This window comes from Pithys albifrons, chromosome 27 (genome assembly GCF_047495875.1).
Source record: "Pithys albifrons albifrons isolate INPA30051 chromosome 27, PitAlb_v1, whole genome shotgun sequence".
NCBI lineage: Eukaryota > Metazoa > Chordata > Aves > Passeriformes > Thamnophilidae > Pithys > Pithys albifrons.
In genome coordinates, this window is record NC_092484.1 from 3,882,731 (window position 1) to 3,997,741 (window position 115,011).

General features: G+C 50.6%; 2 protein-coding genes across 3 annotated transcripts; both read right to left on the minus strand.

Moving 5' to 3' along the window:
• Positions 1 to 10,557: 10,557 nt before the first annotated feature.
• On the minus strand, positions 10,558 to 84,180 carry INSR (insulin receptor). Of its 2 annotated transcripts, none has more exons than XM_071578248.1 (21): positions 83,776 to 84,180; positions 73,133 to 73,684; positions 41,463 to 41,784; positions 37,353 to 37,498; positions 36,672 to 36,816; positions 36,246 to 36,460; positions 32,793 to 32,919; positions 31,989 to 32,239; positions 31,096 to 31,263; positions 30,221 to 30,422; positions 24,909 to 25,180; positions 23,845 to 23,987; positions 22,034 to 22,193; positions 21,627 to 21,726; positions 21,289 to 21,356; positions 20,409 to 20,638; positions 20,025 to 20,135; positions 19,541 to 19,700; positions 18,333 to 18,462; positions 17,977 to 18,111; positions 10,558 to 15,919 (listed from the first exon to the last, which is right to left on the minus strand). In XM_071578248.1, exons 1-21 carry the CDS (start codon positions 83,855 to 83,857, stop codon positions 15,565 to 15,567), a joined length of 4,074 nt encoding a protein of 1,357 aa, XP_071434349.1. In that variant the 5' UTR covers positions 83,858 to 84,180; the 3' UTR covers positions 10,558 to 15,564. The 2 variants fall into 2 exon arrangements, with proteins under 2 accessions (XP_071434349.1, XP_071434350.1); XM_071578249.1 differs by lacking the exon at positions 83,776 to 84,180 and adding an exon at positions 81,710 to 81,727.
• A 7,782-nt stretch (positions 84,181 to 91,962) lies between these two features.
• Positions 91,963 to 98,880, minus strand: USE1 (unconventional SNARE in the ER 1). The gene is made up of 8 exons (XM_071578227.1): positions 98,719 to 98,880; positions 98,216 to 98,265; positions 97,612 to 97,690; positions 96,327 to 96,479; positions 96,091 to 96,109; positions 95,366 to 95,396; positions 94,977 to 95,139; positions 91,963 to 93,970 (listed from the first exon to the last, which is right to left on the minus strand). Exons 1-8 carry the CDS (start codon positions 98,854 to 98,856, stop codon positions 93,788 to 93,790), a joined length of 816 nt encoding a protein of 271 aa, XP_071434328.1. The 5' UTR covers positions 98,857 to 98,880; the 3' UTR covers positions 91,963 to 93,787.
• Between the last annotated feature and the right edge of the window lie 16,131 nt (positions 98,881 to 115,011).

Consider the following 115,011-nt stretch of genomic DNA (forward strand, 5'->3'; position numbering starts at 1 on the left):
AGAGATTTTATTTTCATCCTTAAGAAATAAAAGATGCCACTGGGAGGCAAATTGGAGGCCCATTAGTGACCACAGACAACACTGAATATGCAGAGCAATAGTAGGAGCACAGAATTCCTGGTGCCAGCTCACTCCTGTGGATTCTCCCCACGCAGGAGTTCGACCCTGAGTGTGTGTGCACCACCTGATAACTCACTGAGAAACAAAAACAAGGTCTGGACGTGTTTCATGGTAGATCTTCCAGCTGAGTGAAGCACATTCCTGTGGAGCGAGACACTCTGTAAACCTCAGCCACAATCTCTAAACCATCCCATGACTCACGGAGATCTTTTTATTCCTTGGAGAGACACACAGCTGAGGCAAAGGGAAAACAGCCAGGCTGTTGGCTGAAGAACCATGGTGGACCTCTGAAGATGCAGAGAACAACAGCAAGAGACTGCAAGTGGCCATATCTATCCAAGGGGAAAAAACAGCAGGAAACTGCTAGAAACTCCTCACGCTCTGGAAAAGCCAAGTATAAAGACATTAATGTGAGGAAGACATTGTTAAGAAACACACTCTTGGAAATCTTGCATCCTGCTGTGGGCTATAAAGCCCCAGAAGTCAGCCAGGAATTGCATGGTGCCAACTGAAAAAAGGCAGCAAACGTGAGGGATCGTTTGGAGGTTTGTTCCTTGGATCCCACTGTGCACTGCACATGCCAGATTTGCTGTTTTAAGGAGTGTTTGGTGTGTTTAAATGTCTGTGGTGGTTTCAAGTGAGGGACTATAAATAATATAGAAAGAAAACAGTCTGTGAAGGCCCTATTTAATTAAGGCCTTTCTAGCTGTAAGAGCAGGGAAAATTTGAAACAAGCTTTCTAGCGAGGTTGTAGAATTTACTTCATGAGACATTTTTAATGAATAGACAAAGTCTTGCCCAGGATGTTCCTGAGCTCCCTCCATCTCCCTTTCCTTCCCTTGGATACATCTGGATTCAGCTTGGAATCAAAAATCAGCATTTTGAAGTGAATGCTCCTTTGAACCAGCAGAGGTTTTGGCATGAGCTTGTAGGAAACAGCACCTGAAACTTCAGTGGGCAGTAAAAGCCACTGAACCCAAACAGGTTGGGTAGAATGGACCCAAGGGTAGCAACCAGGAGATGAGGAGGGTCCCAAGGGGTCCAAGACCCTCATAGAGGTACAAGAAAGGAATCAAAAGGAGGCTCCCTGCTCTTGCCATCCCTTCAACAGTGAGCTGCCCCCAGGGAGAGCAGCAAAGCCCTGGGAGGCAGCAGGAATGTGGCTCCTGGAGCTGACAAGGGCTGTGGCCTGACAGAGGCCAGAGCCTTGGCCTACAGGTTTAGCTAAAACAAAGAGTGTTTTCCTCCCAGTCAAGGTCCAGTTGTCCCGCCAAGGCTACTCTGGGCTCACACCACACTCTGCAGCTCTAAAGTGGATCCCTGGAACAGAGTCAGCTCCTTGGAGGCCTGGAAAATATTCCTTGTGCTCTGCCTGTGCCACGCGTGGCTCAGGATTTGGCCAAGGCATAGGCTGCAGTCAACAGAGCCCCTTCAGACCCACCAAGGGACTTAAACCCTCCTTGGAGGCTCCAGACGCTCGGCTGAACACGCGATAAATCAGCTCGGGGAGCGCGGCTGGGGAGGCAGCGGCACGCGGTGCACGGGCTGCAGCCATGGGAGACCATTTTAGGCAATGTGTGAGCACCAGCCACGGTAACTCCAGGCTCCCACAACTCAGCCTCAGTCAGTTGGTGCTGGGCTGGCACCAGGAGCAGAGCCGAGTTGTGTGGGCACTTGGGCAAGGGGGTGATGGAGTGGCTCGTGGGGAAAAACGTCTGCGGGCATCAGGTTGTGGGATGATGAGCAAGGAAGGGGCAGCGTGGAGAACCCACAGCAGAGAGGCAGGTCTGAGGGGCTGGGAACATCCCTGTATCCACCATCTAGGTGGTCACCTATGGCTCAGGAAGTGTGGCAAACTCTGGAGCCCGCCAAGCCTCCTGGGCCATGAGCTCCACCCTGTTTGGAAGGATCCATGTCCAGCACAGAGGTCAGGGGATGGGCACCCTCGGCCCCCCAGGCACTGGCAGACAGCAGCAGTCACCTTCCCTCAGCTGAAGCTGGAGATGGGATGACAAAATGACACTTTCAAGAACAAATGCTGTTTGCTTTAGGAGAACATTAAGCAGATTAGGTATTGCCGTTGCTTAACTCCCTCTGGCCGGGAACCATAAAAGGTTATTGTTGCAGGGAACAGCCTCTTCAGAGGAATTCCCAGGGCAGAGCTGGGGAGGAAGCATCGCTGGCTGGGCCAGGATGGTCCCTGCACTTTGCCAGAGTTTCCCACGGGTGAAAGATGACCACTCTGGGCTGCTGCGTGGGGAGGAAGGAAGCAGTGACAGATGTCCACTGCATGTGACACTCTGGGACCGTCTCGGGGGTTTTGGTGCTGTGGGGACAGTGGGATCAGCTGGTTGAGCTGCCCTGGCTCAGGGCAGAAGGCTCCATGCTGCTGTGACTCTGTGAAAGGCACTGCAAGGCCCACAGAGAGTTTAATAATTCCAACTCAGAGCTACAGTCAAACCTTCCCTGCTGCACCCACCCTGCACCCACCCCTGCCAATGTCCCTCGGGCAGGCTGGTCACTGGACATGCACACACAAGTGTCACAGCAGGTGACAGCACTGAGCGAGCTGTGCCAGCAGTGTCCTGTCCTCACCTGCCCTGAGGCTCAGTGCAGGATGTTGCAGGGCCCCAAGTGACCTGGAGCCAGGCTGGTGCTGGCAGGGAACACGTCAGAGGAAACAGGGATGGGAGCTCTCACATCCTCCGACATCAAACACTGTCTGTGTTCCCACCAGGGAAAGGCCACACCAAATGTGTTGGGACAAAGACACTGGGCAGTTCTGTACTCCCAGGAGGAAGGAAAGACCAGAATGTCTGGGAATTTCCCATCAGCTGGGGAAGAGACTTTTGGGAAACCACGGGGCATCACGAACAAGAAACAAAAGTGACTCCATCACGAACAAGAAATAAGAATTATTCCACCACAGACAAGAAACCCAAGTGAGTCCATGTCCCACTGGCCCCTGCCCTGCTGGCTCCACGTCAGCTGCCCTTCCCATACCATGTTCCATAAAGCCCAGAGCTACAGGGAAAAACCTTTGGAAAGCGAGTGCTGAACTCCCTGTGCCAAAATCAGCTGCAGTGCAGCCCCTGGCCTGGTCTGGGCCCCTCATTGCCAGTGCTGGCAGTGGTGGGGGTGGCTCCTGCAGCCCGGGCAGGGGGAGATAAGCTGTCCCACACTGTAACACACTGCACAGGGAGCTGCTCCTTATCTCTGCCCCGGGGGCCAGGCTGTTGGGCACGGCGGGCAGAGGACCAGGGAGCCAACACTGTCCTCCATCCACTCTCAGCTGCAAGGGCTCAGGAGCTGAGGGGGATTTTCAGCCCCTCTGACTCCCTCCAGAGTGAGACCCCAATGTTCTGTGCCCACAGCACAAGCCCCCGCAGGACAAACTTCTCCACAAGGTCACACTGAGGGGAGCTGGTTCTACCCAGGTCCTCCCCAAAGCAGGCAGTACTTGAGAGCCCCTTGGGGCTGATCCAGAGGAATCAGCCCACCTGAGCCTTGCCAGTGAGCCCATAACCACCCCAGTGAGCCCATAACCACCCCAGCAGGCACAGCTCTGGGGAGGCTGCACTGGGGTGTCCACCTGGGGCTTTGGGGAGCTGCTTGGGGCTCCTCACACACCAGAGCCTGCATGACCTGCCTCCTACTCTGAACCAACCTTCCTTCAACCCTTCAGTTCAGACCTTGGTCTCCTGCACAACCACAGCAGAAGAGAACTGGGAGGAGAAAGTGTGCCAGGAGCTCTAGTGCCACAGGTAAAGGTGCCCAAAAGCATCAGCCTGGAGCTGTTTGCAGGCAAGGACAGCAGTGTTTGCAGGCAAGGACAGCAGTGTCCAACTCCTCTGGGACTGTAAATGTTGGGGCTATCCCTTCCCTCTCTCCAGGTCATGGCACCACAAGTAGGAATGGGGCCAGTTCACACCCCCCTGCCGTTTCCCACCCCTGCTGTGGGATGCTGTGAAGCTCAGCCAGGGCCACCCAAAGGGCCACAGCTCCAGCTGGGCTCTGAACCAGGGGCTCTGCTCCTCAGCCTTCACTGAAGGTCCAGAGGAATCTTTTCCCCAGCATCTGCTCAGACCCCAAACTCTCTCCAGGCAGTGTGCAGACACAGCTGTCTGCAAGCACTGAGACCTCCAGCTCGCTGCCAGCCATGAAACAAACTTATTACAAAACCAGAAGGCTGATATTTAACCCATTCCCCAGCTCCTGAAGGCATTCATTTGCCTTGAAAAGAAGATAGGATGGAAGGAAGAGCGTTAACCACCACTTAGGCAGTGTCCCCTGCAGGGAGGAGGAGGGGGAACCCCACAAGCTGTGCTGGGGGTCCCCAGTGTGCTTTGGTCCCAGCTCAGCCCAGGACAGGCTGTGCCCCATCCTGCAGCAGCCCAGCTCCCCACACACAGCTCAGCCCACTCTCCCCTCACACAGGCCTTTACCTCGCTTAAAGGACCACCTCTTCTTCCAGCGCTTGGAGAACGACGGCCAGGAGTGGTTGAGCAGCGAGTCTGCCATGGGGAGCCCCTGCAGGGTCTGGCCCCGAGCGGAGCCGCCGCGGAGCACACGGAGCTCGGCGCGCTCTCCGGCAGCGCCGCAGCCCAGGGGCTGCCAAGGGGGGAGTGGAGCAGCCAAGTGTTTTGTCAGAAGTATCAGCTGATGGAAGCTGTAGCCAGAGAGAAATTCCTGGTCCCTGGCGTTCCCACCTGTGTGAGGGGTCAGTGACTTCCTACAGCCGGGCCTGGGGATTGGTGGCCCTGGGGCACTCACAGCCCCGAACGCTGCTCGAGGCTTGCACATGGAAACAGAAAACAAGCTGCTAACACACCACAATCCCTTCCCCTCTGCCAAAGCCTCCCTGCTCCGTTCGTGGCTGTCAGTTCATGGCAAATCAACACCTTCCAGGCTGTTCTGCGGCAGCAGAACCTGAACCTGGCTGAGTCACCTTCACCTTTAGTGCAGAGTAGGAGTTAAGACACAGGCTTGATGTTTGCACCTTTGTCCTTGGTTTCAAGTTCTGTGGCAAAGCCTCTGCAAGGCAGTGCATGAGATCCTGTCCATGGGAACATCAGCATCCTCCTGCAGCTCGCAGCAAATCCTCTGGCAAGGACCTTTCTCCAAGCCCTCCTCAGGGAGGCAGGTGGGAGTGATCTCAGCTAACTCCAAACTGCACCAAGAGACCAAACTCCCCACCCTGAGGTCTCCAAGCCCACTCCTCCTGACTGGCACCAGCCCCACTGCCAAAACTGGCTCTAAAATTTGCTCCTAACACCTGGATTAGGCCGAAGAAGTGAAGTTTCACCCCAGTGCATCTTCTGGGCTGTGGCCAGACCAAACCTCCTCCCTGCTGTTCCCTTGTGACCTCACAGAGCCCAGCCAGTTTGGGAACAACCACAGGTACCTCCTGGCTTGGAGCTCAGGCTGGGCTGGTGTTGTGCAAAGGCAGGTGGCAAATACCATTTCCCTCACCTGGCCACAAAACCCAAAGCGCCATCAGTACAACCCTCCCCACATCCCCTCTGCTTCCATCTCCCTGATAACGTGTGTGCCCAGCCCTGGAGTGGGCAGTCTGGAGTGGAATTTGGGGGTCCCAGGCATGGCCCAGTCCAAACCCAGCTATGGGGAGTGCCAAGGGTGTCTTTGGAAACCTTCAGCAGCAGCAGGAGCCAAAAGCAGCACCCAAAGGGTGCTCAGCCAGCCCAGCACTGCCCCAGAACCCACCATGGGGACACACTGGGGGTAAATCCCACCCTCATCTCCTCCTCTTCACTCTCAGCAGAGTAAAACCCGGAGTCCCCAGCCCAGTTTTGCCTCCAAGCTCTTCCAGCAGGAGGGAGGCTGCACAAAACCCAGCACAGGCACTTTTGGCTTCAGGACAAGCTGCTTCCTCACAAGGCCTTGAGGAAGACGAGCAACAACCCATCGCTGTGGGATGGAGCTTGTGCAGAGAGAGACTTACCCTGAGGGCTGGAGGCACCTCCGTGGTGGGTTCCCCAGGCACTCCTGGATCCAACAGCCTGAGCCGGAGCCCCTTGAGAAGCAGAGCCTCTGCGGGGCAGCCACAGCCATCAGGGGCTTTGCTCCCCAGGCAGGGCTTGTGGCTCAGCCCTCCCACTGCTTCCCCTTCCTGGTGGCACAAACCCACTCGCCTGTCCCACGCTGCGCTGCCCACGGCGGCCCCAGCACTGCCCCAACACTCTGTGCCACCCTCGGGGGCTCTGGAAGGCTCCAACAAAGTCACCAGAGGGGCTGTGGATCCCCCAAAACTCAGCAGGGGTCCTGGGAGATGCTGAACCCGCAATGGCTGCGAGGAACAGCGATTGCCACAACTGCTTCCTGTTCCCTTCGCAGAAAAACCGCTGTGTGTGTGTGTGTGTGTGTGTGTGTGTGTGTGTGTGTGTGTGTATGTGTGTGTGCCACGAGCCCCTGGCACACCCAGCCCAGCTCAGCTCAGCCCAGCCCAGCCCAGCCTGGGGCTCCTGGCATCATCTGGGCCTCCTGCACAGCACTCTGTGAGCCAGTCCCTTGGCTTTGCTGCCATGGGGTGACCTCAGGCAGCAACAGAGACCCCAAACCCAGCAGGTCTCAGCCTTACCCAGGATGAAGTGATAATGAAGCACAGAAATGCCTGTGCTGGCCATGCCCCCATCCAGTTATGGCCACCCCCACCCAAGTATGGTCATCCCCATCGAGGTATGGACAACCTCCACCCAGGTATGGCCATCTCCCCCCAGGTATGGACATCCCCCCATCCAGGTATGGCCACCCCCACCCAGGTATGGCCACCCCCACCCAGGTAGGGCCAACCCCACCGAGGTGTGGCCATCCCCCCACCCAGGTATGGCCATCCCCCACACAGCCCTGCCCTCCCTCCCACTGGCCCCGTGGGCTGATGCTCTCAGGCTCCTCAGCCCTGAGCACTCGCCAGCCCCAGCCAAGCCCTAATCAGAACAAGATCCACTCACACTCCAATTACTCAGAGACCGCAGTTTTGGCAGCACTCAGAATAGCAACTACCCTGTGCTCCAGGAAACCGCAAGAGCAAAGAGGAATTAAGGTTTAATTTCTCTAAGTCCACACGAGCTCGATTAGCATCAGAGATCAGGGCTGCTCCCAAGCACAGGCAGCTGCTCTGGCTGATGGGATGGGGGTTGTCCTCAGCTCAAACCAGGACGAGCTCTTTCTTCCTGCCACATGTCTGACGTGGTTTGGGGGTTGCCAAAGCTGAGCTGTGCAGGCAGCCTGGAAGAAGGATGAAGAACCAGGGCATGAGGGTTGGCTGAGCCTTGGCGGCCTCCCCACAGCACCCCAGAGCCCAGCAGGCAGCAAAGCTCCCAGGACAGCATCTGTTCAACATCTGTGGCTTTGCTTAATTTTGCATTTTAGGATCCCCAGAGAACAATTCTGTGCCAGGAGAAGCAACTCCAAAACATCTTAAAATACCAGTTTTTTGTCATCATCCTCACTGTTAAGAGAACTCCTGACAGGTTTAGATTAGAAATGGCACTGGTGAGGCCTTGAGTTCTGTGTCCAGTTCTGGGCCTCTCACTGGAAGGAAGACACTGAGGGGCTGGAGTGTGTCCAGGGAAGGGAATGAAGCTGGGAAGGGGCTGGAGCAGCAGGAGAGGCTGAGGGAGCTGGGGGGCTCAGCCTGGAGAAAAGGAGGCTCAGGGAGGACCTTCTGGCTCAGCAATTCCTGCCAGGAGGGGGGAGCTGGGACAGGGGGTCAGGCTCTGCTCCAGGGCACAGGGACAGGAGGAGAGGGAACAGCCTCAGGCTGTGCCAAGGGAGGGTCAGGTTGGACATCAGGAGGAATTTCCCTACAGAAAGGGTGGCCAGACACTGGAAGGGGCTGCCCAGAAAGGTGGTGGAGTCTCCATTCCTGGAGATGTCCAAGGAAGGACTGACCATGGCTCTCAGTGCTCTGGGCTGGGGGACAAGGTGGGCATTGGGCACAGGGTGGGCTCCATGGGCTGGGAGATCTTTTCCAACCAAAATGATTCTGGGATTCTTTGATAGTGTGGAAGAGCTGGAGCCCAGCAGAGCCCCTCAGGGTGCCTAGAGGGGCAGCTCAACAGGGCCTTGTCCGGCCCCACATCCAGAGGCACAGGTGAGTTCAGCACCACACTCTGCTCAAGCAGCAACACCATCTCCCTGTCAGCCTGTCCCAGCCCTGGGCTGGGCAAACAGCCCCTGGACCCTGTCAGGGACATGGCAAGGAGGGCAGGGAGGGCTCACCTCAACACCCCGGAGGAAGCAGCACTTTTATAGCAGCTCATTGAAGGGGTGTCAGACTCCCTGAGGGGCAGGTGAGGGCAGAGCTCCACAGGTGACCAAAAGGCACCCAGAGGTGGGGCAAGGGCAGAGCACGAGCAGGGCAGAGGCAGAGGAGGCAGGGGCAGGGAGGCTGGCAGGGCAAACCATGCTGGGGGCAGGGGGAAGGGAACACTGAGCCATCACAGACTTCAACAGCTGCTTGGCTGCACCTTCCCACCGGGCTGGCAGCCCCACGAGCAGCTGGCACTGGCACTGGCAGCAGCTTCTGCTCCTGCAGAAATGGCCATGGACATCCCACAGCAGTGATGTCTCTGAAGGGAAGGCAACCAGGACATCCCTCAGCAGCTCAGGAGAGACATAGCAAGTTCCTCACCTCCTTGGTGCAGCTGATCAGGAGGGAAATCTCAGCTCTGGTGAAACAAAAGGTGAAACCTGAAGGGAAGTTCTGGCCAGCTGGGGCTTGGTCTCTTCTCCCAGGCACTCAGCAATAGGACAAGGGGGGCTCAAGCTCTGCCAGAGGAAATTGAAGTTGGAGATCAGGTAGAAATTCTTTGCAGAGAGAGTGCTCAGGGATTGGAATGGGCTGCCCAGAGAGGGGGTGAATTCCCCATCCCTGGAGGTTTTTCAACTGAGCTTGGCCGTGGCACTGAGTGCCATGATCTGGTAAAGGGACTGGAGTTGGACCAAGGGTTGGACTTGATGATCTCAGAGGTCTTTTCCAATCCAACCCATTCTATGATTCTATGAAAACCAGGTTTAAGTTCCAAAGATTTGACAACCCCAGAAGGGCCTGGGCAGGACAGGAGGCAACACAGGAGGCAACCTGGTGCACACCTGGTTCCAGCAGCTCCACCACAGGGCAGAGGGGAAGCTGAGCCTCTGCCTTTCCTGCTTTAAAACTTACTGAGAGAAGTTTGTCCCCATCTGAGGAGGTTCCACACACAGGAAAGAACAGAATTCCATCCCACAGCTCTCAGTGCTTCAGGGAATCCTTGTTTGTGTTCACCCCACGGCACCAGGCTGAGAGCCCTGGGATGAGGACAGGGAGAGGAGTCCCACTGCCTTCACACCACAGGCCTAGACCTGGCAGATCTCTGGTTTTTGTTGTTGTTGTTTTAACACCATTTAATCTGCTTTCTCCATGGCAAAGCAGCCTTCAGTGCTGCACACACAGCAGACAAAAAAATGAACGGTTATTCTTGGATAATTAATTCAGAATTTTAATATAAACAGCTAATTGTTCAATTCTCTGACACACAGCAAGAATTTTTTTCCTTAATATTCAAAGATATTTTCTGTATATGCCACTGCTTGGCTCTTAGATATGAAAACACTGAAAAAATAAATCCAGGGCGAACGTTGGGTTCTTTTTTCCTTATTTAAAAAAAATCATGGTGCATTTGATCCTTTATTTCAAACAGGAGGTATCTGCAGTACTATCAGTATTCTGGAAACTTAGATATGCAGAGGGAAAGGTGGGAGCAGCAGGAATAAATTGGGAAAGAAAATAAACCCCCCCCCAAGGCTTCACAGAATATAATCTGACATGTCACTGAACTGTGGGTTATTCAAGTGCAAGCAGAGCTTTGCTTTGGGCTGTTTGCTGAGGGCCATGAGGGTCCTCAGACACAAACCAGTTCTGATACTCCAGGATAAAACCACTCCCCAAACTCAAGCTAAAGGTTAACACTTGTCCTGTTTCCCCTTCCAGACTCAGAGGTGGCCTTTCTAAAATCCTCCATCGGTTTCTGTGGGTCTTGGTTACAGGAGAAGCCCTTGGAAGTGGAGATGGTGGAAACTCTGGAATACTGGGAGAATCTGGATTAACAGGGCTGTGGTGTCGAGTCCAGCTTGGAGCTTTCAGGCAAGCTCAAGATTTCCTGGTGCTGCTGGGACTTCCCAGGGGCTGGAGCTCAGCTAAGCAGGAGCATCTGTGCCCACCCTGAACCTGCACTGATGGCTCCTCTTTAACTGCCAGGACCATTCCAGCTCCTCCCAGCCACTGCTCCCAAGGGACCTTCAGGGCTGAGGAAAGAAACCATTTTAATGCCACCAGCTGGAACCTGGACTGGGAATAAAAACCACCCCCAGGAACAGAATATTTTATTCCAAGCAGATCTGTTGGCAAAAAAACAAAACAAAACAAAACCACAATGCCACAGGAGTTAATACTAACTTTATTATACAATATTTAAAAAGTCATTTCTCTACCTGTCCCCTTACAGCTTGCATTGTGCTGCAGTGAATTTGCCCAAACTGCAAGAATAAGTGCTTCCTTCTAAGGACAAGCAAATTCATTTAAAAAAGAAATACACATTTCATGACAGCAGATTTACTAAAAACGGTCACTTTAGAGTTGTTTGTCAACAGTCAGGTTCCTCCAGAAGTCAACTGGATGATTTGGCTTCACTCTTGTGATGCTTTTGACAAGGCTGAACATGTCAGGGCCTTCCAGAGACACCCACGGACAGAATCCAAGCAGGGAACACAGAGCCAAGCAGAAGGGAATAAAAAGGCCAAATTCCATGAAATTCATACAAATAACCAAACTACTCTTATTTTTGAATTCCATGAAGTAACTACTTCTCGATTCCAACCCATTCAACAGTTCCTTTCCCTGGGCCACACACAGAGGACACCACGAGGGGCTCTTTGGGAGGGCCTGAGTCCTCCGAGGGCTCCTGGGCAGCTCCGGCCTGGGAACGGATCCCACACGGATATGGGAGCCCCGGGCACAGCCTTGGCAGGAGGTTTATGGCACAAAGATATCTGACTTTCTGACTTGTCCAAGAAGGTTCCAGTCTTGGTACAGCAATCCCTGCTGGCAGCGAAGGGCCCAGGGCACCGCAGGGTCTGTCCCCATGTCACAGAGGGAGGGAACTCGACTGCCCCTCTCCCTCCCTGCCCGAATCCAGGGGCTCAGCACCCTTCTGGCTCCTCTTCCTTTCTATTTGCCTTCATCACATCAGCTCAGTAACACAAGAAGCAACTTTGAGATTTCCCCCCCCAACACGATATGCAACATACTAAAATTAAGCAAAGTGTCCCATTGCTATAATACAAATTTAGGAGGAAAGAGATGAACTACCCATAAATTAAGAGTACCCTTTAGCAACCTAAAAGCAGCCTCTTCCACACCCACACAGCTGCTGGAGGATCATCCCTGCAGCGTGGTCTAGTTCCCATCACCTTTCCCAACCCAGTGCTGGCACAGAGTTTATGTTTTAGCTCTTCTATTTTACAACACAATAGAGTATTTACAAGCAGCCAAGACAGACACGTTCCTAACCTGGCAGCCAAGCTCTGCAGCGCTGGAGAGACATTCCAGGTTGGCAAGAGCCATTCAGGAAGTGGCAATTGAAGTTCATGTGGAAACCTTTCTGAGAAATCTCTCCAGCCTCACACTTCAGACATTTTCTCAGTGAAAGCTCAGCAGAGCAGAGAGAGCTGTTTCTTGTTCCTCCTGATTCATCACAGGGTGAATTTCTGGCTATGTGGTGGTGCCAGCTGTGCCCAGGACAGGCTGAGGAGGGTCCTGTTGCCCTGTGCTGCAAGGGGGATGTTCTCTGCACACAAAGGGCAGGAGCCAACCCTCCAGCAAATACCACTGCAAGGAAAGAAAGCGTTTCCCACCTGCCAGCGCTGCCTCCCCTGCTCCAGCCACCCCAGCTGCTCCCCTGAGCAGCAGCAGTGAGTGCTGTGCTCCCACTGCAGCTGGGAATTGTCACCCTGTGGGGATGTGGCTGCAGCCAAAGCAGCAGCTCCCCCTGAGGAAGGCTCAGCCCAGCCCCCTGCCCGGGGTGGGGGCCCCCACAGCACCCACAGGGCTCATCTGGCTCCTGCAGCCCCCACTGGCACAACCCTCGTGGCTCTGAGCAGGAATCATGAGATCCAAGGAGGACCTGAGGCATCCCCAGGGTGAGGATCTTCCAGCAGTGGAGACCAAAGTGTTGGCTGAGGGCTGGGCAGGGATTTTGCAGCAGTGAGAGTTGGGCTTTCTGTGTGATCTTCTTTCACTCTTCCTAATTCTACTGCTGAGTGTGAACTGGAAGAGCCACAAGCAGCAACCACCGGTGTGCTTTGTTTCCAGAAAGGAGAAACATGACCCCTCCCTGCTGGTACCCCGGGCACAAGGTAGGAAGGGTGACCAGAGAGTCTTTACACACAGTGCTGGGCACAAACAACTGCTCCGTTCGGTGCAGAGGGAAGGGGACACCAAGAGCCATGGGAAGGGACTGCCTTGTCCATGGAGCAACACACACTCCCAGGGGCAGAGATCCAAGTGTTGCAAACCATGTGTATTCACAGGGCCAACCAGTATCAACCATGTGGAAAAGCCAGACCCAATACGAGGTTCCAAAGTTCCTTTAGAGAAAAGATTTCTCTTCCCACAGTTAATGATCATTGCCATTGGAAATGTCACCAAAGCAAGTGGGTGCTGGGAAAGGTTCATTTCAGGGCACTGGCAGGACCAGGACACCCCCATTCAACCCCAGGAGCACGGGCTGGTCCCAGTCCCTGCTCCACACTGGGAAATGCTGCTCCAGGAGAAGCAGCCTGCTCCTTTCAGGTCATGAGTTTACTGAAGTCCGAACTTTTAAATGGCTCTTTTGTTGTGTTGTTTGTTTTTTTTAAAACACAACAGGACTAAGAGGACAAGACCAGATCCAAATTTGAAAATGGGTTCATTTTCACTCCTGCTCAGATTAGGGATCAACAGTGACCAGCCCTTCTCCTTCCCATTCCCTTCACGAGTGGTCCCTGGTATTGGAATCAGCTGATACTGATTTTCCCTGATCCACAATAGGTCCAGACCAGAATAGTTGAACAGGTTTAGAGGTGCGTAGTATTAAAAATATCCTTAAGAAACACTGAGGTAGACTGCACCAAACAGGACAAAAATAATCCCACCACATCCACCTGCCAGGATTTTACAGATACAAATTTACATGTTCTGTGTGTTTAAGAAAACAAATTGTTGCCTTTTTTTTTTACAGTGTTTTATATATTAAAATAAATAAAAAAATTCTAATAAGAAAATCTTCTCTTCCTTAGAAAAGTGTGAGAATGTCTTCTTTCCTGCAGAGTAGTAGAGCTGCTAAACAGTTACGACTTTGTAAAGCAGAAGAAATGTAAACGAGGCCTTCTGAAATCCAGAGGTTCTCACCCACATCTGGACTGTGTTTTCCACCCAAAATTTTGGAGCAAGCTGTGCCCTCACCTGGCCTGAGCTGAGCAGCCTCCAGCAGCAAAGGGCCCACCCAAGGGCTCAAGGGGTGGCCACTGTGCCCCCCGAGGCTGTGCCAAGGTGTGACTGGCAGAGCTGCTTCCCCACAGATTCCAGCCCCTCTCCTGGGGTTGCAGCAGCAGCTCTGCCTGGGCTGGAACCACAATCCACACACCAGCTCAGTGTTCCTGCTCTCCAGGGAGCCTCAGGGTCTCCCAGCAGAGCAAAAATGGGCCTTGGGCTTGTCCAGAGGGTGGAGACTGAGCAGCTCTCCCTGCTTTTAAACCAACTCCTGTTTGACACAGGCCTGCAACATCCATCATCTCCATCTTCATCCTCATCCTCAAGTCCTGCTGTGCTCCTGCTGGACTCGTTGAGTTCCACAATGACCTTCTGGCTTCCTTTGCTTTCCCCTCTGCCTTCTTGCCAACAGCAGCACCACCAAGCACAGTCCAGGAGGCAAAGGACGACATCCCGAGGAGCCAAACGCCACATCCCGGGAATGCTGGAGGGGGGATCTCCCGGAACACAAGGCTGGACTCCAGGGAGCAGGGACAGGCAGCAAACTACAGTCACCTCCAGCTTCTGCTGCACCTGCAGAGCTCAGAGCCTTGTGCTCCCCTTCCCAGCGTGTCCCTCTCGGTTCCAGCTCGTGCTCAGCCTCTTCCTGGCACAGAAGGCAAAGTGAGGGACAAGAGGCTTGGGAGGAGCAGGGTCAGGGCTGGGATGTTCTGGTGTCCTTCAGCTCCCAACATCCCAACTAGGGCTTCTCCTGGAGCCACCTGACAGTGTGGTGTAAGTCATGAAACTCCTACAAAGCCTTGTCAAGTATGAACTCAACACGTGCTTTGTGGCTCCTCCAAGGCTGAAGTTGGTTCCTTCTGAAATCTTTGGACCACTTTAAGACCAAACAATCCCCCAAACTCTCCCCTCCCCGAAAGGATCATAAGCAGTCAATAATTTATATGAAGTTAAAATTTAAACTAAAGACATCTTTAAATATGTTACAACAAACAATATATATACTCAATGCTATAAGGACAGAAAACTCCGTGTCTCAGGTCAGGGGACGCCTCCTTCGTTTGGTCTTAAAAGTACCCACAAATCTCAGATTTCTGCTCCTTTGGCTCCCAGCACGTTTTCTTCATTTGTGAATGAGAGAAAACCTACTCCCAAGAGTCCTCAGTATAAAAATAATCTGTTTAGGATTCAGTCCCTCCAGGGAAACGGGAAAAAAGATAAGTACACACTTCTGAGAAGAGGAAAGCTCCTGTGAGAACACAGAACAGCTGAGCTGGAAGGGACCCTCCAGGACCATCAAGTCCAACTCCTGGCCCTGTGCAGGACACCCCCAGAGTCCCACCATGTGCCTGAAAGTGTTGGAACTTGTGCACAAAAGCAGAAGTGTGTGTTTTGCTGTTGGTTACACCCCACGTGGATATACTGCACACACGCACACACGGCCACGCACACGCCCCATAAGGAGTAGGAAAGCAGCAGCTATTGGTCAATCTGAGGATCTGGGCTGAATTCTTCAGCTGTAGTGGACAGTGTGCCTGAAAGCCTGGAATTCTCCTGGAAATGCTTTTGTCCTGCAGGTTTGTTCTGCCCCGTGAGGCTGCAGCTCAGGCACCAGCAAACTTCACATCTTCTGCTGGCAGAGGCCTCTCCTTCAGCCGAGCTCACACGGTCACTTCCTGTTGTGAAACCATGGTTACAGAAGGGACAGCAGCCATGGAAACCTCTTCCATTTATGTTCACAGATAAGTCCACTGACAACCAGTCAACTTGGCAAAAAAAAAAAGGTAATCATAAGATGATTACAAATCTGAAGAGTTTGTAGATGTGTGTCATACACTGTGGCAGCAATAACAAGAGTCCTGAGATTTGTGGAGGGGGGGAAAAGCAGACACAACCCTGGGGCCAAACAGGAGGTGTTAGGAAGGACTTGCCCTGGGCATGGAGAGGATCCTCCCATTTTTCTTGCCCCCGTTCATGTGAGTGTAGGGGATGTGCTCCTCGTAGTTGCCCTTGAGGGCCATGGAGGGGCCATTGTCCCTGCCCAGGGCCTTGTCCCTCTGCGAGTACGAGGAGGGGTCCAGGGGAATGCTCTCCATGTTCTCAAAGTCCATCTCGTACTCCTCAGCCTCCAGAGGCTTGTTCTCCTCGCTGTAGAAGAAGGAGACCTCGTGGAAGCTGTGGTGCAAGTCCTCCTTCAGCATCTCGATGATCTCGATGAAGGTGGGGCGCATCTTGGGGTTGTACTGCCAGCACATCTGCATCAGGCTGTGCCTGCAGCAGGAGAGCCACAGTCAGGGCAGGGGGAGACAACCCCTGCACCCACCCAGGGCAGACCCCCCCTGCCCACACTGACACCCCCAGCTGTTTGTTCCCACATCTGCCTGGAGATCCTGACACTCCTTTTTTTCTCTATTTCTGTCTACATCAAAAATTCCTTCCAATTCCTTCAATTGTTCTTCACTGGGCTCCCAAAGGAAACAGGGCTGTGGTTCACAGGCTCTGTGTGTGTGTGTGCCTGCACTTACAGTCAGGTCAGAGCTTTTTAATTAATTCCATTTTAATTTTAACTCATCCTGAGAGATAACAAAGCTCCTAAAACTTCAAGGAAAATAGAGGGCTGGGCAGAGGACAGAGGGCCTGTAAACATCCCACCCAAAGGAAAGGCTGCAGCAAGAGGTCACATGTTATCAGACACCATGGAGAAAGAACTTACAAATACAAATAAAGTTTCCAACTGGAGTTTGTGACTGGCCATGACACAGATGTCCAGCACAGCACACTCTTTTCACAGGGATACTCACAAAACATGTTTATTTTATGACTCTGGAAGTGCTGTTTTGGGAAGAGGTTACCAGGACCAGCGAGTTACCATCTGTGCTCCCTTTTCCAGCCAGGGCTCCTTCCCCTCACCACTGCTCCAGTGGGACTCCTCACACAGAATCCCAGGATCACTGAGGTCAGAAAAGACCTCCAGGATCACTGAGCCCACCCTGTGCCCGATGCCCACCTTGTCCCCCAGCCCAGAGCACTGAGTGCCACATCCAGTTATTCCTTAGACACCTCAAGGGGTGAGGACTCCAAACCTCCCTGGGCAGCCTCTTCTAACACTTGACAACCCTTTTCATGGAGAAATTCCTCCTGATGTCCAACCTGACCCTGACCTGGCCGAGCCTGAGGCTGTTCCCTCCTCTCCTGTCCCTGTTCCCCGGAGCAGAGCCCGACCCTTCCCCAGCTCCCCTCTCCCGGCAGGGATTGCAGAGAGAGAGAAGGTCCCCCCCGAGTCTCCTTTTCTCCAGGCTGAGCCCCCCCAGCTCCCTCAGCCACTCTGGTGCTCCAGACCCTTCCCCAGCTCTAATTCCACTGGCAGACCTGGGAATGAAGGAATCTTCAGACAGCAAAGGTCATGAGCAGTGCAGAGAACAACCCCCAGCCCTGCCCAGGGAACACCTGGCTGCACTGAGTGACCCCTCTAAGGGGGTTTTCTCTGCCCCCCTCAGTGACCTCTTCTCCCTGACCCTGCAGGCAGCCTGGCCCTGTCCCTTCAGAGGGGAAATGAGAAATGGAATAGCCTCAGACAGGACAAACAGCTCGTGGCTCAGCAAAGGATTGCTCTGCCTCTCCTCCTCATTAGCCACAAAACGAGAAAGTTGGTGTCATTCTCCACACTATTGATGTGGCACAGAGAGAATCACAGAAAACCTCAGCAGGCCCTGGAAGGAGGAGAAGCTGCTCTCCAGCCTCTGTAGCCACACGGATGCAGGTGGTGGCCACCTTTGCCATGGGACATGAGCCAACTGCCCACCACCAGCCCAGAGTGTACGAGGAACATTCTGTTTGGGCCACTGATATGGTGCTGATTTGTATTTTTAGTTTTTCCTTTGCTTTGTACTTCCTTCTCCTGAAACTGCACTCACAATGCAAGGCCTTTGCTGGTTTAATTCCCCTTCCAGTGAAACAGGATGGCTCCTATCATACAATCATGGAATGGCTTGGGCTGGAAGGGACCTGAAAAACCATCCCAATCCCCCCCTGCCATGGGCAGGGACATCTCCCACCAGCCCAGGTGGCTCCAAGCCCTGTCCAACCTGGCCTTGGACACTTCCAGGGGTGGGGCAGCCACAGCTGCTCTGCCCAACCTGTGCCAGGGCCTCCCACCCTCTGCAATCCCTGGATCAGTAAGGATGTGTTGGAACATCTGTGGGAGGTGCCTCTCTGAAGTCTGGTTTGCTCCTCCTCAGTCAGGGAGGGTTAAGAGGTGCCACAGGGGGGGCCCTCTCTCCTGGCCACCCCTCAGGCACAGCTGGGCTGGCTGTCCCTGCTCCACTTACAGCCTCTCCGGGCAGTTGTCCGGCTGATCCAGGTATCCTCCATCCATGACAAACTTTAGCACCTGTTCATTGGAGAGTCCCTGGTAGGGCTGCTCTGCCAAACTGCTGATCTCCCAAAGGACAACACCAAAGGACCTAAGAAAGAGAGGAGACTCCTGGTGAGAACACAACAGCCAGGAGCAATTCCAGCGACATTCCAGAGAACACGCACTTCAAACAAACTGCATTTTAACCAGAGGGCTTCAAAACAACGGCTTTGTTTTGTCTGAACCCTCAATGAGTCAGTTGGAACTGTGTGTGTGAGGACAAGGAGCTCCTGGGCTGGGATCCATCTGGGAGAGCAGAGCAGAACTCACCACACGTCGGAGTAGGTGGTGAAAACGCCGTCCTTGAGGGACTCGGGGGCCATCCAGCGCACGGGCAGCAGCCCTTTGCCTCCCTTGCGGTAATAATCCGTCTCATAGATGTCTCTGGTCATGCCAAAGTCTGGGAAGAGCAATTGGGATGTGTCAGGTATCTCCCTACCCCCTGCTGTGCCTGTGCACCATCTCCACATGGATGTTGCCCCCTCTGTTCTCACACAACCCACCCACATCACCTGGCACCTCAAGATTAACATTCCCAAACGCTGCCCTTTTCCTGCATTTTTTCTACAGAGACTCCACAGTTACATTTTTGGTGACATCTTCTATTCTAAACACTATTTTATTTGTCCTCATAAGTGAAGCAGAGCTCCCTTTGCCTGAAATCCCATTGCCTTGGCTTGAACTCCAGAGAGCTCTGAAAAGCCACCACGCTGTGGGGTTTCAGTTATTTTTAAATGTTTTATTTCCTTATTTCCAAAAAGGATTAGGTTGAAAACTCATTCTCATGGAAGATAAATGACTTCTAAATGTCACCTGACCCAGTAATGGGATTACCAACACCGAGTTTGTTGTATCAAACACCTTCTCATGGAAGCAAAGACCAGTGAGATAAACCCAGGCAGCTTAGGCTGGAAAGGCAACGAACGTTTTGGATAGAGGTTTGGAATAGGGAATTTTCTTCCCTCTCTTGAGTCTGCACTCATGATGGAAGGGCCAAACTGGTTTAATCTCCCTTCCAGGGAAAGAGAAGCACAGAATCATGGAATGGTTTGGGCTGGAAGTGACCTCAAAGCCCATCCAGTCCCACCCCCTGCCATGGGCTGGGGCTCCTCCCACCAGCCCAGGTTGCTCCAAGTCCTGTCCAGCCTGGCCTTGGACACTTCCAAGGATGGAGCAGTCACAGCTCCTCTGGGAAAGCTGTGCCAGGGCCTCCCCACCCAGGGAAAAGCTGCTCTGGTTCTACAGATGTTTTTCCTACTGAAATCCATCCCATTCTGTCCAGGGGAAAAAAAGAGAAAGTGCAGCAATTCCAAAAGTGGCCACTGAGAATGACCCATGTTTGCCACATTGTTCTTGGGCTTCAGCAATTTGCCTTTACAACAAATACGATGCACAGAACCATCTCCTGCTCACAGAATCATAGACTGGCCTGGGACGGACAGGACCTCAGACACCACCCATGACCCTGCACCACCCACCTCCAATTTTCACTGTGAAGTCCTCTGCCACCATACAGTTCCGAGCTGCCAGATCCCTGTGCACAAACTTCTTGGCATTCAGGTAGGCCATGCCATCTGCAATCTCTGCAGCCATCTGGATCATCTCCCTCAGCGTGGGGGGTGGACGGCCAGGGTTGTTCTACAGTGGATAAATCACAGAATGGTTTGGGTGGGAAGGACCTCAAAGGTCATCCAGTCCCACCCCTGCCACGGGCAGGGACACCTTGCACTAGCCCAGGTTGCTTCAAGCCTTGTCCAACCCAGCCTTGAACACTACCTCGGGTGGGGCAGCCACAGCTGCTCTGGGCAACGTGTGCCAGGGCCTCACCCTCACAGGGAAGAATTTCTTCCCAAAATCCAATCAAATCTACCCTCTGTCAGTTTAAAGTCATTAAATAAAGACGTGTTAAACCCCAAATCAAGCCACCCTGTGACAAAACAGACCCTCTCCCTCCTGTTGTACCTCAGCCTCAGGCCTCAGGGAGCGGAGGTAACTCTTCAGGTCCCCATGTGCCATCAGCTCCATGACCACCAGAGTGGGCTGCCCCTTCGAGACCACCCCGAGGAGGCGAACCTGGAAAGGAAGTGAGGAACACCCTCAAGGCAGTGCCCAAACACACAGGGCAAGGCCAACCCCCCAGGACAGAGCTGAGAACAGCCCCACAAAGCCTTGTCAGGCTGAGAGGTTTCGGAAGAGCAGACTTGGGCAGGCGAGTTCTGTGCAATCCGACAGGGACAGATCCTGGCTCTGCTCAGCTGCCTCTGCTGTTCTGCTGAGCTGGAGAATCACTGAAGGGAGAAGGGTTGTGTGCTGGGGTGTGCTGAGAGCAGAGGCACCAGCCCTTACCACATGATGGCAGCTGAAGCCTTTCATGACGGAGGCCTCGTTGAGGAACTCGATGCGCTCGCGCAGACTCGCAGACTCGTTCACCGTCTTCACAGCCACGCGTGTCTCGGGCTCTCCCTTCACGATGTCCTTGGCAATGCCCTCGTAGACCATCCCGAAGGAGCCCTGGCCCAGCTCCCGCAGCAGCGTGATCTTGTCCCGGGGCACCTCCCACTCGTCGGGGACATAAACTGTGGAGCAGAGGGGATGGTTCGGAACTGAGACACTTCTGTGGAGCCTCAGAGGCACAGAACATGCTGAGCTGGGAGGGACCCACAAGGATCATCAATCCAACCTCTGGTCCTGCACAGGACCAGCCCCAAGAGTCACATCTGTGCCCCAGAGGATCATCCAAACACTCCTGGAGCTCTGGCAGCCTTGGGGCTGTGCCCACTGCCCTGGAGAGCCTGGTAAGTGCCCACTACCACCTCTTTCTAATGTCCAACCTAACCCTGCCCTGACACAACTCCAGGTCATTCCCTGGTCCCCACAGAGCAGAGATCAGTCCCTGCCCCTCCTCTGCCCCTCCCAAAGATGTTGAAAACCCCAATGAGGCCTCCCTTCAGTCTCTTCCCCTTCTGTGCCCCTCCCAAGGATGCTGAAAACCCCAATGAGGCCTCCCTTCAGTCTCTTCCCCTCCACCTGAACACACCAGTGCCCTCAGTGTCCTCACACATTCCCCCTCCAGGCCCTTTCACATCTTCATTTCCCCCTCCCACAGGACACCATGGGCTTAAATATTTCAAAAAGCCCAAAAAACTCCATGGAGACAATTCCAATCCCATCCTGCTGCAGGGACAAACAAGAACTAATCCCTGCAGGAAGCCCTGGTTGCTCTCACCATCACTGGCACTGATGTACTCGGGGTTGGAGGACGCGTACAGGGGTCCGGTTGGTCCTTCAGTTTGTCTGGAAGAGATACAAGTTCTTCAGCACATTTGCAGCCTCTGACACACTCGAGGTGCAGGCAGTTTGACTGACCCCCAAAACATGCAGCAAACACAAACTGTCCCCCTTTCCAAAGGCATGAAATGTTTCCTATGCTGAATTTGAATTAATGTTCCAATCATTATGGAAATTTAGAAGATAAACAAAAACTGGCTCCCAACAAATGAACAAAACTTCTGAATATAATAAGTTTTGGCTGCTCTGATGAAAGGAAGATAAAGTAGCACTCACCTCTTTTTCACAAGCACGTAAGCAGCTCCAATAATTCCAGCAATTATTATGGCAAAAATAATGGGAACGATTATCACAGCAATATTAGGCTGAGCATTCACTAAGAGAGAAAGAGAGAGTTGCAGCTATTACACAGCTCCAAAATCCAAGTTCTTTCCTCAATATAATCTCCCCCTTGAATAAATTGGAACAAATAAGTAGAGGCTAGTTTAGAGAATGGTGGGACTGCTCAGAATGAGAACTCAAGAGGAAAAGTTTCCAAGGAGTTTCAGGTTCTTGAAAGCAGGTGCTTTGGAAAATATTTAATGACTCCCTATGGTTCTCTGTGCACTGCTGGATAACCCCACCCTCCAAAACAACTCCAAGTCTCTGTCAGGGATTAAATGTGGAAAATAAAGTGAACTCACAGTAATCAGCCACGTAGAAATAGGTGGGTTCTGTCCACGAGCCATTCCCAGCCAGGGAGGTCGCCCGGATCCGCACGCTGTAGTTCCCAGGCTGGAGCCCTCGCAGTTTGCAGCCGTGCTCAGTGGCGAAGTGTTTGCGGGACACGCAGAAATGGGCCTCCTGTGGGGAGAGCAGGCTGTGCCACCCTCCCTCTGCAGCACCCACAGCTCCCTGACACCTTCCTGGCAGCTCCCTGGAATTCCTGCAGCACCCACAGCTCCCTGACACCTCCCTGGCAGCTCCCTGGGATTCCTGCAGCACCCACAGCTCCCTGACACCTCCCTGGAGTTCCTGCAGCATCCAGAGCTCCCTGACACCTCGCTGGGGCTCCTGCAGCACCCACAGCTCCTTGGGATTCCTGCAGCATCCACAGCTCCCTGACAGCTCCCTGGGATTCCTGCAGCATCCACAGCTCCCTGACAGCTCCCTGACACCTCCCTGGAGCTCCTGCAGCATCCACAGCTCCTTGACAGCTCTCTAGGGCTCCTGCAGCACCTCCCTGGCTGGCAAACACACTCATCAGGGCTCTCACATGCTCAGGGCTGCTCCAGTTGAGTGCTTTGTGCTGGATTTGTGTTTTACAGAGCAGCACTTCAGGTTACACAGAGTGAGTGCCATGCGCTGTCCCAGCCTTTAGCCCTGAAACCGGACCTGACTGGAGAGTCCTGCTGTCCCCAGGGCACTGCCCCCTGCACTGTTCCCTACCACTGTGTCCATGGAACTGACACCAGCACTGTCCCCATGGCACTGTTCCCACAGCACTGACACCAGCACCGAACCCATGGCACTGCCACCTGCACTGTCCCCATGGCACTGTCTCCATGGCACTGTCACCAGCACTGTCTTCATGGCACTGCCACCTGCACTGTCCCCATGGCACTGTCCCCATGGCACTGACACCTGCACTGTTCCCATGGCACTGCCACCACCACTGTCCCCATGGCACTATCTCCATGGCACTGCCATCAGCACTGTCTTCATGGCACTGCCACCTGCACTGTCCCCATGGCACTGTCTCCATGGCACTGCCACCTGCACTGTCCCCATGGCACTGACAATTGCACTGTCCCCATGGCACTGTCCCCAGGGCACTGACACCTGCCCAGGCACCAGCACTCCCCATGAGCTCGTGGACTGTTCAACACTTCCCTAATTTCTTCAAACAACTTAAATTTCACAGAACCACAGAAGTACCAAGGCTGGAAGAGATTTTCAAGCTCTCAAGTGCAACCACCAGCCCAGCACCACCATCAACCCTAAACTGTGTCCCCAGGTGCCACATCCTGACACCTTCTGAACACTTCCAGGGATAGTGACTCCACCAACCCCCTGGGCAACTTGTCGCAAAGCCTGACCACTCTTTCCATGAAAGATGTTTTTCTACTATCTCATCTGAACCACCGCAGGTGCAATTAAGGCCATTTCCTCTTGTCCTTTCACCTGAGGCACAGCAATGTGTGGGTTCTGTCCTGCTGTGGAATAAGATTTCTAAAAACTTCCATGCAGGAAGTTGGCCAATCAGCTAAATTGTTTGGCAGATGGGCACCACAGAGGCACATTATTTCAGACACATTCCCAGAGGAGACAAATTCACCACTAAACTTTTGTGTCCTGTTGGTTTCTGCACCAGGAAACCAGAGTAGACAAGGCACTGCATGCACAAGGACTAGGAAATCCTGCCCAGCCCTGGGCTCCCAGGTGGAGGAACCTCTGCAGAGGGAGAGCAGCAGCAGGAGGAGGAGGGAGGAAGGGGAGGAGCAGAGCCTCTCACCTCAGTCTCGCCGAGCCGCCCGTAGTTCACCTCGTAGAGCACAATGAGCCCGTTGGGCTCCCTCGGCTCCTGCCACCGCAGGTGCACCGTGTTCTTCTCAACCACCTCATGGGACACTGGGCCAACGATGTCATCAGCCTTGGCTACAACCAAGGGCAGCATTAATGAGTTTGATTTCACGTCCTGGGCAAAATTCAAACCTGCCCATATCCCCCCATCACCCTTGTCCTAGTTCGGCAGGTGGGACCAGTTTATCCCTGTGTGGGTGTGCCCAAAGCTGGGCATTCTACACCCTCTGGGCCATTGCCCAGCAACTGTTCCCAATGGCCCATTGGCAGCAGCTGCCCAGGGCACAGCTGAGCCCTCAGGCTGGGAGCTGGCTGGGAAAGAAGCCTGGCAGAGGAGCTGGGAGAACTGCCCTGCAGGGACTCCTTGGCACCTCCACACCCACCTGAGGGCTCAGCTCTGCTCAGGGGCCAGCAACGATTCCAAAATCCCCCCTGACTGCCAGAGTCAGATCCCCCAGTGTGGAACTCCCTGCCCTGGGGGAGGCACTGGGGGCTCCCACCTGCACCTGAGGGGAGAGAATCTTGGGGTCTGGGGACTTCTGGAACCACTCATTGGATCCAGAGGAGGAGCAAACCCTGGACAGGAGGAGCCACCACTCTCGCCCAGACTGTGCCATCATCTGCACCAACAGGTTTGTCCCTTCCTTTTCCTTTGGACTCGGGAGAACCACATAGGGCTCAGCACAGGGGCCACCAAACCCCACTGTGTTTGTGCCCCAGGGGGTGGGTTACACTGCTGCGTTTTTGGGTTAAAACCAATTTCTCTTTGTGCTATTGCATTTATTGTGTTATTAAATTGTAACTCTGACTTATAATCTCTTTCCTGGTGGGTTTGTTTCTCCTGCCAGTTCACCTTTAAACCAGCGCAACCCTTCCCTGTGGGGACAGAGGGACAATGTCTGTCCTGTGTGATGACTGTGCTGCAGCTGCCTCCATGGGAAAAGCAGGATTTGGGGAAGAGCCAGCAAGCCAAACATTGCTGAGGGGCAGAGTCACCTTCTGGCATGGTCCTGGCACTGACATAGGCTGCCACGCTGCAGCGCGACTCCTGCGCGTCGTGGTTGCAGGCGTGCAGCTCGATGCGGTACCCGGTGAAGTGGCGCAGCCCCGAGATCACCAGCGACTCCTTGGACAGCACCTTCTCAAAGGGCTTCTGCTCCTCTGCCCCATCAGCTGCTGCTGCAGAGCTGTTGGCAGAGGCTGGCACGGTGGGCAGCACCACGGTGGCGTTGGCCACGGAGCCGAGGTCCCTCCGTTTCCTCAGTGGCCTGTGAAACAACACAGGTATCTCGGTTTAACCCGGCCCCCCTGCCAAGCCCAAACTGCCTTCCCCTCCTTCCCCCACTCTTCCCAGCAAAGGAAAAGAAACTGAAAAGAAACTGAGAAGTCAAAAGAAACTGAATCAAATCAGAATATATATATATTTTCTAACATTTACAACTACATATACAATTTGTACACACCATCAGGGGCCCCCAGGGGAAAAAGGGAAGAGGGAAGGGGGAACAGGAATAAAGGAGGGACAAAACAAAAACAAAACAGGCAAATACAATCAAAAACTCTAAAAAGGAAAGAAACTGGCAAAAATACAATCTCACCAACAACTCTCAAGGGAAAACTAGCTCTGTTACTCTCTCTGCGTGGCTCCAGTAGGGGACTGACACCTGAATTCCCTCTGCTCCCAAGCCTTGCTGGAAGAAGAAGCCACAACTTCGATCTCTCTCTTAGTTATCTTCCCTTGTTACATGGAAAACACGTGTGGAACACCCATGTAATGGCCACTTCCCTAGTTACAACTGGTTACTAAGGGGCCCTGGATCAAAACTATCACAACAGGTCACCACGTTACCTGTGACATTCAGTGTTAAACAACACAGGTCACCACGTTATTTGTCACATTCAGTGCCAACACACCCCTCTGAAAAGGAGGAGTTCAAGTGGCAGAGCTCAGAGTGCCACTGAAAACTCAAATTCAAGCCTTGTATTTGCAGTGCAACAAAGAAATTCAGGATCTTATATTTTATAACCAAACAACCTGACTTTTTAAAATTCTGTATCCATGAGACTCTCTCCCTGCACAACTTCTTACAGGGAAGTAAAATAAAAATCAATCAATCCAAGCCTCGAGCATTTGCTTGAGAATTCAAGTTCTTCTGGGTGTCTCAGCTGGATCTGACTCTACCAGGATGCCTTGGGCAGGGTTGCAATGCTTTGGAGTTCAGCTCCCACACGTCAAACAAGGTCACACCACAGCCCTGGCTCTGGTGACCTTAAATGTGCCTCCTATCCCAAGTGTCACTAACCTGCATTTATAAAGCACAAGGCCACTTTCACAGCTCACTGCAATGTATTTGCCACTCAAATCATTTTAAGCTTTTCCTAAGAGACCAAATCTATAAAGTGCTTTTCAACAGATGCATTTAAAACTCGTGATTCTGATTACACATTAGCTGTGTGGTTTTGTTAACCAAATGCTGCTCCTCAAATTATTGCATTTCAGTCTGAAAAACAATTTTTTGCACCACTGTCACCTCCTCTGTCTGCAGGTAAGTGCCACCAGCCAGCTTTAGTGTCAGGTTTTATCAGTAAAAAAACAGGACAAACTCAACAGAATTAAGAGCCACTCACAAATTTCACTTTCTTGGCAATAAAAAAAATAAAAGAGAAGGGCTCAGTACCAAACCAAAACTGCTCCTTCTTACCCTTCCTGTCCTACCACACATTTGCCTTGGGGAATTCCAGGTCAGGAACCAACACGTGGTGAATCAGTAACTGTATTCAGTTACACAAAAGGAATTAATGCCACTTGAAATCCAGACCACGTATTTTAAGGGGGTGATGATCTTTTTATGTGTGTGCAGCTATTAAAGGGTACAAAGAGTGACCTGAACTGAACCCACACTCGAGGCATCTCCAGTCTCTAAAAATGTAACAAGCTGTTGAAGCTGCTGAACTGAACTTTCCACTGTCACCCTCTGACTACCAACCAGGCAATGATCAGCCAATTCCAGCCCTGGGCAGGGACACCTCATCTTATTCCACCCCCTGCCATAGGAAGGGTCACCTCCCACCAGCCCAGGTTGTTCCAAGCCCTGTCCAACCTGGCCTTGGACACTTCCAAGGATAGGGCAGCCACAGCTTCTCTGCCAACCCGTGCCAGGGCCTGTCCACCCTCCCAGGGAACAATTTCTGGATGCCAAATGACAGGTTCAGCAAGCACAATCCAGCTTTTAGTTCTCTCTTTCTTAATTACTAATTAACCCCTTTGGGAGCTGCTGTGCTCTCAGCCTGTGCATTGTTGTAGGCAGTGTCCCCTGAGGATGGGCAGAGTTCAGGGCTCTGGGTCAGGTCACCTCCCTCCTTGGGAAGGATTCCTTCTGGTCAACCAGAGCCCTGTGCACAAAGGCAAAGCTCCACCCTCTGTTTACCAAGTGTGGATTCAGCTCATCCTCCTGGTCAAGGGGATTTTGTTTTTCACAAGTAAAACAGTAATTTGACCACTGATGAAACACAGAATGAAATGCAAGAATTCCTTCCTACTCAGATCACAGAAAGCAAGAAAAACTTAGGAAGGTGTAAAAGCCCAATCTACCCATATTTAATGTCCTGGATTTGAAGCAATTTTTTGGCCAAATTCTGTGTATTTTCAAAGCTCTGATTCTTCTCAGAGTTATCCAGTGCAATCTGCATCAGGGCTATTTCAGCAGCTCCAAGAGTTCCCTGTGAAATCCTCAGATCCAGGTTCCTGCTGCTGTCACAGCCCACCCTGTGGGGCTCACAGGGATTGAAGTGACAACTCAACATGAATCACAAGCTGGAGCATTCTAAAACTGCCTTAAGCCTGGCTTTTCCTGAAACTACCCTGGGACACCTGGCCTGGGTTCCACCTGTGCTGGCAAAGGCATTTCATATTTGTGTGTACAATTAATTGAACTGGAAAACTGGAAAATTAAAATTACTTTTAATGTGAATAATTCCCCAGGTCTTGCTCACTCTGTAACCCAGAAATACTGGGAAGGGCAGGAGGGTGTGTGACAGAGGAGAGACAGGAGAGAACACATGGAATGACATCCTGAATAGCAACCACTTACACCCCCTCTGCCCCTCAGGACTTCTCTTACTCTTGAAATACTTCCATGCTTCCCACAGAATCCCAGAGCAGGGGAGGCTGAAGGCACCTCAGAGCAGGTTGCTCAGGAACATCTCCAGACATGGAGACTCTCCACACCCCCTGCCCCAGTGTGCAACCACCCAGCCTGAGCAAAACTCTCCCAAAATAAGAGCAAATAAGACAGTAAAGAAGAAACAAAGCACCAACTCCTGATGGCCACTTTGCTCAGCCCTGAAGGGAGGCCACGGAGCAGCTGCGAGGGGACACCTCTGAGGACAGCTCTGCCTGAGCAGGTGGCAACAGCCAGAAACACCCCAAAACTTCTGGTTTGCCTTGTCTGTGCCAGAGCACTGACCCACAAGAGCTGTGAGAGCATCCTGGAGAAGGCAATCAGGGGGAAGGACCAACCTCTGTGATTCCCAGAGGGGTGAGATCAGCCCTGGCCTGAGGCAGAGCAGAGCAGAGAAGAGCAGGCTGGGCCCTGCACAGGGATCAGGTGGCTGGGAACAGGAGAGGAGCAGAGAAATGGCACATGGAAAACAAGGAGACAAGACAGCAGGGAGAAACTGCTCTGCCTCCTGCCATCTCATATTCCCTGCTGGCCTCAGCCCTGGGATTCCTCAGGTTCCTTCTCTCCAGGAGAGGCCATGCAGTACCTCCAGAGAGGTCAGTGAACTCTCAGGAGCCACAAAAAAGCACCTTAAGTAAACCACACTCCTTGCTCACTGCCAGGCTTTGTGAGCAGGTGATGGCACAGCATTCTCAGGAAAAATAATTCTGATTTATGTGCAGACAGCCTGGACCTGCCAGGGCAGACAAGCAGCACACATGGCAGCAGGGAGGCTTCTTTACTATGAACTTAAAACAGCCAAAGGGCTTGTTTTAAAGGATTGGCCAAGCCCAGGGATGTGGAGATTTGCTCCTCAGCAGCCTGACAAGGGGGCACATCCTTGATTGGTGATTGGTTTCTTCCTAAAATACATACCCCAGAAACTGGCCTGAGAAGCATCCTGGGCTGGCTGCACAATAAAAATGGGAGAAAAAGGAAATAAAAAAGGGAAATCAGACTGCCAGAATTGTCTGCCTGCACCAGGAGGAGCTTGGCTTTGGCACATGGCTTGGGCTCTCCTCTGCCTTGGAATATGTGGTGTCCTGGCATCCTTTGGCACAGGGAAATTTGTCCTGATGGGCACCAAGAGTCAGGCAGTGGCAGAGGGAGGGACTCTGCCCAAGGCCCCAAGGGAGGGAACATCCCAGCAATGCATCCAGTGCATCCCACAAGGCAAATGTTCCATGCAGTGACACAGCTTTGGTCAGGGAGCTGCAAATCAAGGTTTGTTAGCCCAGGGCAGCAAGCTGAGAATAAATGTAGAGCCCAAAATGTGTGACAGAGAAGAGGGTAAATCATCACAGGTTCTAACCTGCTCCCCCCCAGCACTTCCTCCTGGGGCTGCATATGAAGTGTGAAGACATTCAACACCACTTAATGTGACTCTGTGTGTGCCACTCCAAACAGGACATTCACCACCCACAGCACTCACATTCCTCATGGTATTGGAGGTATTTCCCACACTAAGTGCAAGGTGACCACAAATGCCACACTGAAGGACGAGGCTGTGGCCTCCTGAACTGCCCTTTTCCTTTCTTTTCACCCCAAAGAAAAACTTGGCCACAAGATTTTCAGACAGAAAAAAAAATTGCTATTTTTGGCATCATCTGAGTTTGAATGAGCTGCAGGCATTCAGCTGTGTAAGGATTCTCAATTTGTTCTCAGGCTGAGGAGGACTCAGAGACAGGAAACTCAGGCAGGATCTTCCCAATGTGCAGAACCACCAGTGCAGGTGCTCAGCTCTCACCATTCCAACACCCACGTCCAGCTGGACTGGACAGACTCAGGGAAGCACAGAGGTGGCAACACAAAAAAATTACAGAAAGAGTGCTCAGGCACTGGGATGGGCTGCCCAGAGAGGGGGTGGATTCCACATCTCTGGAGGTTTTTCAACAGAGCTTGGCCATGGCACTGAGTGCCATGATCTGGTAAAGGGACTGGAGTTGGACCAAGGGTTGGACTTGATGATCTCGGAGGTCTTTTCCAACCCAATCCATTCTATGATTCTGTGATTCTATGAAACCCAGCCCAATATTTTTGTTTAATAATCCATTACATGACCACCTGGGCACTGCCTGCTGCTCATACCTGGGCACAAACACCTCGTTGTGGAGATAGTTCTCGAACGTCTTGCGGAAGGCAGACTCCTCCAGCTCCTTCTGGATCTGGGAGTCTGTCTTAGGACAGGAACAACATTCTCCACTGACATCCTCATTTTCACTCTGGTTGTACTTCTGAGGGTCTTCAGATTCAAAAGGAGGAGACCACGTCCTTGAGGGAAGTTTTAACCCTGTGGACAAACCAGTTTGAGTGTCACTCATGCTTGACTTGGCAGATGTTTGACCTACAGAGATCCCAAAGTGGTGTGCACAGGAGTGATGGCACATCCCCACATCTAGAGCTGAGCAGTTCCCTCTTTTCTGACAGGCCTTTGATTCGAAACTGCTTGAAATGAAGCTCAGATGCTGCTGCAGCTCAACAGAGTTCTGTCCCTGTCCATCCCAGTTCAGGTAACACAGGCCAGCAGGTGACCTTTTGGGAGTCCTCAGTGAAACTGTTCTCAGGGAATCCCAAACCAGGCACAGGATGCCTTCAAAAATTGACTCAGCCCTTAGCTCCAGAAGCTCTGAAATTTCTGACTTGACCATGTCCATAGCTGTTGTTAAACTTATAATTCAGTTTAAAAAGAACAAGGGCAGAAGGGAGAAAGGAAAAATTTTTCCCAAAGGAAAAATGTCTGATTACTTTGTAAACAGTGTTTTTGGAGACTCTTGCACATACCTTGGCAGAAGCACCTAATGTATAATGAACAGGGGGAGGATTCAGCTGCATCTCAGCCTGTTTCTTGAACAACATTCTTGAAAACAGCAGAATTGGGCCCCCAGAGCATCTCCAAGGCAAAAACTCCAGGGAATTCTGAGAGAGACTGAAGGAAAGGCCCAGAGGGAGAGGCACTCACTCACCTTTCAAGCAGTAATCAAGTTCATAAAGCTCACTGTCCTCTGCCTGCTGCTGCCAGTACACCAGGTAGTGTGTGATGTTCCCGTTGGGCTCCGAGGGCGGTTTCCACTTCAGGATGATTTGGGATGATGAGTTGGAAACGGAGATGGGATCCAATGGGACCGACGGAACTGTGGGGTGGGCAGAGAGACAGAGGTCACTGCACTGTCCTGCAGAGGGTGACAGGAAGGGGACACACACAGGCCAGTCTCCATCCTGGTGGGAATCAAGCATTCCCATGGACTCCCAAGGGCCCTCAGCAGGAACACTGGAGCATACAGGCCCTTCAAGGCTGGGCTTGATGATCCTGGAGGTCTTTTCCAGCTTTAATGACTCTTACACATGGCCACAGGTGCTGGATAGGAGAGAACACATTGGCACCATCTCCCCAAGAAGGGAATCCCATACTCTTCCAGTGGTTTAGGAATTCCTTCTTACCAAAGTACAGCAGCAAAAGAAAGTTTCATGGACATGGGACTATCACATCCCCCAGGCAGAAGACTATTTACAGAATCACAGAATGTGCTGAGCTGGAAGGGACCCACAAGGACAACCCAGTCCCACTCCTGGCCCTGCACAGACACCCCAACAATCCCATGCTGTCCCCCAGAGCGTTGTCCAAACACTCCTGGAGCTCTGGCAGCCTTGGGGCCGTGCCCACTGCCCTGGGGAGCCTGGTCAGTGCCCACCACCCTCTGGGGGAAGAACCTTTCCCTGAGATCCATCCCAACCCCCTGGCACAGCTCCAGGCATTCCTGGGTCCTGTCCCTGGTCCCAGAGCAGAGCTCAGTGCCTGCCCCTCTCCTTGTGTAGGTCCCTTTCTCCCCTGCAGGGCCCTGCTGGAGCTGGCACTGACCCGTGGCGTTGGTCTGGATGTAGATGATCTCGCTCTTGGCTCCGTAGGTGCGTCGCTCGTCCGAGAAGGTGACCAGGGTCTTCACAAACACAGCATACTGTGTCCAGGGCTTCAGGCCCCTCAGGAGCCAGCCTGGCTGGGCCTGGGCTTTGGGCTCGTTGGACCGTGGGGGTGGGTCAACATCCACCACTGTCCAGCTGTTGGAGCCACAGGCGTCCTGGCCATCGAACTCTGTCACGTTCTGGTACGGACTTGGGAAGGAAAGGGCTCAAATTAACAGATTTTACTCCAGCTTTTAAGAACAGTTCCAAGGACCTCACTGAAGGTCACCATTCTTTGCTCCTTGGAGGAAGGGTAATTGTCTCATTGTATCTGTTCCAAAAGGGAGGCATCTTGCTCTTCTGACAGAGCAGGTCCTGTGCCACACCTGATCCCAACAACTAAATCCAGGCTCAGGATTTTCAGCTTTAGGAAAATCAGCTCCCTTATCTTTATTATACAAGAATCCTTCCCACCTCAAAGGGAAGAAAAACCTATCCCATGGAGACAGTGGAGAGATGATTAGTGGGTTAGAGGGAGATGATAAACTCCATGGTCAGAGTATGTATGTCTGGAAGAGCTGGAATAATTCATGTTTGGATTGTTCTTAAATGAGGAATTTGGGCTGTGCATAAGTCAGGGATCCCCAAGAAGGGTATCCTTGGAAACTGAAGCACAAGCAGAGGTTAAACAGCAGGTTTAGGACCACTCCTCAGAGCCAGCTGCTGCCTGGCACTGGGCACTGCTGCCTGGGGGGTCACTTACGCTTCCTTGTAGAACAGCATAAAGCCCAGGAGGTCTCGGAAATCAGGAGGCCAATAAGGCTCCCACTTCAGCAGGATCTTGTCGTGGGAAGTCCTGATGTAAGAAAATTTCAGCAATTCATTTTCACCTGAGACAAACGAAAAGTGACAATAAATTAATTTATGCTAAAAAACAAGGTTTCTGCTTTTAATGATCTGAGAAGTGTAAGACAAACATGAGAATGTTGGCACTGAGAAGAGCTGCTTCTCAAAACCTCATCTCACTTCAATGCTATTCCTCCCCTAAGTCAGGGGTTGGGAGAGAGACCTTCCTAAGGCTCCTGCCAGCTTGAGTTTGTCTATGATTTTATGAAAATTACTCTGTAGAAGAGCTGAACTCAATTCTAAAAAGTGGGAAATCTGAAGGCAAGATACTGTGCAATTGCTGATGATCTACAGAGCTGAGCCCAGCAAGAGGGTTTGCACAGAAGGCACGAGGCCACAAAAACGAAGCACATGAATGCCCTGCCCTGCCCAGGAGCAGTTTGGTCCCTCTGCAAACAGCAGGGAAGGACAACAAACAGGAGGTTTTTGCAGGAGGTTTGTCCCAGAGCCTGAGAAGGACAGGCTGTGGCTCTGACTGGATTTGCTATTCCTGCAGTAGCTGCAAAGGGAGGAAGAACATTCATTTCACTGCCACCACATCCAGAACAAACAAGGGCTTTCTTTTTTTCTATTTTTTTTAGTAAACAGGATGCTGCCAGTGTGAAAACTAAACCTGAAATGTAAAAGCAAACAAAAAGCCGAACACCCTGGCAAGCTGTGGTTTGAGGTGGGGGTGGCACAGGCACCAGCTCAGCACAGGAGGGGCAAAGCTGGCAAAGAGAAACACAACTGTCTCCTCCAGCTGCCTTCACACCAAACACCAGCCCACGAGCTGCCACCGGGCAGAGCTGGGTCTGAACTCCAAACTCAGGTTCATCCCCAATGTGGGAAGAGCTTTTCAGTGTCTCATGGGAGGAGATGAATTTACAGACAGCTAATTCCTTGTGCTCCTCCCCTCTGCCCAGCCTGGAGCTGTGGTGACCCCCAGGAGCACTGCCAGTTTTAGGTCACAGCCACTGCACTCCCTTCTCCCATGTGCTGGCACAGCTGCACGTGCTGATATGTGGAAAACCAGACCAGCAAACTGGTCAACTGAAAGAGCTTGACTTTTTCAGTCTCTTCACAAACAGCTGCCTCAGGCAACAAGGGCAGGACTGGGGAATGACAGAACCATGGAATGGTTTGGGCTGAAAGGGAAGTTCAGGAGTGCTGTCCCCAAGAGCAGAGGGACAGTGCAGGCACAGGACAAGCCAAGCTGCACTGCAGGGTGGGAGCAAGGAGCTGAAATCACAGTTGAATGAATGCTGGGGCTTTTTGGTGGCAACACCTCCTTAAGCACCTCATGGCAACCTGTGTGTGCTCCTGTTCTTGTGTGCAGGTAAACCCCGTGGGACTGAGCAGGGAATCAGAGCAGATATCCCCAAGATGAGAACAAAGCTGGGTATTCCCTATCCCAGGTTGCTTCCACAATCTGGTTCACCAAACGGCCCTGGAAGTGTTTGACTGCCACAGACATGGAAAAGGGGATTGTGTGACACAGAAATGGAACAAACAGCAGGCCTGAGGGTGCAGAAGGAGTGCACTTATGGCAGCATTGCTGCCACAGTGTCTTCAAAACTACATCTGCAGGAGCACAACTTCAGTGAGAGCATAAAGGTTGGACTCGAGGACCTCAGAGGTCTTATCCAATCCAGCTGACTCTATTCTATGATTCTAATCTATTCTATGATTCTGTTGTTTGCTCCTTAACCACACTGACACAGGCAGTGCTGATCACTGTTCCTGGAGAAAGCCATTGGCTTAGAAACCTTTGAGAAGCACAGCAAGAACTATTGGGAAAATGTCCCTGACTGTTGTCATGGCAATCCCCTCACGTGGCCCCACCATGGGTGGAAATGCCGTTCCTCCTCCTGTGTTTATTCCATGTGTGCACTGTCGCCTCATGACACGGGGAAAGGAGATTAGGATGTTAATCAGGCACTGGGCACCAAGTCCCAGCCTGGACTGAGGTGATGTTGTGCTCAACTCCTCAACAAGAGGGTTGGTCTCTTCTCCCAGGCACTCAGCAATAGGACAAGGGGGCACAGGCTCAAGCTCTGCCAGGGGAAATTGAAGTTCAGTATCAGAAAAAAATTCTTTCCAGAGAGAGTGCTCAGGCATTGGAATGGGCTGCCCAGAGAGGGGGTGGATTCCCCATCCCTGGAGGTTTTTCAACTGAGCTTGGCTGTGGCACTGAGTGCCATGATCTGGTAAAGGGACTGGAGTTGGACCAAGGGTTGGACTTGATGATCTCGGAGGTCTCTTCCAACCCAATTCATTCTATGATTTTGTGATTCTAAGAACACACTCAGCCCCCAAAACCTCTGAGCTGAGCCCACAGAGAGTAAACTTTGAGGAGCAAAGCTGGGAAGTGCAGAGAGAGAACTCATGGCATGGACTTCAGTCTCAGCACAAGCAAGTGGCAAGTCTGGTGCTTCACTGTCCTAGTTACAGTGACTGGGACCAGTTTATCACTGTGTGAGTGTGACCAAAACTGTGTATTCTACATCCTGTATGTCATTTCTGATGGACTGTTAACAATGGACCGTTTGCAGCAGCTGCCCCAGGCACATGTGACCCCTCAGGCTGCAAGTTGGGTGTCAGAGAACCCTGGGACAGAGGGGAGGGTGTCCTTGTTTTCACACCAATCTGTGATAACTTCCCTCTGGGGAGGCATCAGCACCTTCACACCCACCTCAGGGGTCATCTCTGCCAAAGGGGCATCAGGAACTGGCACAATAGGTAGCAGCAAGGACCTACACCATCAAAGATTCCAGAAATATCCCTTGACTCACAGAGTAAATCACCCATTGTGAAATTCTCTGCCCTGGGGGAGGGGTACTGGGCATTCCCACCTGAACCAGAGAATGTGTAATCTTGAGGTTTGGGGACTTCTGAGACCACTCATGAGATCCAGAGGAGGACCAGAACCTCAACAGGATTGTGACTGTCACTCTCAACCACACTGTGGCATCAGCCTCACCAACAGGTTTTCCTTTCATTTTACTTTGCACTCAAGGGAACCACGTGGGGCTCAGCACAGGGGCCAACAAACCCCACTGTGTTTGTGCCCCAGGGGGCTGGTTATACATCTAGGGTTTGTGGGTTAAAAGCATTTTTTCCTCTGTATCATTGTATTCCTTGTAATCTTTTAAGTAAATTGTAACTCTGACTTGTAATCTCCCTTGAGTCGGGTTCATTTCTCCCACCGGTTTACCTTTAAACCACCACATTCCCCAAAGGACAAGGACAGTCCCTGGAAAAACATCATGGGCCAGGCTGAGGGAAGGAGGAAGATGAGGATGGAAGTGCTGCCCTGTGAGTCTCTTACATGAGGCCTGATCCCCGTTGGTCTTCAGGGCTATGTCGTTCCTCTCCTGGCGCCCCTTAGTCCCGGAGATCTCTTCCATCTTATGGATTTCTGCCAAGCACAGTTTGGGATTGTAGTGGAAGAAGAGTTTGCCCCGTGCAATGGTGAGGTTGTGCTTGCTCCAGTCCCAGAGCTGGCGAAGATTCTGGTTGTCCAAGGCATAAAATGAGTAATTGCTGAAAGCAGAAGAATAAAAACATGGGTTGGGAGGGGATCCACTGAAAACTTTTTATCTCATGCACTAACCCAGAGCCAAAGAAAAGTGACTGCAAGCTGAGGAATGATTAAAAATAACTTAGGAATTGTTTCCCAGTACAAACCAATCCGATAGCACTAACACCTTGCACTTCAAAGCATTCAAAGACAGGATCTTTTGAGAGAACTCACCCAGCTTCGAGTGTTTCTCCTCTAATCAGGTGGAGCTTCCGGAAAAAAGAAAGAGAAACCAAGGCATAGGAGCGGCGAATTTTGAGGTAACCTGAGATTTCTTCTATCAAGCCAAGGTTTGCTTCCAGCTCAGCTGCTATGTTATCTGTGGAGAGGAAAGCACTGGGATTAGTGCTGTGATACCACTGAGAGAACACTGATATCAGAGCCCACACATATCAAACAGAACTGGTTTATGTTAATTCATGAGACATCACAAAATTCAATTAACATAAAAACCCTAAATGACAGCCCAAGAGCCTTTGCTTTGTGGTTATTTCTCTGAATCCCTCTAAGACAGGGCAGAAAAGTGAAAGAGAATCACAGCTGAGCTGGAAGAGACTTACAAGGACCACCAATCCAACCCTTAGTCCTGCACAGGACCATCTCCAGGAGTCACATCCTGTCCCTGAGAGGATCATCCAAACCCTCCTGGAGCTCTGGCAGCCTTGGGGCCGTGCCCACTGCCCTGGGGAGCCTGGTCAGTGCCCACCACCCTCTGGGGGAAGAGCCTTTCCCTGAGATCCAACCTAACCCTGCCCTGACACATCTCCAAGCCATTCCCTGTCCCTGGTCCCCAGGAAAGCTCCAGCCCAGACTGGTGTCCCACCCCCTGCCCACTCCTCCCTCTGGAGCACTCACTTCCCCCCCGGATGTTGATCACCAGGCTGCCATTGACGACGGTGCAGCCCCGGAGCTCCTGCGCCGACGTCACCGAGTCGATGGTCTTCTCCTTGCCGAAGTCACACACCTTGGGGCAGGGCCCTGCACAGGGGGTGCAGTGCAGGCTGCAAAACAAAGGCTTGGGATGCAGGGCTGATGCTTGACATGGAATGGCAGCTGGGGCATCATCCCCAGCAATCCCAAAAGCAGGGCTGTCCTGACAATGTGCCATGGGATTCACTTGGAGAGAGCAGCACGTTAGAACTCCAAAGAGAGTCACAGGATCATGGAATGGTTTGGGTTGGGAGGAATCAGAGAATGGATTGGGTTGGAAAAGACCTCCGAGATCATCAAGTCCAACCCTTGGGCCAACTCCAGTCCCTTTACCAGATCATGGCACTCAGTGCCACGGCCAAGCTCAGCTGAAAAACCTCCAGGGATGGGGAATCCACCCCCTCTCTGGGCAGCCCATTCCAACGCCTGAGCACTCTCTCTGCAAAGAAGTTTTTTCTGATACTGAACTTCAATTTCCCCTGGCAGAGCTTGAGCCCCCCTTGTCCTATTGCTGAGTGCCTGGGAGAAGAGACCAACCCCCACCTGGCCAGAACTTCCCTTCAGGAATCTAAAAACCCATCTCATTCCAGCCCCTGCCATGGGCAGGGACACCTTCCATGAGGTTGCCCCAACCCCTCCCCAACCTGGCCTTGAAAATAACTCTTTAAATTGTCCTTTCCACACTTCAGACACGAATCACTCCATCTCTTCCTATGTAACAGAAACCAGAACAACATGATTTTGATTATTCTAAAGAGCCACTTCTTCACCACAATGCTGCTCAATGCTCTGCATACCAAGGGTTCAAGATCAACACACTCAGCCTTCATCCCAAAGATCCCAAAGATCATTAACCAAACCTTCATCTGGGAATCCTCTAATTAAGGACTGCACATAAAGTTCCTTTAAAAAAGGCAAGTATGGGCTTTGTGCTCTGGGGAAATACTGAGAGCTGATTGCTTGCCCTGGTCACACCACCACAAAAATGTGTTCCCAGCTAGTTCAGAGGAAGAAACACTCCAGGAAAAGCAGGGAACAGAGCTGTGAGTCCCACTGGCAGCAGCCTGGAACAGCACAGGAGAGGCCATGATGCTGTTACACAACCAGCACAGCTACTTTGGGGGCTGCTTGTTCACTCTTTTGAAAAGCACAACAGGAAATGGCATAAAAAGTCCTGTTACAGTGAATTCCCTGAAATTATTACGGCAGGAGCAAATAGAGGCGAGCACAAAGCTACCAATATTCATAGGAAATCTGACTCATCACAATCTATAATGGTATTATGGGACAAACAACTAAGTTTTCAGTGACAAACAGCTCAGCAACATAAATTATTTAATTCCTTTGTCGAAAAACCCTGGGAATAGACAGAGTGGCTGTTCCCTGCTTTGATTCATGCCACACTTGTTTGTTACACTGTGCATTTCTGTCTGGCACAGCTTGAACCTGCTCAATGAAAGTAATTACAGGGATGAGGGACAGACATTCTGAGAACGAGCCACTCAAAGGACGCTGTGCTCTTCTCATTAGCCACGACCTCTCCCTGTTGTGCTTTCCAGCACAACCTCCCCCTGTTGTGCTTTCCAGCCCAGCTTTCCACCCTGAGGCTGCTCCAGAGGGGAGGGAAGGGCTGCTAAAGCCTCTCTGCCCATCTCCCTCCTCCCATTCCACTACAGAGAGACCCTTCCACCCTGAGGATGCTCTTCTTCCTTGTCCTCTCTCTCAATCTCCCTCTCTCCCTTTTTCCAAAGGGAAGTATAAACTACCAGCACATGGTAGGTAGAGCTGTCTGCTTTTAATGGCTTGAATTAGCAAGGTGTTAGTTTGTAAATCATATTAAAGTAGACCAGGTGATTGTCACTTTCCTGGTGCTGACACAGAACACAAACCCTGTGTCCAACTGAGAGCAAAGCACGGCCCAAACCCCCAGTGTGGTGGTACAGGGACCCCTCGAGTAAATTGATTTTATCCCTTCTCCATAAAATCAGATGGTCTTTACTAATTTTTAATCAGAACTGTACTAACTTTTTATTTTATGCTAATTTCTGATTTTAGCTTGTACCTTAGTCTGTCAGTTCTCTTAACCATGCAGAGCTTTAGACAAAGAGGAATTTAACCCTGTAGCTGTAAGAGGAACTTTAAGAAATAAACCAAAACCCTGTTTAGATTAGAGGCTAAAGTGTAAGAAGTAAATCAGAAAACTTATCTAGATTAGAGGCCTGGAACTGTAATATTGGTTAGTTAAAAAGAAATAAGAGCTGCAGAGCTAAGAGCAGCCCATTAGAGCTGTTAAAAGTCACCCAAAATATCCTGCTTGACTCTGGGGAGGGTTTTCAGTTGTAACTAAGTATATAAACCTGGAAACACACAATTCTGATTGAACATGTCTTTGATGGAATCATCCCCCATGTTCCCAGCACTGAATAAAAGGAAGGATTTTGTTCTGTTCTATTGGATTTCATTGTTTCCTAACTCACTCTTCTGCTTTTGTGTTCCAGTTTGTGGCCTGAAATACTGTTTAGTGTGAAGTCAGAGTTCTGTGTCTCTCAGACCAGTATTGTCATGAAATAAATTTGATATCCTTGCTGAGACAATCACAAGGAGTAGGAGACCAGCAGGTTCTCCTCAAACCTTTGTTTTCAGTTGTATACCTGGAAACACAAAAGTCTTGTTGAACATGTCTTTGGTGGAGTTTTCCCCCATGTTCCCAGCAGTGAATAAATAAAAGGAAGGATTTTGCTCTATTCCATTGGATTTGACTGTTTCTGAATTCAGAGGGCTCTCCACTTGCACACACCACCTGTGGGGGTGACAGTGTGTTTGTGCATCCTCTGATGTCTGAGCTAATTGGTGAGGGAATTGATACTGAGGAGTTCGGAGTGTGTCTTTGAGAGAAAAGCAGTTTGGAGTGTACCCTTAAGGAGGAGAGAGCCACCTGCAGAATGTGGGATACCTTGAGGCCAGTAGAATATTTCCATGTATGTTTGGTGAACTGAATAACCAACAGCGTGATGGTATGTTGGACACAAGAGTGGATAAAAGGTGAAGCTGTAACTGAAAATAAAACTCTTTGTTCCAAGTTCTCAGCCTTCTGTTCAACCCTCCTGTGCCTGAACCTCCTCTGACTGCTTGTTATGGGTTTAGCTCAGTGTAGGCCTAAATTAGGCTTTAGATTTCAGAGCAGGGCTGAGACTATCACAGAATCACAGAATCCATTGGGTTGGAAAAGACCTCTGAGATCATCAAGTCCAACCTTTAATCCAACCCCACTGTGATCACCAGATCATGACACTCAGTGCCACGTCCAGTCTCATCTTAAAAACCTCCAGGGATGGGGAATCCACCCCCTCTCTGGGCAGCCCATTCCAATGCCTGAGCACTGTCTCTGTAAAGAATTTCTTCCTGATATCCAACCAAGACCTCCCCCGGCAGAGCTTCAGCCCATGCGCTCTTGTCCTACTGTTGGTTGCCTGAGAGAAGCTGACTTGAGCTGGGCTGCGCCAGCTGACACTACTGGCCAAGGGTATTCCATACCATATTCCAACATCATCTCAAAATATCAAAGCTGGTGTAGGAGTGGCTTGGGCAGTTCCTCCAAGCTGTGGTCCCAGCAGGACACACTGTGCTGTCCCAGGAGGGACGGGAGGCCCAGGCCCAGGCCCAGCACCCCTTCTCACCATGTTATCTTAGGGAAGTAAAATGTTTGTTCTTTTTCTCTCTGCTTGGGTCTGTCCCTTGGGAATTGAGTTCTCTGGAGTGATCTGTAGTTAGAATGGTGGGATTTGTGTTCACTGGGGAGTGGGGAGTCATTTCATCTTATTTCTAACTTGTGTTAAGTGTGTGTTATATTGTAGTTTGCTTTTAATTTTCTCCTTTCTGTATAAATATATATAGTTAGTTTAAGCATAAACTGGTTTGAATTTCTGGGTTTTCTTCCCTTTCTCCCTTTTTCTCAGCTGGAGGGAGGGAGGGAGGCTTTGACTCTGTGCTGGGCAGTTGGTGTTTTGCCAGCTCAACCCAAGACACCCAACTTACTTGCTGGAGTTCATGATGTAGCCCGAGGGGCACTCGTGCACGCACTCCCCGCCGTGGATGACGTGGCAGCCGGACTCGCGCGCGCTGCGGCACTTGTTGTGCAGCTCCTGGCAGAAGCCGAAGGTGACGCAGCGCCAGCCCTCGAAGCGATAGTGCCCGGCGGGGCACGAGTCCACACACCTGCCCTCCCCCTCCAGGTAGAAGTTCCGGCAGGCCACGCACTTGGTGGGGTCGTTGGGCGCCGTGCAGTCCCCCAGGCACTCGCTGTGGCAGCACTGCCCGTCCGAGGTGCAGCCCTGAGACTTGCAGGCAGCCGGGCACACTGGGGAGAGAGGAGAACAGAGGGGTGAGTGCCACGGCACAGCCCAGGGGTGGGCGAGTGTCTGGGGTTTGTCCCAGCCCCAGCCACCCCCCCTTCTCCCCCTGCTTCTCAAAGAGGGGAAAAGAAAAGGGGAAAGGAAAAAAACACTTGAAAGGAACTGAGCCAAGGATAGATAGATAGGTAGATGGATAGATAGATAGATAGATAGATAGATAGATAGATAGATAGATAGATAGATAGATAGATAGATGGATAGATAGATGGATGGATAGATAGATGGATGGATAGACAGATGGATGGATAGATAGATAGATGGATGGATAGATAGATGGATGGATAGATAGATAGATAGATAGATAGATAGATAGATAGATAGATAGATAGATGGATGGATGGATAGATAGATAGATAGATAGATAGATAGATAGATAGATAGATAGATAGATAGATGGATAGATAGATAGATGGATGGATAGATAGATGGATAGATAGACAGATGGATAGATAGATAGATAGATAGATAGATAGATAGATAGATAGATAGATAGATAGATGGATGGACGGATAGATAGATAGATAGATAGATAGATAGATAGATAGATAGATAGACTGATAGATGGATAGATAGATAGATGGATGGATGGATGGATAGATGGATGGATAGATAGATGGATAGATAGACAGATGGATGGATAGATAGATAGATAGATGGATGGATAGATAGATGGATGGATGGATAGATAGATAGATAGATGGATAGATGGATAGATGGATAGATAGATAGATAGATAGATAGATAGATAGATAGATAGATAGATAGACAGACTGATAGATGGATAGACAGATAGATGGATGGATAGATAGATAGATAGATAGATAGATAGATAGATAGACAGACACAGAGATAGACAGACACACAGATAGACAGACACACAGACAGACACAGATATATAGATATGTGTATATATAGATATGTGTATATATATGTGTGTGTATATATATGTGTGTGCATATATATATTCTCTAAATGTCTACAATTATATGTACACAATTTGCACCCACAATAGGGAAAAAGGGAAAAAGGGAAAAAGGGAAGGGGAAAACAGGGGTGACAAAGAGACCAAACAAAAAGCAATGGGTACAAAGAAACACCCTCACCCACCCACCGAGTAAACCAGTACAACACAATCTCAATGGCCACTCCTAGAAGGAAGCCCCTTCCTCTCACATGGGGGTCTCATTCATGTCTTTTCCCTGATCTTCTGTGTGGCTCTGATAAGGGACTGAGAGCAGCCAAGAGCCCTCTGCACTCCACCCTCACCGGAAACCAAAGAGTGCTAAACTTCCTATCTCCTGTCTCTTATCCCATGGGAGGGGAAAGAATGGGTGAGGAATACCTGGGAGACAAGCCCCTCCCTAGTTACATCTGGTTACCAGGAAAAAACCTGGGTCAAACTATCACAGTGAGCCTGAGAGCCCACGGGCTGTGCCCTCTGGTCCTGCTTGCCTTGGTGACTATTCTCAAAGAGGACACCACGAAGCGCAGGCGCCTCATCGGCCTCTACAGAGAAAATTCCACCGATTAGTAACGATTTTGAAGAGTGCTATTGTTCATCCTCACAACTCACAGAATCACAGACTATTCTGAGTTGGAAGGGACCCACAAGGATCATCGGGTCCAACTCTTGAGTCAATGGCCCACACAGGGGATTGAACCCATGGCCTTGGCATTATTACAACCAAATTTTAACCAACTGAGCTAATGCTCATCTTCAAAGAAAGAAAACCGAGTTTCCTTTTCCCTCAGTTCAGTACTGAGAGGCTCCACGAGAGCTTTGGTGAGTCCAGCATTAGTTCCACAGCTCAGGAGTGATCAGACTCCACAGTAAGAGTTTCCCAGCCTGGGACACACAGAAAATTCTGGTTTCTTAGTTTAAGAAACCCTGGTATTTTAGTTTTAAGTTTCCCCTAGTAATGCTGGGAATAACACATGTCCAGCAATCCTTTTACACAACCCTTCACCTCTATCACGATTTGCTTCCCATCTGCCCATCACCCTGTCAGAGGTTCCCCAGGGCAATCCTCCTGCTCTGGACCAACAGGAGCTCTTTGGTGACTCTCTCAACAACTTCACAAAGAAGAGCACCCATGAGTGTTATTGCTTGAGGTTTTTATGGTTTGCTTTTTAATTTCCCATTACTTAGTGCCCCACAATACCTTTAATGAGAGGTTTGGGTTCTGAATTAGGAACCAGAGCCAACACATGAGGAACATGGTGAGCAGCAGTCAAGGGAAGGTCAGTCCTGCCCCTCAGTACCTCCACATTCAGAGGTTCAAACAAGGCTGAACTTTTTAAATCCAACTGATTAATACAGAACATGCCCCAGAACTCCATGGCAGGAAGGACAGCTGTGAATTGCCAAGACCCAGATCAAGACACACCACCTTGTTCTCACCCAGCCAGAGGGTGCATCTGAACAGCTCCTGATGTCCTGATGTCTGCCCTTGCTGAAGGGAGACAGAGATAAACCCTGAATGGACACCACGTGCCTCGGAATTCCCCAAGCTTTGTGTCCAACCCTCAGTGTCAGAGCAGGAGGGGCTTTATCTGGGGAGGTCCCAACCCGGCCAGCGCTCAGGGGTGGAATGTTCTCTTGAATTTCTGGTTCACACACGTGAGCAGAGCAGTGATGGAACAGGGGGGAGTTTTGTTCATCTAAAGGAGCAACATGTGGGATGCCCAGCACACTGGACCCCCTCCATGTGGGATCCCCTCTATGTAGGACCTCCTCCATGTGGGATTCCCTCCATGTGGGATCCCCAGTGTGTGGGATACCCTCCATGTGGGATTCCCTCCATGTGGGATCTCCAATATGTGGGACCCTCTCCATGTGGGATCCCCTTCATATGGAACCCCCAGTGTGTGGGACCCCCTCCATGTGGGATCCCCTCCATGTGGGATCCCCAGTGTGTGGGATACCCTCCATGTGGGACCCTCTTCATGTGGGATACCCTCCATGCGGGATCCCCTCCATATGGGATCTCCACCATGTGGGATCCCTTTCATATGGAACCCCCGGTGTGTGGGACCCCCTCCATGTGGGACCCCCTCCATGTGGGACCCCCTCCATGTGGGATCCCCTCCATGTGGGATCTTCTCCATGTGGGACCCCCTTCATATGGAACCCCCGGTGTGTGGGACCCCCTCCATGTGGGACCCCCTCCATGTGGGATCCTCTCCATGTGGGATCTTCTCCATGTGGGACCCCCTCCATGTGGGACCCTCTCCATGTGGGATTCCAGTGTGTGGTGTCCCCTCCATGTGCGATTCCCTCTATGTCAGACCCCTTCCACCGGGGACCCCCAGTGTGTGGGATCCCCTACGTGTGGGATTCCTTCCATGTGGGGCCTTCTCCATATGGGACTCCCTCCATGTGGGATCCCCAGTGTGTGGAACCCCCTCCATGTGGGATTCCTTCCATGTGGGATCCCCTCCATGTGCTGCCTGTGTTTGGATGATCCAACCTCCAGCTGTGCTTAGCAAGAAAATCCCCCTGCCCCACGTTAAGGGATTGCAGAATTAAGTGTGTTAAAGCTGTTAATGCCACTCTTGGAATGAGCAGCAGTAGATGAGGAATAAAGATGAGCAACCACTGGTTTGTTCCAGGCTGATAAATCCTTAGGGGGGAATATGAAATGGATGACGTTGGAATTCTATGACAAGGGCAATTTAATCTCAAATATCTCACTACTTCCATGTCAGTCACTCACTCACATTTTCTCTGTGCATCTCTCACAGTTCATCCACTGAACACCAGAGTGTGTTTCAAACTCATTTTCTTTCATGCTGACCAACTTTTTCCCCTTTTCTAGCAACAAGTCTTATTTTGTGAACCAGTGACAGACAGTAACTGCCTGAACTGCAACAGCCAAAAGCAGCAACTTGTAGCTGACACCTTGTATTGGACTAAATACAAACTGAGAAGCTTCTTTTAAATGTTTTTTAATGGTTATACATGAGTGTTTTAATTGGTTCTCCATTCCTCACTGGGCCAGTGATGAGCACAGTCCAGCAAGAGATGGCATGGCTGCAGCTTATTAGAAATATTAGCAGTAGAAAATTCCAGAATTTAGTCCAAAACACTACCAAACTTACTAATTCCAGCCTAAACTAAGGTTTATGAGTGGGGGGAAGCCTGGGCTGTTTCTCCCACACCTTCCCTGACACAGAGATGTCCTGCCAGGACTCCTTCCCTGGCCAGTACCCCCTGGAGCAGGGAAGGAAACCAGGAGATGGAGCAGGAATGGTCTGTGGGAGCTGGAGGGTGAGTGTTGGCAGCACAGGTCAGTGTTCCTGCAGAGGGGCATTTTCCTGGGTCTCTTCCATGCTTAAGAACTACAAAGTTTAAACTATTCAGAAGACAGCCCTTGTTTCCCAAAGAGCCAGTGGAGCACACAGAGAAGTGGGAAAATGCAGCTCCCACACGGTGACACATGGCACCTACTTAACATTCTGCCACACAGGATTTTATTTAATTTGTTATGGAAACTAATCTTCAAAGCCCTGGGCTTATTTACACATTTTGAACTCAGCTGCACAAATTCACAGGGCAGAAACTGCTTCAAGTCTTCGCTCTGAAGGTTCTTAGAAGGTACAATTGAACTATTTTTAAACTGTTCTTAACGTTTCTCTCTTTCCTGTTCCATGAGCTTTTGATGCCTCAAAGACAGCTCAAAGAAAGCAAAGCACCCAAGGCAACAGCTTTTTTTCCACTAAGTACTCAAGACCAGAAATTGTCAATCACTATTTGGTGCAAATCCTCATTAGCCAAGATCCTGAACAGATGTCAGTCTGACATCATCAAACTCTGCATGTTGAGGAGCATCTGAAGTCATGCAAAACCTCTCAGAGTATCTTCACTAGGGCTTTTTGTCAATACTACAGGTTTTGTGACTTGGATATGTCAGAAATGGGGGTTTGGTTTGGGTTTTTGCTCTCATGCTGTGCTTTCACTGATTAGGTTTGTGCTGACCAATTGCACCTCATTTCTCCTCCACTATCAAGGTCTGCAGACTCCAGTAATGGTCACTGGCACACAGAGATTTCCCTCTGCAAAAAAATGGGCTCCCCAGGGCAGTGGGCACGGCCCCAGGGCTGCCAGAGCTCCAGGAGGGTTGGGATGGATCTCAGGGAAAGGTTCGTCCCCCAGAGGGTGGTGGGCACTGACCAGGCTCCCCAGGGCAGTGGGCACGGCCCCAAGGCTGCCAGAGCTCCAGGAGGGTTTGGACAACACTCTGGGGGACAGGGTGGGATTGTTGGAGTGTCTGTGCAGGGCCAGGATGGTCCTTGGGGGTCCCTTCCCACTCAGGACATTCTGTGACTCTAAGAAAGTATTTTTTAGAGCTGTGGCACGACCCTGTGCAATGTGAGAAGGCTCAGATGTGGCCCCCACATCCCCAGCCCCTGGGGGAATTTGGGGCAAGGCAGTGCCCTGCTCTCAGCATGAGGAAAATGAACTTTATTTCTTCACAGAAAGTCAAAAGGGAACTTCACAAATCCCTGGGAGGGATGATGGAGCAGCCACTCCAGGGAAGGGGCAGAAGCCACCACACCAAACCACAAAAGCTGCTGCAGGAACAAGGCTTTCAGCTCCAGGGCAAAGCTGCACAGACCAGCCACTCCTTGGCAGCACATCTGTGACAACTGGGGCTTTGGAGCCCTTGTCCCAAAGCCCCTTTAGAGCCCCTGTCTCAGAGCCCCTTTAGAGCCCCTGTCCCAGAGCCCCTTTAGAGCCCCTGTCCCAGAGCCCCTTTAGAGCCCCTGTCCCAGAGCCCCTTTAGGGCCCCTGTCCCAGAGCCCCTTTAGGGCCCTGTCCCAGAGCCCTTGTCCCAGAGCCCCTTTAGAGCCCCTGTCCCAGAGCCCCTTTAGAGCCCCTGTCCCAGAGCCCCTTTAGAGCCCCTGTCCCAGAGCCCTTGTCCCAGAGCCCCTTTAGAGCCCCTGTCCCAGAGCCCCTTTAGAGCCCCTGTCCCAGAGCCCCTTTAGAGCCCCTGTCCCAGAGCCCCTTTAGAGCCCCTGCCCCAGAGCCCCTTTAGAGCCCTTCTCCCGGAGCCCCTTTAGAGCCCTTCTCCCGGAGCCCCTTTAGAGCCCCTGTCCCAGAGCCCCTTTAGAGCCCCTGTCCCAGAGCCCCTTTAGAGCCCCTGTCCCAGAGCCCCTTTAGAGCCCCTGTCCCAGAGCCCCTTTAGAGCCCTTCTCCCAGAGCCCCTTTAGAGACCCTGTCCCAGAGCCCCTTTAGAGCCCTTCTCCCAGAGCCCCTTTAGAGCCCTTCTCCCGGAGCCCCTTTAGAGCCCTTCTCCCGGAGCCCCTTTAGAGCCCCTGTCCCAGAGCCCCTTTAGAGCCCCTGTCCCAGAGCCCCTTTAGAGCCCCTGTCCCAGAGCCCCTTTAGAGCCCCTGTCCCAGAGCCCCTTTAGAGCCCTTCTCCCGGAGCCCCTTTAGAGCCCCTGTCCCAGAGCCCCTTTAGAGCCCCTGTCCCAGAGCCCCTGATCCCAGAGCCCCTGTCCCAGAGCCCCTTTAGAGCCCCTGTCCCAGAGCCCCTTTAGAGCCCTTGTCCCAGAGCCCCTTTAGAGCCCTTGTCCCAGAGCCCCTTTAGAGCCCTTGTCCCAAAGCCCCTTTAGAGCCCCTGTCCCAGAGCCCCTTTAGAGCCCCTGTCCCAAAGCCCCTTTAGAGCCCCTGTCCCAGAGCCCCTTTAGAGCCCCTGCCCCAAACCCCCTTTAGAGCCCCTGTCCCAGAGCCCCTTTAGAGCCCCTGTCCCAGAGCCCCTGTCCCAGAGCCCCTTTAGAGCCCCTGCCCCAGAGCCCCTGTCCCAGAGCCCCTGTCCCAGAGCCCCTTTAGAGCCCCTGTCCCAGAGCCCTTGTCCCAGAGCCCCTGTCCCAGAGCCCCTTTAGAGCCTCTGTCCCAGAGCCCCTTTAGAGCCCCTGTCCCAGAGACCCTTTAGAGCCCCTGTCCCAGAGCCCCTGTCCCAGAGCCCCTGTCCCAGAGCCCCTTTAGAGCCCTTGTCCCAGAGCCACCAAACACTGACACGACCCTGCCCTGCACGGAGCTGGCACGAGACGTTCAAACCTGTCATTCCAGGGGTGAATAAATATTTAACTCGCTGCTAACGTGGCTCCCAAGACTGAGGAAACAATGCATTTTCCAAAGCTTTCCGATTAGGGATTCAGACAGACATTTCTTGGTGCTGCTGAGGCCCAGTTGGGGGGACAGGAGGCAGCAGAGTCAGCGCAAAGGAATTTCCACCTCTGGGATCGCTCCCATGTTCCACCACTTCCCTGTGCTCCAGGTGGAAACAAAACACACTGGTAGTGTAAACACAGTCCTGAGCCAACACAGGTAACCAGGAGATCCATATTAACAGGCAAGTCAATTAAGCATTAAGCTGGTCAGCTAGTAAACAGTTTGTCTTAATTAGGATTTAAAACATTTGTGTTAGGTCTTTGCTTACAAAACAGTGGATTGCCCCAGAAAGAGGGGAAAAAGACCACTCAGAGTAAGTTTTGCTGTTCCTCTGATCTGGTAAAGGGACTGAAGTTGGACCAAGGGTTGGACTTGATGATCTCAGAGGTCTTTTCCAACCCAATCGACTCTGTGATTCTGGGATTCTCTGCCACTGGGTGGGTTTAAAGAGAATCACAGCAGAACCACAAAATATTCTGAGCTGGAAGGGACCCCCAAGGACCATCAAGTGGCAAAGAGCAGCATCCCGGGTGAGCTGAACTGGGTGTTCACAGTGGGGGTCGTTGGGTGTGATGAGAGGACACAGCTGGTGAAGGATAAATTCTGACCCCCAGGATGAGCACCAGGTGCTGCCCAGGGACTGAGGTTCCCACGTGGATTTGGGACCCATTTGTCATGAATCAACCTGATCCTTCTACCAACAAACCTGCCAGGAGCAAACCCTCCTGGCCCCGTTACACAAGCCGTGTTTTGATTACAGACAAGGCAATTAGGAGGCTCCAGATCCAACAAAGTCCAGGACAGAAAACAACTGCGGCAGGAGAACCGCCCTCAGCCTCAGCCAATGCATTTGCTGCCTGCACAGGGAGGCATCAACGCCCGCTATCTGCACAGGGCAAACACAGCTCACCCTGCCAGCCCACCCTGCCAGCCCAGCCCACCCTGCCAGCACAGCACAGCCCAGCCCACCCTGCCAGCCCAGCTCAAACTGCCAGTCCAGCCCACCCTGCCAATCCAGCCCACTCTGCCAGCACAGCCCAGCCCACCCTGCCCTGCCAGCCCAGCTCAAACTGCCAGCCCAGCTCACTGTGCCAATCCAGCCCACCCTGCCAGCCCACCCTGCCCTGCCACCCCAGCTCACCCTGCCACCTCAGCCCACTCTGCTAGCCCACCCCAGCCCACCCTGCCCTGCCACCCCAGCCCACCCTGCCCTGCCAGCTCCAGCCCTGCCTCCAGCAGGGCACAAACTCACCAGCCCAATGCAATTCGATGCACTTTAAGGGGTTTGATGCCAGCAAGTGTTTAATTGGCACGGGGTATTTATAACCAGGAGGACGAGGAGGGAACCAGCACCAACTCAAAAATATCAATAGCATGGCCAGCAGGCCCAGGGCAGTGACCCTTCCCCTGGACTCTGCCTTGGGGAGGCCACACCTTGAGTGTTGTGTTCAGTTCTGGGCCCCTCAGTTCAGGCAAGAGATTGAGGGGCTGGAGCGGGGCCAGAGAAGAGCAACGAGGCTGGAGAAGGGACTGGAGGTGGCACTGAGTGTCCTCTGAAACACCTCCAGGGACAGAGAATCCACCAGGTCTTGATCCAACCCCACTGGGATCAGCAGCCCAGGGCACAGAGTGCCAGAGTGATCCCAGTGGGGTTGGATCAAGGGTTGGACTTGATGAGCTCAGAGGTCTCTTCCGAGCCAAGTGAGAAGAGAAGAGCAACGAGGCTGGAGAAGGGACTGGAGCACAAGTGCTGTGGGGAGAGGCTGAGGGAGCTGGGGGTGTTGAGCCTGGAGAAGAGGAGGCTCAGAGGTGACCTCAGCACTGTCTGGAACTGCCTGAAGGGAAGTTCTGGCCAGCTGGGGGTTGGTCTCTTCTCCCAGGCACTCAGCAATAGGACAAGGGGGCACGATGGGCTCAAGCTCTGCCAGGGGAAATTGAAGCTCAATATCAGAAAAAAATTCTCTGCAGAGAGAGTGCTCAGGGATTGGAATGGGCTGCCCAGAGAGGGGGTGGATTCCCCATCTCTGGAGGTTTTTCAACTGAGCTTGGCCGTGGCACTGAGTGCCATGATCTGGTAAAGGGACTGGAGTTGGACCAAGGCTTGGACTTGATGATCTCAGAGGTCTTTTCCAACCCAATCCATTCTAACTCGGCTCTGCTACAGCTGAAAATGGCTTGTTCTGGCTGTCACACTGGAGCCAGAGCCAGGCCCTGCGTGGCAATGGGTGACAGAACACACACACAGCACCCAAAGGCACAGGCCCATGGAACAGGAGCACAGGTTCAGTGCCACCTGCCACAGGGATGTGCCCACCTGGCACACACAACACCCACCAAGTCACTCCTGGATGGAGTGAATGGAGCTCCAGCAAAGGGGTCTGGTGGTTCTAAACAAAACCAAAACTGACATGGAGAGAGCAAAGGAACTGCAGGGCCTGATGGCCCCGTCAGCAGCTCCTGGAGTGTGTTGCAAGTGTGTGATCTTAATTTAGAACCACAGAGCCTGGGTTGCTTCCTGAGCTGCTGCAGGAGCTGTGCCATCCCTGCTGGGGAAACCCAGCTGGGTCTGCCCTCCTCAGAAAATGTATCAAACCCTGTTGTACACACACAGTGGCTTTAATTGATCACTTTTCCTCAAGACTAACCCGTTCCCTTCTTGTCAAGACTGCACATTCACCACGTCAAGTACAACTTCCTACACGGTTCCATAAACATAATTTTGATCCCTAAAACAACTTTCACTGTTTTTAAACATGAGCATATATTTTCTTGTGAGCCTTTCTTTGATCTGAACACACCAGGACAACACCTAATCCCAGGGCATTCGTGTAAAAAAGAACCAAGAGATGAAACTGTGCCCAGTGAAGGCTGAGTACAAATCTAAAACCCACAGCAGAGAGAGTGGGCAGAGGGGTTGCTGCCAACCCCACTGGACTGTGTCTTATTCCCTCAATTATTTCTTCAAGTCACCAAGAGCAGAGAGGTAGAAACCTGAAGCCCAAACCCCACCAGCAGCAGTTTGGGCTGCACTGAGCACCATGACATGCCTGGGAGGCACAGGGTAGGAGAGGTCCTGGGGGCTGTAAAAAGCACAAGGACTTTTGATCACCTTGGTGACCAACAACAGCAGCTCTCCCAGCCCTTCCTGAATCCACAAAATAAATGAAGAAATTAGAACAGAACAAAAAAATAAGTTAACACACTGCCCCCAAGATCCTGCTGGCAACACCCAGCACTGGGTCGAGCAAAATTCAGGAAATATCATCACATGCCCAAGGGAATTGGATGTCACCTATTCCCAGAGCTCAGCTGCTCTAACAACATTTATCCCTCCCTCTTCCCCAGCATCAAAGACAACCAAGGGACAACCCTCCCAAAAGCCACAGACCCACACACGGGGCTGCAGTTCTGAGCACCAGCTCAGGAAGGAGCAAAGGCCAAACAAATCCAAGATTTTACAATCAGCACTAAAATAAAGTGTTATTTATAAAATAAGATATTACAGTACATAATGCCATGACCCCTCTGAGCTGTGAGTTGGGAACGTTAGGAGGTCCTTATTTACACAGGAACAGATAAAATTAACTGCAGGTGCCTCCCTTCCCATGGACAGTGACTTCCAAAAACAACACACTCGCTGCAACGCAAAGGAAACTCTTCCCTCTGACATTTCTCAGGACAACCTCACAACTCTTATCTCCTCTATCAGCAAGGATAAGAAAAAAGAATTGTTTCTCCTCCCAACTCTTTCACAAATTACGTGCTCAACTGGAGCTCCACGGAAGGTCTCCAGTATTCCCAACTGGGGCTGGTGCTCCCAGCTTGGAGCAGCACAGCCAAAGCCAGGGGAGATGCCAGGGGGATGCCAGGGGGGATGCCGGGGGGATGCCGGGGGAGATGCCAGGGGGATGCCAGGGGGATGCCAGCGGGGATGCCAGGGGGGATGCCAGGGGGATGCCAGGGGGAATGCCGGGGGAGATGCCAGGGGGGATGCCGGGGGAGATGCCGGGGGGATGTCAGGGGGGATGCCGGGGGAGATGCCAGGGGGATGCCAGGGGGGATGCCGGGGGAGATGCCAGGGGGATGCCAGGGGGGATGTCAGGGGGGATGCTGGAGCTGTGGTGTGGATGTGTGGGGGGCAGCAAACACGAGCTGAGACAAGATAAAAGAGTCTGGAGTCCTGTGGCACCACGTCCAGGCACGATAGTGGAGCCCTGGGAGGGCTGTGGAAGTTGTTGTTGAATGGAGATAGGGGCAAAGCTTCACTGGGTTGTTTGTAGAGGAAAAGGGCAGATAGCAGATCTCTCCAGAAGCACAGTCCCCTCTGTGCCAACCTTCTGCTGTTTAGACTGGGCAGTAATTTATTATCATCTGCAATACACCTGCTGGTGGGGCATTTCTCTGGAAATACCTATTTACTCCTTTGTGAGTCGTGCCAAGGAATATGGAAAAGGTGCTCAGAGAGCTCCCACAGACATGCACATCCACAACACACAAAATGTATTTATGTCTAAGTCCTCTCAGTATGATGAAGCCCAGAGGAAGCCACTGACAGTGATGGCTCCACAGTGACTCTGGTCAGTCGTTGTTCATTTTCTAAGAAGTGTCAACCTTTGCAGATGAGTTTCTCCAGCTCCACACTGAGGGCACAACACACCCAGTACCTGTGCCCAGGTGTGCAAAGCCCTGGGTGGATTCAGATCTGACGCCTGTCCCCCATCATAGAATCACAGAATGGATTGGGTTGGAAAAGACCTCCGAGATCATCAAGTCCAACCCTGGGTCCAACTCCAGTCCCTTTACCAGATCATGGCACTCAGTGCCACGGCCAAGCTCAGCTGAAAAACCTCCAGGGATGGGGAATCCACCCCCTCTCTGGGCAGCCCATTCCAATCCCTGAGCACTCTCTCTGGAAAGAATTTCTTTCTGGCCAGACAGCCCAATTGTCACCTCTTATTTTTGGGGCACAGCCCTCTAGAAATCCCCCTCCTTCTTGTACTGAACCTTCAGGACAGGCTCTCATTTTGTTGATTTTCTAGACCTTTCTCTTCGTCTCTCTTAAAGGTTTTCACTCCTGCCCTCCTCTGTCACCCCAGCTATTTATTTACACAGATGTTTCCCACTCCAGTATCCCCAATATTGACCAGTCAGAGCAAAGATCCAGGACACATTTTCCTTTCATGTGTTTTCAGCAGTTTACACCATGGCTTCAAGTCTCTCACGAACTCAACCTACACAGCAAAGCACCTCAAGCTGAAAAAAACAGAATTAATGAAGAAATTAAAAGGCAAGACTAGTCTGTGTTCACTCTCCTGGCACCTCTCAATCAAGCTGGCACAAACAACTTGCAGAAATCAGACTAAAGCTGTTGGCCATCAAGCTCAAACGACCCAAACCTGGAGTTTGATGTGAAAACAGAACAGCTCTGCTAAAGGAGGGACAAGTGCCACAAAGTGCACCCTGGGACAGCAACTAGAAGCTGTAAATACTTACCCAGAGCCTACAACAGTGCTGTTGTGGGATTCTCTGGCAAGCAGGTCAAGCCTGCTCCTTGTGCTTTGTGTGCAGAACCAGCTCAGTTAAGGGATCAGGACCAACCACCCACCTCTGCTTGCTGTCCTGGTTTTATTTAATATGGAACCCCCAAACTGACACCACATCTTCAGGCAAGGCCTGGAGTCCACAGACAGTGACCTCTGGGGGTGATGAAAGTCCACAGTAACTCCAGGCTTTGGTGCTGGCAGTGCCTTTGATGGCTTAGAAATGAAGCAGATTAAGAAGCCACCACCCAACTCCGGTCCCTCAGGTACCTGAGGACTGCCAGGCCAGAGGATTCTGAGCTCAGCCCCTCTCTGATGTGCAAAAGAGCCACTGAGTGAAATTTGTCTCTGTCCAAAGAGGAGCAGGAACACTCAGAGTATCCCTGGGGAACATGGAGGTTTGTAAGAAGGTCATTTTAAAGTAGTTTGTACATCCACCTCCTTCTGTACATCAGAAGAGATAATTTAGACCAAGACCAGAATCTTTAACGTTAATTTGGGGCATTTTCCTGCAAGCCTTTGACCATAATTTTACTCCCAGCAATGAGGTTGTTTTCCTGTTGTTATGGTTTGTTACATTTCAATCCTTATTACAACCTACGGATTTGGTGTTATCATTCAACGGCTGATGCCACCTGGGAGCCTCATGAAAGCTTCCTGTTAATAGTTAACTATATATTATTACTCTCCAATGTGCAGCATCTTGTAAACATCCCTGTTCCCTTTAACCTACTCCTGCCAAACCTGCTCCCTCACTGGGATCCCAGAAAGGCCCAGATCCCAGGGAAGGGGCCCAGTCAGACACAGATGTTCTAAAATAAGTGTAAGTCTCTATTTGGAACACAGATCTCCTCTCTCTGAACCACCAGGATATGAAACCACCTCCCCCAGATCAGTGCTGGGGGAAAAAGGTCCCACCACACCAATTTATTCCTTAGTGATGGGCAGCAGGGACTGACCAGAGTAAGGAGCTCAGTGAGAGAAGGTGCTGCAGCAAGACAAGCCCTAAAAGAGAAGTACAGGGGAGATGGGTCTTCATGTCAAGCTGGAGCTGTGCCAGGGGGGGCTGGGATGGATCTCAGGGACAGGTTCTGCCCCCAGAGGGTGGTGGGCACTGACCAGGCTCCCCAGGGCAGTGGGCACGGCCCCAAGGCTGCCAGAGCTCCAGGGGAGTTGGGATGGATCTCAGGAAAAGTCTCCAATGGCCACGTGTAAGCTGGAGACTCCTCTGTTTGCTGGAAGGGCTGGCTGGGACCAGGGAGAGGTGAGGAACCAAGGGGGTCACACCTGCTCAAGGGAGGGGATTGTCCTGCTCTGCTCTGCACTGGAGCAGCCTCACTTCGAGTCCTGGGAACAGTTTGGGAGTCACAATATAAGAAGGATCTGAAGCTGTTGGAGTGTCCAAAGGAGGGGCATGGAGGTGGGGAAGGGTCTGAGGAGCAGCTGAGGGCACTGGGCTTGTTCAGCTGGGGCAGATGACACTGAGGGGAGACTCCTCGGGGGCTGCAGCTCCTCCCGAGGGGAGGTGGAGGGGCAGGCCCTGAGCTCTGCTCTGGGACCAGGGACAGGACCCAGGGAATGGCTGGAGCTGTGCCAGGGGTTGGGATGGATCTCAGGGAAAGGTTCTTCCCCCAGAGGGTGGTGGGCACTGACCAGGCTCCCCAAGGCAGTAGGCACAGCCCCAAGGCTGCCAGAGCTCCAGGAGGGTTTGGACAACGCTCTGGGGGACAGGGTGGGATTGTTGGGGTGTCTGTGCAGAGCCAGGGGTTGGACTGGATGGTCCCTGGGGGTCCCTCCCAGCTCAGGATATTCTGTGATTTGAGGAGCTGATGCCTGAGAAACAGAGACAAGCAGACCAGCACAGAAGGGCTGCAGTGTAGGGTGATGTTTTAAGATCAAGGTCCATCTGATTTTTCCAAACACAGGTCAAGAGAAGTTATTACTTTTTCCTACAAACCCTTCCTGAAAATGAGGAACGATAGGATCAAAGCACGAGGCAAAATGTCCAACCTTTGCTTTCTGCAGAGATAAGGGAGGAACAAGATTCCTTTCCTCAAGGCCACAGGGAAGGATGTTGTAGTAAACAAAGCATGAAAGAAGGAAAGCGAAGCTGACACAGGCAGCTGTGTGGGGCTGAGGGAGATGGAATTCTAGATATGTTATGTAAATGTAATGCAGACACACAAAACAAATTACACCAAAAAGGACACACAGTTTGGAGCAAACAGGAAAATGGAGCTGTCCATAACTGAGAGAGGCAGTGGAATGGGAGGAAGTATAAGATTAACCACAAGAAGATTAGGCTGATAACTAATGATCTACACAGAAATGGCAGCAGAGGTTAAGATTTTAATCTGGGCAGATTTCACGGCATGGTCACAAATTGTAAACATCAACACTGAAATCCAATTTGTGTTTGGGGGTGACCAGACTGAAAACAAACAGAAAGGAAGAAGGAACAGGACTTATTCCAGATCCCCCTCTCTGCCTCAGCTCCCACAAGGCATGAGGCAAGAGAAAGGTGAAGCATCACCTGGAGGCCAGTTGTGCAAAGGAACACCCAGAGGGCAGTTTTTCCCGGGCAGCAGAGCTAACCAGCTCTACCAACCAGATTATTTAGTTTTTCCCCTTAAATCACCAGGATGCACAAACTGCTCAGGGCACAGTCATTTAGCTTGCTGCCCAAACCCACGTGTGCCAGGGAATGGGATCACAATGCCAGTCTCTGTCCTGCTGCAGCCACTTCGAGGGCAGAGGGCTCTGTTGGTGCCAAGAAGAGTCTGAGCAGCAGGGACGACGACTCCAGGACTCCAGAGCCTCTCCCAGCAGGCAGAGCCCTTGGAAGAAGCTGCTGGGCAGCTGCCCATTGCCAGCCCAGCCCAGCCTGGCAGGGATCACACCAGAGTAGTCGTGCCAAGGCAGGCAGGGCTCACCTGAGGCTCACACACATCCTGCCCTCATCACCTGAGCTGCTTCCCACATAGACACATCCAACCCCCAACACTGTCATAGAATCATAAAATGGATTGGGTTGGAAAAGCCCTCCGAGATCATGAAGTCCAACCCTGGGTCCAACTCCAGTCCCTTTACCAGATCATGGCACTCAGTGCCACGGCCAAGCTCACCTTAAAAACCTCCAGGGATGGGGAATCCACCCCCTCTCTGGGCAGCCCATTCCAATCCCTGAGCACTCTCTCTGCAAAGAATTTTTTTCTGCTCTCCAACTTCAATTTCCCCTGGCAGAGCTTGAGCCCATCGTGCCCCCTTGTCCTATTGCTGAGTGCCTGGGAGAAGAGACCAACCCCCACCTGGCCAGAACTTCCCTTCAGGCAGTTCCAGACAGTGCTGAGGTCACCTCTGAGCCTCCTCTTCTCCAGGCTGAACACCCCCAGCTCCCTCAGCCTCTCCCCACAGCACTTGTGCTCCAGTCCCTTCTCCAGCCTCGTTGCTCTCTCTGCTGTAAGGGGATTTCCAATGGTTTCCACAGGGATGGGAAGGTGGCTGTGGCTGTGGCAGCAATTAGGGTGTCTCTGAGTGGTCCTAATTGCTCTGCAGTGGCCAGTGCTGGTGGGCCCTGGTGCTCAGACCATGCCAGGCTCCCCACACACCCCAGTCTGGAGGGTTTTAGCCCCGTGGCACACGCTGGGGGTGTCAGCAGGTCTGTCCCTCCCGATGGGGGAGCAGCTTCTCGGGCCCATAATGACACTTGTGCCACTCCTGCACTTCCTTGTCATTGGACAAAGTGGCCTCAGGGACAGTCAGTTTTATTTGAAGGGCTTGCTAAGGCAGAATTTTCACGTTTCTGACCACTGACAGGTGGAGCCATTACTGTTGTGGGAGAGGGACTGAGAATCCCAACCACCCCAGGCAGTGGAACTGGGGATGATTCAGTGCCCCCATCACTGGCCTTGCTGAGATGGCACAGCGAGTTTGGCATGAAATACCTTCAGATTATAACTTTCTCTTGCATAATTGACAAGGAGAGACAGATCAGTGGCCTCCAAGGGGGGCTTGTGCAATGCAGTTAATGGGGTTTGTGCTCATCTCCAGCCATTTGGTTTTCCTCAGGGCTGTATTTGGGTGCCTTTTGGTAATTTTTGTAACTTCTCATTTGGCACTTGGGTTGGAGCAGCAGAGGGATGTGGAACAGTCACAAAAAACTCTGGGGGTCAGTGTGTTTGTAAGGAGAAGGCAGTGTCTGTCTGGGTATCTGGAGAGAGCTGAGCTGGGGGGTTTGTGCAGTGCCACATGTTCCTATCCAGAGAATTCCCTGAAAATGGGCATTGCTGGTATGCTGGGGATGATGAGGGCGAGTAGTAAATAAAAATACATTGCACATTGCTTGGCTCTGCAGGCAAACAGTATCTATTTCAGTACTGCTCAGGAAATTCTTATCCCTCGAAATAAACTGTGGTGAGCATGCACAGAGCTCTGGGCAGAGGGGAGGGTGGGCACAGCAGTGGGCACGGGCTGGGGAGGCCAAAACAGCTGAGGGAGCTGAGAGGATTTTATAGGGTGCTTGTAACTGATGTGTTTGGTACTTGTATGCCTGAAAATGAGATGGTCAAGAGGTTTGGACAATGCTCTCAGGCACAGGGTGGGATTCTTGGGGTGTCCTGGGCAGGGGCAGGGGTTGGGCTGGATGATCCTTGGGGATCTCCTTCACCTCAGCATATTCTGTGGTTCCTCCTTTGCACAGTTCAGATATTGTTTTGGAAAAAAAACATTGTAGGTTCAGGAAAAACCATGACACCTGTTCAATGAGTGCAGACATGCTGGACAGAGAAGAACAACGAGGAGCAATGAGGCTGGAGAAGGGACTGGAGCACAAGTGCTGTGGGGAGAGGCTGAGGGAGCTGGGGGTGTTCAGCCTGGAGAAGAGGAGGCTCAGAGGTGACCTCAGCACTGTCTGGAACTGCCTGAAGGGAAGTTCTGGCCAGGTGGGGGTTGGTCTCTTCTCCCAGGCACTCAGCAATAGGACAAGGGGGGCTCAAGCTCTGCCAGGGGAAATTGAAGTTGGCGAGCAGAAAAAAAATCTTTGCAGAGAGAGTGCTCAGGGATTGGAATGGGCTGCCCAGAGAGGGGGTGGATTCCCCATCCCTGGAGGTTTTTCAACTGAGCTTGGCTGTGGCACTGAGTGCCATGATCTGGTAATCAAAGTGGGGCTGGATCAAGGGTTGGAGTTGATGATCTCAGAGGTCTCTTCCAACCCAACTGATTCTATGATTCTAGAGCTGTCTGGGGGGAAAAATCACCCAGTGCAGCATTATCCAGCAAGGAAAAGAGATGGGACTCTCCTTTACAAGAAACCTGACACCATATCATCTTCTCCAGGGACAAAGACTCTTCCTCAGGGGAACTCCGGAGGTCTCAAGGCTCAGCTCAAAGCTGCCACTGGAAGGGAGCCCAAGAAGTTTGGGAGATGCTCCCCCAGTCCATCCACCTGTCCAAGGCCACATCAAATACTTCACCTAAGACCTTGTTATGGTTGGTTGTCCAAACCCATCCCACAGTCAACTCTGGCCCGAGGCCCTTCCTGAAGTTTGTGAAGGCACAGAGAGGGCCCAGAACCTCCCAAGGGGCAGTGCCAACCACAGGCTGGTGGGACCAAAGCCCATGCCCAGCACTGGACACAGCAGAACACTGGACAGCTGTGGGCTGGGTCCTGCTCAGCCTCCTCCAGCCTTTCTGAACCTGAGCAACTCACATCAGACCCTGGGTGGATGGATGTGTTTCCACAGCAAATCTGAGCACTGAGACCTACAGAGTGCTGGAAAAACACAATCTGGAGTTCTTTTTGTTATCACAGATTAGGGCATGTGGAAGAACAACATGCTCTTCCCTGGGGCTGATCAATGAGCAGCTCCTCCTGTGCCAGCAGAAAACACAGGGACGTTTTCCTTATCACACCCACCCCATTTACACCCTGCACGGGCTCAAAGCACAACAAGCTCTGCCAGGGGAAATTTAAGTTGGAGATCAGAAAAAAACTCTTTCCAGAGAGAGTGCTCAGGCATTGGAATGGGCTGCCCAGAGAGGGAGTGGATTCCCCATCCCTGGAGGTTTTGAAACTGAGCTTGGCCGTGGCACTGAGTGCCATGATCTGGTAAAGGGACTGGAGTTGGACCAAGGGCTGGACTTGATGATCTTGGAGGTCTTTTCCAACCCAATCCATTCTATGATTTTCTGCTGCCCAGAACAAAAATTGACTCTTGGTGCAGATACCTTGCTCAAATAGGCTGGTTCTGTGGAATAGAAACTTGATATGCAAGCCCTGAGAGAGCAGCCAAACACTCCAGCAATTATCGAAGCAGCCCTGGAGAGAAAATTGTTGGACCGTGGAAGAGGAGCCTGAGGAAAAGGCAACCTACACATGGCACTTCCTTTGGCTCCTTTAATAACTGTGGAGACACTGATGAGGTGAGAAGTTGTTTCAGATAAAGCACCAGTTCCCACATAGATGCTTTTTCCTGGAGTCTCCAGGTAGGACTGTACCATATGCTGCACTTCTCTTCTGCCAGAAACAGATTCCAGGGGCTTAAAATCCATGGAATTGAATGAACAGAGAAACAGTTTATGCAGCTTTAAAGGCTTCGCTTCAAATGCAGTATTAAAACAAAAGCCTTATTCCTCTAAGCCATGTTAAGGCTCCACTGGGCGAGACTTTCAGACAGTCAGACATCCCAGAGAGGAGCTCCATTTCCTCCCTGGCTTTGGGAGCTCTGCAGGGGGACCCAGAGGGAACTCTTGGCCTCCTCCAGCCCCAGCTGAAGCTGAGCAAACACCCCAGTGCCATCAGCCTGACTGCAGAAGGATGACATTCAGAACAGTCTGAAACCCAGAAAAAACAATCCTGTTCATTCTATTAAATCATTGTTTTCACTGTGCACAGGGTGTAATTGGATTGTCTTCACAGAGAAGACAAGGAGAACATTTGTCTGATCCTCAGATTTTAATGAATCCTTTCATTGCTCATGAAGTATTAAACACCTCTCTGTGGTGTCACACACACAGATGTGCTTAATGAAGTTAAAAATGGCAAGAGCAAAATGCTTCATTATCCTGGGATGTCTGCACTGCCTTGTTCCTGGGAAAGCCAACACACAGGGACAAAGTTTCCTGCACCATTCCTGGGATTCTCCCACCAAGCACTCCTCACTCCCTCAATCATGAAATATTCCTGAGAGGACAGAGGTTGAAGCCTCTGTGTGAGGGACCTCCCAGTGCCCAGGTTGGTGCAACAGCTGGAATTGGATTTATTTTTTTGCTTCCAGTTGCTTACAGAACTCTCAGCTCCTGCAGACATTCCAGAGCAAACAGCTCAGGGCTGATGGCATCCCCCTCACCTTATGGGAGGTGACTCTGCCAAGTCCAGCAGAGTCACAGACACCAACCCACCCATGGAACCCCCAGTGCCACATCTGGGCTCCTCACAGCAAAAATCCAGCCAGCAAATGGGCAACCTCATGTTGTGTCATCAAAGTGCCACCTGAGGATGTCACAGCCCAGCCCCCAACTCCTTCCTGGCAGGAAAGGAGCACCCCTGAAATACCTTGGAGAGCCACCCTGGCTCCTGCCCTGTGACCCCACAGGGACTGCACCCTTACACTGCAATAATGCTGATCATATAATTAACCCCCCCAGCTACAAACCCAGAGAAACACCAAAAATTGAGTTGGAACTTACAGCTCCTGTCCCCTCACCCTGTGAACCTTCCCTTCCTCACACTCCTGCATCCAACTTTGTTTTGATGAACACATTAGGACCAACCTCCTCCTCCCTCCCTGCCCCAGACCATTCACATTTTAAAACCACTAAATGGGAATTGTTCTTGGGGTCAGACCAAAGTGAACTGAGAGAAGCACAAGGGGCCAGAAAGGCAGAACCACAAAAGCTGCTACTCAGTCTGAAGGTACTTTCTCTGATCTCTGACAAACTTAAATCCCTAAGTTGCCTTAACTCTGTGTTGACTTAAAACTCATCAGTCTTGTGCTGGAACTTGAGCTCAGGCTCAGCTCATCACAGCAGGGCCCCAAAATTCCAGCAGCTCTGTGGAAACCCCAGGAGAGCAGCACTAGGATGTCCAGCTCCAGAAGCCTCCAAACTGCCCAGAAAACAAAAGACTGGAGATTTAAGAGATTCCTCTTGCCCACCTAAAAACACCTTGCAAATTTTAGTCTTCATCAGACCAATCTTGCTAAATACCTGTGACCATCTTTAGGCCTATGGACAAGGCTCAGAATTCCTGACAAGGGTCAGAATTCCTGAGAATTCACCTGCTCAGTCCCTGTCAGAGCTTCAGTGCCTGCAGTGTCTGCAAAAGCTGAAGCTGCCTCAGTTCCAACCCCACTGAAGCACCATTTCCTGATATCCTTGAAAAAGGGCACCTCTAAAGTGATTAAAATCACTTTTTTTTAAATTCAGGAATGCACCAAAATGATGCCACAGAAACCACACACCCCAAGATCTTTCAAAATAAGTAGAAGAAAGTTAATCCCAACATTATTTTAACCAGACTTTCTTTTCAACTCTTCTATGGGATTTCCTTCATAACAGCATCTTCCTCCAGCCCCTCCAGGTGCCCCTGGGCAGGGAAGGGAAGGAAGAACAGACTCCAATTAAGGAATTCCCACAGAGGGTACAGAAGCTCCTTGTTAGTCCAGAGCATCCTCCTGCCCTGCCTGTGTCACAGAATCCCAGAACATGCTGAGCTGGAAGGGACCCCCAAGGACCATCCAGTCCCACCCCTGGCCCTGCACAGACACCCCAACAATCCCACCCTGTCCCTCAGGGTTGTCCAAACCCTCCTGGAGCTCTGGCAGCCTTGGGGCCGTGCCCACTGCCCTGGGGAGCCTGGTCAGTGCCCACCACCCTCTGGGGGACGAACCTTTCCCTGAGATCCATCCCAACCCCCTGGCACAGCTCCAGCTGTTCCCTGGGTCCTGTCCCTGCTCCCAGAGAGATTGTCCTTCTCAACAGCAATTCTGACCCTAATTTGAAGAAGGAAAAAAGCCAATTCCAATTATAAAACCTTCTGGACAGGAACAGGTGCCGAGTGTCCTGCCCTGTGTTGTCAGTTCATTTAAGAGGAGATGCACCAGAATCCAGACTCTCCTCCTGGGACCATTTCACCCTCTCAGCCAACACTGAGCCCTGCAGGAGCCAGAGCTGAACCTCTGTTTGTTTTACATGTCACAAGCCAAAATAAAGCCAAAGCCACGCTGACGACTCTCCACCCACGTCAGCAGGTGCCCCTCAGCACCCTGGGCTGAAAAATCCAGATAAAGGCCCAGGGCTGCAATCCAGCCCCTCCCTCCCACTTATGCAACAGCACAGGAAAACTCAGGATCAAAGCCTGGGATAACTGCAGGGTCATCCCAAGCAGCTCAGCCCCAGCCAGGACCCCTCAGCCCTGCCTGACCCAACCTCTTTGCTCTCCCTCTCTCCCACCAGCCCTAATTAAGCAGCATGAACACCCCAGCAAGTTCATTCACATCCCTCCAGTGGGAACTTGCAGACAATTATAGGATATAATTGGGAAGTCTAATCACTGAACTTGTACCCAGCTATTGTTACCAGCTGAGAGCAGGGTGAGTGTTGCTTCCTCCAGGATATGGCTGGTTGTCCCCCAGCTCTGTAATTAATCAAAAGGTCCTGAAATCCTCAACCTTTCAGTGAGAAACAATCTTTGTGCTGGTCACACCTGCTGGGGTTTGACCTTTTTTGTGGTTTGTCTTGGGGTTTTTTGTGCTTTATTGGTTTTTTTTTTAAAACATGGAATTTATTTAGAAGGGCAGTCCCTGTCCAGTCCAATTCCTGACAGAGAAAGATGTTCCAGAGAGTTTTGCCAAGTGACATATTGCAGTGGGTCACACACTCTGAATACATTTCTTTGTACAGACCCACCAGCACACCATCATTTCAGTGCCTTGAGCAACAAAGATTTCCAGTTCCCTCCTTGCAAACCCAAAGAATGTTTCACCACCATCCAGCTTACATTTATTTTACATTTATTTAATTAGTGCCATGATCTAGAAATCAAAGTGGGGTTGGATTAAGGGTTGGACTTGATGATCTCAGAGGTCTCTTCCAACCCAACTGATTATATGATTCTAACTCCATTTGATTTAGAACACTCTTGTAATTAATTGCAAGTTCTAATATTTGAGATACAGAATCCTTGAGGAGAGGGAAGCACAGAGGATGCTCGAGCTGCCCAATTCCTGACCCTCACTGACAGCACCAAAGCACCTGAACACCCCCAGGGTGAAACATCCCCTCCTCCCTGAGCAAACACCCCACATCAGGTGAGACATTTCCTCCCACTCAGGCCCTGCCACTCGTTTACTGTCGCTCACAATTATTGCTTTATTGTTGTTTTTACATTCCCTGCCTTGCCACTTCCATGCCCGTGCCCAGACAGTGGCACTGCCCCCTGCCAAGGCTGCTCAGCCTCCTGCGTTTTATCCACCAAGGGGGAGTGCAGATTCCCTTGTTGAAGCACATTAAGTTGACTTGAAGCTGTTCTGGAAGTGGGAAAAGTGAAGTATTGCCCCTGGAGCAGCCTTGGCACCCCAGGCCTGGCACTCACAGGGGCTGATGGCACTGCCAGGGATTGAAAAGAGGCTTAAAAACCCCTCAGTGACCTCAGGGCTGAGCCTTGAGCTGCCTCCTCACTTAAACAACAAGTGTTTGGGGAAAAGAATTAAAACAGCAACTCAAACCAAAGAGGATGAAACATTTTCCCATTTTCATTGAAGCAGCAGCAAATTACCCCATAGAATCACAGACTGTTCTGAGTTGGAAGGACCCACAAGGACCATCGAGTCCAACTCCCAAGTCAATGGCCCACACAGGGGACTGAACCCATGGCCTTGGCATCATTACAACCAAGTTTTAACCAACTGAGCTACTCTCCTTCTGAACCCATCACAAACCTCTGCATTAATCAAAATATCTCATTCTCCTTTTAACTCATCACAAACCTCTGCACTAATGAGACTCCTGTACAGAAATTAAGGTGTCCTAACTATGGGGAGGAATTCTCTGTGTTTAGGGTGTATTAACTGTTGGATCAGTGATTTTGCCATGATGGTATTTTTCCAAAGCTCTGAAGATGAAGAGGATCAGTGAGTTGCTTCCATTTGAAGTGCTGGTTGGGGATGGAGGCGGGAGAGGAAAATCTTCACCCCTCCAAACTGAAGTGAAGAACCTGAAGAACCATCAGCGTGATGAGACCACGGGAGCTGAGTGTGTGGGGGCTCCTCAGCAAGCTGAACCCTCTGCACTGAGATCCTACAGCTTTGTGTCACTACAGGGGGGTGGAGAAAAGCTGCTGGAGCTGCTTCTTTCCAAGTGTCCCAGTTCAGCAGGTGGGACCAGTTTATCCCTGTGTGGGTGTGACCAAAGCTGGGCATTCTAAACCCTCTGGGCCATTGCCCAGGAACTGTTCCCAATGGCCCATTGGCAGCAGCTGCCCAGGGCACAGCTGAGCCCTCAGGCTGGGAGCTGGCTGGGAAAGAAGCCTGGCAGAGGAGCTGGGAGAACTGCCCTGCAGGGAGTCCTTGGCACCTCCACACCCACCTGAGGGCTCAGCTCTGCCCATGGGCCAGCAACCATTCCAAAATCCCCCCTGACTGCCAGAGTCAGATCCCCCAGTGTGGAGCTCCCTGCCCTGGGGGAGGCACTGGGGGCTCCCACCTGCACCTGAGGGGAGAGATCTTGGGGATTGGGGACTTCTGGGACCTTTTCTTTGGATCCAGAGGAGGAGCAGACCCTGGACAGGAGGAGCCCCCACTCTGACCAGACTGTGCCATCATCTGCACCAACAGGTTTGTCCCTTCCTTTGCCTTTGGACTCGGAGGAACCACGTGGGGCTCAGCACAGGGGCCACCAAACCCCCCTGTGTTTGTGCCCCAGGGGGTGGGTGGCACTGCTGGGTTTTGTGGGATAAAACCAATTTCTCTTTGTGCCATTGCATTTATTGTAATATTGTTATTAAACTGTAACTCTGACCTACAATCTCTCTTGTGGTGGGTTTGTTTCTCCTGCAGGTTCACCTTTAAACCAGCACACCAAGTTTTGTTTGGTGTTTTTAAAGCAGGATACTCTTCAATAGCCATTTGTATGGAGGGATTTGCATAGAGGGATTAGTATGGAGGGACTTGTATGGAGGGGCTGTTTCCACCCCTTTCCCCCCAGTTCTGGGCTGTATCCCACCCCCAGGCACCATAAATGTCTTAATTACTCTTAATAAACTCAGGTGAATGAGTTCAGGATGTCTCAGCACTGGTGAACACCCCAAGAGCCCCAGCCACGGGTCACAGACACCCAGGGGACACTTTCTGGTGTCACCTTCCAGCTGGCATTGGTCAGGGCTGGGAAACAGAAAAAAGGCAGCTCTTATCAGATCCCCCAGTAAAAGCAGCACTTCCACTCGGTGTAGCAGCAACTGGAAACATTTCCTTTGTGTTTGAAGCTTTAAAAATATCTCCCCCTTGGGGTTGGCTGAGACCCCTCACAACACAAAGGTAACAAACCCAAGCTGATGGTCACAGAAATTCCCAGCACCTAAAAATCACAGGAAGCTGTTGCTAAGTAATATTTCTACCTCAGTAAACACCACAGAACGTTTCCCACACACACCTCTGAGCTTTGTTATTCAAACCTGCCTTGAAGATGTTCAGAGCTGCAGTTTCTGGTCTCTCTGAGAGCCCTTGGTGCTGTTTCACACCAGTTGAAAGACATTTCAGGCTGAGTAATGTTTTCCTCAGTGCTTTGTTGTGTTGCTTGTACTTGGGAACAAAGCCACTCAGGTCCTCACCTGTCCCCTGTCTGTCCCAGGATTTCCCCTGGATAAATCACAGGAAAATTAAAGAGATATTTTCTTCTGTCCCTTTGTCCCCAGACCTGTTTTCCCAATATCACAAAAAAAAAAAAAAAAGTCATGGAATCCCCTGAGCTGGAAGGGACCCCCAAAGATGAGAGCTCAGCTCCTGACTTTGCACAGGACAACCTCAAAATCACACCCCAAAACCTGGGCAAACACTGTTATTTACACACAGATCCCTTCTTCAGCAGCTCCTCTGCCTGTCAATCATTCCAGACTGTCATCCCCTCCCTCTGCTGTTTTATGTCTCTCTCCAATGGGCCCTCACTGCTTCAGACACTTTCCACAAACCAGGATTTTGCCACAACTTCCAAACTGCACTAATTGAGGGTCAGCTTTTGTTTTTATCACACAAAGCAAGACAATAAATGGAAGAAAGAGTCTCTTGACAGACCTGAAATGGCCCACAGGACCAGTAACTCCAATTTCCTGGTAGGGAGAAGTCCCAAGACCCAGAGGAGATTTCTGCAAAGGTTTTGTTCAGGATGAACAGAAGAACTTGGATTTCAACATATCCTCTGAGGAATGAAGTCTGTATTTCACCTGTATGACACCTTGAGTGTTGTGTTCAGTTCTGGGCCCCTCAGTTCAGGAAAGATCTTGAGGGGCTGGAGCGGGGCCAGAGAAGAGCAACGAGGCTGGAGAAGGGACTGGAGCACAAGTGCTGTGGGGAGAGGCTGAGGGAGCTGGGGGTGTTCAGCCTGGAGAAGAGGAGGCTCAGAGGTGACCTCAGCAATGTCTGGAACTGCCTGAAGGGAAGTTCTGGCCAGGTGGGGGTTGGTCTCTTCTCCCAGGCACTCAGCAATAGGACGAGGGGGGCTCAAGCTCTGCCAGGGGAAATTGAAGTTGGAGATCAGGTAGAAATTCTTTGCAGAGAGAGTGCTCAGGGATTGGAATGGGCTGCCCAGAGAGGGGGTGGATTCCCCATCCCTGGAGGTTTTTCAGCTGAGCTTGGCCGTGGCACTGAGTGCCATGATCTGGTAAAGGGACTCGAGCTGGACCAAGGGTTGGTCTTGATGATCTAAAAGGTCTTTTCCAACCCAATCCATTCTGTGATTCTATGATTCATAGCATAAAATGAATTATGAATGGTTTGGGTTAGACAGGACCTTAAAGCTCATCCAGTGCCACCCCCTGCCATGGGCAGGGACACCTCCCACCAGCCCAGGTTGCTCCAAGCCCTGTCCAGCCTGGCCTTGGACACTTCCAGGGATGGGGCAGCCACAGCTGCTCTGGGCACCCTGTGCCAGGGCCTGCCCACCCTCTGAGCAGAGAGTTTCTCCCTTAAATCCAGCCTAAATATTTCCTCTTCTAGTTCAAAATCATTCCCCTTTGTACTATCACTGTCTGGCCCTGTAAAAGTATTTCGAATATCCATCCTTATATTCCAGGAATGTGGCCCTTCAATACCCACCAGGGGACTGTCTGATATTGCAGGCAATTTTCCTGCTAACTTTTATTTGGCCATTCCACTTTCCTTCTTATTACCTGAGTCCACTTCCAGCTGACCCAAAATGCAATAAAAGGCTGAACTTGCCTTTGTAATTGCAGTGTCAAACCCATCAAGCTGCTCCAAGTTGTGCATGCACAGAGCAGTCTGACTGCAGAGGGAATTGGCAGGAAATCCTATTTCAGGGGGAATTGTTCCTTCCTCAACTGCAGTGACAGACATATAGAAAAAAAAAGTGGAAAAAATGCAAAATATGAAAATCATGTTTGGCAGATCCAGAGAGAGGTCTGGGATGTGGCATTTGCAGCACTTTTGTTGTCTGCATTCTTCAGCAGAGGCTCTCTCTGCAGAACGTGCTGCACACAACCAAAAAGTGCATTTTTATGGCAATAAAAAGTGAGGACATGTAAAAAAAAACTGTTAAAAATGAGAGTGAAGAGGTACAAAACCCCCAGAACAGACACAGCACTTGGGCTGCCATAAACAGCATCAGCCTAGACTCAAATTCCAAACAGACTACACATTTCCCTCCCTTCCCACCCAAAATATACCATGAGTTGGCCTCAACTGAACCAACTCCCTTTTCACACCAACACAAGTGATTTAGGGGAAAAAAAAGGAAAGAAAACTTTGAGGAAGCACAACCCAACAGATCCCAATCCATGGGCATCCACCTACACATCCCTCACTCAGACAGGGATTCCTCAGTGCTGGAACTGGTTCTGCAGAGGGTGCAGCTGCCCACGAGGGATTTTCACCCCAACCTTCACTCCAATGTCTGGAAGAAGATCCTTTACTTTGTTGTCTTGAATGTGTGTTATCACCAAGTGAAACAAACTTCCAGGCTGGGATTGTAGCTGCAAGGATGATTCATTCAGACTTGGATGTGGGCCTTGGAGATAATTCTGTGCTGGAACTGAGAGGTGGGTTTGGAGCTCACCAGGATCTCTGTGCTGGGTAAATAAACACACACCAAAGGTGGGAGGTGTGGAGGGACAACAGGGAGAGAGCACAGAGAGCTGCAGGAGGAGATCAGGGAATGCTGTGGAACCTCAATCCCAGACATTGCCATCTCCACACACAAAACCTTTAATGAATTATGGAATCATTAATGTTGGAAAAGACCTTTAAGCTCATCAATGCAGCACCTCACTGTGCTCACCACTGACCACATCCCCAGGGGACACATCCACAGGTTGTTTGACCAATTCCAGGGATGGTGACTCCACCACTGCCCTGGCAGCCCCTTCCAATGCTGAACAAACCTTTCCATGAAGAAATTTTCCCTACTATCCAACCTGAACCTCCCCTGGGGCAACTTGAGGCCATTTCCTCTCATCCTGTCCCTGTCCCCTGTTCCCCAGACAAATCCTGACCTGGCTCCCCATTCCTGTCAGGAGATAATTTTCTGTGACCTCTTTCAGCTTTCCCAAACTTCTGGCCCATCTCATTTTCTCCAGCAACTCTCCAAGTTTTTCAGGCTGGAAAAGCCAGTCAGTTTGGGACTTGTCTCTGTCAATTGACACACACTCTGTAACATCAAAACCATCACTATTTACACACCCTTTAAGGATTTTTCCCAGGTCAGCAGTGCCCTGAGTTTGGGCAGCAACACCTTCCCCTTTTCTCTGCAACACCTTTTGTTTTGCAGAGATGCAAAACAAAAACCAGCAAACAGGAGATGAAACGGCCCCTTTTATAAAACAAAGCAGGAGTACAAATAATCTGTGTTAAAACAAACACAAACCCCCAAACTTCCCTATGGAAATGATACTGAAATTGCTACATGTAGAAGCAACAAAGAAAAAATAAAAGAGAATCCACTTAAAAGCAGAGAGCCAGAACTCAGACCTGCTGGAGATTCCCAGATAAGCTGCAAAAACGCAGAGGGGAAGGTTTCATGGCATTAATACCCCAGCACTGGGAGCTGCTGTGAGGCTCTTCAGGCTAAGGAAAGCCAAAATGCAATTCACTCAAGCTCTTAATAATCTTGACACAACAATTACACATGCTAAGGATACATTATGGGCTGGCAGGAGAACAGAGGAGGCAGCGATTCCAGCGGCGGGTTCGCTAAATAAATGTCACTTAATCTGCACCATCGTTCCCAGTGTGTGTGCTCAGAGTCTGAGGCTCCTCACAGAGAGCCTAAAAACCCCCCAACACCACTCAGGCTGCCCAAAGAACTGCAGAGCACGGGGACAGGTGTCACAAGGCACGGGCTGACTCAGATCCCAGCGTGCTGACAACACCAGCTGCCCAAAACCTGAAGCACAAATCCTAACGTTGGAAACAAAAATAAGCTCAGCTTAAGTGGTTTGGGAAGTGCCTGCCAGTCACTGCTCTGCTGCTTCAGAGCTCCTGCAAGGAAACCAGTTGGTTAAAACTTGGTTGCAATAATGCCAAGGTCATGGGTTCAATCCCCTGTGTGGGCCATTGACTGAAGAGTTGGACTCGATGATCCTTGTGGGTTCCTTCCAACTCAGAACAGTCTGGGATTCTGTCTGTGAAAACCAGGGGGGAGCATCTGCAGACAGTGACTTTTGGGGCCATTTTCCAGCTCCAATCTCAGTTTGTGACTCAAACAGATGCAGTGACTGAGCAGAGTTACTGTGGGTGTCCTGCAGCAAACCCAGTGACTCGGACCAGAGGCTCAGGAGCTGAGTCCTGTCCCAGAGGAAAATACTCCATTCCTACAGTTTTCATGGGAACAGGTAGTTGTATAAAGGACAGAAACCACACACTGCAGTCTGCACAGCCCCAGCAAACTCACAGGAATGAGGGACATCATGGGCCAGCCACTGAAAAAGTGTCAGTCAGACCTTTAACCTTTTGAACAGCAGAAATCAGAACACACAAAAATGCATCAGAAACCAGGTCTCAGTGCTGATATAACTGCATGCCCCAGAAGTTTATAAATAAAATGCCTTTTTTCATTTTAAAAAAGGAACACACGTACACACTTGCATCTTCTTGCTCATACCCTGTTATTCTGGCCACAAAAAATAACCACTTGCTTTAAAAGGAAGCTGGACCATTTTGGGGTGAGGAGTAGCAGAGGGGAAACCACATTAATTGCATTAGTTTATGCACACTGGTAGGAATTCCTTCTCCAATTTGGCACTTAACACTCAGAGTTGGCCTTTAAAGCTTGGCAAGGAACTCTCCCCAGCCCACAAGTTTCCTAATTTCGTCTCAGGCCACACTGGCTCGTTTGGATGCTCGACCTCCAGACAGGCAGACAACCCAAAATGTGTCAGTCTCACCTCAATTCACTTTGCTCCCCACCAAGTCAGATTTCACATCAATCAAAGGAAAGATATAATTAAAGCTAAACTTCGGGTCAGTTCCAAGTTTGGAAAAAACAAATCTGTGTGAAATTAAAAGCAACCCTAACACAGCTGGAGAACTGGAGCTCAGGGGTTGCACCAGACAGGGAGGTTTCTGAACACCCCTCCTGCCCTGAACCAAAACCCTGGGCTCAAACCCCATTATCTCCACCCTCCACCCCATCCAGGTCCTCTCTCCTCTGTCCCTTTTCCCCTTCAGGTCTGACTTGGCTTCCTGCTCCTTACTCTGTGCAAGCACTGCTTGCTCACCCACGTATCTTAGACCTCTTTATGGCAGGAAAGTTTCAGTAAAACTGTTTTTGCCCCTTTCCTGAGTCAGATTTACTCCACAGAGACTCTTCCCTGCTGCTCTGTGCTGTCTTTCAGTCAGCCTGGACTTATGAATCCCCACCCAAGCACAAGCAGAGGCACCCACAGCACCAACTGCTACACAAGACACCAGCTTAAAAGAGCTCGAGGCAGTTCCTGACTCTCCAGAGAAACCAAACACGTATTTTTGGGTTCCTTACACGTGTAGGTGAAAGAACTGTTCAAACAGCCCCATCCCAAAGGTTCTCTCTCAACTTTCTAATGTCAATTTTGAGCCTGGCTTTTAGGAAGCTGTGCCTACAGAGAGCAATCAACAGGTACCTGCTGGTTCTCCAACAGATCAAAGAAGGGTTTGGGTTGGAAGGGACCTTAAAGCTCATCTCATTCCATCCCCTGCCATGGGCAGGGACACCTCCCACCAGCCCAGGTCGCTCCAAGCCCTGTCCAACCTGGCCTTGGACACTCCCAGGGATGGAGCAGCCACAGCTGCTCTGGCCAAGCTGTGCCAGGACCTGCCAGGACCTGAGAGGTTAAACCCTGGCAGCAAACCCCGAGCTGAGCCCCCCCAGCTGCACTCACCCCTCTGGCAGCGATCGTGTGTCCAGCAGCGCTCGATGAAAATGCCGTTTATCACCGTGGGGGGACAGTTGCTCTTGCCCTTCACGGTGCCTGGACACACATCTCCACACTCCTCCTTGTCATCCTTGTTGGCCACGATGTAATTGTCCTCCACAGAGTCCAGAATCCTCGACCAGTCGATGGTGGACAGGTAGCAGAGCTCGTTGTTCTTCTCGATGCGCACGGCGCCCCGGGTGATGTTCATGAGGTTGTAGAGGCCGATCTCCTTCAGGTGAACCATCTCAAAGATCACCAGGGCATAGTTGAAGAACAGGTGAGTCCCCCTGATCACAGTGAGGTTGGGGAAGAGGCCCTTGAGGCTCTCCAGGCCATACACACGGAATAGCAGCAGGTAGTCTGTGATCATGGTGAGCTTGGGGAAGCTGAGCTCGCGGAAGTCCTCGGGCTTGGTTTTGAACATGAGCAGGATCTGCAGGTGGCCCTCGATGACGGTGCAGTTCTCCAGCAAGCTGAGCCGGGTCAGGTTGTTGCGGATGTCCATGCTCCTGCAGACTGGGGGGCAGAGCACACTGTGGGTTAGTTATTTATTTAACAAAATCATAGAATCAGTTGGGTTGGAAAAGACCTCTGAGATCATCAAGTCCAACCCTTGATCCAACCCCACTGTGATTACCAGATCATGGCACTCAGTGCCAAGGCCAAGCTCAGTTGAAAAACCTCCAGGGATGGGGAATCCACCCCCTCTCTGGGCAGCCCATTCCAATCCCTGAGCACTCTCTCTGTAAGGAATTTCTTCCTGATATCCAACCCAAACCTCCCCTGGCAGAGCTTGAGCCCATAGTGCCCCCTTGTCCTATTGCTGAGTGCCTGGGAGAAGAGACCAACCCCCACCTGGCCAGAACTTCCCTTCAGGCAGTTCCAGACAGTGCTGAGGTCACCTCTGAGCCTCCTCTTCTCCAGGCTCAACACCCCCAGCTCCCTCAGCCTCTCCCCACAGCACTTGTGCTCCAGTCCCTTCTCCAGCCTCGTTGCTCTTCTCTGGCCCCGCTCCAGCCCCTCAGTCTCTTTCCTGAACTGAGCTGAATTGTTTTCCCTTTCTCCATACGCAGTTTGGTCCAACCGCGCCGTAACCAGGACACGTGGCCCTCTCAGCAAAGCAGGCTGAGGGTGTTAAGAAATCCACTGTGGGGAACATTCCCTGGGCTATGGTTACAAAATAAGGCTGAAAGAGGATTTCATAACTTCTCCTGCCATCCTGAGCCTCTGCCTGTTGCTTCTGTCACGACCCAGTGGGAACACCAGTCCTGAGACATCACAAAGGGAAGAGACATCGGAGCAACTGAGGCTGTTTTCCTCAGAGCTGCCAGAGACACACCTACCCCATCTCAGATTGTGCAATTAACGCCACTGGATTAGAGGGAGTAATTTAGAATAGTTGCAGGGAGGGGAAGAAAGGAAAAGAATAATGGCCAGGGATGGCAGCGCTTGGGAGAGAGTAGAAAACCTGGAAATACAGAGGGGCAGGAGCACAGCCCACACTCCTGCCCAGACTCTGCTGACAGGAGGCATTTACTGCACAGCAATTTGGGCTCTGAGCATTCTTTTCAGATGAGGTGTTGGGGCTTTTTTGTTGTTACTTTCTCAAGGGTGTAAATCTCCCTGTCTTGACTATCTGGGCAGTTTATTTCGTGGAACCAGCAACTCCAAGAGCTGGCAAAGTGAACAACTACATGGAGCATAAATTAGAAGGGAAACAGAACAAGAGCAATCCAGGCACCAGCAGAAGGAAAAAGTTTGAATAGGGAAATACTTCTTTTTGAGTCTAAGCACAGGTAAGAAATCAAGCAGGAAATTCAGAGCCCCACACCTGCAAAGCCCAACAAAACTCCCCATGACAACCCTTTTGAACTCCAACTTCACAGAAACATCAGCCAGACCTCAGTGTTCCAATCCAGGTGGATTCTTTATGAACTTTTCCTTTTTGAACACTGCATCCTCTTAAAGGGCTCTCCCTTTTGTCTTTAGCTGAGAGAGCATCTTCCCTCCCCACTCAAGAACAAAGAGCACAAGATCTTTCCTCTTTGCTCACTTATTGAAGACTCACCAACTATAAAATCACCACACAACAGCTTCAAGAGATCACCCAGCACCAAGCCAGCCTTCCAAAACTTCTGTAGGCACAAACACCTCCTAGGCAGGGTTGCCTGACTGCTCCTGTCCCACTGCTGCAGGGGTTAAACCAAATCCTATGCAAATGTCTTCATGATTATTCAAAAATTTGCTCCACTGCAATTAAAAAAAAATTGGCAACACTGATATGGGATTTGAAGCAATGCTGTTGCCCAATGGGATTCTTTGGCACCAAATCCAAGTTGTTTCATAAATTGCTTTCTGGAAGAAAAAGCACACGGTGCCTCAAAGATTAGAGATGTACTTTGAGAAAGTGGGAAGGGAAACCTGAGGAGCAGCAGCAACAACCTCTCTGTCCCACATTGTAAGTGACTCCAGAGCTGTCCTGCTGCTCATCCCACCCCCGGGCTAAAAGAACTGGCAGAGCAACAGGTTCAGCTTAAACACTCTGAATATTTATTTGCAATAAATAAGATTGGTATTTCCGAGGAAGAAAGTGCATGACAGCACAGGGCAGTGGTTTCTTCAGGAAAGGAGAAGTAACAGGACAAAAAAACCTCAATGTACAAGTGAGCACTGCGGGAAAACTCAGAGAAATTCAAAATCCAGCATTTTGGTTCCTATTTATTATCAGTTCTCCTCACTGCTGAGCACACAGGCAGGGCTGAGGTGGTACCAGGACCAGCTGCTGCCTCACAGGATAAAGTCCTGCCTGTTGGAATGTGCACAGCTGACCTCAGGGAAAAGGAAAGGGCAAAAAATACAGCCCAGCTCTCCAGACTGGGAATTACCTTTGAGAGTGAGAGCTCCAGGCCACTGCTGTGGCTCAAGGCCATGAGATGCAGATACACACTGAGCAGAATTGCCTCAGTCTTTCATCATTTGGCCTACAGTTAGGAAAGCCACCAGGAGCTGGACACAAGCTGGCCCCAGACAAGCCCTTCATGCACAGCCAGCCATGGAAAGGGAACCTCGAGCTCAGGTGGGAACATCTCCAGTTGGGTACAGTCAGGACAAAGCCCTCCAAGGGCTGTGGCTGCACCTCAGGCTGTGGAAATCATAGAATGGATTGAGTTGGAAGAGACCTCTGAGATCATCAAGTGCAACCCTTGATCCAATTCCACTTTGATTCCTGGAGGATGGAAAGATGGGGGTTGGTCTCTTCTCCCAGGCACTCAGCAATAGGACAAGGGGGCACGATGGGCTCAAGCTCTGTCAGGGGAAATTGAAGTTGGAGATCAGAAAACAATTCTTTGCAGAGAGAGTGCTCAGGGATTGGAATGGGCTGCCCAGAGAGGGGGTGGATTCCCCATCCCTGGAGGTTTTTCAACTGAGCTTGGCCGTGGCACTGAGTGCCATGATCTGGTAAAGGGACTGGAGTTGGACCAAGGGTTGGACTTGATCTCAGAGGTCTCTTCCAACCCAGCTCATTCTATGATCCTGTTCTATGAACAGACCTAAGGAACAATCCCTGGTGGGCAACTGCTGGCCCTCAGCAGCACCAGAGGGGGTGCCCCAGGGTTAGGGGCACCAGAGGGGGTGCCCAGCACACAGGAAATCCACGCTCCTGTCTGGCAGAGAACAGACACACACCCAGCAGGGCTTCACACAGAGGATCATCCTGGAATCACACAATGCTTTGGGCTGGAAGGGACCTTAAAGCTCAGCTTGTTCCATCCATGGGCAGGGACACCTTTCACCAGCCCAGGTTGCTCCAAGCCCTGTCCAACCTGGCCTTGGACACTTCCAGGGATGGGGCGGCCACAGCTGCTCTGCCCAACCTGTGCCAGGGCCTGCCCACCCTCACAGCCAAGAATTCCTTCCCAATATCCCATCTATCCCGGCTCTCTGGCAGTGGGAAGCCATTCCCTGTGTCTGTCCCTCCATCCCCTGTCCCAACTCCTCTACAACACCCATTTCTCTGTATCAGACCTTTCCACATCCTTGTCCCATCTTCAGAACAAGGTCTTTTCCATCCAGTCCCACCCCCTGCCATGGGCAGGGACAAATTCCACCAGCCCAGGCTGCTCCAGCCTGGCATTAGACACTGCCAGGGATGGGGCAGCCACAGCTGCCCTGCCCAACCTGTGCCAGGGCCTGCCCACCCTCACAGCCAGGAATTCCTTCCCAATATCCCACCCATCCCTGCTCTCTGGCAGTGGGAAGCCATTCCCCTGTCCCTCCATCCCTTGTCCCAGGGGCTGCTCCCACCAAGCCCCAGTCCTGGAGCTCCCAACTCTCACCACGTTCCTAAACACTCCAAACCAGTTAAATTCCCACATCCATGAACCCGACCCAAATAATCTCAGGTTTCCAAAGATCACCACCAACACAAGCTGTGCTGCTCCTGGTCCAAACAACCTGAAAGCCACTCAAAGATCTTCCAACCTCCTCAAAAAATCCAACAGCCCCACACAGGGTATGAACCCGCCTCACCTGCAGCTCTCCCCAAACTGGCACAGATTCCCCACTGAGGGTGACCAAAGGCAAGAACACCAAATATTTGGAGGAGATGTGTTAAAGAACAAAGGTTTGCTGAAGCTGAATCTTAAAAGAAACAGGTGGAGCTTTTGAAGAATTACAGAACCATATAAATCCACCAGAGCTGGAAGTACAACACCCATAATTCATCACCTGTATTCATTTTACAACTGGATTTGTGTTTTTCACCCATTTTAAGCCAAAAATAGAATGGATTATTGGTCATTGGTGCTGCCAGCAGACTTGAGAGGGGGTTCCACACCCTGAGTTATCCAAACTGTGCCACTTCCAAAGCTGGAACAACAAACAGGCACCTCCTCTGCTCCTGCTCAGGGGCTCCAGCACTGGGGGCTCCAATGGAAGGAAGTCAAACACTGCTATGGAAACTCAGGAGGCTTTCAGAGCACATTAGAGGCTTGTTTCTGAAATAAACAACTGAATAAAAGACTAACATAGCTGTAAATCTGCAGAGTAAATTGCTTTTTTACCATTTTCCCCCACACTCAGAGAAAAATCACATTTAAATGTTTCCCACATTCTACTCCAGTTTAGTTACTGGGTGACAAACATCACCTCAGTGTCTGAGCTCCTCTTGTTCTACCCCCTCAGGTAGAATAACAAGGAACTAAGAACATCTGAAACAAAATATGCTTTTTAGTAGCAGCTTCCTCCATCTTCTCATGCCTTTGAATTTTCAGCAGTTTTATCTCCTGTTCATGCAGTAGCTGCTTAAGTCACCCCATAAATTTATTGTTACCAAGACAACAAGAAGCAGTTTAAAGCAAAGTAATAAGTGTTTTTCCACAGCTTCCCTTCATAGTATTTCTTCTGTAGGAACAGGGGAATTAATCAACCACTCAGGATGAAGGCAAGGCAAGTTTGATCCCAGGAAAAGGAGAGCAAAGTTGAGCCACCAATTATAACACAGACAACCTGGTTTCAAAAAACACATAAATCAGCTGTCAGGGAAATAAAACTCACAGATTGATTCTCCAGTAGTAGGGCCCAAAGCTACTCCTGTGCAAACCACTGGCAAAGCCTCCACTACCCATAAATTCCTGACTTTCAGCAGCACAGCTGCCAGAGGAAGCACATCCTCCATCCCTGCTCCCAAAGCTGCTCCCAGGGACTTCAAACCCCAGTAAATCATTGCAGGCAAGTTCCCTCAGCCCCCAGAACACCAGGCTGGGGGGAAGCTCTGTAAAAACAAACAAACAAACAAATCCCAAGATGCCAAAGCCTCTTGGACAAACTGGTTTGGTAACAACCCTCAAGTCGTGAATGAAGAAACCAGATCTGATGTCAGAGGTTAAGTTTTCAAGATAGAGTCCAACCAGGGGAATAACTGGAACTTAAACGTTGTTTATAGTAAATCATGTGGGTACCAAACCTTAATGATTCACTCACTGCTTCAGAGCTCTGGCCTTTAACAATCCAGAGCAGTGTAATCTGGCACAGGAGGATCACAAACCATTTGAGGTAACTAGTAGTTAATTCTGTTTTTTTATAGTGCTTGCTGGCCACTGAATAAACAGTTATTGGAGAAAAATCACACTTACTTTGGTCAAGTCAAAAGCTTTGCAGTTCTACATAAGGCAGTGGTCTTAGGAAACTGGGAAAAGGACTTTTGGGTGTTTCTTGGGATAACTGCTGAGACAGGAAAACACCCAGTCAAGTGACAGGACAGTGGCAGGGACTGCAAGACAGCTCCTGCCTACTGCAGCAACAGCTTCAGACACATGATAACCACCTCATCATGAAATAGGAATTTTTAAGCTTCAGTTGTGCACCCCAGGTCTGCAGACCTGAGCAGTGAGCTGGGTCATAATAAATCCCCGGTCCCTCAGGGAACATCTCAGGTGCTCATTGCCTTCCATGACCCAAACTGGCACCTCTGAGCTGAGGGACAATCTCTCCCTGAGGTCACTCCGTGCCAGAAGCACAGAAAGCTCCCAACCTGGCCAACAAAGCTGGGGCTGGGCTATCTCTGTGCCACAGAGTTGAGGTGGGACAAGGGAGTCAGCAATAGGACAAGGGGGCACGGGCTCAAGCTCTGCCAGGGGCAATTGAAGTTGGAGATCAGAAAGAAATTCTTTGCAGAGAGAGTGCTCAGGGACTGGAAAGGGCTGCCCAGAGAGGGGGTGGATTCCCCATCCCTGGAGGTTTTTCAGCTGAGCTTGGCCGTGGCACTGAGTGCCATGATCTGGTAAAGGGACTGGAGTTGGACCAAGGGTTGGACTTGATGATCTCAGAGGTCTTTTCCAACCCAATCCATTCTATGATTCTATGATAAGCTCCCAGCTTGGCCTACAAAGCCTGAGCTGGGCTATCTCTATGTCCTCCTCATCCCATTCAAAACACAAACAGAAAACAGGACTAACAGAAATTGAAACCAGGACTCATCCTGCCCTGTGTCCAAGCACAGCCAGCCAGCACTGAGGCCACAGCACTCCAGAAGCACAGAGATGCCTTGGGCCAGCTGAGCATCTCCCTGCCCCAAAGGCAGCAGGAACTGGTTCCACACCTTGCCAGTGTCAACATCACGCATATGCCCCAGGACAGTCACCCCAAACCCAACCCCAGAAAGCTCTGGGGGTTTGCACTGTTCAGACTCTCTCCAAAGCAGTGAGAGGATGCAGGGACAGCGTCTGGGCACAGCTGGGCTGGAGCCAGCCCTGCCCTCCTGCTCTCCCCCTTCCTACTTCACACCCCTGGGAGCAAAATCTCACTCCAGACTGAGCCCCTCAACACCAGACACTGCCACAGGGTTGAGGTGGGACAAGGGAGTCAGCAATAGGACAAGGGGGCACGATGGGCTCAAGCTCTGCCAGGGGAAATTGAAGTTCAATATCAGAAAAAAATTCTTTGCAGAGAGAGTGCTCAGGGATTGGAATGGGCTGCCCAGAGAGGGGGTGGATTCCCCATCCCTGGAGGTTTTTCAACTGAGCTTGGCCGTGGCACTGAGTGCCATGATCTGGTAAAGGGACTGGAGTTGGACTAAGGGTTGGACTTGATGATCTTGGAGGTCTTTTTCCAACCCAATCCATTCTGTGATTCTAAGGGAGCAGTTTCTTGATGTGTTTACGAGCACAAAAACATCTGTATGAGACAGATACAACAATTAAAAAGCAACCTACTTTTCTGGGTAGCAGTACAGAAATACCCAGTGAAATCTGCCCCACACAATGATTTAGGTGGACAGATCTCAGGCAGATTCTCACATCAGCATCAGGGAATGGAACATGAGCAGCACCCAAATTTAGGGCAAGTGTCTAAAAGGGGAGGAAATGTACTCTAAACTCTGGTGATTGCATTGATTAGTTTTTCTATTAACCACAAAAGCAGACCAGAGTAAATTAATCCATTAGAAGATGCCTAGAACTAGGTGAGGTAAATCCCACCCCAAATGCCACAGCTAATGAAATGATGGGCATGAGTCATGGGAGAGATTTATTTCAAGAAGCTGCATTATATTTACAGAGAAATAAAAAATTATACAGACTTGTTTCTCCTCCCAAAACAAGACATATGGATCTTCATTTTACTTACAGGTTGGGTCTCCTTTCCTTAACCCTTGCTGCTACTCCTGTCAGCAACTTCTGAACTCACCAAACACCTTCAGTCACACACCCAGAGTTCTCACACAGAGTATCCCTGAAACACTTCAGGGATGGGTTGAGGAGGAAAAACTCAGTGTCTGTATCCAAAGGGTGCAAGTGTGAACTTAACCCATCCATCCTGCTTTTCTCCTGAACATTCTACATGTTGCTTTGCCCTAAAGGCAGCAATGGGAAGGGAAAGACAGGGGCACAAGGCACACCATGGATGGGAGAGCAGCATTATAGAATCACAGAATCATAGAATCAGTTGGGTTGGAAGAGACCTCTGAGATCATCAAGTCCAACCCTTGATCCAACCCCACTTTGATTACCAGATCATGGCACTCCGTGCCACGTCCAGTCTCACCTTAAAAACCTCCAGGGATGGAGAATCCACCCCCTCCCTGGGCAGCCCATTCCAATGCCTGATTATTCTCTCTGGAAAGAACTTCTTCCCAAGGGCTGTCCCTGTGAGGCTCCAAGGAAGCTCCTCCACCAGTCCAGTTGCTCAGGGAACAACTTGTTTGTGCAGCTCCTGTGGGTGCATTTACCCCCGAGCCAGCCTGGTGCCCTTGTAGGTCTGGGTTGTTTTCCATCCCCACCGTGGAGCTCCCAATCACTCCCAGAAAATTGAGTCAAACTCCACAGCAACTGAAAAACTCCTGAATTAGGTGCCTAATGGCCTGTAAAATACCTCACAAAGCATTTGCACTGGATGAATGATATGAAAATATTCCAGCCCAGACTTTGCTTTGGTATCTTGTGCTCCTGTTTCTCCATCCCTGAACTCCAGAGCAGGCAGAGATCCCGCCACGCAGCAACACAGCAGAGATTATGGAGTTAAATCACAAACACAGCTGAACCCCAGAAAGCAAATATGATTTGAATAAATAACTAAACGACACACTTCACTGTAGCAGGAATAATAAATGTTTTCAAATTGGGAACTGCTGGGCTCAGGCTGTACGTGCATTTATTTATTCATCATTAGTGCTGCCTTTTCCCCCTCTGTTGGGAAGGGGAAGGTTTGCTCACCCCAGTGGGACTGACCCTCCAAGGCAACACCTTTGGCTTGGAATGTAAAAACACCTATGAGGAAGAAATTGGGGAGGTTTTGAAATATGTAACTTGTCCTACTGCTGGGAAAAGAGGCTGTTTTCCCTGAACACCACACACATCCCAAGAATCATCCATCACTGGACTGTCTATCCTTTAACCAATTCTGGTATCACCTTTTCCAGTGGGAATGTTAACAGGCAGATTTCCTATGGGAGTGATGATCCACAGATCCAGTCAGCTGCCTTTAAATAAATATTTCCCTTTTGTTAAAAAATTGTAGAAATCACCCAAAATTAAAGGGCCTCTAATTAAAAGGATTTCCTAAGCAAGTTTATTTAACATAACCCACCAAAACAGCTCGTAAGGCTTAACCTCGAGCCAGCCGTGGGTTTAACGAGCTTGTGACCTCCAGCACAACATCTTTACTCCCCTTGTGTTGTGTTTTACGGGCCCTGGTGTAAACACTGACCGTCCCCTCGGAGCTCTGCCCCCTTAATACCTGCGGATTTGGCAGCGCTACCCAAAGTGGTCAGAGACAAAACCTCGGCGTTTGGCCACGCTAAACCCTCCTGAAATCGGAGCCGGTTCTGAGGCAGCCGAGGAGAGGCGAGGGCAGAGGGCTGGGAGGGACCGGACGGGACCAGGAGGGGACCGGGAAGGGGATCCAGGGAGGGGACTGGGGTGGGCGACCACGGGACCCAGGAGGGGCGAGCAGGGCAACGGGTAGAGAGGAGGGGACCGGCGAAGGGGACCCGGGAAGGGGACCTGGACAAGAGGATCAAGGGAAGGGGTTCGGGGGAAGGGGCTCTGGGGGAAGGGGCTCTAGGGGAAGGGGACCCAGGGGAAGGGGACCCAGGGAGGAGGCTCATGGAAAGGGGATCGAGGGAAGGGGCTCCGGGGAAGGGATCGAGGGAAGGGGCTCAGGGGTAGGGGCTCAGGAGGAGGAACGCCGGGAATGACCCCGGGGAGGGCCGTGTCGGCCCCGCTGCCCCCCGGCCGATCGCCCTCCTGAGCGGGCCCCGCGGGCCGGGACGCGCCGCAGCGACCCCCGGGCGGGCCGGGCACCGATCCCGCTCCGGCCCCTGCCCCGCTCCGGCCCCTGCCGCGCTCCCGCTTCGGCCCCTGCCCCGCTCCCGCTCCAAGCCCGGCCCCGCTCCCGCTCCAACCCCGGCCCCGCTCCGGCCCCAGCCCCGGCCCCGCTCCCGCTCCGACCCCTCTCCGGGTGAAGGTGACCCGGGAGCGCTTCGGGCCGAGCCGCGCTGCCCGCGGGCCCCGCCAGGTACAAAGGGCACGGCCGGGCCCCGCCGCCCCCTCCCTTCTCTCCCCTTCCCTCTCCCCCGTTCCCCCGCTCCCTCCCGCTGGGCCCGCACTCACTCTCTCCGCGGCCGCGGCCGCACCACGCTCCCAGCACCACGGCCACGGCCAGCGCCGCGGCCGCCGCCGCTCTCGGTCCCATTGCCCGCGGCTCGGCCGGCGCCGCCCGGCGCGAATCACACCCCGCGGGGCGGGCGCGGGGGCCGGGCCCGGCCGAGCATCGCCCGCCGGGGAGCCCCGCGGAGCCCCTTTATACCGCCGGCCCCTCCCTGCCCTGCCCGCCCGTCCGCCCCGGCCCCGCGGCCCCTTCGGCGCAGGCCGCGCTGGCGGCGCCCCGGCCAGTAAACAAGGGCTGCCCCCGTCAGCTGCGAGCCGAGCCGAGCCGAGCCCAGCGGGGCGGCCGCAAGAGGCGGCGCGGAGCGCGGGGACGGGACGGGATGGGATGGGACGGGCGGGGGAGGAGCGGCGGCGGCAGCACCGGCCCTCCAACCCTGCTCCCTCCCACAGTCCTCCCTCCGTCCCTCCCTCAGTCCTCAGTCCTCATCCATCCATCCATCCATCCATCCATCCATCCATCCATCCATCCATCCATCCATCCATCCATCCATCCCTGCCTCATCCTTCCATCCATCCCTCCTTCCCTCAACCCTTCCTCCACCACTCTATCACTTCCTCATCCATCCCTCTATCCATCCTTCTCTCATCCTTCTTTCATCCCTCCATCCCTCCTCCCTCTCTCCCCCCTCCATTGCTCCCTCAGCCCTCCCTCTGTCCCTCCCGCATCCCACTACCCCTCCCTCACCCCTCCCTCCCTCCCTCTCTCCCTCATTCTTCCATCCGTTCCTCCCTCCATCCATCCCTCCCTCCCACTGCAATCCCACCCCAGCTGTCTCACCCCCTCCTGGGGAGCCACTGTGGCCCCAGTAGCATTTGAGACAATAAAACCGGGGAGCTCAGCCAGCAGCATCTTGCCCCAGTTTTGGATTGAAATTTAGGTATATTAGGAAGGGGTTCTTGGCTGGGAGGGTGGGCAGGCCCTGGCACAGGTTTCCCAGAGAAGCTGTGGCTGCCCCATCCCTGTGAGTGTCCAAGACCAGGCTGGACAGGGCTTGGAGCAATCTGGGCTGGTGGGAGGTGTCCCTGCCCATGGCAGGGGGTGGGAATGAGGTGGTCCCCAAGGTCCCCTTCCAACCCAAACCATTCTGGGATTCTCTCTCGCTGTCCCCAGTGCCCACAGCCCAGCGCTGCTGCCCAGCTGTGCCCATGTCCCTCCTCCTCATTTGGAAAGGATGAATTGCCCCAGAGGCCCCTGGACAGAGCTTGGGGTGAGGGCACTGCCCATCCACCAGCACTGCTTTCAGTATCACAGGGCCCAGAGAGCCAGTGCAGATTCCTGGTTCTTCTTCCAGTGGGATTCACCATTTGGTGCCTTCTTTACTCATCTCTGTGTTGTGCTCACGCTAAGCCACGACAGCACGTTGTTTCCTGGCAACTTCAGTAATTTTATCTGGCTCTTGCTTTCAGCCATTTCTGCAAGACAAATGAGTTACAAACTGCTGGAATAAAGCTTTTTCTTTTAATTCAAAAAATGCTTGGTAAATAGACATTTTTCTTTAAAGTCTTTCCCCCACCATCTTCAACTCAGGACAGATCTCACTTCTGTATGACATTGTGGCCCAGTGGTGACCAGCAGGTCCTGTGCCTGGACACTGCATTGCACTGTGAGTTTTAACTAATTTGTGTTACTTTCCCACGTAAAGAATTGCTGCAGTGGTCACAGGGCTGTGCCACAGTGGGACCAGGAGGAGGACTGGTCAGTGAGATCAGGGTGTGATTCACTTCCTGACGCTGCCTGAGGTTTCCCTGCTGGACAGAGTAAGGCCAAGGGCCTGCTTTGACCAGCAGGATTAGCTGAGCTGGTACCTGTGCAACAACAACCACATCCATTTGCAGGCTGTCTCAGTGCAGAGATGAAAGGCTCAGCCTACGTGGGGATGGTTTCTCTGCCATCAGCACAGCAGATGTGTCTGCACAGCACAGGAGCTGTTGATTCAGCGTTGCTGCGTCACAGGTGCCGTCATGGGAAGGCAATGCCCCCATTTTCTGCCCATTTTCCCAAATCCACCCTGCTGCCTCCAGCTCCCCAGTGCAGGCTGACTGGGAACCTCACTCATTCCAGAATACTTCAGGAAGTAAGAGTACTTAAAGAATGGAAATAAACAACAAAACTTTGTATTCTCTGCTTGCAAATTAACCTGCTTTATGACTGTAGACTTTGCATAAAACAGACAGAACCAAACATCACCCAGACAGCTCGGGCTATGTGGAACTTATACTCTGACTCTAATAGCAACCTGTTCCTGCTTACTTATGTTCTTATTGCCTTTCATGTAATAATGATATCAGCTTACACATTGGCACAGGAGGATTAGAGGCTGCAGATTTATTATCTTTCCTTAAAATACTATTTTTAGTTTCTAATTACTGATTAAGAACATCAGGGTGCAATCTTTCCAGCATCTTTCCTATGCACTCACTGCTACATATTCATCACGCTACAGTGCACTTGGTTTGCAATCAGATAAACCAGCAGGAGCAATGTGGGTGCAAAGAAACTAAACCAACACCTGCTTACTCTTTTTTTTTCCTAATAGCTGCAATGCAGGCTCTTCCCTCATTCCTGATTCAAGAAACTACTAAAAATCAGTAGTTTGATATATTAAATATCGACAACAGTCATGTTTTGTTCTCTCCTCAATGGTTTAGTTAAAATAACTTGGATAACAGCAGGGATAAGTGTCTACTATGAACTATGGGGGTTCAGTTCTGGATCCTCCTAATAAAATAAATATAGAGAGACTTGCACTCGTCTATCTGACCCATCTGACCCCACAAAGACTTAGTTATTTTGGTTTGGTCCGCTCCTTGTTTGAATCCCAGAATGGTTTGGGCTGTAAGGACCTTACAGCCCATCCAGTGCCACCCCCTGCCACGGGCAGGAACACCTTCCACCAGCCCAGGTTGCTTCAAGCCCCATCCAACCTGCCCTTGGACACTCCCAGGGACGGGGCAGCCACAATGTCATGTGAAAAAGGGGCAGAAATCCAAAGATTTCTTGTGCCACCTGTATTAATATATTTTTATTTGGTGTGTCCCCAGAACATCAAAGCCTTTTAAAGCCCAAAACAGTCTCTCTGTGCCTCACCTAAAGAGACCCTTCACTAGACAGATTCACTGTGATGGACAGGACTTTTGATACTCTGATTTGGGAACTGCACTTAATAGCAAGGGACAACCTCCTCCATAAAGTTCTCCTATAAATTACTTGCTGCCAGCACCAGGAACAAACCGGGCTAACTCCAACAGATCCCCAAATAGCTTTAACTAATAAAGTATGTGACAACTACCGTGGGTTTCATGTCGCTGGTGATAACATTTAACTGCATGATTGTACTTAACTAATAACAAAAAACAGCACAACAACCTAAGCCTCAGTACAAAACTCAAGCAACATCCCCTCCACCACAGATCAATTTACAAAGACTAGAACAAACCCTAAACCCCCTGGTTAACACAAAGCATGAAAGAAAGAACACAGCTGTGTTCCACTAACACACATTTTAAGTCGCTAAGATAAGGGACTGCACACCTTAAAGCAACCACTAACAACGAGTCAGCAATAAAGTGCAGTGTAACAAAATCAAACAAAAACAGAATATAAAGTAAGATACATATATACCTGGTACGTTACAAGGTGTAGGCCAAGGTAAAATTAGTATCAAAGTATCATTAGTAAATAAGGTTGTCTATGGGGCAAAAGTGAAAGATGTTAATCTACAAGGTATAAGGCATACAAGGTGTAAGGTACAAGGTACAGAAAAACAGAGTAACTGGTTCCTCATCCCTACATTGTCCAAAGGACTGAGAGGAGACAGAGCAGCTCGTTGGTTACTCCTGCAGAGATGATGGAACTTCTCTCCCTGGTTTTTGCTCATGTCTGATCTCCTTTCATACTTTTTTTCTTAGGCAGTTTGAGTGACTATAGTCAATAATATTTTTGGGGGGTGATAAACAGATGACACAGGCCTAAGGGTCAGCTCCCCGTGTTCCTGCAGGATACTGTGAAGAAATGCTATTTCCATAAAACTCCTTTCTCCCTTAATCCTATCCATCTGTTGCTGGGAAATCTCATTTTGCTGAGGAGTTTCAGAAAGCCTCTGGGGTCTCTTTGTCCCTTCTTGTATGACCATTATCATCTGAAAATGGTTTCTGGGACCACGCCCTCCAGGTGCTGAGGTGATGAATGGGTCTGTCACCCTACACACAGCTTCGCTGGGCAACCTGTGCCAGGGCCTCACCTCTCTCACAGAGAAGAATTCCTTCCCAACATCCCATCTAGCCTTGCCCCCTGGCAGTGAGGATCCATTCCCCCTTGTCCTGTTGCTCCAGGCCTTTGTCCAAAGTCCTACTGCTCTGCTCTACAGATGCCTCCATATGAAACCAATCCAAGTGTACCAACTTCCTGACAGATCCCAGCCCCTCCAGATCAGCGCTGCCAGGAACTGAAGTCCTTGGAAGCCCATCCCTGGCAGCCACATCCCTGGAGCAGGAACAAATAGGGAAGGTGAAGCAAAACCAGCCTGGCATTGCAGCAGTGACATCCTTGTACTGACACAAGTGCACATGGAGAGAGGACAGGGCTCAGCTTCCCCATCACCAACATTTGCTGAAAGCTTCACACCTGGAAAACTAAATACATCTTCCTCTCTATGCACTGGAACCAAAGTCACAAGGGCAGATTTTAGGTTGTGGTTTTTTAACCTTCCTAATTAATCAATCTAGGAACAGTCAAGGAACACAAACCTTGTGGCCAAAAGGAGCTTTAGAGCAGTTGACTCACCAAAAATGTACATTGGTACTAGTTCTAAATACTAAATAGCTGAAAGACAGTTCAGGAGCCAAAGCCACACAGCAGAAGGCCAAGCTGAGGGTCAGAATTCTCCCTTTCTCTTCACCCATTCAGTGGTGGTCTTCTCTCAACAACAGGTTGCAGCTGCCTGGGTGAAGAGTTACCCCATGGCCAGGGTTGCTTGTTTTTGTGGATTTCCAGACACAATTTCCTGCTCACAAGTTTCTCACCGTGCAGTACTCACGTTGTGCAGCCTCTTGTCCTTTGAAGATGCAGCAGAGCTGCTGCTGAAGCCAACAATAGCCAAGATTCTGCACCACTGGCAGGATGTTGCTGCAAAGGTTACAGAATTGACTTCTCAGTGACTAAACCTAAAGCTGAGAATACAGGAGAGCTGACCTTGAAAAATTATCTCATCCTGTTCAGAGTCACACAGAACATTTGCCAAATCTCTTGATATAAAATATTTCACGTCATGGATTGACAGAGTTCCTTTCTTACCCTTCCTTCCGTCCACACCAAATCCGATAAGTGACTCTTCTCTTCTCGATGGGAGAAGGCTCAGAGGATGGAGATCCGGTCACTTTACGTGCTAAGGACACAAGTCCCAGCTTTTTACTGTTGAAACAGGAAACATTGTCAGATCCTTCTGGAGGATTCTATTGTTACATGAGCAAATAAAATTCTGGCCAAGGTGAAAATGGCAGAGGGCATCTCTCTGCTACATGCAGGTCTAAGACCCTGGAGATGAAGGATGCAAAGGAAATCACAACTCTCCGTGACCAGCTGCAGCACTGCCTTATTTTATCCTTTTTTGTCTGGTTTCTGGGTTTGTTCAATTTGATTTTTGGATGTCACAGAGGCAGACAAAATACTGGACTTTGCATTCTTTGCCAGAGCATTTTTGGTCTAACTCAGCATCAAACTTTTCCTCTTGGAAGAACCAAATACCAGTGAGAGCTCCCACCGTGGGCTGGCAAGTGGGGCTTGGAGTTGTGTGACAAATTTGGCCTTCTCATCCTCCATCCTCTCCTACGGCTTCTGCCCCACCCCTGGACCAGCCCCAGGTGTGGTTTGCACAACCTGCTGCCAGGCACCCTCTTCTTTATCAGCCACCACGTGCGAGGCAGCGGCCGCAGCCGCATCACCCACGCACAGCACGGGCACAGCAGAACAGCCACGGCCATGCTGGCTCCATCCACAGCTCACACCCTCCTACTGTGGTCCTCTGTTTCCGTACACTAATGCACGTTTTTGCTGATGCAGAGGCTAATTTGGAGGGACTGCTGGCCCTGCTGGCAGCAGGGATTGACAAACCCCACGTGCCCCTCGCTGCTTTAGCTCCCGGGCTGCATTTTGGAGGACCCAGAACTCCCAGTTCCCGTTCGATAACCGGTTTGTTCTGTCGCTGGGAGACACGCCCTCCCTCTGTAAATGTTACAAACCAGGCGTATCTGATCCATTATTCACCAACTGCTGCTGCTGCTTCCCACTTCCAGCTCCTATTAGAGGGAGCGCTCATGCCAGAAATGTCACGGTGGCATCATGTGACAGGTGGTATTGATTTAGCTGTGGCGGGTTTTAATGTCACTCCTGTTCAATGGGACACAGGGCGAGAGCACAGGGAGCCTCAGCAGTGGGGCAGGTCAGGACAGGAGCTCCCAGCCAGCCCTGCACAGCCTGCAGGGCTTGGGAATGGCAGAGACTCTGCTGCAGACCAGGATATTTCAGTACCTGCCACCAGCTGCTAGAGCATCGTGGTTACATTTGTCTTCATGATTCATAGAACTCCAAAATGGTTTGGGTTAGAAGGGACCTGAAAGCCCATCTACTCCCACCCCCTGCCATGGGCAGGGACACCTCCCACCAGCCCAGGTTGCTCTAAGCCCTGTCCACCCTGGCCTTGGACACTTCCAGGGATGGGGCAGCCACAGCTGCTCTGGCCAAATTGTGCCAGGGCCCCACACCCTCACAGGGAGGAATTTCTGTAAAAGTAACTAGATTGCAACTATTAATCATAAGACTTGATTCATGGCAGGTTTAGAGCAGACAAAGAGAAGGGATTGTCACGCAGTGAACGCCCAGGAGCAGAACCCTGCTCTGCCCACTCCCTCATTTTCACTCTTTACAAGGTAATTCCCTTTTGGCAGAATAGCTGCCAGTTTTGGAAGGCTACTCCCAGGCTCTCAAGTCTGATGCACAGAGACTGAAAAGTACACCCCAGGGGACACGTGCCCAAAACCAGCTGGGCCTGCCAGGCCACAGGAGCCGCTGTATCCGTGTTCTTCTTGTGCCATTCCAACCTATTACCTGCAAACAACCCTTCCAGAACATCCCATCTGGCTGGGACTGAGGACTCTGCTTAAACACTGAGTATTGTAACACACAGTCTCTGCCACCAAGGATGTTTGCCAGAAAAGCTTAGACTGACCCAGAGTCCCTGCTGCTGCCAGACTCTGAATCAGAGCATTCACCGGCCTGACATAACCCAAACCTCCAAAGATTTTTGATTTCATTTTCCTTGCTGTCTCAAAGTGGGTAGTCTGCCAAGAAGCCAAGCAAGGCCCAGCCCTGTGCCTGATAAACATCTCTCCATCTGGATTTCCCAAGCCTTTGGGAAAGTTAAGCAACTCTCACAGAGAGTGATTTCTATATATAACATTATTCTGTGGAGAGCAGCACACCCGAGCCCCGTGCCATGGAATGGGGCTGAGGCTGGAGCAGCACAGCATCCACCACCCCCCATGGGTTAGTCAAAAATAAGAACTGTCATTCATTTGGGAAATGTCACAAAGCTTTGAGTCATTGTTTATTCTAAATACTACCGGCACCCATCTTCAAAGTGGTGTTGAATTACTGTAATTGCTAAATGAACTCAAGGAAAGGAAGGCAACAAATGCTGTGTGCAGGGATTGCTGGCTGCTGAGCCAAGGGATCCGTTGGGTTTGGGACAGGAGGGAACATTCTTCCACCCAGGCAGAGAACCCCCAGGAAGCAGAGGGAGGCTCAGGGCTCAACGGCCACGAGATAACAAAAGGTGTTATAAGTTACAGGGTTCAATCCCGCCAGTTCATTCTTCAAAACAACAAACACTCATGAAACGTTAACAGTCAAAAGTTAAACAGTTTCTGAACTCACTCTGTGCAGGCTTCTTTGGAAAGCAATTGCTGTGACTTGGAGGGGTGGATGTTTTCCTGGGCACAAGCTGTCACTGATAGTTCTCCTTCTGGTCTTTCCAACTGAGGTCTTAATTTATAAGTGCCAAAAATTACAGGCAACACATGGCTAATAGCAAAATTCAGCTTTAAACTGGTCTGCAATGATGCACCAAATCTTTGGCAAGCTAGAAAAAAATAATTTATTTCAAGTAATAAAGTGGAAAACGTTATAGACCATGAAGCATTCATGTTGCATCCCAAAAATCTCACACGAAAAACATTCCAGCACCACATGCAGCCTCTAAGAGCTGAAATGCCTGTGGTGAAAGTAGTAAACAATTAGAACTGAAAAATAGTTTGGTGACAGAGCATTGACTAATGAAGCCCAGTGAAATGTCAAACATTACAGCTGAAGAAAAACAAGTGGGAAAAGTAGAAATGTCCATAAATCGACTGCTACAACTATAAATCTCTATAAAGTTCAAGGTAAGTAACAAGTTTGCTTGAACAGGAGTGTATCACATACATCAAATAAAAAAGTTGTGCTTCATATTATATTTATAAATTGATTCCATAAGTGAATGGCATAGTAAATAGCAAATATCTTGTTAAATGAACAGAAATATTTTATGTAAAAGGTGTTAGCTGTCTCATTAACAGCTGGGTTTGGACAGGACAGGCACAGCTCTGACACAGAGCCTGGTGCTTTGGGATGTGTTCCAAGCAAAGCTGGGTTTTCTGAAGAACCCAGCAGTGACAAACAGCTCTTCTCTCACCTCCTCCTGGCCCGGGACTGCTGGGATCACCGGTCAGGGCTGGAACACCCCCTCTGGTGGTTCCAAACAGCAACAGAAAAGGCTGAAGCGCACAGGGGGTCAGCTGGTGCCCTGCTCTCCTCAGAGGGACACACCTCACACCTGAACACCAACCCCCTCCTCAGGAGGGCTCCACAAACACCACCAAACAAGGGTTTGCTTTCAGCTCACCACAAGCACCTACAACGCTGTCACACAAACTCTGCTTTACTGCAGAGCCAAAGTTTTCCTGCCATTAGCAGTGTTTTTAAAAATATTAATTCTAGTTCATGTGTTTTATTGTAGCAAACTCTTAAGACATTTGACAGGAACACTCGACCAGAATAATTTGTTTCAAAAGGAAAGGCTGAGTATTTTTTTAATTATTGCTCCCATCTTGAAGACACCACCTTCCTCTGCTCTCACCTTACAGGGAAAACATGTTTGCACAGGTGAGGTCTGTGCCACCTGCAGTTCTGTGTGTGCAGTTCTACAGTGCAGGGTCAGGGTGTTTTCCTCATGAAACGGCATCAACATAACAATGAGAAGGGAGAACATTTGTACATACAGAAGGGAAGCAAACATTGCAACAGCAAGCAACTCCAGACCTACAGGAAGCCTAAACTGGAGAAGATTGTGAAGTCCAAAGTCCCAAATATCCACCTGAGAAGAAGGTGAGCCTGAGAAGGGTTTTACCTGTTGATACTCTGAATCTGAGCCAGGCAAGCACCTCAATGGCAGAATTCTCTTCCTGCACCTACAGCTGTGTATGTACAGGGCTGAAACTAAATATCCTGTTGGCAGCAAGTCCTAGGTCAGCACAGAAAAGCTGTGAAGAGTGTAAGACTTCACTTGTTATTTATATTCATGTTGACTAAATGTCTTTTAAGAGTCAAAACATTTGCCACAACCACATTAAAAATGACTGCATTTACCCAGTAACGACCTTGTTAGCAGCTCAGTGTGAATATCTCAGCTCTTCCCTCAACAGGCAACAACAGTCACCAGGTAAACTGTAACCAACTATCCAAGTGTGGAAAACCTTTCCCACGAAACCCTCCACTGCCTGCACAAAGAAGAGATACCAGGGTAGGCCTTGGACAGCCTCTTTAAGGACATGACAAGTAGCAAAGACATTGACTGCTGACAGTTCTCACACCACATGAGCTTTCCAACTGCCCAGCTGGCAGCTTCAAGTAAAATAAAAATCATCACTTTAATTTGGGGAAAATCCTGATGAAGAGAATCATGCTGATGAATATAAAGCAAACTACAATCAGCATTAGCCACAGCAGCCAGTTGACAGATTTCTTGGCGTGCTGTTCCAGGCGGTCGGACTCGTCCTTGAGCTTCTCGAAGTTCTGGTCTGCCATCCTGAGGGAATGGGACAGTGTCTGTGGAGCAAAGACAGCAAACAGTGGCACACTCAGGGCTGCAGGTCTGGCTGAGGTTTTCCCCAAAAGAGGAATCATAGAATGGATTGGGTTGGAAAAGACCTCCGAGATCATCAAGTCCAACCCTTGGTCCAACTCCAGTCCCTTTACCAGATCATGGCACTCAGTGCCACGGCCAAGCTCAGCTGAAAAACCTCCAGGGATGGGGAATCCACCCCCTCTCTGGGCAGCCCATTCCAATCCCTGAGCACTCTCTCTGCAAAGAGTTTTGTTCTGATATCCAACTTAAATTTCCCCTGGCAGAGCTTGAGCCCATCGTGCCCCCTTGTCCTATTGCTGAGTGCCTGGGAGAAGAGACCAACCCACACCTGGCCAGAACTTCCCTTCAGGTAGTTCTAGACAGTGCTGAGGTCACCTCTGAGCCTCCTCTTCTCCAGGCTGAACACCCCCAGCTCCCTCAGCCTCTCCCCACAGCACTTGTGCTCCAGTCCCTTCTCCAGCCTCATTGCTCTTCTCTGTCCAGCATGTCTGCACTCACTGAACAGGTGTCATGGTTTTTCCTGAACCTACAATGTTTTTTTCCAAAACAATATCTGAACTGTGCAAAGGAGGAACCACAGAATATGCTGAGGTGAAGGAGTTCCCCAAGGATCATCCAGCCCAACCCCTGTCCCTGCCCAGGACACCCCAAGAATCCCACCCTGTGCCTGAGAGCATTGTCCAAACCTCTTGACCATCTCATTATCAGGCATACAAGTATCAAACACATCAATTATAAGTACCCTATGAAATCCTCTCAGCTCCCTCAGCTGTTTTGGCCTCCCCAGCCCGTGCCCACTGCTGTGCCCACCCTTCTCCAGGAAATTGCACACAGACAGCAGCAGGCAGGTATTGCCTCCAGTTTCCCCACTGTAATCCCACTTGGAATCAAGTTACAGGGATAGGATTTCACTCATTAGCACCTCAACCTGGAAAACTGAGGGGTTACAGCTCCAACGTGCCCTACCTGGTTGTCCTGTTTGATCACGTTCTGTGCAGCCAGAGTGTTGTTCTTGAGGCTGCGAGCCAAGCTGAGCATCTCCTCCGCCAGCTTCTCCTGCATGTCCTGGTGGTGCTGCAGCACAGCATCCAGCTCCACTGCCGACTGCTTCTCGTCGGATGTGAGGCCTCTGCAACAGCACAAGGGGGAAAAAAGGGCTTTGAACCTCCTCCTGGGGCCATCTCCCAAGGTTTCCCCTGACCCTGCAACTCTATGGTACAACAAGGCCAGTTATGTCATTATATTTTGGTTTCTATCAGCAGACATTTCCCAAATAAAGAGTATCTTGGATTTAAAGGTCATTGGGAAAACAGTTTCCAAAATGCTGAGGATTACAATGAGGAATTTTGACTTACTTTCGCTTCCTTATGTTCAACTCCTCAGAATCTGAAAAAAAAAAGGGTTAAAGTTGTGTTTTAGCACATTATAAATTCCCATGCAATCACAAGTCTTCTGGAAGGGATTTTCAGATGTTCAAATCCTACTTGGCCTCCACCCTGAGGAATATGGATGTCAAATGCCCACCTGCTTTCTGCAGGGAAAAGAGGGCATGTAACATCAAAAGAGGGAGAAAAACCCCAGATGAATCACATCCCTGAGGGCAGGGTTGAAGCCTTGGTGTTCTTTCAGGACATGTTACATTGGCCCAGCTCCAGCCACCATAACAGTAGCCATGGAAACCACAAATTAATTCCTCCCAGTTCCCTAAGTGAAAAACATGGCTGTGTATTCCAGGGGAACTGAACAACGCCTACTCCAAGTGCCCAGAATCACATGATTTGCTCAGAGCAGAAGGGAACAGGAACAACAACAAACTGTCCTTGCTAATTGTGTAATTAGAATGTCTGTTTCTGTATAAATGCCACAAAAAGAGGTTCCTACAAGTCCCTGATGCCATTGGTAACACTTGGACTTTCATCTGGTTTTGGGTTCATTTGACTTTAAAATCTGCTACCTTGAAAAAAAATGGGCCACTAAATTAAAAGCACACCTTGGGCAATCTTTAATTCCTGACCTTCCTCCTCCTCTCCCTGTAAGACTCAAATTGAGTAAAGTTGGAGAAAACAACAATCAAACTTACCATTGGTAGCCAAGGGGTCCTGGGAGGCAAAAAGAGAACGAAACCAGCAGGTTACAAAGGGTCAGTGTTAAGATCCAGCCCTCCAGGCCTGGCAAAGTGCCTGTGCCCAAGATTCACACCATCCAAACGGGAAAAAAGGTGACCCCCCAGCCTGGGACACAGCTCAGGCACAGCCAGCTGAACACAACAAGGGCAATCTGTGAAGCACAGCAAAGAAGCAGCAGCACCAAACCTACTGTGCCAAGCAGCTCACTCCTCATCTGGCCCGTGCAGCGAGCCTTGGCCTGCAGGTGGACTGTTTTGGTGGCCGGGGTTCTCTCCTTGGCTGTCGTGGGGGTGCGCCCGGGGGCCAGGAACTGGTTTGCCAGAGCCTTCTCCGTGGGTGAGGACTGTGAGTGGGAAGGAACAGCGGAAGGTCATGGATGTCACAGGCACCTGGGGGGGTGACCACCCTAATCCTTGTTGCATCCTTCTCCTTCCCACAGAGAAGTCACCCTGACCAGCAGCACTGCTGTAACCCCATGAGCTGAAAAGCCCAGCTTATTGGGCTTTCCCAGCTCTGCAGGAGCACCTGGAACCACCCAGAGAGGGGTCAGGGCTGAAGGAACAACAGCAAGGCTGGAAGAAGGGACTGGAGCACAAGTGCTGTGGGGAGAGGCTGAGGGAGCTGGGGGTGTTTAGCCTGGAGAAGAGGAGGCTCAGAGGTGACCTCAGCAATGTCTGGAACTGCCTGAAGGGAAGTTCTGGCCAGCTGGGGGTTGGTCTCTTCTCCCAGGCACTCAGCAATAGGACAAGGGGGGCTCAAGCTCTGCCAGGGGAAATTGAAGTTGGAGATCAGAAAAAAATTCTTTGCAGAGAGAGTGCTCAGGGATTGGAATGGGCTGCCCAGAGAGGGGGTGGATTCCCCATCCCTGGAGGTTTTTCAGCTGAGCTTGGCCGTGGCACTGAGTGCCATGATCTGGTAAAGGGACTGGAGTTGGACCAAGGGTTGGACTTGATGATCTCAGAGGTCTCTTCCAACCCAATCCATTGTATGATTCTATGGATGTGGCACTGAGTGAGAATCCACCACGTCTTGATCCAACCCTACTGTGATCACCAGCCCAGGGCACGGAGTGCCCTGGGCTGGTGATCACAGTGGGGTTGGACCAAGGGTTGGACTTGCTGATCTTGGAGGGCTTTTCCAACCCAATCCATTCTATGATTCTGGCACCATCCAGAGAGGGGTCAGGGCTGAAGGGCCTGCCCCTGCACCTCACAGCAAAGGAGGGAGAAGGATGTGGGCAAGGTGTATTTTGCTTTTGAAAAGGAGCAAAGAAGTTTCAGAGTTCGTGCAACATCTTCTTTTAACCAAACATGGATCCAATATATTTATTCACAGTTTTACCAAGGACTGCCTGGTAAGATTTTAACAACTGTTATTTTGAGACACAAGCTAAAAGTAAACACAGAAACCAGGCAATAAGGTGAATATAAGAACAGAACACTAAAGTCTTTTCAAGCTGAACTAGTAGATCTTACCAATTTTTCAGCTTCCAGGAGGCCCTTCAGGAAGTCCACTTTGCGGGAATATTCATTCAGCAGCTCAGGGGCTGGCTTGCTATGGGAATTGAAAGATAATAAAAGGAAAACCAAAAGTTACCAGCATTTCCTGCTGTTCAGGTGCCTTTCCAAATAAAATAAGATAGAAAAAAACCCCACATGGTTCTTCAAAGAAGCACCTTTAAGAGGTGCAGCCTCAGGACAGGGACACATTTGCAACCCCCTGCAAATGAGCTTTTCCAAGGCAGGGAGCACTCAGGGCACAGGGAAGGACGTGCTGTGGTGTCTGTGGGCTGGGCTAAGGGACTATCAAACCACGTAATCGTTAAGGTTGGAAAAGACATCCAGGACCATCAATCCAACCTTCAGCTGAATCCCCCCATTCCCACTGAACCACACCACACAAAGTGCCACATCCACTCGCTTTCTGAACACTTCCAGAGGCAGTGACTGCACAGCTCCCCTGGGCAAACCACTCCAGCGCTTACCCGCTCTTACAGTGAGGAGATTTTCCCTCAATATCCAACCTGAACCCCCCTTGGCACAGTCCGAGGCTGTTCCCCTGTGCCCACCGCGGCCTCACCTGTGCTGCTGCTGCAGCTGCCGCAGCATGTCCTGCAGGGCCGCCACGTACTGCGGGGGAAAAGGGAAAGAAATAAATAATGGCAGAGGCTGCGGGTTCGACAGCGCACAGAGGGGGCCTGAGGGGCCGAGGGGGCCTGAGGGGCCGAACCGCGGGGTGTTGGGGGGCAGAACCGCGGGGTGTTGGGGGGCAGAACCGCGGGGTGTTGGGGGGCAGAACTGGGAGGTACTGGGGGGCAGAACTGGGGGGGACTGGGGGGCAGAACTGGGGGGGACTGGGGGGGGGCAGAACTGGGGGGGACTGGGGGGCAGAACTGGGGGGGACTGGGGGGCAGAACCGCGGGGTGTTGGGGGGCCGAACTGAGGGTTCCTGAGGGGCCGAACCGCGGGGAGTATTTATTTGGGGCAAAACGACGGTGTATCAGGGGCAGAACTGAGGGTTCCTGAGGGTTCCTGAGGGTCCCCGGGGGTTGCTGAGGGGCAGGGGGGGCCGGGCAACCTCACCTTCTCCAGCCGCCACTCCTCGGGGTCCCGCCGCTCCGCCGCCATCGCCTCACAGCGGCTCAGCAGCCGCACCATGTTTACTTCCAGCCGCGTCGCGGCCATGGCCAGCCCAGCCCCGCCTCCAACGCCGCCCGCCATCTTGGGGCGGGCCCGGACCCGCCTCAGGCGCCGCCCGCCATCTTGGGGCGGGCCCAGACCCGCCTCAGGCGCCGCCCGCCATCTTGGGGCGGGGAGGGAAGTGCTGGGCGCGCGTTCCGGCCGCGCTTTATTTAAAAATACACCCTCGAATCAACCTCAAACCAAACCACAACCGACCTAAAACTGCCCCAAAGCGCTCCCGTCCCATGCGCGCAGAGAGACTCAGCTGCGATGTTGAGCAGTGAACACTGTGGTGGCTGACAGGACACGAGGTCAGGAGTTGTGTGTTAAAAAGTCACAGGTCAGACTCATTAGGTAACCAATTTATAATCTGTTCACTGAATGAACTAACTCAGGGACCCCTCAAGAAAAAAGATTTTGTCCCTTCTCCATAAAATCATCTGGTCTTTACTAATTTTAATCAGAACTGTACTAACTTTGTATTTTATAGTAATATTTTATTTTAGCTTGTATCTTAGTTTGTTAGGGATCTTAGCCATGCAGAGCTTTAGACAAAGAGGAATTTAACCCTGTAAGCTGAACTTTAAGAAATAAACCTTAAATAAACTTAAATAAATAAACCTTAAAGAAATAAACCTAAATTAAGAAATAAACTCTAAGAAATAAAAGCTTGTTTAAATTGGAGGCAAAGCTGTAAGAAATAAATCAGAAAACTTGTCAAGGCTGAGGCTTGAAGCTGTAACATTTAGTTAAAAGGAAACAAAGAGCTGTAGAGGTAAGAGCAGCCCATTAGATCTGTTAAAAGTCACCCAAAATACCCTGCGTAACTTTGGGGAGGAGTTCTCAGTTGTAACTAAGTATATAAACCTGGAAACACAAAACTCTCCTTAAATAAGTCTTTGGTGGAATTATCCCCCGTGTTCCCAGCGCTGAATAAAAGGAAGAATTTTGTTCTGTGCTATTGGATTTGATTGTTTCTTAACTTACTCTTCTCCTTTTGTGTTTTGTTTGTGTCCTGAAATACTGTTTAGTGTGAAGTCAGAGTTCTGTGTCTCTCAGAGCAGTATTGTCAGGAAATAAATTTGGTATCCTTGCTGAGACAATCACAAGGAGTAGGAGACCAGCAGGTTCTCCTCAAACCTCTGTAATGATCAGACATTCCCAGATGGAAGAGTTGACTTTTACAGTCACACCCCCCTGAGCAGACCCTCCCAGCTGTCACTGCTGCTGTAGCTCTGCCCTGGGTTTGTCACTTGGAGAGAAGTGACATCTGCACTCTGGTTTCCTCTTTGGAAAGTGCTGGCTGGGATGTTGAGCAATGACATCCCTTTGGTGGCTGGCAGGGGACAAGGTCAGGAAATGTGTGTCCAAAGGCCCAGGTCAGCACGGAGGGTCAGCTCCTCTGGGCTGGCAAGAAGCTGCTGCCACCATTTTTAGGGAGCTCTTTTGGCCCAAATGCTTCCTGAGGCCACTTCCTCTGTCTTACCAGACTGTGTGTCTGAAACCAATGGCTGTGGGGGGAAAAAGGAAATCTGCCAAAGGCTCTCCCTTGAGCTGGCTGAGTAACCTGAGAGGAAAATGTGCCAGGACACAAAGGGATTGCTGTTTTTAGAGTGTTAGTGAAGGCACATCTTTGGCACCTGAGAGCCCAAGGGGGCAACCTTTGATCCTGGCTCAAAGCTCAATTGTGTCTTTGAACCAGTGGGTCTGGGAAATTGCCATTTTTCAGCCCAGAATTGAAGATGGAAGAAGATTCCTCCCGGAGAAAAGGTGCCAGGACAGAAAGGGATTGCAGCTTTTAGAGTGTTAATGGAGACGCATCATTGGCACCTGAGAGCCCAAGGCTGCCACCTTTGATCTTGGGGCAAAGCTCAGTCGTTCTTGGCACAAGAGGGTCTGGCAGATTGCCATTTTCCAGCCAAGAATTGAAGAGGGATAAGGATCCTTCACAGACAAAAGGTGCCAGGAAACAAAGGCCTTGCTGTTTTTGGAGTGTTAGGGAAGGCCCATCATTGGCACCTGAGAGCCCAAGGCTGCCACCTTTGATCTTGGGGCAAACTTGAATCGTTCCTTGGCCCCAGTGGCTCTGACAAAATCTCATTTTTGTCCCAAGAATTGCAGATGAACGAAGATTCCTCCCAAACAAAAGGTGCCAGGAAACAAAGGCCCTGCTGCTTTTGGAGTGTTAGGGAAGATGCATCATTGGCACCTCAGAGCCCAAGGCTGCCACCTTTGATCTTGGCACAAAGCTCAAGCATTCCCTGGCACAGCTGGATGTGGGAAATTCCCATTTTTGAGCCAAGAATTGAAGATGGACCAAGATTTCTCCAGACAAACAGTGCCAGTACACAGGGGGCTTGCTGCTTTTGGAGTGTTAGGGAAGGTGCATCATTGGCACCTCAGAGCCCAAGGCTGCCACCTTTGATCTTGGCACAAAGCTCAATTGTTCCTTGGCACCAGTGGGTCTGGTGAGTTGCGATTTTTCAGCCAGGAATTGAAGATGTATAAGGATTTCCCCCAGACAAATGGGAGCAGGACACAAAGGCCCTGCTGCTTTTGGAGTGTTACAGAAGGTGCATCGTTGGCACCTGAGAGCCCAAGGCTGCCACCTTTGATCTTGGCCAAAGCTCCGTCGTTCTTGGCACAAGAGGGTCTGGCAAATTGCCATTTTCCAGCCAAGAATTGAAGAGGGATAAGGATCCTTCACAGACAAAAGGTGCCAGGAGACAAAGGCCTTGCTGTTTTGGAGTGTTAGGGAAGGCCCATCATTGGCACCTGAGAGCCCAAGGCTGCCACCTTTGATCTTGGGGCAAAGCTCAATCGTTCTTGGCACCAGTGGGTGTGGTTACCAGGAGAATGTGAAGACAACAAGCCCGTGGTATTCCCAGTGTGGATCACTGGGATTGTGGCTCACCAGGTCTCTTTGCAATGTAGCAGCAGACGAGTCTCTCCTCCATGTGCTTTTTGCTGATGCTCAATGACATGGGAGCTGCTCCAAAACCACTTTGCACACTTGGCACACTAGTGGGGCATCTGCCCTGTGTGCAGGTGCTGGTGGGAGATGAGGCTGAAGCTGTTGCAGGAGCTCTTCCAGCATCCCAAACACCCCTTGAAGGTGCTTCATTGTGCTTGTTTAGGCAACGCTTCATCTTGTACACTGAAGAGTGTAGAGTCATTTTGATGAGAGCCCTGCCTGCCAGCAAACCAGATTTGTCCTCAGGGCACAGGGTATAAAACGAAAGGGGCTTTTTTTAAAGACAGGTGTATGACTGGACATTGCCAGCAGGGAACAGTTACCTTCTATTATTTTGGCCCCTGAGAGGTTGTGTAATGAGTTTTGTAAGAATTGGGATTCCTGTTTGAAGGAGGCAGAACTGGTTGATGTAGTGAAACCTTTCCAAGGGGTGTCAGTAGGGAAACAAAAAGGAAGTGAATGCTTGTTATGGGTTTAGTGAGGTGTTGGCCTAAAATTAGGCTTTAGATTTCAGAGTAGGCCTGAGACTATCAGCTGACTTGAGCTGGGCTGGGCCAGCTGACAGCTGGGTGCTGTAAGCCAATGGTATTCCATACCATATTCTGATATTTTCTCAAAATATAAAAGCTGGTATAGGAGGAGTTCCTCAGTTCCTCTTGGCTGCTCGTCTGGGAAAGATGTATCATCTTGTTCTCCTGAACCAGGCCTAGCACCTCACCCCTAGGGTATCTTAGGGGAGTAAATTGTTTGTTCTTAGTCTTCCTCTCTGCTTGAGTCTGTCCCTCTGAGCACTGAGTTCTCTGGAGTGATTTGTAGCTAAAATAGTGGGATTTGTGTTCAGTGGGGAGCAGGGAGTTATTTTTTGTTATTTCTAACTTGTGTAATTGTGTGTTATATTGTAGTTTTCTTTTAACTTTCTCTTTTCTGTATAAATATATGTGAACCTGTTTTGAGTTTCCAGGTTTTTTTCCTTTCTCCCTTTCCTCAGCAGAAGGGGAGGGAGGGTAACACTCTGTATTGGGCAGCTCAACCCAAGGCAGTGCTCCAGCAAGATGAGGATGGATTTTACTGGCCTCATAGGGAAAGGAGTGTCAACAGAGAGAACAAACATGTGAGGGTAAGTTTAATTCAGAGGAGCAAAGCTCAGTGAATTGCAGGGGAAAATACTTGTGTTGCAATGTTAAAATCAACCATTGATGTACAAGTTTGACACTTCTCAAACAGGAGCAGAAAAAGCAGCTGGCCAGGTAGGCCACTAAAATACTGAGAGCAAAAGGGTCAAGTAAATAGAAAAACTTCATGATGTGATTGCACAGGCAGGGATGGACAGGAATCATGTGAAACAGGGTGGAGATATCTGGTATTTAACTGATTTGGACAGTAGCTGGGAGGGTGAAGGGTTTACTTAAGCAAAGCAATAATACACAGGAGACTGGAAGCTGATCCCAGTGGTTGTCCAGTTAGGTGTGATGTTGTGGATGATTTTACTCAGCATGAGATTAACAGTATGATAGATAGATTTAAGATTTAGCCTGGAGAATCTTCAATTCAATTTGAAATAGGATGATGGAGAGTGCTTCACATGCATGTAAGTGTCATTCTGACTTTACTGATAAAAGAAACAGGAAACCCCATAGGAGAAGTCACAAAGAAAATCCAACAGTTGGAGGAGATTTGGGGAAATGGGGACCCAAACGACATAGGAGAGGGCAATAACAGGAATGGTGAGGTGACAGAGAATTGAATATCTCTAAAGGAAATGTTTGCTGCCTTGCTGAGAGATGGCCTGGCTCAAGATAAGATGGATGGGCTCCTGACTAATGAGATGCAGAGATCAGACAAGAAGTGTGGGTTAAGAAAACCTGTTCAAAAAGTAAAGAATTCGGGCTCAGGCCAAAAGGATGACATGATGCATGGAGCAATTGGACCTCCTTCTCCCTTCCATGAACCTCAAAGGGACAGTGCTCTGGCCAGTGGAGGACTCTCCTCGTTGGTGAGTCAATGGCTCTGGGGGACAAAAGGGAATGGGATCAGTGTGCCAATCTCTGCTGGTGGCCAGATGTCAGAAAGTTGCAAGAATTGAAAGAATTGAAAACAGAATGAGATGAAGGCCAAGCTCCAGCACAAGGGTGGGTGAGAAAAGACTATTGTCCTCACATGGGGCTTCAAATTTATTGGAAAAATAGATCTTGTCAAATATGTAAGGCCCCTGTGGATACTGAAGTGCAGGCCTCTTTAATTTATGGTAGTCCTAAAAAGTTGAAAGGGTAAAAAATTTTGATTACAGAATTAGGTGACAAACAAATTGAACCCATACAGATAAAAATTGAGATGAAAATTGGCAATTGGCCAAAGCAAACTCCTCCAGTGAGGATTGTTCCTGTCCCTGAGAACTGGAACTGATATTTTAAAGGCACAGACTTTACCACTTAGCTGATGGTAAGTACCAATTGGAAACAGGATATGCATATCAGTTTTACTTGGGAAAGCTAAAATATCTCTGGTACAAATTCCACCTGCCACCAAAGGAGTAACAAATGAACCAACATCATATACCAGGAGGACATGAAGAGATCTCACACACCAATAAGAGTTTACTAGATGTTGAAACCAACAGCCACTGCCTTTAATAATCCTATCTGGCCTGTTAAAAAGAATGATGGAATGTGGCAAATGACAGCAGACTATGAGGAGTTTGACGAATTTACCCCACCACTGGCAACTGTGGTACCAGATACTGTCACTATAAATGAGGAAAGATGATGACACCCTAGAACTTGGAATGCAGTAACTGACTTAGCTAATGCTTTCTTTACAATCCTCGTTGCTGAGGAACATTGGGATCACTTTGCTTTTCTTTGGCCAGGCAGGCAGTACTCGTTTGCCCACTTACTTGGAGGGTGGCTCCATAGTCCCACCTTCTGCTATTGAATTGTGGCAGAACACCTGGACAAAATGTCCTAAACAGAGATGCTACAAGACACACATTATAAGGATGATATAATGATTCAAGGAGAAACTGAGCAGGAAGTACAAGAACAATTAGAGTTAGTGTGGCACCATATGAAAAGTAAGGGGTGGGAGGTTGATAAAAAGAATTCAAGAACCTACTCAAGCCCTAAAACTTTTAGGAATGTAGAGACATTGTGGTCATTGGCAAGTTATTGCCCAGGGCTAGAGAGATTTCAGATTTTGTTACTCCACAGATAAAGATGGAAACCCAGTGGTTTAACAGTTTCTTGGCTTTTGGCAGCATAATGTCCTCATTTGGAGTAAATACTTGCCCCAAGGTGTCCCCAAAACAAATACTTGCCCCGAGGTGTCCCTCACCATGCCTATACCTGACCAGTTGCCATGTGGCTTCAGGCTGGACTCACTGCTGGCCAAGGCCGAGCCCATCAGAGGTGACAGTAACTTCTCAAGGATAAGACATTTAGGAGAGAAAAAATTCTTGTGTAGCTGTAACAGTATGCACAGAAGAGCAGAGTGAGAATTTGTGAGAGACAGCTCTGCCACACCCCAGGAGCAGTGCAGAAGGAAGGGAGGGAGATGTTCCAGGCACAGAGAACAGATTCCCTCGAGATTATGAGAGTAAGGCCAGGATGAAGCAGCTGTGCCCCTGCAACCCATGGAGGGGAGCAGCTCTCGCCAGAGCAGGGGGATGGCCAAGACGGGCTGTGACTCCATGGGAAGCCCCTGTTGGAGCAGGTTTGCTGGAAAGACAGGACTGGCAGGGGGACTCACCTTGGAGCAGGGGAAGGACTCTGACACCTCTCCTTGAGCACCAGCAGGAACACTCTGTATTGAAGTGACCACGACCCCCATTCCCTTGTGGTTTTAAGGTTTATTTTGCTTCTTATTCTCCTGCTGTGATTTTTTAATAAGAAATTCACTTGATATCCCTAATTCTGGGGCTGCTTCTGCCAGGGGCAGGGACCCGGCTGGTGCCGTGGCCGACAGCAGTCACTGACCGCGTGTCCACAGTGCTGGGGGCACGGCTGGGGGGAGCTGGGCACGGCCACAGGGGAGCTGGGCATGGCCACAGAGGAGTTGGGCATGGCCACAGGGGAGCTGGGCATGGCCACAGAGGAGTTGGGCATGGCCACAGGGGAGCTGGGCACGGCCACAGGGGAGCTGAGCATGGCTGTGGGGAGCTGGGCACGGCCACAGGGGAGCTGGGCACGGCCACAGGGGAGCTGGGCACGGCTGTGGGGAGCTGGGCATGGCTGTGGGGAGCTGGGCATGGCCATAGGGGAGCTGGGCACGGCTGTGGGGAGGTGGGCATGGCCATAGGGGAGCTGGGCACGGCTGTGGGGAGCTGGGCACAGCCACAGGGGAGCTGGGCATGGCCACAGGGGAGCTGGACATGACTGTGGGGAGCTGGGCACGGCCACAGGGCAGCTGGGCACAGCTGTGGGGAGCTGGGCACAGCCACAGGGGAGCTGGGCACGGCCACAGGGGAGCTGGGCACGGCTGTGGGGAGCTGGGCACGGCTGTAGGGAGCTGGGCACGGCCACAGGGGAGCTGGGCACAACTGTGGGGAGCTGGGCACGGCTGTGGGGAGCTGGGCATGTCCACAGGGGAGCTGGGCACGGCTGTGGGGAGCTGGGCATGGCTGTGGGGAGCTGGGCACGGCCACGGGGGAGCAGTTGCAGGGGCTGCTCCACAGCCCACGCCACAGCTGGAAGGGACAGCAGTTGGGTCCCTGTGTGTGACAGACCTACGAGATCCACAGCGGGACCCGCAGACCCAGCGTGCAGCCGCCGCAGGACCCGGCACACAGAGGCGCAGTTTGCATATACACGGCTCTAGCCTTGCATGTCGCTGCTGGTTATCAGATTACAACGGAGGGAAGGGCAGTGCCCCACATGGGAGAGTTAACAGGCCCTCTGGAGTCTTCTTCTGCCTTTTAGAGGAGACATCAGTAAGGTAAAAAGATCGAACGAGCCCTCGAGTTTCGGCGCCGGCGTCAAAGATGTATCCTCACAGAGGTATAGTCAATGCTCCCTTTATTGTTTCTTACACACTTACTTATATCTCCTACTTCTAAAAGCACGTGAATAATACAAGTGCACTATTGGCTAATAGCTGGTGTCCATGAGCCTCACAACATGACCCGATTGGCCCTTGCCTGTTTCTATTTGCTGCAAATCTGTTTCCTTTTGAAGCAAACTCAAGGGCGCAGGGGCCTCGCTATTTTCTGCATAGGCTGGGTTGGGCATACAGGCCTCTAACAGCATGCCATGGCCTGTGCTGTTCAAATTTCCCCCTACACATCAGTAAACCAAACACTCTGTACATCCGTGGTATAAAAAGGAGCAGATTTAATGGAGGAAACACAAGGGGTCCCTTGGGGCTCAGCCTTAGTTCTTGTAAAGAGAGACTCTTTGGTGGTCCTTCCTACACCCTGTGAATGGGGCAAGAGTGCTCTAACTGCATCCCCCTTCCTGACAGTGTCACTTTGTGCCACTCTGATGGGGTGGAAAGGTGGGGTGTGTCTTAAAAGGGACCTCACCTGCTGTCTCACAATTTTGCCTGCTTCCTGTAATGCCAAGTTCAGCACAGTCTTTTCCCATACAGAATATCACTTTGAGCATCCTCAAAGCCACATGGTGAAATTGGATTGGACGAGTGGGATCCCCTGGCCTGTGCTGCCACACATGAATTGACAGTCCATGAATGGCAAAAGCCCATCAATCTGTAAAATGTCCTGTGGATAAAAGGGCCCAAGAGCACCATATCTTCCTGCCCCAGAGACCAACAGTTTTAGGGCCTTCTCATGGACTGGAGTGCTGTCCCAGGAAGCTGTTTTCTTGTTTAAGTTCTATAGAAGCTGGGCTATGATGGAAAAATCAGGACTCTGCCCCTCCAAAACCAGCATTCATTCTAAAGCATGCTGGAGTTCCTTTTTGCTTCCAGAAATTTTCACCTCTTCGAGGATAGTTCTTGTATCAGGGGAAATGTATAGAGTTCCTCCTCTCCAGCACATACCCTAACTCCTGCATTTCCTTGCCATGCCTGACCTTGCCTTGAGGACACATCCCTTGCCTTGCCCTGCCTATCCCTTTTGTGCCTGGCCTTGCCTGCCAATCCTTTGACTTTCATTGCCTTTCCTGCTGCTCCCTTGCCTGGCCTTGCCTTGCCTGTCCCTCTACTCACTTCTTGTGTTGCCTACAACCAATCTGTTTTCTTGGAATGTTTTCTACAGACAACCAGCAAAGTCCCTTCCAGCCTGAATGACACTTTGATTCCTCACCCTTCGTGCCCTCCAGCATTACACAAAGCACTCGTGTTCCCTTTGACCAGGTTCTTGTTTCCAGAAACACCTAATTGGCCAGTTTTTAAATTGCCTTTCCTGTTTCTGAATGTATTTTATGCAAAGTTTTCCAAATAGTTCACCAACGTCTGTCCTCAGTGGTGCACACCCTCCTCTCATGGCTACTTGTGTCCTTGTTCCTGGGAGTTAATGGTAGAATTTATGAGTTGAGATGGTGAACCAGCTGGTGCCATGTGTCTCAGGTCCAGATATATCTTGGCCATCACGAAACTGCATTTTTCACTTGCTTGCCATCTAAGACATCTAATTTTTAATGCAAGGCAAGGCAAAAAAAAGGCAAGGCAAGGAGGTTTCAATAAGGCAAGGGAGGTGTAGAAAGGGGAAGGCATGTGTAGGTCTTAATTTTTGAAGGATTCTTCTGTTCCAATGGTTTGGAAGTTCATCCCTGAAAACAACAGAACACTGATCAAATGGCAGAATATTTGAAAGTAAAATGTTGTGGCTCTTCCAGAGAAGTGCAAAGTTATGCAATAGGCTGGGCCCTGGCTAGGATCTGTCAGACACTGCTCCTCACTAGATGGCACTCTCAGGAGGAAGATGAGAAAAGCAGACTACAGGCAGCTGATTCAGAGGAACAACCTGTGCCTCTATACAGAAGAAGAAATCCAAGACCAAACCAGTTTGCATAGTGAGGGATGAAGAGGAAGCAGGGCCCTCAGAATAGGAGAAAGAGCCAGAGATAATCACATGATCCCATTACTGGGTGAGCTGCTGGGCAAGTGGGGGGACCTGGGGACCTGGCTGCTCCAATGCTGGAATATCACAGCCCATGATATGATAGTAAATGGTAGTGATGCCCAAAAAGGCAGAACAAACTGTTTAGAGACAAAGTTTTAGTCAATAAACAGCAAGGTATTTATTAAGACAACGTTGGGGTAACTCTCCGATTAGTATTGGACAAAAGAGGTCCAAAATCTACAGTGAGAAGCTACAGTATTTATACATTTCTAGTGAGGTATTACAATATTTTTACCTACATATTCATGCACGATTATAATATTGCAATATCTAGTTATAATATTCATAGCAGGCGGGGTTGGGGTGGAGCTGTCCATTTTGAGGAATATTATGAGGGGAGATCCTGTTACTTCATCTGGTGGTGGTCGTATTTTTGCTCTTCATCCTCATGAACTTTTCAACTTGGTCCAATTTTGCTGATTCTTGCAGATTCTCGTAGTGGGTCTTGCCAAACGTGGTGTTCTGGCTTTTTTCTTGGGATTAACCTCTTCGCTACATGGGCCTTTAATTATGACTTCACTGAGAGTTAGATGTCTTCCATAAATTAGATCTTATCTCTTGGAGACTCCCCGGAAAGATGGGTGCTTTTAGTGAAATCCCCTAGGTTCTGGCTTTTCTCTACTTCAGTAGCAAAGTCAAGCAACGGGGATCCCTGTCCCAGATGTGGACATTGACAAGAGGATTGGGAAGAGGACAGAAACCCTCAGCCCTGGGAGGTGACTCCTGCCAAGCATGAGGAAAAAGTATCTTTTCAAAGATGATCTATTAGTGTACCAAGTGGAACAGGGGAGGGTGCAGGGCAGCGACTGCCACAGGAGACCACCAGAGTCCTGGGACTGATGTGCTGACATATCTCTACCAACAGAGGTACAGCAGCAACATATGGAGGGAGCCCAAGCCCCCAAGGAGCAGCTGCTCACCTGTGTGGATAAAGTCCTGGGCAACATCCTGCTATTCTCCAGAGCCACACAGAGGGTAGGAACATGGGGTGCACAGGGGCAGGGATGCTTGGGTGCCCTCACTCCAGCCCTCAGGGCTGGGGCATACCAAGATGGATGTTTTCTTCCTAAAGAGCCCCCAAAGAAGGGCTTGTACTCAATATCCAGATCTAACATCCCCTCCCCACCATAGGTTTCCCCTGCCCTTGCTCCTTTTCCACCCCTCAGTCCAAGGGGTTGTCCTCTGTTTAAGGAGTGCTTTGCCCTGTTTGGCCTAAGGAGTTGCAGCTCAGGCATTCCTTGGTGCAGATCATCACTAAGCTCAGCAGTGCAAGCCAGGCTGTGGGTGACTCTGGCAGTTTTCAGCTCTCTGAAGCTGGAGGTCAGACCTGCAGAGCCTTCTGCTAAAGCTGCTGCCTCACCCTCTCCAGAATAATGTTCTTCTTATTGGCTGTTTTTCTTCATTCTCACCAAGTTTTGGTGCTGTCAGAGTTAGCAGGAGAAATCTATGTGGAACTCCTCCCAGGAGTCCTTTGACATCTCCTCTATGGAGCTGACATCCCAGACAGCAGCCCCAGACTGCCCCAAGGAAGGTGAGTTTTCTGTTTTGTGGATCCTGCATCTTCCAGGATCTTCCCTGAGACTTCTCCCAGGCATCTCTCAGAGTCTTTTCCTCTTGGATTTAGGCTCTTGATATCCCAGGTAGAAGTCCCAGAGTCCTCCAGAAAAGCTGCTCACAATGATATTTTGATTTTCAGAAAAATGTATCTTCCTCAATGAACCCAAGATTCCTCCCAGGCATCTCCTGGAATATTTTCACATATCCTCTTAGGAACTGCAATCCCAGACTGCTTTAAGGAAGCTTTGCAAGATGATTTTTTCTTCTGAATTAAAAATGGATCCTCCTGAATCCACCTGAGTAGAACTGTGTTGTTTAATGTTCAACTGTGTTCTGATTTGGAGGGTGAAGGCAGAGTCAGAATTTCTGAATGTTTTGGGTTCTTGCAGAAAACAAGAGCTGTCAGAGAATCTTTTCTGTTGGAGCATTAACATGTTGCTGTCCCCAGTTGGGGTTGTCCTTGGAATTTACTGCATGAAATCTACTCCTTGCTTTTGCTCTGTAACTTTAATACTCACTTTGGATTAGCAGACAAGGGATGGTGAAATGCTTTTATAAGTTTTGATAGAACTTTTAGTCTATTCTTTTATGTCTTCTAGATGTTAAATGGGGAAAGCTGCATGATCATCAGATCCAAGGACCAAACTGGCTCTTTTCTTTGTATGGAAGTGATATCAGTGGTCCCCTGGTAGATGAAATGGTCTGCACGTATCTCATGTATCTGGGGACTTGCAAGTACATACAATGCAACACAATTCTACTTCAGATATACATATATATTGTCCTAGTTCAGCGGGAGGGACCAGCTAACCCTGTGTGGAGTGATCAAAGCTGTGTATTCCACCCCCTCTATTCATTCCCCAAGGTCAATGGGCCATTAGCAGCAGCTGCCCAGGGAGCCATTATCACCTTCACACCCAGCCTGAGGGGGGCGGAGCTGCTCATGGGCCATCAACAGCTCAACACCCCCTGGCTCCCAGAGTTAATCACCCACTGTGTGAGTCCCCGCCCAGGGGGAGGGACTGAGTGCTCCCTGAGCGTACATAAGGGGTGGGTAAGAAGACCTCGGGAACCTCTCGTCGGATCCAGAGCAGCAGCAGGACCTCAACAGGAGGAGATCCCCGCTCTCGCCCAGACCACAGCCCTCGCCTGCACCAACAGGTTTTTCTTTTCCTTTTGCTCTGGACTTGGGGGAACCACAGGGGTCTCAGCACAAGGGCAAACAAACCCCCTTGGGTTTGTGCCCCAGGACACTGGGTTATACTGCTGGGGTTTTGTGAGTTGAAAGCAATTTCCCTTGTGTGTCAGTGTTGTTATTGTAATATTATTATTAAATTTTAGGTCTGACTTATAATCTCTCTCGTGGTGAGTTCATTTCCCCTGCTGGTTCACCTTTAAACCAGCACATCTTTATATATATATAAAGATGTGTGTGGAGGTTTTAGTAGTACAAAATGCAATGTATAATGTGCCAAATTCTATATTTCTAGTGAGTTTTAAGTCACTGATGTTAAAAGTGTCACAGGTATCTTAGTTTAATTAAAATGTGAAGGCAATAGTTCCATAGCTGTTCCACAGAATGATGTCCCCTAGTTTTTATTCTCTAAATTGCAGGTATTTTGTGACAGTATTCTGAAGCTGCCACTGTGAAGAGAGTGCCATGTATGAAAAGGACAACATATGTGGGAACACTTCCTGTTGCTGTTACAGCAAAAAGTAGATATTGGGATTCAAGTGTCCTTTATGGACCAATCTTTGCAGCAAGATTGGGGAATTTTCAGTGAAAAATGATGCAAAGATATATGCAACTGGAGAGTTGTGTTAAAATTTGTTTAACACCATGACCATGGACATTTCAGCCAGCACTGGCCATAGTAGCTTTTGCTTCTGTTTTTATTCTTTTTTTCCTAAAAGGCAAGGGATGAAGGCAGAAGGACTTGTAGGAGTTGAACAGGCAAATATATTTTGGTCCACTTTCATTTGTACCTGGTTTTCATAAGGAAGATATAAGGAAAAACAAAAATCTAATTAATTTCAGTACATTGCATATCCTGTAACTTGTAATTTCTGTGTAATCAAACTTTTTCAAGATAAGTTAGAGACAACTGAATTAAAAGTATTATTTGGTAACATGCTTAATTTTGAAATACATCAACGATGTATGGATGCTTATGAACAGAGGATTTCTCTTTTTGTGGCAGAGTACACTTCTAAGTGAAGTAGGTTTGTTTTAACAAAAGCAACTGGGAAGCTTTTTTAGTCCTTGAATTTGTGGTATTACAAAATCCATCTTGTATTGAAGAGTTTAAATATTTGCCATTAAATATTTTTATTAATGCATAGGTGTTAATAGTCATTTTGAACTTATTACTGCTTTTCACACAGCTTGTAAACACTTCCCCACATCTTGCACCTGGTTGAATGTGGCTACTTTGAAGAAAAATACTTGAATTTTGGAACAAAAAATGTGCTGGTGGCTTTCAGGTTTTTTAATCCCAAATGTTAGAGTTACAATCTTTTTGAATTAAATGATAGGAATGATCTGGGTTGGGCAGGTCGTACTCAGTTTTAATTAGAATTATATGTTGGACATAGGTTTTTAATATTTCTGTTGAATAAACAACAGAGTGCTCAGTAATTTCAAAGAAGCTCAGTATTTGTTTTGTGAAGCCAAATTTCTTGGATGGGTTTGCCTTTGTTTGAAGTGGGACTAACCCAAACAATGATATACCCAGTCAATGCTGTGCTCTCTTGCTCAGGTGGTAACCAAGCTATTCTTGAAATGAGCTCCATTGTCTGACTCCATTCGCTCTGGGGTGCCATGTCACCACAGGACTTGTTTTGCCAGGCCTAGGATGGTGCTCCAGGCAGTGGTGCCAGGCACTGGGGGTGTCTCCAGGCATCCAGGAGTGGTTTCCTCCATGGTGGGCACACAGTGGGTCTTGGCGGGTCTGTGGCACTCTGATGTAGTCAACCTGCCAGGCCCTGCTCCCCAGGTGTGGACTCATCTTGGTTTCATTTGGATGTAGAGCATGTCCTCAAGGAAGGTCTCACAACCAAAGTCAGTCAGCTTCACCCTGCCAGTTGCCAGGTCAAGGATGATGATCCTGAGCTTGGTGTTGTACTGCAGGATGGCACAGCTGTGCCCTGGATTGCAGGGCACAACGATACCATTGGGCTGCAGATGTCTTTGCTTTTCTAGTTTGCAGGAACTTCACCAGACTGCCACAACTTCTCAAATATGATGGAGAGCACTTAGCCACTTGCTCTGCAACCTCCCTCAGGACCAGTGGAAGCATCTCATCAGCTGTGATCCCTACTCAGTGCCACAGTCACCAGGAAACAGTCTCGTTTTCTTTGTTTCTTAATGCAATGAGATGTGTGGAACAGTCACTTCCTGGGTGCCTGAATCCTACTGCGCAGGGAGGATGGATCTCTACTGGCTTCTGGGGCAAGAGAAAGTCCTGCAGCCAAGACTGTCTGAACATCTTCCAGCTATGACCTGTTTGAGGGGCACAAGGACAAACAGCTTCTGATGAGGTGCTGGTACTCTGGGGAGAGAAACCAAAATCACCAGTCAGTGGGAGAAGGCTCCTGTCCACCCTCTACCAGGGTTGGAAGTGCCTAGGCCATGCTGGGAGAGGTCAGAGCTGCACCCAAAATTACCAAGCAATTCTCTGTTTCAGAGGAGACCAGGATGGAGGAACAGGAGCTACCTCCTCCAGCCAACCATGAAAGATCAATGTCCTCCACAGATCCAAGAGCAGGATGCCTGTGTGCAACCTACAATCTCCTAAGACCATTATTCCCCCAGTGCCACAAAGCCTGATACCTTGAGACCATCCATTCCCTGCCCTTCATGTGCACCCTGTGAAGTGCCAAGGCATGGTGTGCTCCAGGCCCATGCTGAGAGCTCAGGGACAACCAGGGATTCAGAGCCCTTGTGGGGCCAGGGTGGTGAGAGCAGCTGCACAGAAGCCACACGAAGAGCTAAGCCTGCATCAAGCCAAGCCTTCTCCCTCAAGGAGCAGTTGGGCTGCGCTAAGGCAGGAACCAAAGCAATGCACGCTCATCTGCCAGCACAGGGGGTGGCGGGGCTGGGGGTAACAGGCTTGGGGAGCCTCGTGGGGAGGGCAGTGGGCTCAAGGATGCAGGCTGGGGGCCAGGCTGGCTGTGGCAAGGCTGTGGGTACCTTTCTGTGCACACAGCTGGGGAGCAGGGCTGCCCCTTGGGATGAGAAGGTGGGAGAAGGGGGCTGGAAGGGCACTGGAAAATTCTGGTCCTCTTGCCTGCTGGCTGCCAAGACCTGACCCTGTCCCATCTGAGCATTTCCAGGGACAGAGATTGCCCTCCAGATCCTGCCTGGGGCTGCTGCAGCATGGTGCTTTTCCTCAACTTTTCCCCCCTCAGTCCTGCTGTGTAGAGGGAGGATGTGAGGCAGGTCACTTTGCAGCCCCCCAGCAGCACCTTCCCATTCTCCTGCTCCAACTGGATTGGGCTGAGAGCACCTCCTGCCCTTGGCCATCTCACTCACCTGGCAGCTCAGGACACAACACACAGGTCCTTGCTCCAGGGGGTCCTGGCAGGT

What these genes read in the sequence shown, in the direction of transcription:
- INSR (XM_071578248.1), bottom strand. Translation starts at nt 83,857, where the DNA reads ATGGGACCGAGAGCGGCGGCGGCCGCGGCGCTGGCCGTGGCCGTGGTG. An exon ending in CAACGGGGATCAGGCCTCAT is followed by an intron (nt 32,920 to 36,245) that starts GTAAGAGACTCA and finishes CGTTTGTCTCAG; the next exon opens with GTGAAAATGAATTGCTGAAA. An exon ending in TGCCAGGACCATGCCAGAAG is followed by an intron (nt 23,988 to 24,908) that starts GTGACTCTGCCC and finishes CCTTGGTTGTAG; the next exon opens with CCAAGGCTGATGACATCGTT.
- USE1 (XM_071578227.1), bottom strand. Translation starts at nt 98,856, where the DNA reads ATGGCGGGCGGCGTTGGAGGCGGGGCTGGGCTGGCCATGGCCGCGACG. An exon ending in AGGAGTGGCGGCTGGAGAAG is followed by an intron (nt 98,266 to 98,718) that starts GTGAGGTTGCCC and finishes TTTCCCCCGCAG; the next exon opens with TACGTGGCGGCCCTGCAGGA. An exon ending in TGATCAAACAGGACAACCAG is followed by an intron (nt 93,971 to 94,976) that starts GTAGGGCACGTT and finishes TTTGCTCCACAG; the next exon opens with ACACTGTCCCATTCCCTCAG.